The following is a 144179-nucleotide window of genomic DNA, read 5'->3' as shown; positions in this document are numbered from 1 at the left end:
TTTCCTGCATAACGGTGAGTTTCCCATTAGCCTTTGACCTGCCAAACACCACAGGAACGTTTCAGGTTCCTGAACGTAGATTTCTAGCACTGCCTTAGATGCTGTGGGCTCTCCAAAATATCTGCATGACCTGAAAGAGATGACAGACGAGCTGCAGAAGGCCCCCATCTTTCCAGAGAGGTGGCTGATTGCCCAGTGGGATAGTCAAGAACATCTAAAATGGCACGAGAAACAGATGGTTAGGCAACTTTATCCCACCCACGTATCCAACTCTTTTGCCTTGTACCTCTGTTAGGTACAGACGCTCAAGAAGTCTGGGGCCTTTTAAACGTCCTCAGTACACAGGTGGAAGGTCACCAAGAATCGGGTAGTATTTGAATGAGGACAAGTGCGGGCTGGGAAGTCACTAGAGTCATAGTGGCGGTTGCTGCACCTCTGTGTTCATGCTCCAAGACTTTAGCACAGGTTTTGCCTGCAACAGGAAAGTCTTCACCCCAGGTTTATAACATGTTGCCATTAACCCTGAACCGACCTCATTAGTTTGGTGGAAGGAGCATCCCCAGTTCCCAGCCATCCAAACCTCGTCTCAAGTGGTGGACACCAGAAGATTGTCCGCCTCCTGCTGTAACCAGGCAAACAAAGCACCCAGTGTCCGTCCGAACCCTCTTGTTACCTTGCTGGTTTTGGATTAATTTTAAGGACGGAAAGGAAGTTGCTTTCACTCCAGCAAAACTATGTTGAGATGACTGATCACAAAACTGGAAACAAGGTCACAAAACAGAGAAATAACAAAGAGCATTTATAGGTATGGCCTTTCAGAACAGAGCTCTTCTCTTAAGGTGCAATATCTAGGTGTATAATGGGAAACCCACGTCATCTTTGGATCAGTGTAGAGAAACTATTAAAGTATCTTCGTAAGAAACGTGGCTTTCTTCCTGGCTCAACCCTCAAGCTAAGGAAATATCTTCAATGAGAACTTAAATCAACAGAAAAGAAACCATTCTTAAGCGTACTAGGAACCATTGCACCTTTCTTCTCCTCCTCCCCGTGGTTCTGTTTAAAGCGAGAAACGTCTGGTGCCAGGAATAATGCGACCACAGCTTTATTTCTGTCACCCAGAGGAAAGTGGCTTCTTTCTTACAGTTGTAGTTCAGCTTCACCTGAAATCTGGTTCACTCCTCCTGCAACCTAAATGGAGCAAGAAGATTCTCAAACCTCCCTCACAAATTTGATTTAGGTAACACTTTTTCTGCTAGTTGCAATGCTTCATAACCGTGTACCTTAAAAATTAATGATTATATCAAACGTATACATATATAATTTAACATAAAATGATAACACCGTAGTTAGCAGGTTGCCTCCAGCATAACAAAGAAGCCAAGCGTGACACGAAAATATTCTGAATGCCTGAGGTGGGAATAAGTGCGTTTGTGTTACACACAGCTTATTTTGGGGGACTCTTAAAATACCCTTGCTGTACATATGTTAAATGCACATTTATCATTAATCTTTGAAAATGGTTGCCTCCTGTCCTGTGCTACAGCTCTACTCTGAGCTCTGGAAGCAGCCACTGGAGATGCATGATACGTTTTGTCTAAGGCCATGCACAGCTGGCACTTTTTGCCTTGCGTTGTGTCCCTTTGGACAGCAAATTCCTCCATTTTATGCCACAATGTGAAAGAGAAGCGTCAGCACCTAAAAATACCACAGAGCCATTGTTTTTGCGTCAGGGTGTGTGGATCCATCAGGATCACATCAGGAGCACAACAGTCCATTCTGTGTGGTGTTTCACAGCACTCTGGTAACTCAGGTGTTGGCATTCTTGCAGGAGGACTTCACTTCTGCTAGACAAGCGCCTGGAGGTGGTGCTGGTGGCCTGGGGAAGTGGTGGTACCCCTGCCATGGGACTTCTCTCCCTTTCTGGAGCCGGCTGGCGCTGACCCCATGCTAGATTGTCTACTTTGATGTGCTCCTGGGTAGAGAGAGGAGTGTTGACAACTGGAGGAAGACAATAACATTGTCCATTCCTTCTTCTCCTCTCTGTCAAAGCAGAAAGGTCATAGAGATGTGATTGCCCCAGGTCTTTGGAAAGACATTGGTGAAGGCCAGGGAAAAACACTAGTGCTACAAATACCGGTCAGCACTCAATAGCTTTGATATCATGATGTTACTCTGATGTCAGTACCTCACCTCCTCCATGTTATTCTCCATTTCAATGGCTAGTGTAGGAAGAAGGGCCACAGAGTGCTCTCTGGTATGCAGGGTTTGCAAAAGTGTTTTTTTCAGCTCACCTGGAAGGTCTCAGAGGAATTGGTTGAGGGCCTGGAGGTCAGTGCCTTCAGAGGGCTGGAGCAACCCTTTAATTTCAGTAATTGGTCTTCTCCTTACTCATAACCTGCCTGATTTTATGTTCTGGTCTTGAAACAATGTCGTTGTGCACAGGAGCTTTCAGGCAGTCTGATGAAATCAGCTCCCTATTGATAGACTTGTGATGAAGGAACTCCTTGATATTTGCCCTTTACCTCTTTCTGTGTCTCAAAGCAGACAGTTGATAGTGTCCAAAGTCACCACAATGCAGCTACATCACTAGATGGCTTGTACTGGTCTTTCAGTCCCATCGCTAAGAAACGCCTAGATACCCGTCAAAGGAGAGGGATGCCTATCTAAGTGTGGGAAGAGAGTTTCAGGAGGCTAGTAAAGTCAGAGTTAGTAAACCAAAGTGGAGAAAGTGTTACAGGGCAAGGACCTTTCCAGGAGACTGGCAAGTCTGGAATTATCTCACATTCCTAAAGAAGGAGGCTCAGCTGTGGCACCTCCACTGTCAACCCTGAACGTACACCATGGACATCTTCACGTAACGAAGATCTTACTCCTTATTAAGGACCTTACTCAACTAAGTAAGTCCCTCAGCTACTGAGAACTGGATCATCAGTGAAGGCCAGAATACTGACTCTAACCGAGGACTTAGTGGTTGCCAGTTCAGACCACAGGACTACCAGCACACAGCTTAACACCCCTTGTACTCTGCACTGACCTGAGCTTCCTTTGCAAATTCAAATACCAGGAATTCCAAAAGTGTCAAACACATGAACAATTGTCCCATTTCAGGAAGGAAAAGTTATACACTGTGTCTTTCCAGGTACAAATTAAACCAGAATTCTTGACCGCAGCCATTACCTTGTGAGTAGGTACAGCCTAGAATTTAGCAGGATATAAAGGCAGTCCTAGTTCTGCAGTTGAGAAAAGTTTTACCAGTTCTTCTCACTCATCTGAGCATTTGGTTTCATGTAATTAAACATCCCAACAGAAAGAAAAAAAATAGCCCTTTGTCAGATCGACAGTTAAGCCCTGGCTTAAAACGTTAACCTCAAATGTGTTCAGAGCTGAAAATCCAATCTGGCTGGCATTTTGTCTTTTAACACATGCCGTCGTAACCCCAAATTAAAGGCAGCACTTATAGTACACCAAGCTAAATCACACACACTTTGGAAACTTTGGCATATAAAGGAAGCATTGGGCACCATAAAGGTGGTGTCAGACTAAATTTTCAGCCTTCTTTTCTCGGTGTTTTGAATTTTACTCAGACCTTCAAGGTTATATACATTTCATGGTTTAATTTCTGTTATTCCCTAAGGCACTGGTGCATATTTACCCACTAACTATAATAACTCCTTTGAAACAAAATCATTTGTAATAGGCATATTATGATCCTTTCAGATTTATTGTGATCTAATCACTAGGCACGTATTTAGGAAATCTAAAATCCCTTCAAGACTTTTACCTTGAGACAGGCTAAGAATGCCCAATGCATAAACACACATTCATAACAGTTCACATTTTGGTAAGGTGATCCATTCTCCAAAGCCAGCAAATATATATAATAAGTTAATTGAACATTAGCCACCTTTCAAACCTTTATTGCACTGCTTGCTTAAAAAAAGAAAAATTTGTGGAAATGTTTTGGCAAATGGCATGTTCAAACTGCGGACTCAGAGAGAAATGGGAAAAGTCAGGTTTGGCTGGACTGTCACTCAGGCATGATTTTGAGTCTCCAGATTTAAGTCAGAATCCAAATGCGACTTCAATAAGGGGTGTTTTCTCCCTGTTGAGGGCCAAACTTCAGGAGTTTGTTACCTCAAAATCAGAAGACTGCCTTATCACCGTATCATGCATCAAAACCACTTCTTGGTAGTTTGATCGGTTTTCCTGTGAGTTGGGTGAACTCTCAGGCAGCTCCCACCCCTTGTTCAGTGGAGCTGTATCAGCATAACGAAGTCCTGGCACAAGTCACTGCACCGCACCATTTCTGCTCAGAAGAGACTTTCTATAGTTGGGCCATACCAGCCTGAGCGTACGCTGTTCCTGCTAAACAGGATAACGATAAAGAAGTAACTATAGTAGGGCATGTAGGTGACAAGAGTTGGAAAATTTGGTGAAGTGATAATACGGCAGTTTGAGATGATGAATGGCTCTCTTCATTTCTTTTGTGTTGTGGGATACAGACTTCATCCTTCAGTGGATGAACCTGAGCTGTGACTAGTGTGAGTCAGAGAAACTTTGTGACTGCAGCGAGAACGCTTATTACTGCTTACAAAAAAAAAAAAAAAAAAAAAAAAAATTTCTCCCAACATTCCCTCATGGAAGAAGTCTCTTCCACCAAAATCTCGTAATTAAACAATACTCGTACTGCATCACTACCTTTTCTTAAAACTCCACTTGCAAATATCTGCCGGGTTGTCATGTTATTTTTTGAACATAAATTTCTAATTGTAATGACTGCAAACAGAAACGCTGAATATTAAGATGCCAGTAGATAAGTAAAATAAGCCCAAATCTTTGCAGTTTTTAAACCATTTCTGTAATCTTTGCATGTCTTCGTCCTTATCACCTTAATCCAACTAATTCTTATAAAACTATTCTTCTCTAAACACACATGATTTATTATCCTTCCTTGCAAGGACAAAAGTTTGATACTCACCAGGAAAAAAAAGATATATATATCGGCAGGCTAGAATGTAGAAATTTCTGATGAAACCTGACAAGTTCTTTGCTGATATTTCCCTTATGTAGTGAACATTAAATCATAGGGGCGGGTAAAGGTGGTTCTTTAAAATTAACCAAAAAACATATTCTATCTAGTGGTTTGATTTTCGAGACATTTATCTATTTTGCCTATTTAATCCATACTCCATAGCACAGAAGAAAAACCTTGAAGCAAAGTTCCTTTTTGAAAACATCCCATCAGTCTCCCCATCCCATACTTCTTCATGCACTGAGCTGCCCCGGTTCGTTCATGCCTGACATGCCATGCTACGCTCATCAAGGAGAAGAAAGCAGCTTAGAGAGGGACTTGGTAGGTTTTGGTGCTACAGAAAGTTCTATGATGCTCTTTGGGTCTATACTAACACCTAAGTGTTGGGGGGTAGGAGGGCTGGGATGAAAATATGGGAAGAAGAAAAGAGAGCAAGCCACTGGATTAGGGGAAAAGTTTGGAGAAAGAAGGACTGCTCCACAACCCTCACTCATGGCTCCACTCTGGTTACCTGGATTTCAGATGTAGACATGGTTATGGGTGACTGAGCTTGTGGATGTCCATCCTGAGGTATTTCCTAGTACCCTAAATAAATAAACCGTATGTCAAGTACAGGGTATTTCTATAGTGGCATCAAATTTTCCACCTAAAGCAAAAAGGACCTTACTCTTCTTGACATCAGTGAGAGTTTTTCCTGTTTTTTTCAGTAGGCAATAAATCATTAAACTCTAATCAAAGTCCATTGAAACTTAGATGGACTTTGGGTAAACCCTTCAGAGGCAAAATTAAAGGGAGAGAGAGAGAGAGAGACAAAACAACAAGGTTTTGGTTGGGATTTGAACTTTCATTACAAATAGGTACTTCCAGGTTAAACACATAAGCAAATGTTCTCCCCCCCCCTCCTTCTTCTGTGCAGCCCTGTGGGATAAGGCATAGCCTAACCTTACTCCAATTTCTCTGTTTCAACTGCTGAGGGACAGTGAACAGATCAGGAAGCCTGTTATTCCAAATCTGAAATTCCAAGTGCATTACTTGTTCAAATTAAGCCATGTGATACTGTTTTAGTTCATTGATTTGACAACTGTGACATTTAAAACAATGTTTCTGATACAGAAACTGCTGGAAAAGCAAATGAAAAATGTCCCAAAAGCAAACCATTGTGGAAAGTAAGCACAGCTGGACCCTAATTGTTTAATAAATTGGAATGAATATTCCCAGAACAGATTTTCAGTATTTAGCCGTGTTTCAAATTGCAAGACTTCTGAACTTTCATGACACCTGGAAAACATACCATCCTCACTCTCTCCCCAAACTGAGTATTTCAAGAACTTTTCTTGTCTGAATGAAGGAAAAGCCTGTGAGTTCAAGCATGATTATCCCTATTTTAAAAGCATTAAAGTTTAACACCATAATACACAGAACTTTGAAATAATTTAGGCATCTAGTGGTACAAATATTTATTTACTGAGATTTTCAAAACTACCAAAGCAGCTAGAAATGCCCCCAAAGGTGCCTTTTAAAATGTTCTTGATTAACTACTTGCATCTCTGCTTTCTGCCTTTCCATCTCCTGTCTTCTCTTCTCCCATTGTCTCCATTTCCAGCCTGCTTTCCTTTATCGTCCTCCAAATGCCAGACTAAAAAACCCTTCACTTCTGCTTTCCCCACCTATATCTCAGCACGTTGACCGTACCTTTGCCTAGATTTCCAAGACAATTAAAATACGAGCAAATGGTCAGTGAGGGACATTGTTATACAGCGTGATCGTGTAAGCAGCAATGGTCTAGTGTACCTGTAAGAGACAAAGGCACCATAAAAATAGAGAAAAAAAACCCCAAAAAACAACTGTGGTGCTTTCATTTGTCCCAGGTGAAGAAAGAGATTGGCATGGAAGCTGTTTTCACACTCTCTCCCTGCCCAATTTGTTGGCCAGTCTGCTCTTCCTTCCCCAGTCATCCGTGAGGAGTTGAAAAGGGCAGAGCCCAAGCAGCACAAAATGGGAGGGAGACTTGTAAAGACGATGAAACAAAATGAATAGACATAGCTAAAATAATCCTAAAACAATGACAGTTCTCTTTATTGTAAAAACCGAGATGATAAAACGGATAGTAAAACTTTTAATCGCCTCTTTACCGCACTGTGCAAGACTGCTGCTGTCAGGGTCCTGCAGTCAAGCCGTGGCCAGGCTGAGCAGGTTTTTTAGAGTTTCATTCTTTATCTGCAGATTTCAGGAAAGAAAGGATTGTTCCTAGGAGAGGAAGTTAAAATTTAAATTGCCCAATTTTTTCCTTAGGCTGGCATAAATCAAAAGTATCAAATGAGCTAGGCTGGTTGGAAAAAGCTGAAAATCTGGTCTGTAATCTCTGAAAGAAAATGCATTTCTATTGTACATTACTAGAAAATTAAATTTTGTTGCCTCCATAAGACAACCATGGGAAAGGAAGAGAAAATAAAAAGCTCAAAGTATTGTACTAGGTCCCATGGTCTCTTTTTGGAGTGTCAGTCATCAGTCCTAAAATAAGGTCCCTCCAAGGCTGCAAAGGACTCCAGCTTTAAAGGAATCCCAAAATTGTGGCCAGAAGCCCAGGGTCCTAACAGCTGACCAGAAAATAAAAGGGCAGACTTCCACCACAAACCTGTCAAACTTGAAATATTTCCATGAAGCATTTCAGGTTAAACTAATTGTCCCTTTTTGAGTTTTGTCCTGGCTCTACTCAGCTGGCCTGTAGTTGTGCCAGAAGATTTCTGTAAGTGAAGAACAGGAAAGCCTGGATCAAAACCTTCCAATTTTAGATACAGATGATCCGCAAAGCCCTGTCAGAGTCTGGCCTGAGGGGGGTTCCAGCTCTTCATTTGCCATTTATAATTTTTTCCCCTACATTTATTTCAAAACCACAATCTTTCTCCTCTTTTAGTCTTGGATGCATTTCATGCACTGAATGCCGGCTGCCACTCCTGCTGACGGCCTGATGAAGCCTGCACCTATTTCTAAATTAAAGCTGGGAGTAGACGACAGCATGTCTGAGCCAGGCTGGGACAAGAGGGATGCTTGCATGAGAAGGATGCTTGAGGTAGGGGAAGGGACAAGTCAGAGATTTAGGCTCTGTGCTTGTTCTCAGGCTGATGATTTGGGGCAGACGACTCTGCCCTTTACCAATTAAAGAGGAACAAATCTACCCCTCTCCCTGCTGCTCCATGACACAGGAGTGGGGGAAGAAGGTATTTGTTTGGAGCATCCAACCACCCTATAGATCCTGGAGCCCACACCCCAGCCTTATAACAAGGCCATGCTGCTTCATCCCAGTAGCAGCCCTCCTGGGAGCGCAGGGATCTCCAGGCTGCTGCTGTACGCCTGACAGAGCTGGTAGGCAAACTAAGATGGATTTGAAACTTCTCCTCCTAACACGGGAGGAAAAAAAATTAAAACAAACAGGCAACAGGGTGGCTAATAGGGCTGGTACAATCACTGGCAATAGCAGCTGTAATAGAGTCAGCCTTGGAGCGAGCTGTGGGGTGGTGATGTTAACTTTATTCTTAGTAATGATCCGTGTTAACTAATATTTGTCTGCTGAATGCCTACAGGTCCTTGTCAAGGATCAGGCCCCCACTATGGCTGGCCCTGAGTACAACCTAATAAAAAGCCGCCGTCCTCCAGAGCTTGAAATTGAAGCACAAGTCAAAAGACAATAAGCGAATTCTGCAAAGAAACAGGTGGACCCCAGGGTAAGAATGAGACAAATGTGTGATGACATGGCCTGAAAGTGGCCAAACAGTTACATGCAAGAGGATGAGAAATGTAGCTATTTCTGTTAATTTGAAGAGTCCCTCGGACAGTCTATCCAAGTTAAAGTTGCCAGGTCTTTTGATGCTTTCTCAGAGTTGAAGTCCCCCCTCCTGGTAAGCAGCTGTCAGGGAGGCAGGGAAGAGGTAGCCGCTCTCTCGAGGTGACGTGAAGTGAATGTGGGAGCAGCAATGTTGATACCTAAGGCTAACGCTCTGCACATCGTCCATTTGAACTGCATCTTCCAGAAGCCAACCCAGGCTTCCCAAGCAGCTAATAAAAGGGATTTGTCTTCTGTACAAACTGGCTGCTGCCAAGTGGTCACTGCAGACTGAGCAACCGGTCCTTCCGCAGGCTCCTGCTCTTCAGAAAATAATGATGGCTTTGCTGTCTCTGCTGACCAGCTCTGTACCGAAACAGGAAAGGCTCCATACCTGTAATAGGAGCTCAGAGACCATGGTAATGAGTATGGTATAAAAAATGATAGATAGGTGGATGGACAGATATCTCTTTATCATTTCTCTGAGCCATCCAATTTCCCCAGGCACGGAGTACACCCTGGAGATTTGGGTTTAAGGCAGAGAAAGCTTTACACGATGGATTGAGTGTTGCGTAAATATGTAAATAAAGAATAGCTCTTTAATTTTTTATGAGGAGTGCATTTTAAAGCCCTGCTTTGGCTTCCTTACTCAGGCAAAATTGCCACCTAACAAAATGGCAGTCATACCTGAACAAACATAACTATGATCTGCACATAAAACATCTGCATTAAAAATTAACTAATGAAAAAATATTTGGATAATATGAAGAAAAGCAAAAAAACCTGTGCTGAACATCAGGTGAAAGATTCCTGGGGTATGAAGTGCATTAGGCTATGGAAGATTCCCTTCATAGGCCACATGCGGCATGCTAACATGCTCGAATCCCAAATAAACAGGCTTTGCACAGGGAAGCTAATGGGGTTTGGGGGCAAGTAGAGTGTCAAAGCCACCCTACTGCTATGCGTGACGTGTCTTGAGGCAGTCCGTGCACAGCAGCATGTAGTGGTGGCACCGTACCGAGCTTTTCAGCAGCAAGAATGGCACCTAAGCATCCTGGAGATGCTGGGCCCTTGGTAAGCCTGCTAGGCAGGACTGTCAAGAAAGCCTGAGATGGTGTTTAAGCACACAAGCTCCCAAACTGGAAGCTGCAGTGCCACCGTGCTGGCAGAGGGAAGCAGAGGGCTAATCCCCCCTCCACAGCATCGCCTGAGCTGGCCGTAGCGTGCTGGGTCCCAGGTGGGCATATCCACAGCCTGTGTCTCCAACATACAGCCTGCGCCTCGGCATCTCTGAGGTGACCTTAGGTGTTGTAGTTACGTATAGCCCGTACAACTGGTTTCCTCGGCTGTGGCAGCGTCTCCTCACAACGCCTCTGCCAGCATTGCAGTAAGGGCACCTGCACGTCTCCGTTCCCAACTACGCAGAGAAGCCAGCACTCCCCTGCCTGCCTGCCTTCCCCCATCTTGCTCTGCCTTTACATAAAGGGAAGGGGAAGGGGAAGGGGAAGGGGAAGGGGAAGGGGAAGGGGAAGGGGAAGGGGAAGGGGAAGGGGAAGGGGAAGGGGAAGGGGAAGGGGAAGGGGAAGGGGAAGGGGAAGGGGAAGGGGAAGGGGAAGGGGAGGGAACCTCCAAAGCAATGAAAGACACATTGCAGGTGATGTACATGGAGGGTGTAAGGCAAAGCAATGTACGCGACTGGGAACAATCCTGAGCCGGTCGGAGCACAGACAAGATGGTCCGCTCATAATCACTCTGTTCCCCCTCCAGGCTCTCCAGCAAGATGTGAAAAGTTTCATTAATTGATCACCGTCATCCAAAGGAAATCCATATATTATTTTTTTTAGAGCTGTGGTTCTGCTTGCATTTAAGAAAAAAGAAATCTCAGAACTGTTTTCCTGCAAGAATTCCAAGTGTAAATATCATTTACAAGGAGAGACTCTCTGCCATTAAAAACATCCTTATTTTGTTCATACCACCAAAGACACAGTGTTCTGCCTAACTAAAGGTCACAAAACAGCAGAAATTTGAATGCCGCAATCCAAGAGATTTCACATAAAGCCTGTTTACCATCCAGTAAACATACATACATACATACATACAGATATTTATATACACACACATACATATAATGAAGAAGGAAATGTTTCCTTTAATAACGTGACCTTGTTGTTTGGTAGCACTGTTTAAGAAAGGGGTTATTAATGAAGTCAGCAGAAGTGCAGCAGTGTTTGTTAAGGCAGGGAAAACACCCTTTCCTCCTTTTCCAGCCGAAATGAAACCCTCACATGCCATCCATGCTCTTGCAGTGTTTAGGTGTAAATAACACCCGGTGTGTACAAAGCTCCCCCTTTCATATTCATTACTGTCATAGCTTTGAAAGGAAAAAAGCAGAGGTCATTTATTAGAGGTTACTTTTCATGCAAAACACCCTGTGGTTGCTGTCATTCAGAACTACTTAGTCTACGCCCTCAGTCATCTATTAGCAGGGCTTCAGGTCATAACCTTTAGTGGCATTTGGAATCCCAGAACCTCTGATTAGTGCAGGATTTACATATCCTTCAGTAAAAAATGCTCGGCTATAGAAACGCATGAAGTGTTGTAAATTTGTTTGGCCTTTTGTCTGGAATACATATGAACTCTGCATTCAAAGTAGGGTGCATTAAACTATATTTGTTTGTCATGTTGTAGCTCCTCTATTAACGTGGCATCAGTTAACCCATTAAAGACGAACTGCCCTTTCAAAATGGACTCATAATTGAGCACAAAGAGGAGGTGGACGCTGGTGCAATTAATAGGTTCAGACTACATGAACCAACCGCTAGTGTTTCTTTAGGCCCATTATATTTTTCTCAGAGAAGTAGCCATGCCTGTACCAAGTTTGATTTAATGGTCTCTGCTGGGATCTGTATCATGAAATTTTACTGGAAGGTGCGAGACTACTACTGAGTCGTTGCCTCGGCAGATGGTAGCAAGGTGTAACCTATCATGCACTTTTTGAGTTTCAGTAGCACAGAAACATCATTCATTTGCAATACAGGATCAATACATGTTATTTTTTTGTTGCCAGGGTTTGGAAATAAAGCCAAATTACACTGTTCTTCTAACAGAAATGTCATTAACAAGCATTAGCATGACTAATTGGTTGATTTAGCGCAGCAGGGAGGATTTGTCAAACAATACTAAGCTGGTTTCCCAGATATTCAAGTACTTGGGGTGCTCTTCTACATTCTCACGTATTTCAAGGAAAACATTTTAAAGGGTATAACATTCACCGTGCATGACTAGAATTAGTCATGTGTGCGATTGAGAGGACCTCGACTGAACTGAAGTTCTCTTAAGTCATACATGGTGAGAGACCATCTATGTTTTATTCAGGTTAGTTGTGACTCCCTTACCTGGACATGAATTCTAATAGCGATAACAAAAGTGGTAGCCTGGTGCAGTGCGGGTCTTCTGTACCTCTGTACCAGAGCTTCACCAGCATGTCCTGACCTTTGAATCAAATGAGATTCCAGCCGGAACATCATTTAGCCTCTGGTCTTCCTGCTGAGGTAGTTAATTTGGATGTCAGTGAGTGCCAGTGAGTACCCAGCAACCACAATACTTGACACACATTTTGACTTTGGGTGGTTATATGTCCCCTCCAGCTAAAGCTTGAGACATTTTCGCCCTAAATTTTCAAAACTATACATTTAGGGTCTACCTCCTTACACTACGTGAATACATGAGCATGAATATAAGCTGGTGGACATCTTTGGCCCCCAGTTCCTTTCAATTTACAATCCAACTGAGAGGTGACATGCTGAACTAATTAAAAACAGTGAAAGGAGATGAGAAACCAAGAGACAGGCAAGCCAGGCACATAGCAAACTGGTGGTTAATCGTTCTAAGCATTTTTTGCACTTAGAAGTCAGTCTCACAATCGTTTGTTCAAAGATCAACCTTGGCCACCTCCCTGCCAAATCCGGCATTATTTCTGGATGTCTCAGTGATTCATAAACTTGCACGTGAGAGGAACTCCTTGAAGTCCTGCAAATATCAACGAGAGACACAGTCTGGAGGGATGCTCCCTGCATGGACAGAGCTTTGGCAGACTGATCAGTGGTAAACAAAGAGGACATCACCTCCACAGGTCTCTGACATGTCTTAACACCCAAACGATTGTCCAGTTCTGCTGGTACTCTTTGACTTGCCTGCAACAGGTTGAGCATGTCTGAATGGCCTGGCCTTCTGAGTGTGAAACTTGACTTTTGGTGTTCTGGCTGTACGTTGTTTCATCTGGAGGCTGCAGTTCCGGAGGAAAGAGGTCAAGCATTTAAATGTATCTGCTGGTTTAAATTAAACTCAGTCATAAAGGGCAGAGAGACTCCACATTTGGGTGATTTGCTGCATTGGCTTGGAACCAACCCACCAGTGAGCAGAAAGACACAATTTCACCTTTAAATTGGCAGTGATGGAGAAAGAATGCCAACACATGAACTGTATCTCAGGTGATAGTAAACTTGACTTTTTCAATTCAAGAGAGTATTGCAAGGCATTAGGGGCTGAAATAGAAAGCACAAATCTAGTCATACTCCAAGAAGAAAAAAGCCTGACCCTTTGTCTCTATCTTTCTTACCACAGAGGAGCAATACCTTTTCAATTGTAAGAGACATCAAAAAGCCTATCCGTGGCAGGCAGAAGGCTGAAGTACCAACTTAGGAAATGTCATTTACCTGCAACATCAGGTCTGGCATAGGCACCTTCATTGATCAGGCTTCATAAGCCCTCAGGGTTACCAACTCAGCTGGGTAGAATCGCACGTACCTTTTACATATCACAGCAGAACCAGAAGAAAGGCAGATGTCAATTTTTCATTCTGCGGGATCAGAAAAGGGTATGACACAGAGCAAACAGTTACATGAGCTCAGGACCGAAGCTGAGGACATTTCCTATGGGAATGTGAGGTGGAGAATGATCAACCAGAGGACATATCCAGACTGAAAATAGCATCAAGGGTCTAGCAATGTCTTCCGTTAATGTTTTGAAAGCCTGAAATGCTACAGATTCTCCAACATTGTCCTCAGAAGTTGTAGGAGGCAGGACACTGCCAGGTGAACATGGTGTCTGGTACACCTGATCCACACAGGGAGAGCCTTAAATGCACAAGGAAAGACCTCTGCCATTCTCATCCCGATGTGGCACTGCTTCAGTGCACTTTTGTACTAGAGTAAACAACACATAAAAAGTGCATTGGTAGGTGTTAAGGTTGGTCTGTGGGGACACAGGTGAGAGCTGGCTTTCTGACCTTCCATGGGATTTCAGAAAAAAATCATCAGTCATCCCCTGATGACAAAAGAAGCTTCATGCACGGGACAGTGCTCACCACCTGCAGAATAAGAGCCCTGGGGGACATATCAAGGGTAAGGAAGTATTAATAATGGGAAACAATGAAAAGTAATAGAGAATTGAAAGTGAGAAGCAGTAAAAGACATGGTGGAACGGGATCAAAGCAGTAAAACCACTTTGAAAGCAAACTTTCACATGGCTGGTTGAAAAGAACAGATTGCATATGGCCACCCCTTAAATTATATAGTGGTTTGTCAGGGCAAGTAAGAAAGCTACCCTACAGATACCTCTAAGCCTGATGACTTCTGGCTGCCGGTGGCATGCACATTTATTCAAATTTCAAATGGACAAAGGGAGCAGCACTCCAAAATGGAGATTTTTTTAGTAATATGAAGAAAGAGAACTGGACTGATACCACAAACTCTGTTCCACATGGGCCAGTGGTGGAAAAGATTATAAGATCCAACAATTTTGAAGAGAATTTGGTTTCTTCTACTAGCTAGGCAGTTAATCCTCATTCATCAAAGCTTTTACACCAACTTTAGATTGTTGGACACCAACGGGCCTCCAGCCCACCTTTAGTTAAGCTGGAACAAAAATGTTTTGCTAAAATGAGACCCAAGGTTTACACAGAAGTCAAGGAATGCTTTGTGACCAGCTTCAGCGAGGGAAGACTGAATCCCATATTGTACAGTCACAAACTGTATTAAAAAAATGAATTTAATTTAGGAATCATTTTGTTAAGGTAAATACTGTATTTGTTATCTCTTCCTCAAGTAAATCCTCTACCCTTTAACTACTTTTCTCAAAACCTAGTTATATAAAAGTACAACATTCAGGAGAATATTTGATATATTGTTCATGTTAAATTGAAGACGATACATAAATTCAAGCGCTGATCAGTCCCTGCTACTGAACGGGAGGAGCCACTGTTGAGGTCAGAACTGAGAAGAGTTGCCACCAGATCCCTACCATGTCCCATCAGTTACTCACATAGTTTTGATGTGCCAGACACCCACTGTGATTTAGTTAGGTGAGAGGTTTTTAGCTTCTGTTGGAACTTGAATGTGAATCACATATTCTCAAGTGAATAAGGTAATAAATTAAAAACAATTTTGGTCAACTTTTTAACATAAGTGAAAGTTTTGGGTTTGTATATACAGGCACATATATCTCTGTGTATGCATGTGGGTTCTAGTGGATTATTCTGATTGTCTGCCCTACAACTGCAGCACATTCACTGTGCTTAAGAAGGCTGCGACCTCCCCCTGTAGAGGAGACTGTGACTGCAAGGGCGGAAGACACAACGGTATGTTCTCCCCTGTGCTTTTCCCTCCTCTGCTTCAGTACTCCCCCGCATCCCGACACTTGCTCAGACAAGGAAGTCGGATCTTTTTTCCCACTTCACAGGTTAACTCAGTTTATTATACCACCATTCTTCAAAATTCGCCACCCCTGTCCATGTTTGCAGTGCCTGCGCACTACGGCGCCTTCAAATATAACTGTCTCCTGTCTTAGGGGCTTGTGCATTGACCTTATCAACTTCCCTTGGAACGATAATTATAAACAGCACTTTAAACACCAGATTTATTTAAAAATGAAGCTATCAAGTGAGCACGGCACAACCAGGGCTCAGGCAACACGTTTTTTATCCCTGGCTCTCCCACTGACTGGCTATTAAGACTTCAGGCAAGTTACTGAGTTTCTCTGTGCTTATGTTCAGCGCTCAGACACGTCTCTCTTTAAACTTCACAGTCTCAGAGACAAGGACTGTCTTTTACTCCAGATTTGTAAAATGAGTGGCACAGTAAGGCCTTGTTAGTAGCTGGGATCTGTAGCTATTATGGCAATACCGCAAATGCTGTTAACGTTTTATAATCAAATACTGTACTGCAAATGTATTTAGCGCCCGACGGTCAAATAACGTAATAGGTCCCTGCCACATAATCAAGGTTAGATTTCACTTAAAACAATAACGCTAAAGAAGGCATTTGAGTGGGGCAACTGGAGCAGGCTTGAGATACAGCCTCCGTGATATTTTCCCGGCTTACAAAAGCGTTTTCTGCCTTCCATCTGAGCTGCCACGGCTTGACTTGCTTGCCTTCCCAGCAAACCAGCGTGCGCGCGGGTTTATCAGTGCCGCTCTGACCAGCAGCTGACCGGCCTCAGGCTCATGGTAGCCACGGGACGTTTGGTCAGCGGGGGTGCTTCTGCCTGAAAAAGGTGTTGTGTAGAACCATCCTCACCCGGCAGATGGCCGAGAGGAAAGCTGTTCAACAGAGCAGGCTCTAGTATAGGTCAACAAATGGAGACACGAGGGGAGGAAATCACCGTCTCCTAAAGCTGCAGTCCTGTGTCCAGCCAGGACTCTGCTGTCCCCTCCTGTGCAGAGGAGGTTGCGGTAGCTAAGCAAACGTCTGCTGACCTCACTTCAAGACAGAAACCTGCGGCAGAGATAAAGCAGGCGACAAACACCAAAGGCACGGTTTCTCAGATAGATGCGTTTGTAATTTGTAGGCGTACACACACATGTTGTAGAGCAGAACTGGGACCTCAACAATTTGTGCGCATTGATTTTTGCACTAGACTCAAGCTGTTCAGTTCACCTCTGACATCTCTTAGCAGAATTTTTTTAAAACTATCATGTGACAACGAAGTGAAAAATCCCTGTTGAGCTGCCTCTGTCACAAGTGTCTCCACCTCTCTGAACTTTCCCAGTAAAGCATCCATGAGAAACGCAATAATGCCACTTTTAGTCATTGTCTCATTTTCCAGCTGTTGGTAATGGACACACTGTGCTTTAGCCTGTAATGATAAAACTGAAACCATGCTCTCTGTGTTTATAGGTCTCTGCTCTTTCCAAGCGGTGACATCTTTGCCAAAGTAGGTCTTTTTGGCTACAGCTGGGAAAAATACACCGATAAGACACTTAGCTGAAATGTATTTTATCTCAAAGAGGTGAGAAGGATTATTAAAAAAAAATAATCCCTAAATATAATGATGCCTTTTTATGATTTTTAAAGACTAAAGAAGCATTTGATTTATAAAGAAAAACCAAAACAAAACAAAACCAATTCTGGACTGTGTTTGGTCTTTCTGTATCACAGAGTGAAAATTCCTTAAACCTCTTTTAGCTGTGGGTGCTGATCAGTGAAATATCTTGAAAAGTAGTGGGGTTTGGGGGTTTTTTTGGGGGGGCAAGTGGGCGAACCCAGCAAATCCAGCCAGAAAAATGTATTTACATACTGTGTATGAGCAAACCAGTGCTGCTGGGACTGGGATTGCCTGGTGAAAACCACGGAAAAGGCTGGAGCCTGCAGTGCAGAAGGGTCCCTCTCTCTGTTCCTGCGAGTCTCACACATTGCCATAAATGACCACCTGAAGGCTTTTCCAGAAGGACAATCCTCAATTAACAGAGAACCGGGACAGTGGGTAGCGTTTCAAAACCAGGAGACGGCACGGTCCCAGCTCGATGGACTCCAGCAACACGTGGCTGATGGGAGAATCCCCCAGGTTACTGGATTGCACGTGTGACTGCCCTAAAATATACCAGTAATGAACTCTCTCTCTCTCTCTCTCTGCAAGCTGAGATTTGGGAGACCTCAAAAGTTCTACTGAAGGTGTTTTTGCTGTGCCCCCCATGGCCCCAGGCTGCCTGTCGAATGGCCCTTGGCTGGAAGCCCCCCACCAAACCAGAATCATTTCGAGGGTGTGTTACCCACCAGAGTTATGCCCCATAAACACGCTGCTATGCCTATGCCTCCTTGTTTCATTACCTACAAGAGCAAGTGCAAAGCATGCAAAGAAAAACTTCCAACTCCCATTCAAAAGCAAACAACGGTAACACCCAGGATTTACCCCTTTTGCTTTCCCGTTATACCCATCACGGTCTGGAGGACGGGGAGGTGGGGATGGGAGAAGGGAGAGCAGCAGATGTTTCCAAACCTCCCGGCCAAGCTGTCTGGAAGAGGTTTCACATCTGGGAGGGAAACCATTCACATATGAACTGCAGTAGTTACTTAATCCCTATACCCACAGAAAAATTGGAGAAAACCTTAAAGGTTGGGGCAGTTCTACTTGTTCCTATTGAAAGCCCCTGTTTTGGCAACCCAACACCGAGCCTAGGCTGAGATGGACCCTTTCCTTCTTACCTTGCCCCTCTCTCCACTCCCTCACACCCCCAATTTAAACTGGAAACCAGTCAAATGTTTTTCTTAGGCCTGCAAGTCTAATTCTTTGTAGGTTTGGGTTAGTGTTTTTTTCAACTGAAAATGCCTAGTTATGTGTAACATATGGATTTTATAAAGGTAGCTATGTATTAAAGGTAAAACAGAAAAAGAAAGAAGTTTATTATTTTACACAGTGGAGTGGACACCCTATATGGCTAATTCTTGAGCTAAATGAGTTTTCCAAGAAAATGTTTAGTCTTTCGTTGAACAATTATTTTAAATACTTTGCCACCAAGCAAGTAAGGCGGTGTAAGTTTTATGAACATATTTTTTTTTTTCCTTTCACGGAAACATTTGCTTGACTGATCCCTTATAGTTCCAGAAACAAATATGAGAGTGCATTTGCTTAAAATAACAAAACCACACACAATACTTAACTCATTAGGATGATTTAGCGGTGGTTCAGTATTTCTTTTGGCTGAGTGCTCTGGATGAAATCCCATGTATACAGCCTTGTATTTTACACCAATACTTTTACTTCAGGTTATACAGTAATCTCTGTCAGACGCCATGCCCCATGTACAGTATAAAAAGATATCTGCTTGCGGAGTGTCTCTGTCTAAAGGACATGTGCAAAATAGATTTTTAAAATTAAACTTGTTTAATGCATTACGCTTTATGGGTGCTAGAGCAGAGAATTAACTGAGATAGTAAACCCATACTCCCCACCGCTTAAAAGATAAACACAGTCGCTGAGCAAAGGATATATTCGCAGCTATGAGGAAAAAACTCGCCTCAGTTCTAGAAAAACTATCTTAGACTGTCCTCTTTCCTCTTCGTGTCTAACACGCGTAGAAATAAAATCTGTTAAACTGTAAATTTAATTAAAAGAAACCTCATAAAATATATTAGCGCAATCTCTATGAGTACTCCTCTGTACCAAACTTTTATTGGCTTCCCTTTTTATGTGCCAGAATAATCCTTTGTGAAATTTCTCCTTAAATATCTTTAATTTATATCTCTCTGGCTGGTGACACTCACTCTTAACATCCCTGCGGTACGGAGGCAGTTGACAGCAGCCTAAGTGTTGTGTATCCAGTGTTGTGGCACAAGGTTTTCCAGCTCAGACTCACCAAATGCCACGCTGTGACCCCATACTGCCTGCTACCTGCAACCATTTAGGTACCAAAATGTTACTTTGCCTGAGGAAGGGTGACAGAATCCCGCCCTAAAGAGGTGCGTGTATTTACAGGTCCCATTCTGCCATCCTTCTGCAGACACGTTTCCTACTGGCTTAATTAGAGCTGCAGGCGAGCTTCTAATTTTTCCGGTCATACTTTATTATCCTCTGATTACTAGCCATTAGTCTTCATCTTTCTCTAGGTTTTGGGTGGGGTTTTTTTTTGCTATTTTAAAAAATAAAAATTAAAAAGCGGCCAGGAATGAGATATATGTTGAAAATCAATTTATCCTTTCGTCAAAGTAATCGCTAGCTGGGGATGATAATTTCTTTCTTCGGAGCAGAGACAGAACTATTGTCTTGGCCTTCTAAATTGGTACGCCATACCCCATGCTGCCTGCGAGTATCAGTATGGAGCCATGCACAGTAGATGCTGAATATACTATATAACGGAGGTGTCCCTGTCTAACAAAAACTAACTCCTTTTCTTTTCTTTTTTTTTTTTTTTAATGGAAGAGAAATAATGAGACAACCGCACAGCATTTTAGTCCACATTTCTCTATTTCCTTCCCATAAAAGGTCTCAAAGAAATGCAAAGCACCATTGAAGAGTTCAAAGACATACCTCAGAATGTGACTGCACATTCAAGGCACACTGACATATTCAAGACTGGATAGCTCTATTGGAGGGGGGAAAAAAAAGAAAGAAAGAGAGACAGAGAGAGAGAGAAAAGAAAGAAAAAGGCTCAGCATACAAAATACAATACACAATATCTAGTTCTACTGTGTGAAACTCACTGCATTCATTTTGCTCACTGAGCAAACTAGGTCCCAGAGTAGAACACATACAATAAATCTAGCCATTTTTTCCATAGGAGCTGATTTCTAGAGAAGCTAAAAATTACTTGGTGTAAATGATGCAGAGGCTGATGCAGCTGAATTTATAAATCGGGTTGAAAAGTTTGACATGCTGAATTAGATTATACCGTATAATGCATCACTAAGTAATTGATATGTACATTACGTGCAAAGAAAGCCCCGCTAACTCGAGTGTAACTTTTTTTTTTTTTTTTCATTATTGTGCAACTTGGCCATCAGCTCATTGTCATTTGAACAAATTTTCAAAAGGAGATTTAGTCCTTTATAAACTGAATAAAAATACAATTTTGTTACATTCTTGTATTCTAAAAATAAAATTCAGGATAAAGATATTTTAAAAGTAGAAAAGTAGAAATGCATCAGAGCATTTAAAGCCCTTTTGGGGGGCTTTTTTTTCATTTTTAGGGAAGTTTTCCCTACGTTTGTTCAAGAAATGTAACAAGTCCAGATGAAAGATGTGCAATACCAGCACCAACTGGAGAGGTGATGGGCGGGGCAGGGGGGGGAATGGAAGGAAATGGGGAATATACAATTTTCTCAGTTAAAAGCAAACAATGTAACACAGCATTCACAGGGAGGCTCTGGGAGCACAATAGAAATTAAAAAAATATCTTACCAGAAAGAAATCTGAGTTTTATACTAGCTGTTCAGTGTATTTCCAGTCTTCTACTGATGATCTGCATTTATTTCAAAGAGATGAGAGCATTTCCCTCTGCAATTACGAGCATATCTGCCCTGATCCAATGCTGATTACAGCACAGGGTCTTAAATCTCTGTAATCTGTCTGAAATGTTATTAAATATTAGATTTCAGTGTGATTTGTTTTCTTATCATTTTACTTGTAACTTTACTGCCATTCACCGCCAAGAGACCTTGAACTGGAGGCTGCGGCTTTAATCTCAATTTGTTATACTAAAATGCAAAATTAAAGAAAAATGAAGAAAGTTGAATATTACCAAGGAATGTGATTGATAACATTGTGTCATTTTTGAGTTTTAATATTATAAACTGAATTTTATGATACTGTACCCTAATAGTGACATATTTAACATTTTAAGACTGGATATAATAATTTTATGGGACAAAATGGGTATTGTTAGAAGATTATACAGTAGTACTTTGTCAAATCCTTGTATATTAAATACCAAAACACTATGATAAAGTAATGGTAAGAAAGAGTCTCACTTCTTCTCAGAGAAGAAAGCCCATCCTTACGTCTCATCTCTGGTTGGAGACACCTCCTGGAAGGTCCCTGGTCGGTGAGAAGCGCAGCGTGCAGCACGTGCCACCGCACCTCTCTGCTTGGGGTCATGGACAGCCGGCATTTATAACGTACTGGCAGTTTTAATTTGCAAACGTGAAATAGGGACATTTTTATATCCCGACAACTTCTGCTTTGCTTCCAGGCAATTCCAGCTCGGTAGATGCCCGAAGGACGTATACCAAAGGGAACAGGCATAAGCATGCTTTCAAACAGCACAGGAGCAGCCAGGAATGGATCACTTTTTGTTTTCCCCACTATGACTGACCACCTCCCAAAAAAGAGATCCCCTCTTCCACATCACCAGCCAGGCTCAGACTTCCTTACATCCACGTCCCTCTAAAGTGTTTCTGGCGCACTGCTGATACTGATGCTTGTTGATTTGCATCACGTTTTCCCCCCAGTATTCTCTTTCCCTCTCTTCCATCTATCTCCCGGCCCATCCTTATACTGCGGAGAACTCAGGATACAAAGGAATAAAACACATGCGGAAATACAAATCTGTGTTCAGAGCGAGCTACCTCACTGGAGCGTGGTAGGACACCATCAACGATTATAGCGTTGGTACACATCTGTCGTGGTAAAGGATGGTGACCTCCTCGACTGAGAAGGGGGATTCATTCCCTGCTGTCAGGAGTCTGAAACTCAGACAATGTTCAAACCCAAAATAAAACCAAAGAAAAACAATATATTCATAGCAATATTAGTCATTATGGCTGCAGTGTGCACTATACCAATAGCAGTAACTCAGGAGATGAGATATAATTGTATGTGCAGGGTACAGATGTACGAAGAGGGAGGACAGCACAGGACTGGCAGCCATGGAAATCTGCAGATCGGGATATGAACTGAGCAATTCCATTGTGCTTTGTCTGCCTGTGTTGCTATTCACCATCACCCAAGCAATGTTCCTCCTTAACAGTCTATCCTTAAAGTGCATATAATAAAATGAGGCCACTGAGACTTGTACAGGGCTGGCTCTCTCCGCTGATTTTAATTCACTAAGTAGAAATGCTGCACAAGGTCAGTTTATGTGGAAAAATACATATGAGCACTCGTTGACCCTCCTTTCAGGAGGAAATGATGTGATTTTAAATTGGGTTTTCTGTATAGGTGAGTAGGGTCCCACAATGAGAAAGATGTCTATAGAAAAGAATGGCGACTGAGATTTTTATACGTACATATATAAAGGGTTTGAATAGCGATGTCACGTTTTTGTTATTTATATAGGTCTCTTTGGGGATCTATAAAGATTGTGGATTCACAAAAATTAAACATTTCAGAGCTGTCAAATGACAAGTGTCAAATAAACGAGGTCTGGGGGAGTTTTCAAGTCCATTCTAACTGGGGAGGAAAGAAAGAAAGAAAGACAAAAAAAAAGGCTTATACTTTGAATATCCCTAAATATGAAAAGACAATCCAGCTACATTTGATGCTGGCGAAGGGCTTAATGTTAGAGTTGACTGCTCTAGAAAGTTCTGTCCGACAAGCACTGGTGCCCCTGATGTAGCACCCCAAGCATGATACGTTATTGCTTAAATTTGTCATCTCTTACGGGTGAGATTTAGGGACAGAGGTCTTTCCCTAAATCCTCCCCACCAGATGCAGGTCAACAAAGGTCTTACGAGCTGGTGTATTTTCCTGGCTTCCTTTCACATTCACATCCCAGATGAGTATCCCAACACCTCTGCTGTCTTCCTCCCGCTCCCTCCCTGTTTTTTGTGCACGTACACACAAAGTGAAACACTCTTCGTTTTGGTCTGTTAGAGATATGGATATTTTTTTAATTGGATTTTTTAATTCTAGATTATCCCAGGATGGGAAAACTTTAAAGTAAAATTTAGGGAAACTAAGGGATGCCTATCTATAGCAAGAGAAATAAACTAGAGATTATTTCCTCTATTGTATTCAGTTTAAACCTACTAGAAACCTTTGCAGATACTAAGGACAAACTTCATCCCAAACAGATTCCAAACAGATTCTCCCTCCATCCATGGACAGTCTGGGAAAGAAAGGTCACAATTGCCTTCCAAGGGGAAGACGATCACAAAATAAATTCTGAGATGTTAGTTTCAAAGAAACATCAATTGCCGGGCCCGCAACATTTTCCCAGGGCACAGTACCGAATAGAAACATTTATTTAAACATGCCAGCTTTGTTCAAAGTGAAAGAGAATTCCCTTAAAAATACTTTCAAAACAGAAATGAACAGCAATTCCCCTCAAAAAAAAAAAACCCAAACAAAACCAAAATCAAAACCAGCTCACATCTGTAGAATGAGAAATACAACCTGTTTGATCACACTGAAAAAGTATGCGCACGTTTCGCAGCACAAAGCAAGGAAGTGAAGCTGGCTAATTTTCTCCAAGTTCTGCCTTTTTTCTTCTCGGAAAACAAAGACAAAAATAAAAATTAAAAAAAAAACAAATTAAAAAAACCCCAAACAAACCAACCCAAAAATAGGGTGTGAAAACGTGAAGGGAAAAGGCAACACTAGCTTGGGAGAAAACCCTCCCTAATTCCACTTTCGAAGATGTCAGCAAACATGAAAAGCTGCGGCGGCAGCGGGACGAAACGTTACCAGTATTGGGAGCCACACACTTTACAGCAGGCTGGGGTCCCCGGGGAGCCGTGACGCCTAACGAGGAGCAGCCGGCGCCACCACGGAGGTTTTACTGCCCAGGGTGCGGGGGGGGCGGGGGCGGGCAGAGCGGGCGCTGGAAGGGGCCAGGGGTGGCAGCGGGCTGGATTTTGCCCATCTCAGCGTAAGGGCGCTGGAGCGAAAGGAAGAGGACTCCGTGTACTTGCACACGGTGGGGTGCTGTTCTAAAAATGATTCTTCCCGACACATGATGGCTGTGACTTGGCTCGCTGCTCTATCAGAATTAAAAAAAAAAAAACAAAACCAAAAAACAAACCCCATCCATCCAAAACCGGTCTTCTAGAAAAATTCTGGTTACATTTCAACCTGGAGGCACAGAAGCCCAGACACCCAAGAGGTCCATCCCAGAGCTGTGGCACCCCCAGCAATAATCAACGGGAACATTTTTATATCATGGCACAATAGAGTCCTGGTGTTTGGACTTGTCAAAACAAACAAACCGTATTCAGTGAAATCCGTGGCACAAAAGAGCTAAACAAATTACGGGGTAGAGGCAAATGTGGCCACACCATCAGCATTCAAGACCTGAAGAAAAGAGTGGAAACTTTCAGGGTCTGAATGCAGGAGTGGAAAAGCTAATTGAGCACAAATGAAAGGATCCATTACGGCTGAAAGAATAAGTGAGAGTACAGGCAGGACAATACTCTCATTTATGATTCAAATATCCACGGATAGTGGAGTACAGCTCTAAATACAATTTACAGCCTTGATTACAAATGACTATGTGCATCAACTTGGAAGGAATGCGAAGACTGTGAGCGAGAGAAAGAGCCTGCCTTGTCGGAAAGGAAGGAGAAGGGGATAAGTGAAGGCAGAGCTGGGCTGGACACTCAGAAGCAATGGGAATGTGCAGAATTATGAAATAGCGCTTTTAAAAACCTGAAGATGAACTGATCAGTGAGCAAGAAGGCTCACATTTAAAATAACCGAATTGCCCAGTGATAAGATTATAAAGGGAGATTTATGCTAGATAATCAGGGCGAGATCAGGGGGGAGGGAGTATCATTCTGTCCCTGTGTCTTCCAAAAGCAAAATGTAAAAATATGAATGTGGTAAAAATAATAAGTACTGGAAATGAAGAGCAAGGACAGGCTCCTAATTTTATGGAAAGCAGCAGCAGCTTTTTTCCTCAGCTTACAGGAGACCCAAAAGTGGTCTGAAACCAGCCGAGTTATAAACTACTTTCTACCCAGAAGCTAACTGCGTCCTCACTGCTCTTTTTTTTTTATTTTTTATTTTTAAGCAGTGTTATGTTTTATGGCCCGAACGTTTCTTCCATTAAATTGACGATTAATTTTTCCAAGAGTCTGAAAATTCTAAAAATCTTAGGAAAACTGTAACACAATTCGGGCTGTGTAGCAAGAAAATTAGCACCAGCCTCTCATGGCTGGAGCCTGGCACCTAAGACAGTGCACCCACCCTGAGGTTGCCCGGGCTGTACGTTCTCGTGTTTTCTATTCCACATCTATTCCTAGCTCCGGAGGACATTGTGTACCACAGCAGCTAGCAATAGTCAGGAAAAAACCATCAACCCTCCACAGGTCACAATTTCCTAATTTTCCCAGAGCCTGCCTGAAACCAGAAACTCACCAAAAAGCAACTGGTGGGAGCTACACCTCAGCAACAAGGGGATGGCCACAACCAGAAGCAAACAGATGGGTGAAGCTGTGACCTTCACACCTGCGGGACATCAGTACCTGAGAACTCAGCCCTGCTACGCTCCTTACTGGTCTTGGCTACACAGTGAGGGTAAGGATGCTTTTACCTCTTTCCCTAGGTGGCCCCAAGACGTTGTTTCTTCCAAGTGGAAATCGCTGACTCAAAGTGATCTGTGCATCCATGACTGTCAGGCTTAATCACTGGCAGGGCACCATATGCTCGGGAGTGAAACTCAAATTTAAAAAGCCTCCATGGCTAGGGCAGCATGCAGCAGTCCCTTGACTGAATAAAATCAAGGAGCTGTACATACATCCCTGCAATATCCCAACCGGCTCCCACCAAACTCTCTTCAGAATGGGTTTCCAAAATTTGCAGGTAGCGAGAACGATCAGACATCGGGAATTACCTCTCCTCTTGTAACCCAGAGCTGCAGTCTTCATTATTATGTGCATGGGCATCTATAACTGTGTAACGAGGAGGTAGAAAATGAGAGGCTTCTAATTCAAGGCGATGGAGCCCACATCTATAAGCCCAAAAAGTAACTACACAAAGGACAAAAGCGAAGTCACCTCTGTTTTCCTCATCATAACCATTCATTGCAGAACGCAATAATGCTGGGGCAAGTGTGTGTATTTTTACTTCTTTTGTAAGGGTTCAGCTGGCACCTCTTTTAAGCAAGGCAGTTAGCGTGAGTAGCCAAACATAGTACCATTTCCCTACAATTATTCATTTTTTAAGGACATTGTTTTTGAAACGAAAAGAGAATGAAACTATACGGCATGTGCTCCCAGCCTCAGATTGGGTGTGGAAGAAAATAATGGCCACACACTGCTATACAATTAGGTCTGTCTTGGAAAGGAATTATACTGATGTTTTTCTAAGCAATGCCAGGTGGTTTATTCACCAAATAATGAGACACTAAATGGATCTAAAGATTCTTGGCAACTGGTAAATGCTTACCTTGGACTCCCTATTCCTCTCTTCAAGAAATGGTTTGCTTTTCCCAAGAGTTTTCTTAAGCAGCTCCTCAGCTGTGATTAAAAGCAAATAACAGTGGACTGAGGGTTGGTTAACTTACTTACACTTGTTTAATGATACAGCTCAGGGAACTGTGAGTGCACATCAGATGTCTCTCATTGATTAAGTAAACAGCATCAGCCATTGGAAGACCTTGTTTTTAAAGTCCATAATTCTCTTTAAAAAAACCCAAACCAAACCTGTTGTAGTTAACTTTTCCCTACTCGATCTCTGCCCAAAACCCTATTTAAAAAAAAAAAAAAAAATAATTTTAGCTACGCTGTAAGGAAGAGCCACAAAAACATGCAATCATTTTAAACTGTGCTGCAGGAGGAGGGCAGACAACCTCAGCAGCGGAGCAGTTCTGGGAGCAGGAGGTGGCCATGCGTGTGCCTGCGGGCAGCGGTGCAGTGAGGACTGGTGGTGGCCATAGACCAGCATGGAGCACCGAGGGAGCTGGGCTCCTACCTGCCTCCAAAGCTGAGCAAGAAAGGGAAAGGCCATAACTCAACAGGCTTACGGCAGCCTCCCTGCTCCATGTCGACTGTGAAGTGAATCTGCTCCATGTGGGTAAGAAGGACTTGAGTGGACCCAGCTCCAACGTCTGCCCAAGCCCAAGCACCACTCGTGGTGGGGCAGCCAAAGGCCTTGAAGCCGACGTCGCAGAAACTCTCAGCGTTATCCCGTGCCCCCGAGTTCAGAGAAGCACCAGCTGAATCATCCCATTGATCACCGGGAAACACGATGTTTCAACGGCAGCTCTGTCCCCCCACACATCCACCCACCCCGTCTTCAAGGACTGGAAAGCAAGCGCTGTAGCTCCAAACAAAACTGACATGGGGATGATGCACCTCCTGTCTATATGCAAAGCAACATATTGAATAAACCTGTGGCTGCTGAGGTCAGGCTTAAGTGTGGGCTTCTCTGTTTCTCCCACCGCTGTGGATGAGTACCCTGCACAGGCAGGGGTGGACGAGGCCTCGTGGGCTGGGGTGGACACCAATGTCAGGAGAAGCACCAGCGCCTGGCAGGTAACGGTGGCTGGACATCACTCAGGGGAAAGACTTTGCAGAAATGCACCACTTCATAACTACCAGCAGATAGAAAAATTGATTAGCCAGCAGATTTTGCTTCCCCTTCTCTTTGTCAATTCAGGGAGCAAAGCACATTATAAAAAAATTAAGAATTTTTTAAAAATTCTGTGAATAATTCTTTGCTTATTTTTTCTCCTGGAAATATTTGGTATTTACAATTAGTATGGCTTTGGCCATGTCTGTCCAAAGATTACTTCCATTTCAAGAGATGACTACTCACAGACAGCAATTCAAAATCTCATTTATGTGAATACAAATTGATATATCTATGTAAAATCCTACATCTCAAGTACATCTACTTAAGAGTCATTTTCTAGAATAGTCCACAAAACTCTAAACATACTGAACATTGCAAGGCTTCTCAAGAAGAACTAATTACAATGCCCAAATTAATATCTGAAGGAAAACTTGAAGCAATAGCTCTGCTCTCATTTAAATATGTGACTACTGTCTTTGTAATGTGCAAAGCATTATAACCATTTATATATGTTCCAAGTGATATATTACCGAGTTGAACCTAGTTTCCCCTTCTTTTGTTCTGGGTTCGTAACCTTGCTGTATTATCTTCCATAACTCTATAGCTCACTAATGCATAATTCAAGCCTCTCTTATTGACAAAAGGCGGCAGAAAGAAAGAATATTTCAATGCCACTTTCCCACGTAGATAGTATTGCTTTCACTTCAACTGGTATCATTTCCATACTAAAGCCAAATCTTTTAAAGTATATTAAGTATCATTTTCATTGCTTCCTCGCAATTGATTCACTGGGACAACTACACCTGTTTACCTCCATCTTCTGAGAATACTTTATTGCAAGTTTTTTGTTGGTTTTTTTTCTTTTTTTGAAAAAGATGTGCTTCTTGCCAAAAGAAGAAACTTCAGTTAAAGCATTACGAGCTAATGTATGACATCAGCTTCACACTAATCTCTTGATTTAACTAGAGCTTGGCTTTAGGACTGGTGTCACAGTTGCCCCAGATGTGTGTAGGGAGCAGGACCATTTTGCGATCATCCTGTAATCCCTGTTCTAACCCCTTCCCTCCATAACATAACTAAGCAAATAGGCATGTATCAAGTTTCTGTGCATCAATGACTGGAGGTCAAATTTGTCATCACAGTCAGCCATGCAACTATGCAAAAACCCCACTGATGTTTAGCATAGAATCATAGAATCTTCATGGTTGGAAAGGACCTTTGAGATCATCGAGTCCAACCAAACACACACAAAAAACCCCCTACAATCTCTGTCACTAGAGCATGCCCTGAAGTGCCACATCTAGACGTTTCTTAAACACCTCTAGGGATGGTGACGCAACCACCTCCCTGGGCAGGCTGTTCCAGTGCCTGACCACTCTTTCAGGAAAGTAATTCTTCCTAATATCTAATCTAGACCTCCCCTGCTGCAGCTTCAGACCATTTCCTCTGGTCCTGTCATTATTCACGGAATCACGGAATCTTCAGAGTTGGAAGGGACCTCTAGAGATCATCTAGTCCAACTCCCCTGCTAGAGCAGGATTACCTAAAGCACATCCCTCAGGGCTGCATCCAGGTGGGTCTTGAAAATCTCCAGAGTGGGGGACTCCACAACCTCCCTGGGCAGCCTGTTCCAGTGCTCTGTCACCCTCACCGTAAAGAAGTTTTTCCATGTATTTGAACGGAACTTCCTATGTTCTAGCTTGTGCCCATTGCCCCTTGTCCTGTCGCTGGGAACCACTGAAAAGAGCCTGGCTCCGTCCTCCTTAAATCCACCCTTTAGGTACTTGTAAACATTAATCAGGTCCCCCCTCAACCTTCTCTTCTCCAGGCTAAAGAGTCCCAGCTCTTTCAGCCTTTCCTCATAAGGGAGGTGCTCCAGTCCCATAATCATCTTGGTTGCCCTTCGCTGGACTCGCTCCAGTAGTTCCCTGTCCCTCTTGAACTGGGGAGCCCAAAACTGGACACAGTACTCCAGTTGCGGCCTCACCAGTGCAGAGTAGAGGGGGAGAATGAGCTCCCTCGACCTACTGGCCACAGTTGTTCCTATGCAGCCCAGGATGCCGTTGGCCTTCTTGGCGACAAGGGCACACTACTGGCTCATGGATAATTTGCTGTCTACTAGGACCCCCAGGTCCTTCTCCTCAGAGCTGCTTCCCAGCATGTCCGCCCCTAACCTGTACTGGTGTTTGGCATTCTTCCTTCCCAGGTGCAGGACCCTACACTTGTTTTTGTTGAACCTCATTTGGTTCTTCTCTGCCCAGCTCTCCAGCCTGTCCAGGTCATGCTGGATGGCAGCACGGCCCTCTGGAGTGTCGGCCACCCCTCCCAGCTTGGTATCATCAGCAAACTTGCTGAGGATACACTCTGTCCCCTCATCTAGGTCATTTCACCTGGGAGAAGAGGCCAACACCCACCTCTCTACAACCTCCTTTCAGGTAGTTGTAGAGGGCAATGAGGTCTCCCCTCAGCCTCCTCTTCTCCAAGCTAAACATGCCCAGCTCCCTCAGCCTCTCCTCATATGACCTGGTCTCCAGACCCCTCACCAGCCTGGTAGCTCTCCTCTGGACATGGTCCAACTGCTTCAAATACATGCAGGTGGGGAGGAGAAGATAGCTTGCCCTTTTTCCATGTTGGCGAAGGATGGAGAGAACTCCAAAGGCCTTCAGTCTCTTCTCAGAAACAGCTTGCATCCTTCCAACGGTACAAAAGTGACACCGACTCAGGGACAGACAGAATAGTTAACAATTAAGGGCTCTATAGAAACAGTGAAGTATCAAACTTTCCACATCATTACCTGAGCAGGTTAAGACTGTCAAGTTCTTGTGCCTCCACAGACCCTCGCAGCTCAACGCCCTCCTGTTAGAGCATCTTTTGGAAGCATAAAAAAGGACACAACATCTTTCTTTACAGATGGCTGTAGGGCAGTGAGGAGCTACTCTTCCTTTGTACCAGCCCAGTGGAGAGATTGTCACCACGTCCTTCACGCGCTCCCTGCTGTCTGTGGCTCAGCACGCCATACCATGCAAGGAGCTGTGCAGGCTGAAGCTCCTCCATAGCCGTCCTACAGGCCTGTGCATTTACCTGAGCTGTGAAATCCTGCTCTCTCGCATCTGACTTGCCCCGGTAGGCAGCCTGGGCTCAGTCTGAAGCCAGACTGCCTACACATCCCACCTGCCCTTGTGGCAAGCAATGTCCACCACCCAGCCAGCATTATTTGCTTCGTATCTTCGTTGCAGTAAGAGCAGAAGTTCAGGGCGGATTGACCGAAACCAAGAGTGCCAGGGCCCACCCCCATGGCAGGTAATGCCTTTAGAGCGCTGCCCGTGTCCCCTGGGCACTGCACCTCGCTTCTCAAAGCAGCAACTGGTTTGCCTCACAGGCAGCTTAAAGGCATTCAAGCAGGTAAGTGAGGTGGGCAGAGGGTGAATTTGCCTGGCAGCCCAGCTCAGGGTCACTTCTGCATGGCAACCCTCGTGCAGCTTGCGCATCAGGAAATGCCTCTTGCCATACGGTGCCCAGCACAGACAGACACCTACCTAAGAGGCCCTTTATATAATAAAGGAAACTGTAATCTTACAAAGAAAAATATTCTGCCACAGGCAGTATGACAAATGATCAGAGGAGGCCCTACAAGGCACCTGTGCTCCCCGGAGTCACATTTACCAAACCAGCCTCAGTAATAACGTGGCCAAGTCAACATCTAGCTAGGTTTACAGCTCTGGTGCTCCTTCCCATGCCACCTCAGCGCTCACTTGTTTCTTGCAAGTTCAAATTCCTGAAGCACCGTAATTCCGGCTACAGTCAAAATAATTTCTCTAAACTTAGGAGCTCGTTTTTCTTTTTCTAAAAACTCTCAAAGACTCATTTGCTGCAAAAAAACCTCAGAAAATACAACTTGAGAAGCGAAATTCAGGTGGGTTTAATGGTGCCTCCAGCTGTGCCTCATTTTAAAGTCACTGTTTATTTAACAGAACCAATGCAAAGGAGAACTAACTCAGTTATCAAACAATTTAATGTAATGCTCTGAAAAAGTCGCAGCTTAGGACAGCAACACTGCTGCTGCTTGGACTATTCCCCTTCTACTTGCCTCACCTTAAAAACCATGTCATTCCTCACATCGTGTGCTGTCGGAGGAGGCAAAATGAAAATAACTTCAGTAACTTTGCGGGGAATTCCTTAGATGTTTCCAACCCTGAAAGCGCTAAAACTTCCAGGGGCAGTGTAGGAAATGGAGCAGCCCGTAAACAGTGCGCTGTGAAGTAATCATCAGCCTCTCCAGCAGCAACTGAAAAGCCTATGTCATTTTTGACACTTGCTCACTACCTCTCCTTCCCCCTACCCTCAACACTGTAAATGGCAAATTGCTTTCTCAAACACCACTTACAACACCGAGCAAAGAACCAGATCTACAAAATCATCCACCAGATTACCTTCAGCAATAACGAACGGTGGATTCACTGGCATTTTGCTTGGATTTAACCCTAGCGCTGTGCTCAACCTAGCTCAGGAAGTTCCCACGGGCTTCTCGCAGGTCACTTCTGCCCATAAACGACCCCTGGCCAAATGCTAGGGAGCCCTTACTTGCCAAGGGTGAGCACAGAGTTGCAGCGAGCCTTTCCAGAAGTGACCACTTGGAGTCTCAGTTGCTCATCACACACAGGGTCCTCCAGCGTGGCCTGGAACATCTCCCCAGCTAAAAAAGCTCAGGGATGCTGGCTTCTGGACTGCTCCCACCGCATGGTTGGTGCAAAACAAAAACCTCAAAATACAGCTGTGCCAAAACAGAGACACCCTCCTCGATGGCAGGGCTCAGACCAGTCGTGATTTCCTTCATAGCTCTCTCCTGGTGGATGTGGCTCATGAGACATGAGCGAGCAGAGCTTCCCCCTGCTCCCAGGCTGTGAGCTGGGGAAGCGAGCAGCTTGGGGAGGGGAGCCCAAGGAAGAGCCATGCACATGTGTCACTGCCAGGGACATGTCCCCCCTCACCACCCCAAGGCCAGTGACAGTTGTCAGCCTTGCCTTCTCAAGGCAGGGATGGTCGGCAACCAGAGACCGAGCACTTGAGCAAATTTCTACACAATTCCACCTTCTAGTTGACAAATGTCCACAAATCCACTAGTGCAACGAGCCCCTAGAGCCTGCCAGTAGACCTAACTTTCCTACAGATATAAAATGTGCTTAATATTGCATCTGCACGAGGCTTCCTCCAGACTCTCTCTCTAACATTCCAGTCCAGGGATGCTCTCTACTCTGTCAATATTTGAAAAGAAAAACTAGGGAAAAAACAATCGTTCCCATATACACATCTGGCTTTTGTGTGTTACTGGGAGCACAGTCACACAACAACTGATTTGTCATTTGACAGGAGAGATGGGAGGAAACCCCAGCAGAAGGGACAGGACTATCTGCAAGCCCCTGACGTGGACTTATAGCTGACAGAAACTCTTCCCAGCTGCCTGTTCCCACCACTGCTCTGGAGATGTCACTTCCTCCATGGTGCGAGTAACCCCCTGCATCTGTGCTTTCTGAGGGAGGAGGAGAGGAACACAAAGACGAAAAGTTTGGTAAAGCAGTAGCCAGCAAACCGGTTACCATTTAAGTCCATGGTCCTCCGTGGGTGAGCTGACCACAGTGACCTCCCACCACTGGCGCCCATCTGGAAGAACAGACCCAGTGTCCCTGCAGCATCAGCATGACTTCAGTGAAAACAAGAAATTGTTCAGTTCGTGACCTGCCTTCGCCAAGGGAGATCCCTAGCAGAAGCGTGTTTATTGAAGCACCACTCCAGCACTCTGCATCAAGCTGTAGGTCTCAGAAACCACTAGTGGCTCGTTAATTGTCCCAGGCGAGGTACAATGCTGCCCTGTCCCAGAAAAGTAAGCTGAATTCTGGGAGTAAGGACTGGAGGGCTGGCGTCCCATTTATTTTATGTCACATCAGAACAATGAATATTTAGAAGATAAATATATCATTTTTCTCTAGAAAAATCTTCTAAGACTGCTGTGGTACTTGGGTTGATGACGATGAAATATGATGTGTGGAGATTTTCACTTACAGAAAGGGAACGTGAGTACCTCACACTTTCTAAACTCTTGACAAGTAACTCACCTTTGTAGGTAACACTGATGACGTAGGAACAAACAGATCAAGCCATCTGTACCAACCTTATACGAACCACAACTTAAATTTGAGATACAAAGGAATTCACAAAGGAGAGAGCCAAGTGTCTCAAGCCATTTTAATATTGGACATTTTTTCTTAACAGCTTTGAGCATCCCCAGCTCTTTTATTCAACACACTATGAGGCACCTTAAAATATTCTGTATTAGAGAATGCCATCTGAACGTACCCTCTAGCATCCTCAAAGGATTGCTTCAGTTCAGCATCTGCTTAAAACACTATGCCTTCTTGCCTGCCTTGTTGGTTGTTTTTTTTCCCGCTCCTGCTTGGGGCTAATCAGAGTCCGCTTGTTTCTCGAAAAGAGCAATATGCTTTTCAAAACCCCTTGGGTATTGGAGAGACCCTTCAGTCCAGCCTCAACTACTCGTAATTATAGTCCTAACTCTGGTTCACCCATCAGTCAACAGTAAAGATCCAAAAAGGCGTTCCCTTATTTTCTGTCAGAACATCATTCAGGCTTATGCCACAAAAGAACATTTTTGCAGAATAAGATGATTCACCGAGCTTAAATTATGTGCTTATTTTCTGAAGTTTCTAATCCGTCTCCCCAGAAGCTGCCGGCCTATCCCTCCTCCCTTTCATCTGAATGGAAGCCCTTTGCAAAGGGCACGGACTTCGTACCTCTTCTGGTTGGTTTCAGAGTTTCGGCTCCACCTCCATATCCTTCTGATCTCTCACACTGTTGTCTTTGCCCTTTTTGGCAACTTTTTAGCTCTTTGGTGATTCTCATCTAAACCTCTTGCTCTACTCCTGACTTCTCCTTGGTCCTGTCCTCAGTTTGGCCTTTCTGAGACACTGCCTTACGTCTACTTACTTGAATTTCAGAGGGTCAAAACAGCCCCTTACCGATCTTTCACGTGCTTTCTCCATCTCTTTTTCTTATGGCCCTATGGGCAACATCCAGCTCATTCAAGCCCATAGAGCTGGGTCATGTTGATGCTCTTGACCCCTTTACCCAAAGCCACAACAAAACCATCCCCTGTTCTGTGCCTGCTTCCTACTCCCAACACAACATCCTTTTCTCTCTCAATAGCAAGCGCCCCCCATTTTGACTAGTAAAAGGTGACCAGTTTGGAAATACCAAACATATATGGATTTATTTTTTTTTCCCACCTACAATTTGCCCTTTGTCCACCAGCCTCGAATGGAAGGAAACTTTTTCTGGGGTTTAGGGTTGGTTTTGTTAGGTTTTTTCTTTCTCCTAAAAGCAGCACTGATGAACCTGAAGAAAAAAATATAGGCATAAATACATTTTTAACAGCTACTGTCTACCTTGAGACAGCTACGAATGTCAACACACGGTTGTAGTCCCTCTCAAAGACACCAGGATCCACGCAGCCCCACAGAAAGCAGTTCATAGTGGAGTAGGTCTATGCTTTCACTGATCTTCAAGTGTTTTACACACCTAGCTGTTCCAGAAGCAATCATTTCATCATTTATAATGACAAGCTAAAGCGTAAGAAATTTTTATATATGAGAATATACTCCATTTTATTTGAGTTACTCTCTAAATATTGGGATCAAGCAGGCACTCCTTACCTACAAGCTCCCAGGGAATGCACACGAGCTTTGCCTCCAAATATTGGACTTCTCTGAAGCATGGGGCTGTCAAACACAGCAAGAGAGAAAGGAGAGAGCGCGAGGGAAGAGGACTCTCTGCAATTCAGTGCTTTGCACAGAAATGCTGGCTTAAAAATCCTGGCTTGCACGGGGAGCAGGAAATTTGACTTGACATAAAATGCAACCTCTCCTACTTTTAACCCAACGCATTTTTATGTAGCAAGAACCTAATGAAGACGTTACCTCTTGCTTTGTTCCAGGTCTTCTTGCGACAGGTTGGTTTTTCAAGGTGAAATCCCCAAATGTGTCCATGAATTCCAGGCACTCTTGCTGGAGCTGCTGAGATATGCCTTCAGCAGGCCAGCACGGGAATACCACAAGGAAGGAGAACAAAACCAAACGTGGGCCTGGTCAGAAACACAACCCTTTGAGCATGAAAACGCGGAAAACGGGGATGCACTCCCACTAGAATGACACAATTTTGTAAAATGGCTCAAAATGTCACGCACGGTCTGATGCGGCGAGCACGACAAACCTACGCATGCCCTCCACGACACGCAGCACCCCAAGGCACAACAAGGTGGCAACATGTTTACGGGGATTACCATGAAATGCACACGGTATCAACACCTGGACATCACTCCAGTGACGTATTTTTATCTGACGGCTAGATAATAGCAGAAAACTTTTTTGCACCAACAAGAGGATGCTATTTTCCAAAGGATAATTTTCTTAACTAGTTGGTTTCATACAGGCAGAGTCTTCCATAGGATGAGGGCAGCAATTTATGCTAAGGCTTTTCGACTTTAAGTGGTTTTGAAATATAAAACTAAAAACTGTTTTGGCTTTTCAATTTGCTTTCCATTTTGCAGTATGTACCCATTCACTTGTAGCATTTCTGACAGAAGGAATTCCGAGCATGCAAACAGCATGATGGCCACGTAGTAGCTGATGAGCTCCGTGGAGTAAGTGTTCTCCAAGTTCGCCTTTTCGGTCAGTGCACAACATTGAGGGTACAAAAATACTGTGGAGAGGAAGGTGGTCTTTCACTTCAGCTAGAATAAAAAAGGTCTTCTGCACTTTAGCTACAGTAAACCACACGAAAACCAGAGAGAGGGAGAGAGAAAGAGAGAGAGAAAGAGGGGGAGAGAGATGGCAGATACACTGAGAATCTGCAGCGTAGATAATCAAACCCTTTATTGTCTAAGTTACATTAGACTTGCAACACCATAAAAACCTGTAAGAAGAAGAAACAGTAGATTGGTAGAGGTAGTAGAAAGTCCCTGTAACAGTCGTAAAAGGGCTTTACAGGAGCGTGTCATGCCAAAAAAAGTTATCACGTTGCTTAAAAGAGCTGATCAAAGCCCATTGACTAAATAAATAAGGAACACAACTCATTTTAAATACTATGGCCTAACTAAAATAACAAATCAATACAATACAATGATAAAGAAGGAAAAAAAGAAATTGTGGGATTTGCCTCTGAAAACAGATGGTCTTTAAGGTTGGTTTTCCCCCACCCACTCTTATTTCTTGTTTAATTAAGTGAAAATCTCATTTCTGTGCTATACACAGCATATAATTATTTAAACTGATTTCCCCTACTGTTGTTCTTCATGGAGCTAAATTATGATTGTAAACTTTGCTGATTAGTACCCTGGTAATGGCAGTGACAGCACTAGCTTCTCTGTCAGAGATTCTGGAAGAAAAGCTCCAGAAAAAAAAGCTTTTGGCTCTAAATATTAACTCAGATTTTCTAGATCAGCTTGCAAACAAATGCAATTTAAAAAAAAAAAAAAAAAAAAAGGGAGAAATTACAAATGTAGACTACACTTTTGTGCCATTTTGGGTACAGAAGAGTTTTTAATAACTAAAACACAAACAAATAGGCTAAGCAACTAGCTTTTGTGCATTCCTGAACTGCATTACTTTCACTCATGGAAAATATGACTCAGAAAAGCAACAAAACAGAAGCGCAACAACAACAACAAAAAAAAAAGAACACAAAAAACCAACCCAAACAAAACAAACTGAGAAAGCTAGTGCAAACCCAAAATGATAATCATTAAGCAACACAGCAAAATATTTCATTTTTTGTTTTTTTTCTCTTTTTTTTTTTTTTTTGGTGTACAATGGAATGTGTCTATGCGACCTCCCTCAAAAATAACTTCACAGAACAGTTAATTACAGTCACTTATAAGTATTTGCACAGACATTCCTAACTACACCGAGACTTACAGAGAATTCTGGTATACATCTGGTGTAATAGCATAAGGAAAAACTAGTTTAAAAAAAATACATAAGAAAGTTAATTTGCATTGTTGCAAGTGTTGCGAAGTAACAAAAACTGTCAAGTAATTTAAAACAAGTAACAAGTAGTATCCAGAACCAATTGCTGACTAGATTTTTTTTTAAAAAAAAGCAACCCCCCGCCCGCCAAAACTGTTAGAACAGAAAGATCACGCTTTTTTTCTGATATTTTTTTTTTAAACAAATCTTTGTGTCAGAAGCCCATTTCTACAAAAACAGCACTATTCCGTTATTGTATTAAGTAAACTGTTGCTCTCACCTGTATTAAAGGTTAGCATAATTTCTGTACATGTAAAATTATTGCTTTGTTGAAAAATATATTTAGCATGCTAGGGTTTTCTTTTTAATCCATTTCCTGCCTTTACAAAATGTTACAATTTAAAAAAAACTAGTAAAGCTTTTGCAAAAATTTTCACAGAACATTTTCTTTCAAGGCAGCAGTAACTTTTGATAATGCATAAAATTATATGTGCAAAATCTGAAACTCTCAGAAATATTACCATCACACATAGTGTCACAGCAATAAGAAAAGAAAATATTTATATCTGTGGAATACATTTTTAATTGCTTACACCGCACGGTTTAACAACCTGTTATGTGCCACAACCCCACCTTGAAAACTTGCAGTTAAAGAGTTACTGTAGAAGAGGTATATAAAGCTTTTTTTTTTTTTTGCCTTTTTTTTTTTTCCTAACACCACCAGTGATCACCAAGTACAAGACATGACACATTTATATGAACATTAACCTGCCACCACAAAAGAAGTTCCTCGTCTTTCCGAAACGTCATCGGGCCCAGGAAAGGAGAAGTGAACCCGCCGAACCAAACGCAGGAGCAGAGAGTACTGTATGGGCCCAAGGGCTGCCTCAACTTGTTCAGTGACACCTTTTCTCTTCTAAACATACAGATCAGCGGCGTTAGAGAGCTGAGCGTTTTGTTTTATTTTATTAATTTTTTTTTCTTAACATGAAGACTTCCTTTGTGACCAGGTCGAAGAAAGTAGCCCTGTTACAAAAAAAGGTCCTGAGAGTAAAACACAGAAGCCTGGTGTTTTGTTTTTTTTTTTCTTAGTGTTCGACTAGCTTTTCTTTTCCAAAGCAGAGTAGAAGCTTTTCTCTGGAAGTGTTTCAATTTCCATATTCACATACTATTAATGGTGCGCAGTCAAGAGCAAGAGCACTAGAAATGCAAGTGGTCCCCAAACTGTAATGAAACAAACTATTGCAGAATGACGGTCTTTCTCTTTAGTCCCTTTAATCCTTCATCAAGCATTGCTTTCTCAGCACCGAATGCCACCTTTTCCCCGCACCCCCCCTTCTTCCTCTCTCTGTTTTGTTTTGTTTGTTTTTTTTTTTTTCTAATTTGCTTTTCAGCATGACAGGCAGTGGCAGTTTCATTAATTAATACTTCTCCAGCCCTCGAATCCACTGCTGTTTTTCAAATGTATCAAATAGTCATTGTGAGCATCAGGGAGGTTTTTGTTACAGTGCTTAACTTCTTCATGCTGTCCAAATCACATAAAGTTTAATTTTTCCAGTGTCTCAAACTTCTCTTGATTAATATAGATGCCTTGTGCTGCCACAGTGCTTGCCAACTCCACTGTTTATTATAAAGGAAATAAGGAACCATGGGACTGATTAGTACGTCAATTTATATATATCTTGTGTAGCATCTTCATTTATTTTAAAATGATTAACAGCGCAGAGGCACCCCCCTCCTCGCAGAGCGCTGGTTTCAGTCCTGCGCAGCGGCTGCGGGCGAGGCGATGGCTGGCAGGGAGGCTGCTCGGTAGCCGCCGGGGCACGGGGGGCCGCCGGCACTGCCCGTCGGGGTGGGGGCCGCTGGCCCGGGGGCTCCTCTGCCGGGGCTCTAGGTTCCCTTCCGGAGAGGCAGCGTGTGGGCGACCTCTGCACCTCCGTGGTCTCTCCCCTGCAAGAAGGACGAGACAGAGAAAAGCTCATTCTCGCCTCTGCTCCCACGCGCAACCCTCCAGCAAGCCCCTGCTGGCGTTCGTTACCCTTTATTAGCATCACCTACGTTCATTTTGGCCCCCCACATCGGAAGTTTTTTGGGTTTATTTTTCATCACCTCCAGCAAGACAAAGCGTGTCAGGCCCATACACAGTCCCTGACGGACTAGAAGAGCAAGTAATAGCGTCTGATGGGGCAGTTCAGAGAAGGCTGAGAACAAGGAGGGGAAGAAGAGGCCTCCAAAAAGCAGAATTTTGAGATAGCCCAGAGGGATTCATAACTAGACCAGTGTTTTAAAAAGGCTGAAGTTTGAGGTCACAAAAGCAGCTAAAAGAAGAAAAACTGAATTCTTGCGCAGGTCTGTCAAATACTAAGGCAGCTTTTTTTCCCCCCTTGTCATCTTCCTTTTATTTTTTTTAGCCAATTTTCATGAATAATTACCACATTGAAAAAAATAGCAGGGATATTCTAAAATCAAGTGAAATTAAAGATAACATCATGAATAAGCGGGAGCCTGCAGCTCCCAAGAAAAGCTTTAAAATGACATTTAGAACATCACTGTCGGAACAATGCAGTTTACAATCCTGATCCTAAAACAACATGGCAAGATTAATCTTACATAAATGCATTATCCTTAAGCTAAAGTCTTGATGAAGTGAAACAGACCATTTTAAATTAATGCAACATAAAATACGGCACCCATGTAAAATCCAAGCAAGTTTCAAGCTGTGCCTATGGCAGCCCTCGAAATAGCTAAAGAAAGCCCAGCTCTGGTTGACATAATGTATTAAGTGCATCTCTTTTGTTAATAGATTTAGAAAATTCCTAATTAAACCTGGCCTGAGATTCATGACATTTACCAGTCAAAGTTTGGTTTAAGTCGGAAAGATTTGCAACAAAATTAAAGAAAAAAAAAGCTGCTGTACAGACGGCAGTATATTTGAAATGTAGGAAACAGTAACTGAATGAGAGATGTGATAAAACTTCCTTAGTTGGATGCTGAATTTCCTGCAGTAAACCAAGAAAGATGCTTTACATTTTTGCGCGGCTGCATCATGCCTGAGAGACAGAGCCACAATTCCAGGAGGAGGCATTCATCATTAAAACGTCTCGTATCGAACCGGCTCTACGTACACGGGGGAACGCAGCAGGGTTTCGCCAAGCCGGGAAAAGGGAGGGAGGGATGGAGAGAGGGAGGGAGGGAGGGGAAGGGGATGGTAGGCGCCTCGGCCCAGTTTCCCTGGGTAAGAACTGAAAAAAGGGGTGTCATTTGGGGTGCTTTTTTGGGATGGGCAGCCTGGGGGGTGCTGGGCAGCAGAGGGGTGCCCCGCAGGTCCGGGTACCATCCACCCACGGACCATGAAAAAGGGTAATCCATCCTCCTCCCACCTGGCAGGGAGGCGCAGAGGGATCAGGGCCAGTGGGTGGGTGGACGCCACGGCAGTGCTCCCAGTTTCACCGGGCAACAGCACCTGAGCTTCACGCGTGCCAAAACGCACCCAGTGGCTCACCCCCTTGTACTCACACCGGCCCGAGGGGGTAGTCAGACTTTGAACCAGCTGACACACAGATGGACTGAATTCTTCCCGATGTGAAACGTTTACCAGTTTAAAAAGTAGGCTTTCTTTCCTTCCGGCATTTTGAAGGGGAAAACCAGATCTTTTCTTAAGTGAAACCTATAGCTTCCATGCCAAAAGCTGCTTTCATACCAACTTCTAGTGCTTTTCACCAGTTAATAGGAAAAAAATCAGTTTGTGTGCATGTTAAGATATTGGAGACAGATTATCGCGTGACATATTGAAATAAATTGCTATGATCTGTTTGGAGCACAGATACTGCTCCAGTTTGCTGGCAAGGGGGAAGTGTTGGGACAAGAACTAAAGCTGCTAATCCTGTCTATAACGCTCAGAAACTAACGGACATACAGTACATGCATATTACTCAGATGCCGGTACAGCAGCTTCCATGATTCCTTGATTGTTTGCATTATAATCTCCATATGTATGAACGAGACAAATTAGGTTGCCATTTATTTGTTCATTATCTATTATTTTGATTAATGGAATTCTTGTTCTCAGAATAACTATTTAAAAATAACATTTGCAATAATGAGGACTGAACTATTAATCATGGTCTTTAGCAGAAACTCTGCAAGGAACTGGGGCAAGACATTTCGTATGAACAAATGTCATAAATAGGACTTCTAACAGACAGCGCTAAAATTTCAAATGCAAATAAAGCCCAACCAAACCCAACTAAACTCAGAAACCAATGGTTTAAGTAACTTTTAAATATGTTCTTATTTTTTTGCTCCTCCCCTTCTCTCCAAAGTTGCTTTAGGACAAGCAGGGCTGTAGTGGTGCTGGACTATAAAAACATTAGAGGTAACACATGCCCCCAGCCCTTCTCCCAAACTCCCTTACGATATATGTGTGTGTGTGTTTATATATATATATTAAAAAAATAATATATATTTATTTATTAAAAAAAATATATATAGTGTTTTCTTGATGGTTCTTTCCAATCTGTCTATCAGCCAAATTCTGACTATTCGCATTTATGCTATCTCAAGTATTGAACACTGCAAGAAATAGTATTTTAAAATACTAACGGTGGAGAAAATTAAGGCTTACGACTCCTTAATGAAGGTGGTTTATCCCTGTCACACAGGACCCACTGCACACCTCTGTCTTCAGTGAATGAGGCCCAAGAGTGGTGGTGTCCACAACTCTTTCCCAGAAAAGGACCATCACTGCCTTCTGGCATGGGGAAAGCTTCAGCCAGACATAGCCATAATACCAACACTTTGCTTTTTTTTCTGGGCTGTAGATTTTAATTGATTTTCTGTGAGTAAAAGGGTATTTTTCCGGAGAGGGAAAAGGTTGGAGTTCTGGGGGTTTTGCTTGCTTCACTTGCACGAAAGGCAGAGAACTTGGTGTCTCTGGCTCCAGCACTGCAAATCTGCTTCACATATTCTCAATTAGACAGAACTATTCCTCGTTGCTAACCAGTAAATCATGCCTTCTGAACACCCAATAACTTGTCCCTTAACATTTTTAGAGCATACTGTAGCACCGACAGAGGATAAACTATATTCCTAAAGCGGGCCAAGTTTTTATATGTTTTTAAAAACGCAGCAGCAGCAGGAGTTAAACGCAAGGCATGTGTATTAGAAATTGCTACACCACGGCTGTCACCCTTTTGCAAAAGGAGGCTAGAGACTGAACTCCTGTGCCACTGAATGCACTTGGGAATTCTGGCTGCAACGCTGCAGCACCAGGCAGTGTCTCTGAAATGTCCGCATGCTTTAGGAGAGCTTTGCTTTGAGAGCTGCAGCGGCTTCAAGATATGCGCGGTTGCAGGGACCCTTCCGAAGGGGAGCCAGTTTTTGTCTTACCATGTATAAGCAACTGGAGCTTAGGCGAATTCATGCCTACTAAATCAGGTCTTTGGATGCTGCTTAGTGTATTCCAAATTAAGATACATATTCATTGTGGATAAGCAAGCTTAATTATGGATATATTGGGATATTTAGCATTTATAAAAATATTCAGAATATTCAGTACATTTAATATGGCAGCATTTCAAGAGAATCTACATGACTTTGCACAGATTGTATTGACTTGGGGTATGTAATGAGCGTTTTTTGTCCTTTAGACAAAGAAGAACAGGAAATATTCCAGAGTTCATGGGAAATTCATTTGATGTAAAAATGTCCTCCTCTGGTTTTTTCAAAGCAGTCAGGTAAAAGTAAGAAACCACAGTAAATAATGTTACGAAGGAAATGAACATCTTATTTCCTACATTTTGTTTATATTTCATTGGTGCTGATAACAAAGTATGAAATACAGCCCAGTGCTAATATTACCAAAACTGGGTGTGTATGGTCGTCTTTACACACCCCTATAGGTGGCCTGCTTTTCAGTGATGCTGAACACCTGCATCTCCTGCTGGTGATTCACCACCATAAAGCAGGTTTCCTATTTAGACACCTAAATATAGATTTAGCTGGCTCATTTTTAAAAAGCGTGGCTGTAGACCCTATTTTTAACATTCGGAATTAGAATTACTCCGTGAGAAAACTGCTGTATAATGTATCACTGTTGTAAGCTACTATGCTGGGGGATTTTAAAAGCCCTACCTAACATTCTTTCATAAAGGAAACCTTCAGAGATGATCGTCTGGTTGACTACTGAAGGGAGTGGGGGAACTGTGAAATACTAATGTTAATATTTTTACTCTTTAGCAGACTACTCAGGGGAAGATATTTTACCTGTGAGGAGGAAACATTATGTAAAGTGAATCCTTTCCACTTAACATTAAAAAAACCACCTTTCATTCTCAAGCTACCGTACGTGGCAACTATTGTTTCTTGCTTGGAGCATGTGCATGGCACTTCTGTAACTTGAACTGACTTTACACCATAAACTCTCATGAATAGATCTGTCCCCAATTACGAAACGAAATGAAGACACGGAGTGACAATGTTTAAAGTGGGAAATCATAATGTTACCAGAATGCTGCAGGCATCGTTCTCAGTGCAAGCTTGTTTCTGCGCTTCTAAAGGCCCCTACAGCTGCAGGTAGAAATGAGCATGTTCCCTCTCTAACGCCCAGGGACTGTGCAGGTGGAGGAGTCTTCTGGGGGAGTGCAAAGCCTGCTCACGATGAGAACAAGCAAAACGGCAGACAACTGAATAATCCTTACCGACACAGACGCTGACAAACTGAGACAAAGGCTGATACTGAGAAGCAAACAAGACAAAAGAAAGGGAACTATCTGCTGGAGAAGTGATCATACCGCAGCTTCTGTGGAAGAAATACTGACTGGCAAGAGATGAAGCGATTCATGAAGCTAACCCCTACCCAGTAGTATTCTGCTGCATTGAGAGATGTTGTAATTTAATCAAATACTTTGAAGACAGATTGACACGGACTGAGACTGCAAGAGCAAACTACATTTGCCGTGGAAGAAGTTAGTCAATAAATTCTGGCATAGCAGTAGTTTACAAAGACAAGATTATGAGTAAATTTATTGTGCAGTAATATAACCCAAATTACAAAACGAGTCCAGATGTGGACTGAGCTGCCACATCTCTTTTTTGACAGATACAACCATTCCATAGTTTTTTGGAAAGGTATTTCCAACTGTAACCTTACATTGGCTTTTAGAGGAAAAAAGCCCAGATGCCTTCAGAATTTGATCTCAGCCACACACGAGGTAAAACCATGAGCATGAAAGATGAAAGAGCATTCTAAAGATGCTTTGGTTTACCAAATCTACATTACTAAACCAAGGAGAACCGAAGACTAGTTGAGCTAGTTTGCAGAGCTGCAGTGTTTCACTCTGTCACATATTTCTACTGAGAGGTATGTCCTTGCACAATTTTATTAGATAAGCATCACAAGGAGAACACTTTCATCTAGTTTTCCAACTATAGCACAACTTTGCTGCTACTGTCCCATGAAAGCAAAGCAAACGTTGCCCGCAACAACTACTGAAGTGCTTTGTCATCTTGAAAACTTTATGAGGTGAGTTATTGGCTGCTCCTATGGCCTGACAGCAACTCAGATACTCCTGTGGCAGTGGCTGGGTTCCCCGCATAGCCTTTGGGCCAGAAAGATGCAAATGCAACAGAGAAGTTGCTAAGAGTCTCCATGAAGGCTGCAGCACGTGAATTATACAACGTGGTGGTGCCCAGAAAGGATGCTTACCGAGCAAGTAGAAACCAACTCATAAACTTCAGGAAGGCAGAACTAGCATGGAGATGCATTCTCTAAGCATGGTGAAACCACCTGCAATTGTTTAGCAGGAGACAGGAAAAGTGCTGTAGCCAAAATTAAACTAAAAACATGGATGAAAAGAAAAGTGAGTGATGCTGGAAGCAGCTTCACAATGAAAGAAAACCGTCCACGAGAAGGCATGCCCTGAAACCCAGCTGCCACGCTGGAATATGGAGTGGGAAGGTCCAGGTGATGATACTGGTCTCCAAAGACGTAAGATACATGAAACAAATTCAGTTTAATGGTTTTCTATATAACAGCTTTGTCATGTATAATTCAGAGCACTGAGAAGTGTTAGCTAAGATGGGAAACTCTGTATACTAGAAACAGGAAAGCACACTGCCACACAGAGTCCAGAGAAACGGGAGGATGAGAGCCTTTCAAAGGCCAAATACGGGATATCAGGGTACAAATACTCTTCAGAAAAATACAGCCTAAGCATTAATTGTAGTGTTGCAGCAGAAAATTTGTTAGTTGTAAGATCAAATTATTTCCAGGAATTCTTTATGTACTATCTCACTATTACATATCACTGTGCATTACAGAGTTAGCTATCCCACCCAGTCCCCAAATACATGTTTACTTTAACACTAGCTACCTGCTCTACAATTAACTGACTCTCTATATAATAGACTTCGATAAAACGCTTAAAAAATTTAAGAGGTAAAAATCAAGCAACACCGTTATTATTTATACATGTTATAAAACAGTCAGCGCTTTAGTGATGAGTATCACTGTGCCACTTTTTCCCAGCTACCACATTAAAAACCAAACATCCAATTAATTGTAAAACATACTTGTTTTGGGGCATCTGCGGAGGTGGTGTGAACTTCAGTACCTCGGAGTCCATTAGACTCAAATACCACTGTGGGAACAAGGGGGCTTGTTAACAGATGAACATTCAAGCTTCGTTAGTGTGTGTACATTATTTGAGACCATTACAGATTAACCACGTTCAAAAAAAGACACCAGCTACTAGCCTGTGGCCGGAAAATACCAATTTACCGTAACACTTACTGTAAGAGAGTGTGCTAATGGCAGCCTAGGGCCACTGCCCTTTTTAATTCAGACTTCGGCGCTGAAGAAAGCAATCACTGACAACATTAATTATCAGTGTATGTGTAAAGGGACCCTCTTCTTGCATTACTTACCATTTGGCCTCTGTCATTTTGCATCAGACTGGCTTATGTATGCATCATTCACACTTTTCAAGAGGAACCCGCTAGTCTTACTGTCTCATGCAATGCTCAGGAGGTCTCTCGACACCGGTGGCTTTAGCCTCCTACAGCTTCAACCGCAGACCACGAGAGGTTAAAAATGGCTGGTAGGGATTTCCCATTTTAGGGCTGACCGGTCTGCGGAAAAATCTCGTTTCCCGCAAAAATGTTCCTGTCAACAGCAATGATGAGGCAAAACAAAGCCTTATGTTGTGCTGAAAGGGGTACTTTGATTTCAATTTGTGCTGGTGGCAACAGAATTCATTAGCATATTCATTTCTGAGTACCCTACTCTCTAATTAAAATAAAACATTTGCAAACAGACTCATCTTAAATGCATTGCAATTTTATGGAGTTCGGGCGGGGATCAGGTAAGCAATATCCGGAGAACAAGAGCAATAGTCATAAAAATAAAAAACCTGTCTATTAGATTTAGGTACTGGAATTACTTAGGTTATCATGGTATGTGCAGTGTAATTCTTGGCATTTTGTTAGCCGGATCCAAAAGCAGGCAAGCGGGAAAGGGAACAAGCAAGAGCGAGTGTGAAAAGGTACCTGTGTGGGACCTTTGATGAGTCCTGAGGTGACTGGGTTGGGTAAAGCATTTTCCACATTCTCTGCAGACGCAGTCTCCTTGGCGTGTTTGTGTCCTGAGCATCCCTGTAGTCGGGAGGGAGGGAGGATGGGAGGGAGGAGGGGTTGAGGGGGAGAGGAGAGAGGAAAGTTGAGAAGAAAACATTATGCCAGAAGAAAACATCATTAGTATGTCTAATGTGTCATTATGTGAGGCTACCTTCAGGCCCTGGATGACAACTGTCAGCCTTCATCTAGGCACTGGCTGACAGGCCAGGCACACACAGGACTGCAAGAATGCATAAATTACATTGAATTAAAAAATGCTCCCCATGATGTGCCCGCACCAGGACTGGCATGTCAGGTGTGCGCTTTTCAGAGCAGCTGGATCCACTTCTCAGCCATCACCCAGCTTTGTCAAGCAGTACATCAGGCAAATCAAAGTGACTCCAGCGTGGCGGAGACAAGTCACATGGATAATAGGAAGTGAGTAGGACCAGAGCCCGACTGTCCCCCCCGGGCGGCAATACCTCAGAGACAAATGCAGAGCGAGCGGAGCCATCACAGACTGATCAAACCTTTCGCCCCTGCCTACCTGCCTGCCGGTGCTGCTTTGACCCCGGACCTCTGAGGCACAGACGAAAGACATCTGTGAATGAAAGTGTCATTCCGGACATTTTGAGCTGGTAGCAGCACAGCAGCCTTCCCCCAGCCCTGGGTAAACATGTTTTCTAGGCCATTAGCATTTGTGGGAAACCGCTCAAACCTCTCCTTTTTCTCCAAAGGTCAGTTTACAGCATCTGACTTAAAGGGCTGGTCTTTGTCTTTTTGCTGCTGATCAAAAAAGACACATTTGACTTTTATTGGGCTTTTTTATTATTAAAAAAAAATACATTTGAACATCATTTTTTCTATTTTGGTAAAACACCCTCAGAAGGAAAGAGCTGATGTTTCCATTTGCCACTGGAATACTTTGGCTTTTAAAGAAATTCTCGGGGTTGTCAGCGGAAGTGAAGTTTCAGCTTTTCCTTCATTCCCCCCCGCCCCGTTACAGCATTTAAAAAGAATAAAATTCTGAACAAAAGAAGTGGCAACAAAAAAAAACAACCCACAATTGAAAAAAAAAAATCAACTGCAGGATGCCAGAGCACTCACCCAAAATACAGATGCCGTATCTGAAAACGAATGGAAAAGACGACAGGCTGCCATTTACCCTGCCAGTATGGCACCAAGTGTCCTGCAATGTTTTTACCATAGCATATAGTGAAAAGAAATGTCTCGCTGGCAAAAAAAAAAAAAACAAACCACAAAAAAAACAAACAAAAACAAAACAAACCCCAACACCTCACAAAATTGTTTTCTCTTTTTATAATAGCACCTCCTGCAGATGGCAGCACAGCCTGTGTAATGTAGCTGAACACACACTCCCAACAACTAAGTTCCCGGCAGTCAAATACAAGATCATGATTTAGGGGCAAATCCAGATCACGTATACCCACACACGCACACCAAAGGGGAAAAAAAAAAAAAAGACATAAATTTCAACGAGAGCTTCACTGTACTATAAGGTGACAGATTTGCCTTGTAAGGCAGTCAAGATTAAAGCAGATTTTCTGGTCTGTTACTAGAGTTTTCCCCTTACTGGCCAGAACTACAGCTGCGAGCTCAAAAGCGAAGCTGTGTGAAGTGTGTTGAGGGACCAGACGTGGCCTTTGCCGGATTGCTGTGCTGGCCGCTGGACAGGCAGGGACAGGCAGTGCAGGGCTCTGGTACCAGCAGAGCAGCTCTCGGGAACCTCAGGAGACCTGGGTTCCTCAGGTGGTTTTCTGCCACCTCTGGGAAGACATTTAATCTCTCTGTACCCCAAGTGTCCCTCTGCTAAAGGTGAATATGCTCGTCTCAGCAGCCATTATGGGCCTGATCCGACAGCCTTCATGGAAGCGCTGCTCCCACTTGAGTCGTGCATGAGGGCAGGTCAATGATACTGTTGTAAGCCCGTGTAACCTGTACAAACGCCAAAGGTGAGCGTGTTAGGACTTTCATCTAACCCCACCCTGGCACTCACTTTATTAAAAAGCACTCACTTATTTAAAAAGCAGGTGGAAAAAATGGATTGTTTCCAGGTATATTTGCCATTGTTGCATTTCCTAAGGAGCACCATAAGGCTTTTGATAGTTCAGAGCTTTGAGGGATGGGCATCACCGCTGCAAGGCAATATCCCTATGAGTCATCACTCAGATTATCCTATATGTGAACAAAATAGGGTAGATGACTACAGGTGTTAGCAAATTAAGGTAAACGAACGTCACCATCTGAATGGGAGCTCCTGCGAAACCGATGCTCAAAGCTGGTCTCAAAGGAGCCCCACAGAAAGAGTGCATCTGCTGCCATAACCCATCCTTTCCTAAGATGGTGATTCATGTAAATATCATGAATAAAATAAATAACTACTATTAAATATAACAATAAGATTCTCCCTACAAGCGTCTGGGAAGCTGGGCAACGTGAAACAAACCTAGCCTAAGCACAGCAAGCTTTGGGCTTGCAGCTGTATCACAACAGTACGTACAACTCTCTTTTCCAAGGACACACTGGAATAAACACAAACGTAAAAGAAAGGATCCCAGAAATAAATCCAGCCATTTTAAAGGAAGTTGAACACCGCACTACCACACACTAAATATTCTAGTGTGATCTAAGATGAGGTCGTATACCAAACACCAAAGTCAAGTCTATCGTGAACAATCAATTGGGGGAGGGGGGGGGAAGTGACAAACAGTATACCTAAGTGGGATTTCTGGTTGTCCTTTATGTCATGATTGCCATACTCCCATTGCCATATTAAGACTAAACTGTATGATGCATACTGACTCAGAGGGCTCAGTCTAGGGCCATGTGTTATTTCAGACAAGGTTCATTTACCCTCCTCTATTTGCAGTTGGTAGGATCTCGTTCCTTTTGCCTGCAGCAGCTTTTTATTTTAGTGCTATGAAAAACAGCCATCATGCCAATTGGTCTGGAGAACCATCAACAACCTGGAAGTTGTATATAAAATGAAGACAAGCTACATAAAAAAAGAGGTTTCAAATTCTGAAAACTTGATTGCTATAAAACACTTGGAATGAAAGAAGAGATTTCAAAGCAGAGATGGGCACTAAATAACTTTCAGTTAAAGTGTCTCTGGAAATCACTGCCCAGCAAAAACATTTTGGCAATAAAATCCCTCTTTTAAAAAGCAGGTAAATAGTGACCTCCTTGGAAACCCTGTCCCTGCTTTACTTTGCCCCAGCGGTCCTCATGGGTTTTCTGGTGCCTGCATTCACTAAGCCAGCTTCTAGTTCCTCGCTTAGAAACACGGCTTAACACGGCTAGGACTTCACTGGATCAGTAAGACTTCTCTGAGCAGGCTGACACAATGTAGTATTAAATAAGATCAAGGAGGGAACCCATGTGAAGGTACCCCAAGCTGACGGTGGAACAATTAACCGGTATTTAGAGCAGGAAGCGGGCAGGGAAAAACTTCAAGCATTCCTAGGCACTGGGATGGCAAAAGCAAAGTGGGCTGGACTACAACAGGAACACTGACCCTGCAGTTTTAGAAACCGAGCATGTCCTCCTCTGCTTCCTTAACGAAAACCAGGAGCCTGATGTTAGTTGCAATCATCACACAGCCTCTAGCCACCTGCGAAACAATCTACTCAACAGTAACAAGTAACAGCCGGCCCCTACGCAGCATTACTTTTTAATGATTGAGCAAACCCGACAATGGAGTGGTTGAAAGGTGCACCTCTTGGACCATTTCGGATAGATTTTGCCCTCCTGTCTTCTTCTCCAAAAGGCCTTCCATCAAGACCTGAGAAAACACTACGGCTCCTTCCATGCCTCCCAGCTGCCAGAGTGGTCAACTTGCACGCACGTTCTGGGCACTAGACCATAGCTGTCCTTAAAATACCAGCGTCCAAATGTCCCGGGTTTCATCACACTTGCAAAACGGGGTTAGAAGCTCCATTTTGCACATGCTTTTGACAAAAGAGAACAATGTCAGGTGAGGACACCAGAACACTGGTCTGGAATGCATGCTCTTTCTATGTGGAGTTCAGCTCTTGCACAACTTCTACAAAGAGAAGCGGCATATAAAAAAAAAAGGGAAGTTTTACAAATGGTGAGAGCTGGGACTATGGCTCCCATTCTCCCCCCCCATACACACACACACCCATCTCAAGAGTAATAAATCAGTGTGATTTTCAGTTTCCACCAAGACAAACTAATTCTGGCAGATCATCAAACAGTATGGTTTCAAATGCAAATACATAGGTTTCTCTCTCTTCCCCTCCCCCTTTCTTTTTACATGGCAGTTGACTGGCAAGAGACAGAAGGAGAGCTCTGATACTTTTTTAGTCCCTGAACTTTTAAACTGGCTATTTGCACAACTGCCTTTCCTGCTTAGGTGAATTAGCAGCCACGTATTCGGCCCTACCTCTTTTTAATTATAAACATACAAACAGATCAAAAGAATCATTTGAAAAATAGGATAGCAGTCTTTGATATGGACAAGGAAGATCTTAAGACTTTTGTCAAGAAAGACAAAGGACACTGACAAGTGATTATCTCTATTGTTGGAAGACTTGTTTGCAGAAAAAATTGAACAAAACCTCCAAAATAACATCACAGATAAGCCCCAAAGGATGTTTATTTTGCCCGAAGCAAAAAGATGATGATGTCTGCCAGCACCAGCATATCAGGGGGATCTTCGTGTGACAGCACATCTGTGTAACTTGAGCCTGCTGGAAGGGAGGGGACAAAGGAACAGTAATACTCCAGGTGGAACCAGATACATTTAACCTGCGACAGAAATGTCACACAGTGCAAGAGGGGGAGATCTGTAACGTTAGAGATTGGCAAACCAACCTATTCAAGCCTATCCAGAAATGATAAAAAAAATGAACTTGTAATCCCAACCGTTAAAGGGAGAGAAGGAAGAAACTATGAAACAGCATGTCATGGCTCCAAATGCAGCAGGAACAAGCAAGCCATGTCCACAGCTAAGGAAGGGCTTGTGAAAATCTTACCTGTGTGGTCCAGGACAGGGCTGTTGGCACCACAGGTTTGGTACAATGAAGCAAGGTCCTTTGGAATGTATGTTTTAAAAATATTTAAAACGTCCAAACGTTTCTCATGCCCATCCGATCCCAGATCCTGTTTGCTGGAGTGTAAAGCCGGAGAAACTACCGTGGGGCTAGGCTGGGGCTGCAGCAGTGGACTTGTTCGTGCTACCGCTGTGCAGTTTGCCAATGTCCTCATCTCATTCCCAGCCTTCACGTGAGACTCCCTCTGAGGCACCGATGGCTCTTCGTGTTTAGTGTACTGCTCGCTTTTACACAGAGGATGATACTGTGGCGGTGGGTTGAATTTGGCCTTCATGGAGTCAGACACACAGTGCTTACCTGGAGGGGCAAAACTAGTACTTCCTTGGGGAACCATGTACTTTTCCACTTGCTTACTGTTGGTGGGCTGTGTGCTAGGCCTGGATATGACCGTCTGAGTAGGCGTTACACTTCTGCTATAGGCTCCCATTTGCATAAGTTTGGAATTTGCTTCATATTTACTTTTTTGTTGTGCTGTTATGCTGTATTGCTCCTGGGAATGGTTTAACTTGGGCTGCCTGTACCCCTCTAGACCTGATAAGCGTGGACCACAGTGGCCAAAGGCATGACCGTCCTTTGACTGATGCGTACTCCCAGATTTCCCAGTCGTCCCAACAGAAAGAGAGTTGCTTTTGGACCCTGGCAATGCACTTGGCACTTGAGTGCGCGTAAATCTGGCAACGGGCAAAGGCTGGCATTCCTTACCGCCAAGAACAGGAGGGGGGCCAGTACGCCCACTCCTCGCCAGAAAGACCAGGTTGTTTTTAATACTCTTGAATCCATTCTGTTGAACCCAAGGGGGGACCATCGAGTTACAGCTGATTTTGTGCAAAATTCTTTTGTGCATCCACAGGACTTCAGGGTAGTAGGTCTTGTGACTGCAGAAAGGACACGGGTAGACAATTAAAGCAGCCTGCAAGGACGTATTCAGATTTTTATTGCATGAATTATCCCTTGTTGATTTTTCACTCAAATCGAGTGGAGCTACCTCTTGAGCTTCAGCACCTTTTTCTGTCAGAGGATGCTCCCTGTTTAAGTCTAGCAAATTTTCTCTTGTGCGACTAGCCTGCACTTCAAGTGACGTTTTCAAGTCCATAACTATGTTTGAAGATGTCTGGCCCACACCCGGAGCAAAGCTAGCAATGCGACTGGAGCAAGGAAGCCCTTGGCTGTGGTGAAATGCTGGCATCTTGATGTCTGCAGAACATTTTACATCTTGGTATTTCGAAAAGGGCTGCTTGATGACACTCTCCAGGGCTGACACCAGGGCAGGAATCTCGGGTTTAGATTCCCTGGCCTCATTTTCTCTGGTGTTGCGGCTTCCCAGCTTTGGGTGTTCATCCAACTGAGATGTTACCATCGGGGTTTCCTCTTCAGAAAAGTTGCAACGGTATGGCTTTTCATCTGAATGGGACAAACAAAAAACCATCATTGTCATTTTATGCAGAAAGGAGCCCGAAAGATAGAGCAAAACTCAAGACTAGAGCAAAATAGCAGGAGAAAAAGCAAACTTTGGTATTAGTATTGTAATGACATGCTACAGACTAAATGTACTGTATAAGCAAGAAAATCTTGAAATAAGACAAAACAGTTCATTTTACTTTTAAAGATGATGGCAAAGTCTGGATAAACTCTCCAATGCCGCATGTTCATGACATTTTGAAGAAAGAACAATTCAATAATATACCCATGTTAAAATTCTGGGACTGTGAGAAAAATAAACAAATATGCAACCATTTAATGCTTTAACAAAAGCAAAGATAACGGAGCCAGATAAGACTGACCTACTTAAAGGTCTGTCAGTGCTTCCATTACAAGCCCCTATTTTCAAAGGGTTTATAACTCAGCAACAAAAATTGGCTCCACACAGAAATCAAGCATATAAGCAGGTACCGCATATAGAACAAACTGCTCGCTTAAGAGGGACTTTTGCAGTGGCCAAGTATAAAAGATGAGTTACGGAGGATGTAAATTTTGAATTTTCCACCCCTTAGTTTAAAGCTGATACTTCTTTTTTTCAACATACTTCCGTGTTTGAGTCAAACTGTAGGAAAATTTTATGACCGCTTGATCCACTGAGATAAGGAATTCAACATTTTTAGCCATTTAGATTACAGAATTCAAACCAGACTTTCGATTCTCCCACGTTTTCTTCTTCACATCTCGGCTCTCCAGAGTAAATTTATCTACATAACACATGCCCTGGAAAGGGACCATACTGGGCAGTAATTAAAGCCATTTAGGGGGAAAGAGAAGAGTAGCATTTGTTTTGCTGGGAGCACAGCTACCTCTGCCCGCTCTCCCGATGCCGATCTCTCCGAGCCATTGAAGCAGCCATTGAATCCCTCCAAATCAGTTCACAAATCAATTCCACAGAGATTTTCACCACAGCAGTAATGCCTACTGCACTGAATCCATTTAACATGTAACTGAATTGAATCATCTGACAAACTTTCAGTTTCAATTAACATGTAGTTAATGAGCCACTGCCAGGCAAGTGTAAGGAGACCATGCTCCATCTAAAATGTCACCAGCCCAAAGTGATCACTGCATCCGTAGGAGGGGTGAAAACGGCAAAGGAGTGAACTGCTCTAGAGCTGCATATCCTCTCGCATCAACTCACAAAAGCCAGTGCTTCAGAAAATCAAGCGCTGTTGGTTAGTGCAGCGCAATGCCACGGGCATTATTCTGCACGGCGCAATGGAAGAAGCATGTCTTCAGCTGGAGTTTCACTGCAAATAAAGTCTACTTAGCCTCACCTTCAATTCGAGCAAAAAATTCTTAACGTTTTGTTTAATTCAAGGTAATTAGGTTAAAAATAACCCACAGATTTGCAGCCTTGCAGGGCTGAGCGCTCACTCTGCCAATATTGTCTTCCTTTTAAATTCCCTAAGTGCGTAAATTCGGGGGGGGGGGGGGGGGGAACCACAATGCAGAAACTTGTTTTTCCTGTGTTGCAGGGGGCAAGGCTTTGGGAAAGCACATGCCCAGCACTACTAGCCAAATTTACAGTTTAAAACAAAGACACTGCATGCAGAGGTGAAATCTGACACTGCACATCTGTGCTATTTTCAAAGCACATCTGTCAAAGCCCAAAATATTTGTGCTCTTAAATAAGACTTTAAGGCTTCTCTTTACGATCAGAAGGAGTGGCTCCTTTGATCATCGTAGTAAACAATAAAGCAAAGCAAAACCAAACCATTCAATTGTAGCAGTACTCAGCAGAGACTGAACCGATCTACTGGCTACGCTGAGCAGAGCAGGCAGAGGAGGGAGGTGGGGGACCACCACTAGCCCAGCTCCAGCTGGGGCTTGGAGGCTCCAGCTGCTCCTTGGTCCACCTGGGCAGCCGCGATGAAGGGGCGAATCGGCAGATGCCCGGAGTCCCGGGTTGCTCTGAGTACCTCAGACACTCTGTGATGCTTTCTGACTTGGTGAAAATATATGTACTGTGCTGTTTCAGCAGAGAGGACAAAGCCGAACAGGTGGAATGGGTTAGGTCTGGGCTTGGTCTCGAGATCTGTGCTTGGGGAAGGGGGGAGGAGGAAGAAGCAGAGAGACAGACCACGGGGATAAAGCCTGGGACTGCACATCTAGAGGTGGCTACAGTCCTTTTAGCCCTATTGCTTTAATGCAGCCTCCAAAGAAAAAGGAATTTTCCAGGTGGAAAATGTAGCACGGAGTAGAAAAACGATGAAGGCATTTCTAAGGCGTATCTAGGGCTGCAGTTGCCACAATGCTAAAGGGATACGCTGTCAGTACAATATATAAAAATTTGTAAGGTTATTACAAAACAGAGCTTCTAACATCTCTTCGTAGTGTCTTGCTAGATTCAATTCCTCTGATGTCTCACACAAACAGTACTGAACATACCAGGAATAATTGTAAACGCTTAGATCAGGAGCCTCAATAGCAATATTTGTGTTAATTGCTCAAGCTAGGCTTCTAGAAAAACAAAACAAAACAAAACCACACCCCTACCCCCTTCCCCAAGATTTGGACAAACACGCTCTTCACCTGCAGGCCAACTCAAACTTCTTCACCAGCACAAAGCACAGCATAAGCTTTTCCCTAGCTCCATCCTGCTCTCCACCAGGGACCCGACACGCCACATACATCAACACCCAGGCTGAAATGTGCCATCCTTCCCGTCATGGGTGGTGGTCCAGGATGGGCGGCTGCAAGCAGGTAGCAGAAGCCAGGGGGAAAGAGAAGACACAGACAAGAGAAAGAAGAGATGGTATGCAACCCAATAATATAGGCAGAGCCTTTTTACAAAAATAGATTTAATTTATTTCTGCCTGCTCCCAGCCGCTTGCCCCAGCTGAAAAGGGGTACTAACAAACCTTTTAAATCACTGGTATAAAATATTGCTCTAACCAGCGCAGTGCAGGCGTTACTGTCACCAGAAACTTTCAAGATTTTATTATGGCCAGGTCAAAGCAAAAAGCCATGAATGGGATGCCTTTTGCATGATCTCCAGGGACTATAACTCACATTTCCCTATTGCAAGAGTTCTTGTCTAAACATGCTCTCACTTTTTATCCTACAGTCCCTCTCATGGACCCAAGTTTGTCTCAATTCCTTTGTTTCTTACCCAAAACGGCCGTTTACCTGTTGCATGTAAGAGTGATAAAGGTCCTTTTACCACATCCCTGAAACGTTACAGTTTTTCTGTGCCATGGATACCCAGCCAACAGCTGAAGCAGACCTATTTTACAAGATGGCCAGCTAGGAGGTGGCTGCTGATGCCATCTCGTGCCTTCAGTTTGACCATAGCTTCAAATACCGATGGCATCGCAGACCACAGGAGAGCAAAGCAGTGCAGCACTGAACACTTCAGTATACGGGAAGCCATGTCCCAGAAACACAGGAACATTCAGGGATTCAACCAATTCTTCAGAAACATAACTAATTGCCATCACTTAGTTACATATCTAACACAGGCAGATAAAAGTGACTCCCCTTCTCCCCACAGACACGTGCACCTCTTCTCCTTCTCCCCCTCACATGCATAAACTCCACTTGTTTTCTCCCCAGCTCTGTTTCTCCACAAAACCGAATTTCAGAACGGGCAGCACAGCTGTTTTAATTCATGAGGCTTCCTATAAAGTAAACCAGGCTACAAGCCCGAGGACAATGAAACCGTGATTTCTATTCAGAAGAGCAGAACAGGCTAGAAATTGGCCCCTTTTCTGGCTAGCATTACAGCACTAGGAGTTGAAGGAAAAGGAGCAGATGTGATGTGTTTGACTTTTAGTAAACATTTGATAGTGATTTGCACTTTGAGATGAGTGCTATGGCTCGATTTGAAAACTGACTGCAAATAAATCACGATAAAAGCAAAGGATAACATTGGAAGAAGGTGCAATATTGCAAAGACCTGTATTAGGTCCTGTTTCACTTGGTATTTTCTTTAATGATCCAGAAGAGACTCTAGACAGCATGCTAACTTAAATCTCCAGGAAATATCGCATTTGGAGAAGCTGCAAAAATAACGGGGACAAGGAAATAATGCACAGGGACTTAGAGGGAATAGAAATGCAGTCTGAAAATAATCAAATAAGATACATTTGGGGAAAAAAGCAGGCTAAGACAAGTGAAGGGAAACGATCCAAAAAAATCCATGCAGTGGGAGGGCGAAATCTGGGAAGCAGTGATGTTGAAAATAACAGATGTTACAATAGAGGTCAAGTAAAATATGAATGTACTCGGTAAGGTTCTTGAGCTTAGCTTTCACAAATATAAGTATGCATTACAAAAAAAAACAAACAACAAACTAAAACTACCACTCTGAAGAATATACTTACATGATGGCCATGCTGGTCGCATTTATATATATATATAAAAAAATAAATATAAATATATATATATATAAAAATAAATATAAATATATATATAAAAAACCCCAAAATATATATATATACACACCATTAGGTATATATACACACACCAAAAAAAACAGTAATGGGCACTATGTAAAGCCCACGCTAAGAACAATACAATGGGACACGGCAGGGGGAAGAAGGCAGAAAAGCAAGTTTGCAGCAGATAATTGAGGTCTTTTATCCTGTGAAAGAAGGTCCAACAAAAATACTCGATGCCCCCGGAATATCTGTGCAGATCTGCAAATACAGACAAGTCAGAAGGAGTTCTGCAACAGAAAAGTAACCAACCAGAAAACAAGATGAGTTAAGTGTCCCTCACATGGCTGAGGGAAGATGGGAGGGTGACAGGCCAGTGCCTGCAGCCTCCCCAGGAGTGCCAGGCTCTAAAAGAGGGAATTATGTCATTCTGAGCACTGGAGTCTATCACAACAATCAGATATAACTGCACGCAGGAAAACTCACCATGAACAGGAAAAAACCCAACCCCAATTACGTGTATTTGCAGCTTGCAGAATGAATGCCAAGGGAAGTGGTAGAACACCGCTTGGAGACTGTAAAACCTATATGGACAAAACATGGATTATCAACGCATGATAAAAATCCATCCTTTTCACAAGGAGGCAGAAAGCCTGACTTACTCTTTGGTCTACCAGCACAACAAACAAAAACCCCTCAATAAGCCAATATCCATGCACTACAACTGCATTGTAGACATATGGCAAAACCACCCTTCCTTTCATACTAATTCCCTATGTGGTTAGCTAAGGAAAAGACTCCTTGAGCATTCAACGGTGAGCCCACGGACCCTTCTTGGCAGATAGGGTTTATCATCTGAGTGCGGGTCGGGCTGTTCAAAGAGAGCCGGTATCTGTTTCGCAGAGGATGATTTGTCTTACACCAGCCATGCCCCCTGTTCTAGCTGCTTGCATCTCTATTTCTTGTAGTCCACAAGCTATCCACCACCCCCTCTGCTTTCTGCTCTGGCTGCGTCACTCAGCAGATGCCAAACGTGGTGGCAAAGCGGGCTTGAAGTGAGAGACACCTCCTACAAACCCTCTTAGCTTTTCTTACAGCACAAGGCCACGTGCTGCAATGACAGTGGGAAGAAAAAGTTACGGTGTTTTGATACGAGATCCAGCTTCTCACCTGCAAAGTTCATCTTGCTTTACATGTTATTAGATGTTTTCAGACGGAGCTACACCAGCTCGACAATAATTCAGAAAAAGAAATGACCAAGGATCAGATTGGAGGACTCGGTACTGCAGGATGGGGCAGGACAGCAGGTAAGAGGGTGATGCTGAAGGGTAGAAAGCACACGATCAACTAATACCCCTGCTTCCTCTCGGACTAATTTCAGAACTGACAACGTTTTTGGCTGAGGTTTGATGTTTTTAACAGGGCAGAAATCCAAAGCAGCTCCTGAGATTGAGATGCTGGCTGATACAGGTGGTTTATCAGTCCGCCAGCTCAACCCATCCTGCAGAGGTTTCACTTTGGCTATACAAGGGGGGATGGGGACTAACACCGTCCTGCGCCACAGCCTGGGAGTGCACAGAAAACAAGTCCCAGGCCCCCCAAAAAGTCCTGCCTTCATCTGGTCCCAAGAGAGATGTTTCTGCTTTATACCGCACTGCTTTTCTGTATTATTTTTCAACAATTTTTTTTTTTTTCCTATCGTTTTCATGGCTAGCTGCTGGGGAGTTACCTTTTCACTTCCACACCATCAGCTGTACATTTCTAACACCACCATACTTTCATCTTTAGCAAATAAAGGCAGATCATGGCTTTACCAATCAGAAATAGCAGCCCTTTGGTATAGCTTGCATTCATGGTCTCCTCCTCCTTTTCTAAACCTACGAGATCCTAAAGTGATTTCTTACTGACTTTTTAATCTCACGGCCAACAATTTCAGGGCAAGGCTGCATGATGGCAGCCGTCAACTTGCAACCAAATACTTTTTGGGAAAGGATGTTGACTACGGAAAAGCATCGTCTCACAAGGAGAGAGAGGAGAACTGCAGTTTTGTATCCCTGGGTTTGGGGAGTGGGGCCAGGGAGGGGAAATTATTATCTGACCAAAGCAACATTAGGGTTTTTATGAACCTTAAGAGTAACAAAATTTAGCTTTTTTCTTGTACTTTTCTTCTCGAACAGTAATACCACCATGCCATGGTGGCATGATGCCATGATGACTAAATGACTGATGTTTGGAGCCCTAAATTCAACTTCTATTATGACCACGCTATTTTTCAGCTGTTTTTCTTGCACATTTGTGCAAGAAAATTCCTGGAACTAGAACATACAGATTTATTCCAAAGTCCTGTTTGCTTCATTTCACTAACTTTACCCTCCACAATTTCTAGCTTTACCCGCAAGTTCCTTTTCACCCTTGCTGTGAAACGCTTAAAACACCGTACCTCCATGCCCCGAGCGTGCAAATAGCTGAAGGGCCCTGTTATATTATTCACCTGCTTCCCTCTGCAGAACTGGGGGACACTGCAGGGGATGAAAGCGGGACAGGGCCAGCCGAGCACACCGCTCCTAACACTCCCCAGTCTACATTTGACTAATCTCTCTGGCATTGTCCGGGAGGACACCTGCTGCTTGTGAAAACAAAACCCACTGAGCTCTTACAATCTGGGCAGCAAAAAACATGAATAGGCAACCATCAAACTAATTCAATAAAGTTTGTTCAGTTCTGGACTGCACATGTTGAGGGTTTTGAATTATTTTAGGTTATTGTCGTTGTTATCTTATATAATGCATAATTTTGAATTTTGGAAAGAATCTGAAAGGTCACTGAAGTGATCGGGGAAAAAAACACAAAAATTTTAGTTCATTAAATTTGAAACTTAACCTTTTAAGATGAGTGAAATCTGAGTCTGAGAACAGTTACGGTACAGCACACAAAAGACCCCTTTCTACAAGGTATTCCCTAGCTCAGTAAAATTACAAATTCCTTTGCACAGCAGAAATGTTTTAGAGTTATGTCACACTTCAAGGAACACTTTTTTTTTTTTAAAAAAAAAAAAAAAAAAAAAGCCTGAAACCATCCCCCATCCACACAGCCACAGATGCAAATGCCAGCAGGGTTGTTGGAATTTCAAGCACAATCTGTGAGTAGGCACCAACGAAGTAACTGAGGAAATAGGTGGCAAAGGGTATCAGGTCCAAAATCTGTTGGGCTGAAGTCTGAAATGCATGTTGTTAGGTACCAGAGGCATGATGAAAAACAAGCCCGAAGTTCACAGTAACCTTTATCTTTCCAGCTACTTGTATGTAACTTTTCCTTAAAGAGTATTTGGCTTTGTTGTTATCTAGGGTACCGATGCTACAAGCCTCCTAACGGCCAACTGGCTGCAAGAGCAGCTCCATGTGCAAATTACTCCACCTTGTTCTCGCATAGTATCTTTTCCATCACCCTCAGCTTCGCACAGGTGCGCATCAAGTGCAAAAAGCTTTGTGCTGAAGCCCAAACGCAAACTCTCTTCTAGCACCAAGTGCTTTGGGGACCTGCCTCCCAGGTATCAGCCCTTCCAGAGTCAACACAGACTTTATGTGAAGGTGAGGGAAGGAAAGCATCCACAGCAGAGCACGCAATGAAGTGAAAGTGCACGTGTGGGTAAAATGGCTGCTGCTGGCAGTGTGCCACGGACACGACATTTCCAGTGTTCATCACATCTCTCTGTACCTCCTTTTTTTTTTGACACGTCATTGTATACATGGTGCATAGGAATTCTGGGCAGCGGCAGAGCTAACGATGACGTCCCTATCCTTTCACCTCTGTATTTCTCACACAGGCCCATGAGGGTAATCTCCACCCAGCAGCAGGGGAAAAGCCCCACAAAATAACGTGTGCTTATCTGCAGGCAAAACTGTAGCTCCTGTTATCAGAGTATATCCAGGAGCCCTTTTCACCCTTTATCCACACTACCTTGACCCCATCGTAGTTAAGACTTCAGTGGGGCTTTTGCCGGTTGAGAAGAACGCTTGTTCTATAAATAAAGAGCTGAGGGGAGGTGACACCAGTCTGTCCATCCTCACGCAGCGAGGCTGCAACTAATACATCCAATCCCCATGCTGTTGCTGCATCCTGCTCGCATCCCCAGCACAGCCCCTTCTGGGACTGGGGACCGGACTTCCCAGTCATGCCCCACAGCCCTCCTTTGCCCTGTGAGCTTCAAGAGCATCCCGACGTCTTCCCATCTCATGAAGGGCTGCTCCAGCTACAGTCGGGCAAAGCACGGTGCCGAGAAACCGAAGTGAGTTGTGCACCTTACGCGTGGCTTTTGCAACTCTGTCCTCACCTCACAAAACTTCAAACCTGCTTTTCTTCCTCTAGGATATGCAACGCCAAAGTGCCCAGGTGGGCGCAGAGGAAAGGATCCATCAATCCCACTCGCAGACCAAGCCGGAGCAAAGGTACTACATCGGCTTAAAAATTACAGGCACCTTCACAGTCCCACATCACCGTCTGGATCCTGGAAGGTGGTGAGGGAATGGCAAGTACTTACCTATAAATTACAGGTAAAACAGAAGGAGAGATGAATACGTACACAGGACCAACACAAAAACACTTGCAGGGATTGCTTGCCAAGATGAAAACTGTACAATTTGGCATTGCTTTAAATGTTGCTGCTCGTAATATACTTAAAGAAAATTATGGGATATAAAACCCCTGGAATGCTCTGCAAAATTAGGAAGTGATTAGGCCAGATGATACCAATTTGACTCTAGCACAGCTTTGTCGTAATTCCAGAGTTAATAGAATTACTGTATGAACTGGTCCAAAACCTAAGCAGAATACTTTCAGTATGCTCTGTAGCTGCTAGGCATTTCTGTGCGTGTGGCCCTGCCTGCTAAGTTTGGTGCAGGTAGCAGGAGGGAAAAGAAAGGGCATACGACCATTAACACAGCAGGACACATAATTAAATTTGAGAGGGTCGGATTTGAGCAGGGGGTGTTGTGTTTTTTGGGTTTGGGGTTTTTTTTAGCTTTTTTAGTTTAAGGCATAGAAAGAGAAGGGCAATTGGTTTTGATACATCAAAACTACTTGCAGAGGAGATGGAAAATTATGATTCAATTTTTTATCTTTTTTTTTTTTTAAGCAAGTGGCAGCCTGCCTGTAGAGCCGCTCCAAACATAGACCTAAACAATTGTAAATCTTCCTGGAGATTTTCCCTTTCGTTCCTACAGTCTGCTCCGGAGCATCGTCTTTACCACCACCTGTTCCTCTTCCTTCAAGTACTTTATGGAGAAAGGCTTTCCAGGCCAGGACTGTGGACTGGCAGCCACCCCATACAGCTTAACATTCCTCAGCCAATATTTCATTTCTCCTATCGTTTGTTAAGCGTGGGTAGCGTATTGCCATACATCATAAAGCCCTTTACTAGAGCTGCTCAGTCTAAAAACAGAGGGTACAGCTGCGCTGTAGGCTACGGTTCTGCAGTAATACCTAAACTACAGCCAGCAAGCCCAGTGTGATAACAGAGGTAGCACAGCTACGGAAATAAGGAACTCTGTATGACCTAATTTACCTTGTTTCTCCTGCCGACGGCCACACTACTATGGCTGGTGGCTCCGTTCACAGACTTAAGGCAGTGAAGAATCTCTAGTCTGCATGTCAGTCAGTGGCACATCACAGCAAAGTGAACTTAGATTATAATTTTAAAAGCATTACGAGCATTTGAAGATTCTCTAGTTGTACTGTACTTGGGTAAAAAAAAAAAATCAGTTTCCTTGTGTTAACTTTTTTTTCAGGCTTTCAGAGGAAAGATGAGTTTGGAAAGAGAATGGAAGAAAGCAGGGCTGGAACAAGGAAAAGAAGCAAGTCAGATCAAATCCAAGACATAAACTGGACAGACTGAACTATCATCACTGGAAACTGGATGCCCTCGATGAGGGTGAGATTGCTGGATTATAACTATCACCATTACGTGGTGCCACAAGGATGCTGCAGGACAGATGAGGGGCTGAGCCCAGCAGGGTGTGGGATGTGCAGAGTTTCCTCGAGGTGCAGGAAGGCTCTAAGCTATTGACAGATCAAAAGTTGATTTGAACAGCTCTGCTCCGGATGGACCGAAGGGAACCAAAGCTACTAGGGAGCATGTGGCCGCAGCCACGAGGGCAGCTTTTGGCCACTTGGCCAAGGTCACTATCTTCTCAGCACCAACTGCAGCTCAACTGCACCAAATGCACTGTACACGTGCCACACAACCTGCAGCCCCGAGACAAAGGCCTCAAGAGAAGATGCTCGAGGTCCCACTGGCCAGACCCAGCTCCCCTCCACCCAGCCTCCAGCTCACCATGGCTGGCGTTTGCTCCTGTTGACTGCACAGGGCAGCAGCATTTGCAGGTTGGCTAATTGCTACGTAAGTAGCCTTTCCTTTCCCCTTCCCTTTCTTTCCAGTGTCCTCCCTTGCTCCTTTGTGTAGGAACAGAGGAAACAGTAACAATAACTATGGGAGGCACTTCCAGCAAAGTAAATGGCCTTTCAGATCTGGCTTGAAACAACTCTTGTGACAGCCTTACGTAGATCACTAAAGACACCAGCCATTTACTGGCAACTTCCATAATCCCCTTGAAGAGCTAATAGACAAAGCAGGCTGGAACCTACCGCCACAAGCACGGCAGCAGAAAGGGCAGCTGCCTGCGGGTGACCTGCGCTTTAAAAGGGATTTGGAGTTTTAGCATTTTTGCTGACACTTTTCCTTTTATACCGAGAGGTAAATTTGAGAGCTCACGAGAGCACCAAAGTTCTGAGCTCACTTAAATTCTCACTTTTTAAAGTCTTACTAATCTGGAAAATAAGTAAGGAAAACAGTAATTTCTAACAAGTCATTTAAAAGATGTAAGAAATCCCAGCATCTATTCAGCTCTGGTGTGTAGGCTTCCCATTTCAAAAAAGAAGCAGCCTTCTGTTTGGGAAGGAAGTCAGATGAGAATCACCCCACGGTGCATGATGTGGCTCAGGAAGGTCAGGAGACATGAGGATGTCTCAAAGATGTATTGAAAAAAGAAGAACCATCTCTAAATGTATTTTAATGAACCTTTCAAATAATAGAAACATTGTTATGCTAAAGGAGGATGGGTGGGGAATCAAATCCATTTGAAAAATAGCAATAGCAACACATCACTTTCAAAATAAGCTTCATAGAAAATGAAAGAGTAATTCTGCGCCTGTGAGTCATGATTATTTATATCACACACTCATTTTAATAAGTACAGAGCTGTGTTAAAATGCTAAAGCGTTATTAAATACTGAAACTAACTATTGCATACAGTGCATAGGAAGCTTCCCAACTTTTCCAATTAGCATCAAGGCTTTAAGCTTTAAACGCAGCAGAAGCAAAAGAAATGCTGAAAAACACTGCCACAGGCTGGCTTAATTTGGAATTTCTCCTTTTCAAAAGGATTTGAAAAAAACCCAACACACAGACACCCAGAAAGGCTAGAAACTACTACAGATTTTTTTCCTTTCCCCAGCCCTTGTTCTGTTACGTACGTTACAAGAAAGTAGGAAAGTGTGTTTAAGGGCACTTTTACAAACTTGTTTTGATAGAAAAGAGCTTCTACACATGTATCTGCAGCAGCCTGCAAACACCATTTTGGGCAAGAGGCTTGGTTAACCTCATTGCCATCTTTCGTCTCCATACTGAGAGCAAGGCCATAGAAAACAGCATGAAAAATCCCTGCGCCTGCCGCGGCATTAACAAAGGGTAGATTTTAAAATGCTGATGATCGGCTATGTACACGAGGTGTCCTTAAACAGAAAAATGCCTGCCACTTCAGTGTAAGCTCTTCTCAGATGTGCAAACCCAGTAGGATGGAGGAACACCCCGCTGGGAGCAAGGAACAAGCTCCATTGGTTCTTGGGCGAGGGCTGTAGTCTGGTGTATTTTTGCAAGAAGCAGTACTGACACCTCTCCTCCTGAGGAGCTCAAGTGTTAATTATTCCCCTGCGTTCAGGTCTTACGGGGACCTGATTTTTTTGGAAACTCAGGAAGGCCATCTGCTTTCCCAGCAGCGCACGACGGGTCTGGTCAGAGCAATTCCAGCAGGGTTAAACAACGCACTGGGGAGGGACAAGGGGAACTGAGGTAACTAAACCACCTCCCCACCCTACCGCCAGAGCTGTGCATCAGTTGCAGGGTCTGTTGTTATGCACATAAAACTCCTCTGAAAAAAAAATTATGAAGGATTAAGTTACCAATAAAGGCAGAGCTCCTCAGATCACCTACATCACTTATTTGCCATTTATCCACACCCTACTGTTACAAGAGGCAGGACACCCCCCCATCCTAAGCACAGTTGTCTCTTTAAGACTGCTTCCAGACAGAAATAAAACTTGCCTAAGGAAGAATAGGCTTAAGATATTAATCTGGTTAATTCAGATTCTTAAATAGCAAGAAGTCATACAGAAAAACAGCTGTTTGCCCAGATATTTCCAAAAAGAAAGAGGTAAACAATTGCATGGCGTGTGTGTGTCCCCAATAGCATCACACAAAGAAGTACTTATTACCACAACTACTCTGGCAAAGATACAGAGTAGGCCAATGTCAGGAAAATAAAGCATTTTGAAAATCCTCCTCAAAGTCAGAGTCATTTTAAATCTATTCACTAAGACGTATTTAATCCGTGACTTAGTCCACCTGCACACCTGACTACACACAAGGTCCAGGTGATAACTAGTCTTTACGGCACAGACATTGCATCAACCCCATTTCAGTCTTAGTCGTTTCATCAAAAGAAAGAGATAGCTTCCCATGTGACTCAAAGCAGTTATGAGAGAGGTTACGTAGCTAATGGAGTTACCTATCCCCATCAATTAAGTAATACACTCTCAGCACTACCACGCTGTACTTCACCTTGGCACCTACATCTGCATACAGCTAACGCTCTCAGTTCAAATCCCACCCTACGAATTCATCATCGCGTGCAGCGCATTTGACTTCTCCCTGACACAAACGCACCACGGTAGCTCCTGCGTCCCAAAGAGCACGCCTAAATCAGATTTTTTTTTTTTTTTTTACACTACGCTGCCTACAAGAAAACTCTTGGCATCTCCACTGTGATTAGAGGGGCTGCTGTTTTCCCTGCGTGCCGATGTCAGCCCTTGGCTCAGCAGCAAGCAGGCACCGGGCAGCTGCGGACTGCAGAGCTGGCGAGGAGGAGGAGGAGGCGGCGGCGGAAGGGGAGGGAGGACGACTCGGCGCCGGCCGCTCCGCCCACGGCCACCAGGTGGCGCCGCCGCCCAGCGGATGAGCCCGCCGCCGCCGCCGCCTGGGGCTGCTGCCGCCGGGGCCGGGGCGGGGGCCGGGGCCTGCAGCCGGTTTCCAAACCCTCCCCCCGCTCCCAACCGCCCCTCGCAAAAGCGCCTCGTTGTCTTCGCGTTTGGGCTAGTGCGGGTGCTTGCCTGGGCGTCCTGCCCCAAAACCCTCCCCACGGCGCAAAAACAACACCCCCAAACAAACCAAACCCTACACACAGTGCGAAAAATACCCGCCCCCCCCAAACAAACCAAAACCAATCCAAACTCCTCACCAAAAAAAACCAAACCCCACAGGTGACCGTGCTGCCACAGCTGCTGCTCAGGGCCACCAGCCCCAAGCACGGCTAACCCAGCGCAGGTGGGAACCTCAGGTCCGTGCGTATGTACCCCCCTCCGGTCACCATCAGCACCCCGCGCCTCAGCCAGGTCCTCAGCGCTGGGAAACGCTGCCGAGTTGCGGGGTGCGGGGGAATAGGAAATAGGAATTTTCCTATTATTCCATAGGGGAAAAAAAAAAAAAAAAAAATCAAAAACCAAAACCCAAACCAAAACAAAAAAAACACCGAACAAATAAACAAACCAACCCAAAAGAAGGGCTCATCCTGCAGAAGCATCCCCAGGTGACAGCAGTGCCACACGGGACACCGGTCCCGTTCCTGCCCTGAATATGAGCTGGTTCCACAGACCGTGCCGGTCGAGTCACCTGGTGTACCTGTGAGCGCCCACCACCGCACCTTGGAAGCGCCTCGCCGTGCCGAAAAGAGGAGAACTAGCCATGGGACCAGGAAGGGGCAGCCAGCGTCCCACAGGATCTTCCCATTACACATTTCACCAGCTGTGAATTTGGGACATCTGGTCCCCACGCCGGGGAAGCGCCTGAGCTGCGCTCCGCTGCCATCCATAACTAAAACCACACGCATCGTTAGACCTCTGTATAATGGGGACACAACTGATCTCGTGGGGGGCGGAGTGTGTGCTCCATCCTCTCCGACGACAAACGCTTCCCGCAGGACCGAGTCCTGCTGACATCGAGAACTCACCTAGGTCAAAGTGTTTGCAACCACCAAGAAAACAGAGAATAAAACACTCACAGCTGAAGCTGTGTCTGGGTCAGTGTAATTAGAGAAATGGCAGGAACAGAGACAAGTACAGTATTTTGATGCGCTTTTCTACATAATGTGCTATATTATACCTTTTTCTAAAACCAAAAGTCCCTTGAAATAAATAGACCCCAATAGGCTCATATAGGTTACTTTACAGGAAGCACCGTGTTTGCAGATGGTAGAAAAGCATCCATTTTAGGGGAAACAAAACCTCCAACACAGGGGTTTTGACTTTCGTTCACTGCTCCTGCTATGTGGAAGACCTCCATCAAAACAGGCCGGAGTCTGGGCAGTCAGCAGCAGGATGAGGTCATGCCAATCTCCGTCTTTTCCCAGAGTCATTCTTGGTGCATGGTAATCAGTTAGCCCACGTGCATCTCTCTGCAGGAACGGATCGCTTGAACTTTCCCAGCGCAGCCACTGGGGAAAACACAGAATTGTGGGAAAAGAAAATACAAAGACCTCACAAATGCAAAAACCTTTGCCTGCCGAGTGCTAATTGAGAGAACATTCTTGCAGATTAAAAAAGTGCGGCAGGAGTGGAAGAAGTTTCACTTACACACAAAACTAACCGGAAAGTACACCAACGAGCAGTAACGCACACAAGAGGGCAGGCATCTATGGAGATGGCATCCAACGTTTGCAACCAAGTCAGTTTTACACCACTCCGGACTGCGAGCTTGTGGTCAGAGAGGACAAGCTAAGATGCTGCAGCAACACATTACTAAATTTAAAATATTTGGAGAGGCCATGTGAATAAAAAACTTCAGATTTTTCCAAACGTAGTGAGGAAAATAAAAAAGTATGTATTTCTGTTCTGAATTCAACTTCAAGCCTCAGACCTGGAGTAGGATAAATGGAGACAACTCCTTATTCTCAGCAAAAAAAAAAATAATCAAGGATCTAGGGGGAAGAGCCTCTGAAACAAAGGCATTGTTAAAATTGTTTATTGTTAAAGCAATAAAGGATTTCGGGTACTCCTATTTTTTAGCATTAAAACATACTTCATAAGCTTTCCTTCATAGGGCACAGCTTTCATTTCATTATGTTCTGAAAAACGTGGAAATGCTGTCACTAGGCGCCCAAGTGCACTTGGTACTTTGATTGGCATCTATTTTCCATTTCAGCCTATCGAGGAATGAGAGCAAACCACCGACTCTTCCCAGACACTACACTTCTCCATTAGATTCTTTGGGAATTGAGAGCAACAGCAGCAAATTCAGAACAGGCGGTTTTATCAAAGTATAACAAAAAGTGTCTCTTTCAAGCTAAATTCTCAAAAAACTGCCTGGTTTAAAGATTTAGGTTTAATTCACGTAATAATTCTTCCATTACTACAGAATGAAAGTTCCTCCAAAAAGTCAGAGCATAAATGAGCACAGAGCTCACCAGGGACTTTCCAAGGCTCTGTCTTAATTTCGTATATTTGTTGATGAAACACTGGCTTTCCCAAGCTCACTGTCAACAGTTTCCCTCCCCTCCCCCCTTTTTTATTTTAAAGGGAGCCTTTAAAGTTTTCTTTTGTCTATAATTAAGAAATTGTACTCTGTGAGGTACCTCTTTTCATCTTGTTTGGGATCTGCAAGCAGGCTTCCCATGAGAAGGGAATCCTTTGCATTGTTTCTAGATTTCAGCGGTCTGTGTTTCAGGTCACAGGTGTGAAAGCCACCTTTCTACTGCAGCATGCAGAAATCGGCAGCAAGCGCCTTCCACCAACTAGGAAGCTGAGTCAACTTTTCAATCTCCACCGAGTTCCCACAAAAGGACTTTACGCTAACACTTTTCTCCTTGTTTGAATCTTCCTGTCTATCCTTCTGTATTATCTAGCCCATGGAACAGCTCATTACACCTACTTTTGTCCCAGTCAAAACCATAATGATGCCTTCTGGAGCTCTTTCCCCAACACCCTTCCAGTACCTTGAGAACACATCCTTCTTACTACTCACCAATAATCTTTCTCTGTCCTTTTGTCTTGCTTCACTCTCTGCTTCACGAGAGAAAAAAAAAAAAAAAAAAAGTATCTCAGAGGGTGGATGGTTTTGTAGTTAAAGTCATCCAAAGACATTCCAAGTTACAGTTTTAGGTTTTACCACATACTTTAGTCCCATAGACAACCATGAGAAAGTTGTTCAATCCCTCTGAGATTAAAGTTGTCTGCCCTCTGGAAGAGGAGCACTGTTACTCGGAAGTGAGAGCGTCTTTTAGCTCCAACTAACTGAGAAGTTCTGTCTTCTACTCGACCCAACTCTCCACATAAAAGTCTCTGGCTTAAGTTCACTTGTAGTTCCTTGACCACCTGCTCTGGCCAGGACAGGGAACTTAATCAACCGGTGCAACACCAGTTTTTGAAGATGTAACGCACTGAGAACAGCCATACTGATCCTAACTCCTCGTCATACCCAGTCTTCATCATTTACTATCTCTGCATATTTAGATCAGAGTTTGCAGCCCGGTTATTCCTTCTTTCCACTCAAGTTAACTAGTTGCAGTGAAGCTCTAGAGTCATTATGTAGGGCAAAAAAAGTCCCAGTCATTAAAAAAAAATAAAAATAAACAGGAGCGTTTTACATTCTCTCTGCCTTCTCCTTCCCCCAACATCTCTGAACACCACTCTTCAGTTTTTCTCAACTTTTATACTTTCAATGCATTATATTTCTGCTTACGGAAAGTCAAAAAACTTCCTTTAGGCAGTTACTCTTGCCCAAGAAATTCATGCTCCCTCAACCTAAACATAAAATTCAGACTCCAACTAAACTACCAGGAATTTCATATGGCTGAATATCACTGGCACTTGCATTGTACTAGATGGTTTATGATGCTTAATGTCAGACTTCAAAGAGAAGTTGAGTTTTACCCTGGAAATCTTCTCAACAGAAACAACTTAAAACATTTAAGACTGCAGAGTACTTTCAATATTGTGGCAAAATACAATCTTTGTTTTCAAACAAATCAGAAGTGCAAGTACCATAGCAGCTCTTCTAAAACACTCTTCATTCTGTATACCTAAAAAATGCATTATTACTTCAGTGTTGTATTCCTGTATTTACTTTAAAATGGAGCTGAATTTTTTATGCATACCCTATTTTGGTTCAAAACTGATCCACTACTACTGGTAGCAAACCTAAACTGTAATGTTAAAACACAAAACTAAATTTTTAATAGAAATTGTTTCTAAGTAACCTAATTATCCAGGTTACTATCTGAGTCATCTTGTTACTAGGCTGAAAAAAAAAAACCACAAAAAACAAAGCAATACTTTGTCTAACAACATTACTGAATCACAAGAAATTAATTATTTTCTGTGGAAAGAAGTGATTTAAACACCATAATATCATCCTGCTACGAAAAGTACTTTCAAAATATGCATATTTGGATCTTAGACTCATTTTAAGTAGCTTTCATTCATTTTTTCTAGCCTTCATTTTAAAATTAAGTATGAGAAATTTAAAGTATCGGCATAAGATCAGTTAAAGTTGCTCCCAAATTCTAGGCTGACGGGTTTTGTAATCCAAGTCGAAAGGTGCTAGAAGGGGTTGTGAAGAGTGCCTCTATCCTTATGCCAATCTTCTCAACCCCAAATCCTTGCTGATTCAGTTTTCTCCATCCTGCAGATTCTCTCTGCAAGTGATGGCTGCACCCTCAAAATGGAGATCCACCACTGAACAAGTCTCACCTCTCTTTGAGACACCCTCAGAGGAGGTTTTCCATTCCCCCAATGTCAGAAATGCACTATCAACAGCCCCTTTTACTGTGATTGTCTCATTGAGGGTGGGTGCCAACCTACCTCTTCTACCAAGCTCCTTCCTGCATCTAAGAGGATCTAAGAAATCCCTTATTTGGTGTGGCCTGTCCTCTAAGACATGAAGACGCGGGGTGATAATGGGTCAATACAGTCTAAAGACAGATCAGCCTGCCCTAACAGCTTAATAGCTTGTTACAGGGAGCTGTAGCACTTAATAAGACAAAGAACAACAACTCAGCTCCTGTAAGGTGCTCCTCCCAACTGCTGGGAGTGGCTCTACCCAGCTTGGCCAACAAATAAATGAAAAAAAAAAAACCAAACAAAACAAAACAGAAAGAAAGAGAGACACGTACAACTTGTGTTCATCATCATTTTACAACTCATCACTAGGTCAGTCTCAGAGCTGATGAAAATATCTGCATGCCCCAGATGCAGAGCCCATGTTTACCAGGTGATGTTGGCCAGAGATGGAAAGGATAAATCACCTCTGCCTACTCACTCCCTGAACTGGTACCAGGATGGGCTCTCCAGCAAATTGCTGGAAATGGATGCCATCTCCACATCTCCTGATCAGCAGTTTAAAGGGAAAGCAGGAAAGCTGTCAAACTGGCAGCTCTTCCCCTTTCCCTTGATGAACTCCAGCACCGGAGCATCAGCCTGGCAGACGGTTCCAGATCTTCACCCAGTCTTAGCCTACATGTCTATCAAGCACTGCCAAGGAAGAGCCCTAACACCACACTGCAGCCTCAGGATACACGGTTTGGAAAAATGCAGAGGCTCGATCTTCTTAATTAGTTAATTCCCCAGAAGTTCATTCCACGAACATCTGCTCTTCCAGGGAATGTCAAGTTTGGTTGGAAGAAGCAAAACCTGTACCAAATCCACAGGACTAACATTTTCAAATAAAACTTGCGTGACAGTTACAATAAGGGCCTTTTTCTTTAAGCGACCTTGTCACAGCCCATCAGTTTAAGACCCTAGAGAAGGGCCCACCTCTTCCATCTGAGGTTGCTAAATCGGCACTCTTGATGCATGCCATTTTCAGATTTGAAAAATCTGCAGGTTTATATTTTGCAGGGAAAAAGTGATAAAGGCCAGGCTATTGCAGGCATATTTTAAAAAACATTAGAAAAAAAAAAAGAGAGAAGAAAAGAAAAGAAAAATGCTAGTACTGCTAGATCACCACAGAGGTTGGGTTCCAACTTCTTTCTGTATTAAAAAATATTATGATATTTTGGACCTGATAGGAAATAACCGAAATTGCCACAGTGCTCCCCCTGTGAGCAAAACGAGTCAGGAATAGAAATGTATGAGCCACCACCCCAAGTGCTCCAATGGTACTTTGAGGCACATCAGACTGTGCTGAGCAGTGAAGCGTCCCTGAAGCACTATAACTTCAGTTAGAACTTGTAATTCAGAAATCTCCCAGTGACCCCATTATCAGCGTAGCATAGAGAAAACAGAGCTGGTCGCGGTATATGAAGGCAACGACTATTCAGGGAGCCTTAATCAGAAGGAATTTAACTGAACAAACAGCCGTGCCTCCCAGAGAAGGGCTGAGTACTTTTGAAAACTGAAAGTACCTGACCATATGCTTTAGAACAATAAGATAAAATTATTACACTAAACTCCTTTAATTAATGCATGCGATAGAAGCTGTGATTTTTAAACCCCAATCTCCCTGTCATTTCAGTTTTTAAGAAATAGTAAGAAGCACCCATCTGCTCAAGCTGCCACACGAGGCCCAAAGTTCTGTTCTCACACCAGTTTTGCGCCGGATGTCTCAATAAATTACTGCTTATTTACATCAGCCAAAACGGAGAAGAAAGCTGCTGATTTCCTAGGTTTGCCCTCCTGCAAAATGGCCAAAATACATTTTGCTGTTACACACACCATTTTTCCCCCCTAAAAGCAGGGGTTTGCTCCCCCCTCCCCCAAAAGAAAACTCATAGGGCAGTTTGAAAACCCTGACAGATGTTTAATTACAGAGGCACGAGCAGGCATTATTTTGAGAAGGTCAAACACAGAACGACTGTAGCCGACGACCAAATGGCTAAAGTATCCGCTGTACCACTAGCGAAGCAAAACTTTGCAAATTCACATTTTGCTAATTCAAACACCTAATAATTCACATGCAAGCAAAAAGCTGCTGGTAGTGCAACACGTCTGAATAACCATTTAATGGCAGGAATCTGTGGTGCGATCTCATATTACTAGGGGTGTATTACAAAATACAGCAAATGGCAGTCGGCGCTATGTTATGAAATACCAAACCAAACTTACTCTCAACATCTAAGAACAAAGTACCTTTTGTAATGCAGGTTTCTACCCCCCCCCCCCCTTATTAATTCATGAAGTTCATTCATTTAAATAGGTCCTTTAGTCACTGATATAAATGAACAGGGATCTACAGTACGTCTGTGGGCTGCGAGGCAGGGAGAGAATAGAGATGGCACTGCCTTCTCCGCTGTTATTTCCAGCTGTTTCTTAGAAATTTCTCACTGATTCCCTGGAAGTTCTCACACTATGTTCCGATTAAAAAAAAAAACAACAAAAAAACCCAAACCTTTCTTCTATTCAGAAAGTTAGAAAATCCAATTTTGACGTATTAAAAAAACAAAACAAACAAAACCTAGAGAGACAGACACCTGGACCTGTGACTAAAATTTCTTGGATGTCCCTCCGAATGGAGCGGGACCTGCCCCTTCTTCGCTGAGTCAAATTCAGTAGTAATTAGTCTTCATCCTTTATCCACCCTCACAGCTGAGAGCAAGGCAGACGCGCTTTGCCGTGCTGTTGAATTGTGTACTGAGCATGCACCAACACGAAATATTGTCTTAACAGATTTAAGCATGCCTCAAAGCACATTGTTCTGACAGCGCCTGGGTCTCCGTCATCACTCTCGTAACTATCAATGATTCTGGTTAATTTTACAATCACAAGAGGTACAAGCCTCCATCTGGTTAGTCTACATATTATTGCAGAATTGGAATCACACTGATCAACAAAATATGTTGCCCACTAACGCTCTGTTAAGGTGGACTGGGGAGTGGAGAACAGCCCTACTTTCAGCTACACTAAAGATCCACTGCCAATGCAAGGGAGTAGAGCACGAGGACTGGCATTCCCTGGGGACAGGAGCCTGGCACTCCAGGGCCGCCAGGGGAGACAGGGCAGCTGGATCGCGGTTCAGGTGTGCCAGCCGGACAGCTTGGTAACCGAACACATCGGGTTCCGTCTCCCAAACGCCTGCAGCATGTATGGTCAAAGTCTTCCACACTCCTTCCCTGGAATGAAGCTGAAGGGAAGACATTTCCTGGTTTAATGAAGCTTGTGACTGAAGCTACCTTGTGAGCACAGGTGTCAGGCTTTCCAAACACTTTTTATTCCCTGCTTGCGCAAACACCAAGTACAACAGCACCCTCACCCACAGCAGAGTAGTGGCGTAGCTGTTACTGCAAGCAAGCCACCACCGTCCCCGTCACCAGGAAGCCCTGCCTCACACGTCTGATGGAGAGCAGCTGTGGTGTCACTGCGAGGATCCTCACGCCACAAGTCCCAAGGCTACATCTGTGCCAGGAGCCAAAACCAGACACCCACAGGACTGTCAGCATGGATGCAGATAACCCAAAAAGGCTGCTATTTGTGTTGTTACAGACAAAATACCCTTCCTCTACGCAAAACCCAGTTAAAAGTGCCACTTGGCTGACATTGCTGCATCTGTGCTAGGGTTCCTTTCCACCAGCCTTATACCAATCAGGGGGTGACATCGCCGTAACACAGATAATTCTGCTGGCAGAGCCGGCAACCCAGAGTGCATCTAGGTCTCCTGCGAAAGGGATGTTTCTTGCTTATGTTCCAATTGTAGGTTACTTTTGGGTATTGTCATGGACTAGGACACCCCGCCATCCCCTTCTGTCTTCCAGTACCGGGGCCAGTGTTGATTTCTCCGAAGTCTGGTTGAATTTTATTCTTATCTTCTAAATATGTCCTTCATGTGAACTCCTAAGCAGCATGTTTACATGCAGAACTAAATCTCTGCAGATCTGTACCTACAGCACATTCTCAAACAAATTAGCAAAAACCCCAAATACTGTGCTTGTAAGCAACGTACTCTGTAAGCAGAACAAATGCAAAATTAAAGAGCCGTTTCTAATTTTGGACTTCAGAAAACGCTTCTCCATTAGGACACTGAGTAAACAATTTAGATGCTCTTTAACTTCAGCTTATTCTGTAAAGCTAAATTTGCAGCTAAGGCTCTACACAATACAGTATATGTAATATATGGACCATACAATGCAACTTCCTTATGCATACAGGTAGGAAGCTAAACACCTCAACCCTTGTACTGTTTCAATCTGTTTCTTTGTATTTACCTACCACACAAACAGAATCAGGCCATGAGCAAAGGGCAAGCATCCTTTCTTTTCTCTGCTTTTGCTAAAGAACTCCCCATAGCTCTACTCGCCTCTACTCAACATCAGCCACAGCACAGAATCTCCTAACCACGTTTTATTTCATTCACCTAATGTTATTCTAAATACGTACAAGAAGCCTGTTAACTATCCCGCTGAAGTCACTGATGATATAACTATTAACCTTAAAGGAAGGAGAACTGGTCCAAAGAATATAAATAGATAACAAGCAGTAAATTCGGAGCCTCTCCCAGCTCTGGGCAGCTGGGGTTTTTAAAAACCCAGTCGCTCCATGGCATAAGCAAGGAAAAAGAGGTTACAGAACTCAGCAACAGGAATTAATAAAAACAACCAAAGGTCATCTGTAGTCTATCAATCACTATATCGTTTACAGTTCATATTACAGCAGAAAGGTATGAATGTTGTCAGTGTTGAACACTGGCTACTCTGAGATCTATCATGAATAATTGATAGAGGTTATCCATTTGAGTCCCAGCCTATTACTCAAAACTCTAAACCTGCCGTTCACCAACAGCAAAGAGCACTCCAGATGAAGGATGGAGGGGCACTATAGGGAACTATTTTCAATGATGCATGCAGTGATGACAGAATGCAGATTATCTGAAAACAAAAGCTGAATTTTTCTGAGACCCAAGGCGCTATCTTTTGTGAAACCGCAAAACAGCATTTCACGTCTCCTATTTTGCACAATTTACTGCCCGAATGAAATACACCACCTAAATCTGAACTTGAGGTTTCGATCTTAAATCTCTTAAAAGCTTAGTTGTTTGAGCTGAAGACTGAGAAGTGCGTTTGCCTCACATTCCTTTACATACTCTGCATTGAGCATCTAGTATGCGTCTTCCTGATAAGGCGACTTTGACCTACAATCAAAGAAAAAAGAGCCTCACCGTTATGGACCAAGGTTTGGATGTTACTTCTAAAATAAATAAATAATAAACCAGGAAGAGCTATATTTACAAACTACACTGGACACCTGAGGAACTAAGACTTGCAACACGACCTACACTGCATCAATCCTGACACAGCCGTTACCCAAGTAGCCTACTCCACCGATGGCATTAATTCCAATGGTAGCAAATGCCAGCACACCTTTGAAACATGGAGCAAGGTTAATACACCAAATAAGAACCTGTTAACTACTAACAGTCCTACTAACTACTGCCCTGTAAGACCGGGAAATTTATCTACAGTTCACCATGACTGACCTGAAGAATCACCATCTCGGACTCTGTAAATCTGCACTGCAGGGTGCAAAACAGATCATAATTTCGTATTAGATTTAAGAAGGTCAAGCTCACTGAGACTCCTTTGTATGGTTTATAATGTCAGAATAATCCTTTACTACAATGACAGCCTGAGACATTGAATGGGATTGTCTAAGAACAGCAGCCCCACTGTTTACTCTCCACAGCAGCAGCTCATCAGCGGCATTCGAACAAGCCACAATACAGCATGTCCTTTGACGAGCAACACCTGAAACACCTTCCTTATCTTCACACATCCCAGGACACAACAGAGATGTAACATTTTTTTTTCATTAAATACGAGAGGTAGGCAGTCAAAAGAAAGATTTCTCTGCCTATTTAGGGACATCAGAGACTGTTTTTAATTCCCTTTGCTGAAACACAAGGCTCTGTCTAGACACCAGCCTTAAGGCACTCTCTTTGCATATAAGGCAGGCCGGGGTGTACTAGAAGTGTAAGGATTGTCAAAAAACCTGTTTGGGCTTTGGCAAATTAGTACTATATATTCTGTAGAGAGCACAATTGTTAGGCTTGTGTCTGACAGAAGCAAAAAATGCTACAGTCTTTTTGACAAACTCAAACTTTCCTTGCCAAAAGCCATCCTCTCTGTAGCTCAGCCTGTCAGGAGACTGGCCTGGAGAAGGCTTTGTTCAAATCTCCACTTTTACCTACCAGGAGATAAGTTTTGTTTATTTTGACTGAGTTTTGGAGCCTGCATACTTTGGTCTCGTAGAGTCCAAGATCAGTAATACAGGTTTTGTATTCGACTTCTTAAAACTTCCCACTCATCATTTCCACCAACCCCTGTGGTGCCACTTTTTGACCAGAAACTAATTAACATCCTGCCTGAAACAAAACGGCAGCACCCCTTGTCTCGCACTTCATGTAAATAGCAAAACCCAGTCCCACTCCCATCTTCACTTCAAAAGTATTTTTCTCACACCAAGCTCTCGTGCAACGGCTTGCATGTAGCGGTCAGGCTGTAGACACACATGTACAGTTGATGGTTGCTTTTGATGGGGTGGATTCTCAGCTATTCCACTCCTGAGAGTTACAGATACAGACTTCAAGCAAGTGGATGAACCCAGTTTGAAACATCATTTTGGCAAAAGGATAACTGAAGAGACTGAACAGCTTTTACTAAGAAATTTACAGCTGAATTGGCTGAGCCCCTGGTATGGTGGCAGAGTGGGGAGAAGGAAAGACAGAGAGGGAAAAACGTTATTTGTACACAAATAATTTATCACTAACTTAACTCTGTTGCTTCCACGTAATCCCTCAGCTAGTTACAAAGTCAAAAGGCCCATACAATATTTGTCGTGGATAGGCAAATACAAACAGCAACATTTAGTAAATCAATTATGAAGATTAGCTTTGCCTTACAACATCTGAGCAAAATACAAGATCTAAAGCTCAAATGAACTTCATAACGTAGGAAAAAAACTAATTACACTTTAAAGAAAGCCTAGTAAAATTACTGCACAATCAGAAGGCAGTCATTTATTAATATGTGATGATCGTATATTTCTGTTCTTTTTAGTTTGGCTTAAATCTGAAATATGAGCCTTATATGGAAAGAAGCTTTGATGACAGTCATTTATTTGGGAAAGCTTTTCCAGCCTTTTTGTTTTGCACAACTGATGTGAATGTTTAAAGCATTTAAAGAATTTCGTATCATTCTAGGTATTAATAAAGAGATGTTGTCTTTTCCATGCTTTATATTTTTATTAAGCTTTTAGTGAAAATGCAGCTGCTGACTTATAAGTGATTCAAAAATAATATATATAGAAGCAGGCAGCCATTTTCACAATCTGGCAAGTAACACATTTCCATAAATAACAAAGAATACAGGGTCATGGCATCAGCTGTTCAGAAATTTTAAGAAGTCACAACGCCTCTAATTTTGCAGTAACTATTTGCCGGATTGTTTTTATTTCTGGCTTGAAACTGAACTTAGAAATGCTTTCCCTGAACTTCAAACATTATGCTCCCAACAGACTGGCTGTCTCTCTGCTGTTTTCTCACTCGACTTCCACCTATCTGTGTCCACGCTGTCCCACAAGCTGGGTTTGCAAAGCTTTGTGAACATCTGAATCTGCTTCTCATGCACTTGTATGCACACATTGCACACACGCCTTCGGTTATTTGTTCACGTACATGGTCAGCTGCCCTGCTACCTGGCTCTGAAGGCACAGAACATTAATTGCATTGTACAGCAGCTTTAGATAATTAGACACAGCTTTATGTTTGAAAATAGTAACACACAGTGGGAAATCCTGCTGGATGATTTTGGTCAGAAACACTTTCGTAGTTCTCAGATATACCATTATCTAGTTCTCAACTCTCTGTTCTCATCCTTGACGAAAGTTTTCTTTTACTTTTCGCCTGGGGACTTTGCCAAGCATTCCACTTAAAAATGATTTTGTGACATTGGCACTCGTCGTCTTTTCTAATAGAAAAAAATCATGCAGATAATTCTGTGAAAATGCAAGCTGCTTCCTTAAAAGAACCAAGGAAAATGAAAAAAATATAACAGTATTTTTAACGAACAGAGCTGATGGCCATGAAGGGGTTGTTAATTTTTTCTTTTAACTGGCATGTGAAATAATGCATTTCACATATTTCTCCCCCCCCCCCCCAAAAAAAAAAGCTGAGTTTTTTTCCAGAGAGAGACAGCAAGCTCCACTTCTGGGAAAAACAAACAAACAAAAAAACCCAAACCCGACAGTAAAGTTTTCTCAGATCTGCTCAATTAATCTTCTTCCACAAACAAAACTTACAAGCCATGTCAGCTTAGAAACCGATTTTGACAATCTCATTACCTCACAATTCGGGTGACTAAAAAAAATTCCATGTTACATTTGTCCCTAAAAATTATGAGACTTTTCTTGTTATTTCTCATCAGAAAATATAAACAAGTCCAGCCTCAGACATCTTGAAAGAATGGTTTGTTTTGTTTTGTTGTATTGGAGGGGGTGTTCAAAAATAAAGGGGGAAAGGATTATACTGGCGATTGTGAAAGCATGAAAAGTTAATGGGCACAAAGGCATGCATAGAAATACATACTGCAAAATAAAAACAAACATGTTTATCCAATCTGACTGTATATCTGGCATCCCAAAACCAGAGTACATTAGTTTTAAGAGTGTAATCAAGTGATTTCTTCATTGGTTTCAGGAAACAGAAGACTATGAGAAGAGCTCCGATAACACACGTTAACCCCAGAAATTAGAGCAGAGAATATCCCTTTAATTTTTATTCATGTGTTAAGATTTTTTTTTTCTTCCTTTTTTCTAACTGCCGCTAACTGTATTTCTGGTCTTCTGCTTCAAGTGAACACCAAGTTACTAGGGGATTTCCTAAGTGGGATTACCCATGTTTCTTCAGTTCCTGCTAGCTGCTTACAGTTGCACCTGTGACAATTTAACTGAGCTGGCTGTCAACAACCAGCAACCAAACGTGAAGAAATAGCAGAGAGATTTAAGCTCTCTCAGAAGCAAAGCGCTTGGATGAAATGTAACCTCAGGGTAGGGTTTCTTCTTTTGGCTGAAATTGGTGAGGGCTTCTAATTCCTAAAAAAGAACAGAAAATCTAAGCTGCCCTAACAATTTCCGCGTTTTTGTCGGAAGTCTTGTTTTTCCATTCAGCTTTTGTTGAAGTACAGTCGCAGTGCAGAATATAATTAACCCCTGAGTAGGGGAAGAACGGGAAAATGGTTTCCTTCTCTTCTCAGGAAAAGCCTTTTAGGGTGGGGGGTGGGGGTCAAAACAGAACCGTACTGCAGTTTAAAGTAAAGAGAGGAGTAATTAAGCTTTCATACAACATCTGTATAACATTTGCACATGCACTCACTTCCAGGGAAGAGACAGACATGAAAACTAATGGAGAACATCCCGACTCTCCAAATGCAGGAAGAATGCTGTAGCCTTCCCAGCTGTGCTCTTGGGACTGTAAAACAAGAAATTGGCAAAGAAGCCTATTTTCTCCCGTATTGCTTTTACTGTTGTTTTTGGCCAGGTAGTGTTACAAAGTTCTTAAACTGCTCCATGTACTACGAGATACTTACGTACACCAAGACTACTGGAAAACAACAGCTACAGAATAAGCCTCATCATCTTCTGGATGTTATGCACAGTAATTGGTTCCAGGGTCAACACTGCGATGCCGCAACAAAGGGCTATAGCTTAAGGGTAAAAAATAAATAGCAGGAGTCCATGGAAGCTCTGTTACTATATAAATGCCCCCAAAACGAAAGAAAGGCAGAAATTAAAATATTCCATATAAGCAAAACTGATTAGGAATCCAACGTGCAATCTTAGCTCTCAACAAGCTGTTAATTTCATTAAAAGAAAGAAACATAGCAAGTACTTTCAAGTATCTGTAACGAGAAAACAACACATTAAGATTTTGAAGCCCGGTTGACAAACACAGTGCTTGCCAATGGTGTCAATTTACTTGTATGAAAATACAGGCAAAGAAAGGTGTCTGGAATTACGGTATTATTCATAAAATACCCATTACTAGGGTATAAGCATCTTTGTTCAAAACACCATGTATGATTGCTCCACTGAATCTAAACATCTGGGGCAAGTTATGTATCTGGCTTTAGTGCCTTTGAAATGACATGCTACGTTTAAGCCAAGAGGTCCAGCCACACCAGTTTTAACAGTCATGTTTTCAAAGTCCAGCACTTTATCATTTTGAATCTTCCCATTCAATGACACTTTTGATAAAAATATATTTATTCCCTTTCCCTGCACACCAGGAAAGTGAAACAGATGTAGAAGAACTGCAAATGTCTTCTTTCAAAGTGTTTTTCCAAACGTAACAATTATCTCCCAACACTCAAGCACTCAGATGAAAAGGTACAAAGGAATATAGTCAACTTTGTGATTTACCAGGTGAAACACTGAGACACACAACGTGTCAAAACGGAATCCCTCATGTGTACTCTTCGCTGTTATCACTTCTCCTTCCCTCTTCAGTTTCTGCTGTTCTCGGGACCTGAAAGAAACTTTTACCTGTTTTTCTTTCACCTGCTCTGCCGCCATGCACAGCTTCAAGCGCTGGGACTGCTGTTGCAGGGTTGTGGCAGAGGAACCATGTAACCTCCTGCCCCGATGCACTCCCACACCCGAACATGGACAGGATGAAGCTCAAACACGGCGCCTCCTTCCTCGGTGCTCCACTTTCTCTCCACGTGCACTCCGCGGTCACTCATTTCCTTCCTTTAAACAACACTGGCTTTCCGAGCGCCAACCGTGCCTGCACAGGCTGGCTCCCCGCAGCATGCCAACCTCCCTGGCACGTGCTGTGCCAGGCCTCGGCCGTCCTTGTGGCCCTTCTCCCGTTAGTAAGCTAACGCAGTGTCACCGCTTACGTAAACATAACACGCTTACCTTCAGCTTATTTCCTTATGCCATTGATTCAGCTTTTTTCCAAGGCTGCTCCTAAGGCTCCCACTTGCTACCATTCCTACATAAACCGCCTATGGTTTGCAGCTGACAAAAGCCTGAATCCAGACAGACCCCTTCAAAACAAACGCTTCTTACCACTTATCTTTGAGTCATAACCAGCTGGATCAGTCACAACAAGCTGGATCAAAGGGGAATGCCCCCAGCCAGGTCCCATCCACCACCCCCAGCTCTCGGCAGCGCCAGCCCCAGTGCCTGGCTCTCCCGCAGCACCGCTGACACACGTCAGGAAATGGCACTTTGTCTCACTCTAAATTCAGACCCTCACCAAAAGAAACTTAGACTGGTTATCTTACAACGTACACGCTGTGTGATACTTTCAATACCATGCATCAGACCAAGCGTATTCATGTCCGAGAGCAAATTCACAGCTAGGGCATTTATTGCAGAAGAGCACATTTCTGGCTCACGCTTTTGCATGCCCTCCATTCCCCACTATGACAGGGGTCTCTGGAGGGCTGTCAGCATCTGAGCTCTGCTTCGAAGCATCAATGAGCTTCCAGGAGAAGCTGTTTACATCATTTGGATGCATCTCTAATAGTAACACATCAGTCCTTTCTCATTTACACATATACTTATCTGTACTTGTTACATACACTCACACACTTTCTGAATTCTTGCCTTGCCTTTCTCAAACATTTTTCAGCTTGACGGAGTTTTTAATTACATTACGTCTTTGGCCCATTCCAGCCTTCACCTCCCTAGGTATTGTGTTTCTTTCCTTTTGGCTTCTGAAGGCCTCAAAGAAAGTTGCGAAACTGGAATTTGAGTAAATACTGTATGAAGAGTACTCTCCATGATGCCTTGGTTGAGCGAACTCAGTATTTCAATTCACTGAATACATCCTAGTAATTATTTTTTTTTAAATCTTGTTGTAATATAACTGACCAAGAAAGGTCAGTATAACAGAAAATTTCACCAGCACATAAAAATTTCATTATGCATTAATAACATCTCATTTTCATTATGAGCCTTAATAATAGGCACTTGCATGCTGATAACACCAGAGAGAAAAAACCCTAACAACTTCACTCGCAAAAAAAAAAGTGATTATGTTTGAATTATAACTAATACATCATGCCTGTGAGTATAAACTGATGGAAAAAAAACACCACTCCGTATTTCCACACAAGTAACAGCATTGAGGCTTCCTTGTCAAACATATTTAGCACTACAGTAGCAAGCAAGTGATCCCCACTTACACACACCCATTTTGTTGTCCCCGAACAATACACATAAAGATTAATTTTTTCCTGTTACAACTTTATTTGCCATTCTGTGTTTGACTATTTTTGTTAAGGCTTCTCCAGGCTTCAACAGTACTTAAGGTTAAGATGTTTCTGGGAAATTGCTGTGCGTGTGGATACAGGCATGTGTAAGGACAAGAAACTTCTGCAAAGCATTATAAGGGGGTTTAAGATTAACGTGTTCCATGTGCTGTGTAAGCTGTACTTCCTGAATTCTCTGTTAAGGGAAGAGAAGGATCTATTTGCTTCGTTATCTTGTAAAAAAAGGCTTTACTACCTACTGAATAAACGCTAAATCCCAGACAACTGAACACACCTTTGGTTCACTGGTGCTGCACACCCAGTAAAACATGCAAAAGGCAAAGCTCACATGCAGCATCTGCTCCACTACCTTGGGGTACAGCGGGGATGGGAAGAAAAGTCCTTTACATCCCTTTATCATCCCGACTTACTGCACCATCATGACACTGGCGTGCAACCTCTATTGTTAAAACACACTGAAAATGTTTCAGGGAAGGGAGGAGAAAGGAAAAAAAAAGTGAGGTTCACACTTCCAAAAGAACTCATATATTTCCCTTGTGGTTGTGCTTCTCTCCCCCCCACCCCACCCCAAATATTTAGTTTTTGCTGACAGCAGCTTGCCTCAAATACTATTTAAGCAGTAAGACATCACAAGACATATGCTATCCTGAGATAACGCACACCTCTGAAGTGCTGTTAGGTGTAGCTGATGCCTTCAACTGCCTGATGAATTTGTTATCTCAAAGAAACACAAGGTTTGGGAGTGTCTCACATTACAAACTAACCCCAAATTTACGCTTAAAAAATAAAGTAAATCAGTGATTTTGTATCCTTTCAGGAAAAAAAAAGAAAAAAAGAAAAGAAAAGAGAGATCTGACTCAAAGTAACTACCCTTAACTTACAGCTCCCAAAAAAGACTAGAATTGCAGCTGTTATATGACAAAAAAAAAAAAATCATTTTAATGGCTATTTATTTTTCTGTTACTTGAAGTAACATGGATAATGAAGTAATATCTGAGATTTGAGATTACCAATCTGGAAAACAAAGTTCTGAAAAGCAGGAGAGCAAATCTCCCTCCATGGGTCCTGTACGAGGAGGAGTATCTCATGCTCTAAATCCATGTTAAGTAAGCACTCATATCCAAGTTACAATAAGCAACAATTGAGAGAGTACTTTTGCCTTTCACACAGACACTTTCTCAATAGCGATTCTGCACTTTAAAAGGACAAAGTGTTGGATTTTTGCCCTTAGCATCACTAAAGCGTAACCGAATCCATTAACAGAGTATCCACAAAAGACAATTCTGAGACTTGCTCCTCCCCTATGTCTTATCCCATGTAAAGTCTGTATGCTACAGTACATTTCAGGATACGCAATTTACACTGGCATCGATTACAGAAAAGAAAGATTTCTCTATTCTTCTCTAACCTCAAGGCATTAGGTGCCAAGTGGTTCAACAAAGCAGTTAACAATGATTCCAACCTGACTGCTCATATGCTTAAAATCAAGCCAGCAGTTATGAGTTTTGCTGGATCAGGGCCAAAGCGCTCAGTAATTTGCCAGTTCAAACCCATGCTGTCTATAAACAAGGAAAACAAATTCACCATGAAAGTAAGTTGCCTACACATTTACAAATCCATTCCAGGCACTGAAAATAATGTCTAGATAGTGGTCACAAAATATGGCACAGTAGCAGTCACACACCAAGTGCAACAAGTATCCAAAAGTCTCATTCCATGACTAGGGCATTGAAAATTATAATGAAAACCTCAAAGTTTTCCTCCACAGTTTCCGTAAAATTCACTATATGCTTTTCATCTCCCCAAAAATCCAGGTTTGCTGCTGATAAACCTTGTAGGCATCAAGAGAAAACTGAGAATAAAAAGAAGTTATTGATGCTCTCACAGTAAAGTGTTCCCTTGACTGCAGCTAACTTGCTCTTGACTTTCACCGGTATGACTGGTACCACAGTCAGGCCCATTCAAGTTAAAGCAATCCAGTGCTTGAATGAGACTACCAGGTTAAAAAGTAATAAAGGGAAGTCAAGTGACCCAGTAAAACTTGTATTTGTAAAATGCACCTGCAGAAAACAAATTATCTACCACATTAGGCCAAACCGCCCATTACTTTTATACCTTGTGCAGCCCTGGGACTCGAACAGGTTTCAGTTCCCACAGAATTTAGCCCACCATATCCACTGAAAGCATCTACTGCCAAACTTAACCTGTTAACAGAGAAAACCCGACTCTCGGTTTAAGATGGATGAAGGCTAAACTGTGAACCATAAAGTTAAGAGCAGCTGCTGAAATATCTGGAAATCAGATTAAAAACACAATTGCACTTTTCAAACACAAAAACACATTGCAATTTTCATTGCCTGAATTTTGTTTTACTGGGGGGGGAGGGGGGAGTCCTTACTGATCAGAAACTGCTAGAAAATAAAAGCACTACACAATGCAATCTTATGACTATAAATGTCACAAAGCAGTATTTCACATGCTATAGCTTGATGCAATAGAAACATCCAGTGCTACGAAATACCAGATTTGCTAAACTGGCTTTTACAAGGCAGCAAGGACAGGGTAGGCGTCCAGAAGTGAGGATTTTGAGAAACTGAGTTACCGTGCAGCTGGATTCCCAAGTGCATGTTCCTATATGCATTTGTTTATAATACTTGCTGAAGAAAAGCTAAAAGCCTACGACGAAAACTGGAAGCCCTGTGCAACTGACATGAAGAGGTATTTTTGAGTGCACAAACTGAAAGCAAGATGGCTAATAGCTTTCCACACCCTTGGAAATATTTTTTTAAAATGCTACTGTTTGGTGAACATGGGACGGTAATTGGCAATTTTGGAAGGACTAAACGTAGACATAAGCAATCCTTAGAAGCAGTTCTTGTGACAACATTTCCAAAAGCTGCGGAAGAAGTAAGAAGAACTAATCTTGCTTTGGGTATCCTACATAAGCTTCAGGGCAAGGTTTATCCTACTATCACCTACCTTTAAGAAACCACATTCATTTCCTTGCTTTCTAGCAGATAAAATAAAGGCTGCCTAAACCTCTCTCTCCTTTAGCATCTTGGTACAAATTTTCTTCCAAGCCGAGCTATGCTTTGGTCGCTCATATCACAGATCTACAGCTACAATCAACTGCCTAAACAATACTTCTGTCTAATAGTGTCTCTTGTAATTGTATATGGCAATCTGAAAAAAAGAAGCACTAACAAATAAAGCTAAATACAGTAGAAGTATCTATGACATGCCATATCAAAATACCCTGCACGAATCTCTTGGGTACTGAAATGTTTAAGACCTTCACTGAAACGTTTGCAAGGAATAAAAGCTGTGCAACAGTTGGATTAATAACTTCAAAATGCTGCAGAAATTCTCTCTGAGCAACAACAAAGGCAATCTCTGTCATGAGAAATCATTCATCTACTGAAGTATCTCAAGCTCAGCCAGCAAGCCTTAGTTCTGACTTGAGCTGACTGTGTGTTATCTGTTCCCTATCACCCTGCCCCATTGGGAGAGGAACTTGAATTACTGTTTAACACTCTTGCTGGCCACCCACATTACATGAGGCTGAGTAAAACAGGACCTAGTAACGCAGAGCATGGTAATCAGGAACATAGTGGAAATTACTCAAGATGCCTACAGGGCAATCGTTAAAACATTGCTTAGTTGGTATGATGTCAGGGTAATGTATAGCATTAAAGGGTACAGATTGCATTATCCCAAAGCATTGCTGCCCTGTTCCAGTCAAACACTTTTTGCATGAGCTTCTTGAAGCACAGCTCCCTACATCGGCCTAAATTAAAGGGCCAAGCAACTTCACATGTGTGAGGTACACATCCCAAGGAGGTTTTAACCACACCTCTAGATATTCTATGGCTCTTCTATCTTCCTCCCCCGTCAATGAAATCACTCGAAAAAAATCCCCTTCAGTAATTCTGGCTGCCAGAATTTTTGTTATCCATTTCCTTGGCATGATCAGCATAATTTCTATTTTGTTCTGTTCTCTCAGTTGTTCTTCCCATTCACATTAACCCACAGTTAAAAATAAATGAAAGCAAAAAGCTATTGCTGATGGCAGCACCACAGGAATATACTCACACGCAGGAGATATCCTCTGCGGTTCTGAGGAGCGTACAAGAGTCCAAAGGGGAGGGAAGACGTAATAAAGTGCTGCTGTGAAGATATACATAGGCCTGCAGTGGTCAAAAATGATGCTCCAACCTGCAATGTTTTGCAGGGAAACTTCAGATTGTGACAAAGCAACACAACTGCATGTGGCTTTGCTAACACGCATCAGGACTGAACTATGTGCGTTACAGCAAGGTGGATATAAAACATAAATTTTTGAATGGTATTATTAGGTTCAAAATAGGTAATTGATCTAGTCCTGATCTACTGAATTTCCTTTAAGGAACAGTTATAACTTTGCGAAGTACCAAACAACGCCCGATGGATCTTACTTCTGCAAGCACAGGGTCCTTGCCTCTGCCCAACTTCCCCTATGATTTGAATCATCAACTTGCTGTATGTGAAAGTCCAGGCATTAATCCCACTGGCATTAACAACCAAAACAATTAATCGGGGTTGAAAAGTCAAGGGGGTTTTATATTCCAACAACCACGCCTCGGCAATGCCAGAATTAACCGGTGAAGTGTGTAATCACAGTGCAACATTTTTATCTTTGTGGTAAGGATCTAACAGAAGTCCGCAAGACACTGTTCTTCCTTGAAACTACCTCACTTCTTGGAAGCCTGGGGCAGTAGTTACCAATAGTCCAGCACTGAGGCATTCTCTGATTTGTTGTATGCTTATTCTGCAAAATATGCTAAATAACTTCAACATACTTAAGACTGTACATACAAAACAAGATCTTCATTTGGTGTAAAATGTCCCAACACCACTGTCATCAGTGGCATTATGCTGTGAGACTTACAGTAATTGAGAGTCTGGCGTGAGAAGTATCTGAAGTGTAAATATTTGATTAAGACATATAGTAAAAATGTTTAATTTTTAGTGGAGAGGAACACACAGAGAAACATTTTCTCACATAAGCAGAACAATGAAGTCCTGGTACTGGATACTGGCAGCTGTGTTTCACGTACACACTTCGACAACAGAAAACATTTACCAGGACTTTCTCTCCTCTTTGGAGTTACTATACTTTTTATGTTTCTATTTTCACTTCCTTAGCTATTTTTTTCTTACTGTTCCTCTCCTCCCACAAATTACAGCCTCGCCATTTTACTGGAAAATTAAAGCAACTCTGGACAATTTTTACTTTTGATTTATTTTAAATCGAAAGCCTATGAAATTAGGTACTTTTTGTTAAGGTTCCAGGTTTTGGATTTATCATGATTTATATCTGAGCAATGCAAAGTCCAAATTCATAAATATCTCCTACTCTTCTTCTTTCAGGAAACGTACTAATGAATGCCATTATATTTCTATTCAAGCATTCCAATTTACAGATAGGATTTTTTTAGAACATATATGGCCTGGAATAAATGGTACGTGTAACATCCCCCAGTTTGTATAACCTGTAAGCAATTCACAGGCAGCTGTCTCTTCTCCTTCAATTTACTAGTAAAGATACGAAATCAGTGTCTGGCCATGGATTTCTAAGAGTTTTCAAAATGCAACATAGAGCTCCAAAATCAGGCACTACTCCTCGTAATTTCTGGGTTGTTTGGGGTTTTTTTTGGTGTTTTTTTTTGTTTGGTTGGTTTTTTTGATCAAGCTAAAATCAAGGAAGGCACTGAAAGTTCAGACTTTTTAGCAGATTGATAAAAACAAGTCGGTGGGTCCCTTGGCAAGTGTGGACAAGGCGAGCTCCTGCTGCTGTCTCCCATTTGTGTGACTGCTCCAGACCTTCTGGTTTTCACATGGAAATCCTCTTGGAGTCACCCACCTCCCAGTGCGGGGCATCACGTGCCCCAAGGGCTCCAGTGCAAGACACCCAGCACCCTGGCACTGCCTCAGAGGGTTTGAATCCCAACACCGTCCCACACCTCTTTTCAGCCTCCCCTCCTCTTCGAAACCTCATCGCGTGGCCCAGCTCCCTCCACCGAGGTCTCCTCACCCAGGACTGACCCTCCATCTCCTCTCTGCCTCCCTCCGTCCATCCCCCTTTCTCTGCTCCCTGCACCCTACTCCCTTCTCTTGTTCTCTTGTCTCTCCCCTTCACGGAGCTCAGCTTTGTCTGAGCAACTCCCACCATTCCTGAAAGAAGCCAAACGAGGCCGAGCACCACTATTTTGTATTCATTGCTTTTTTATATTCTGTGCTGTCCAGCAACTTGTGTCCGCCTCACCTCGTCAGGCTACGAGCTCCCTGGGCCCAAAGCTGTGTTCATACAGGGCCTAGTGCAACAGTCCTCGCTCGCAAATCAGCCCTTCCCTGCATTAGCCAGCGTAATAAAAACAGCATGTGTTGAGAAAGAGTGAATCAGTCCCTCCTTAAAGCATTTCAAAAATCCAGAGGAGTGTGACAGAAGGAAAAAAAGGAAGAGAAAGGGAGAGAAGGGGCAGCAGAGAAAGGAAACAAAATGGAGGAGATGGCTTTCTATGGTGCAACACCCTCTCCTTTCTCTGCTGCCCTTCCCTGACAAGGTCAGGCTAGAATAAGCAGCGCTCCTCTCCTTTATTTCTACATAACAATTCTTTTTTTCTTTTTTTTTTCCTCCCCCCCCATCCCTCGATTATTTTTAACATTAACTTCCTGCCTAATCTGGCGCTTACATGCAAAAAAGCAGCACCACCTTTATGGCACTCCCTGACCAACTGGAGTGTCACGGGCCCGTGCTCTTACTACACCTGTGCCGAGCGCCAAGCGGTATTTAAATCGTTTTCACTTTTCTTCATCTCCCCACCTGCCAGCAGCAGTCACAGCCCCAAAAATTATATTCCCTTCTTCTTTTCAGGACTGAAATAGTCCGTAGTGCTTAATGTAACAAAGAGTAACACCCTCACTGCGAAACACGCCGTGACAATGAGGGGGCCCACGTTGAGCCTTAAAAATACTAACCACCAAATGCACACAGGATGGATTATTTCTTTGGAATACCTAAAACTACATTTCAGTTGAGAAGCTGAAAGATTTAAAAAAATTGAGTAGTCTCCCTTTCACTTTTATTAACATATGCGTAATTCCCCTCTACTCTCTCAGTCATAACTCTGGGGTGTGTTTTTTTCTTTTCAGTTAAAAATGAAAATCACCAAAAAAAAAAAAAGCCTCAGGTTGAGGAAGTTCTAAGCAGCAACTCGCAAGTGGTTCAAACAGCTTTGGACGCAGCTTGGTGGAAATTCAGGTACAGTTTGCTAGTGGCTTGAACGTCAAATAAAAACAGAGACTCATCTGGGGCAGGAAGACCTCGAAAATATTTAAAGGCTACTCCTAACAGAGCAAATGTGCTCTGAGCCACCTTTTCCCACATGGCTGTCACATGAAGCATACATACATCATGCATGTATATTTGTACGACAGGTAGCATGCGATACACCACCTATGTGACTCTAGAAAACTAATTCTTACCCTCCTTCCAACAGGATGGAAAGCATTTTGTAACCAGCTAGCTTACCCCCTGGCAGCTGATAAACTGGGTTTGCAAACACTAGCCCGGTGTCTGAGAAATCACGATGTTACTCTGTGTACACAGCAGAGACAAATTACCCACGTGTTAAGAGCAAGGAAGTGCTTACCCTGGAGGCTCTCAGTGCCATTTCACGTGCAAGGTGCAATTCTTACTCTTCTCCCAGTAAGCCCTATCGGTACATCCCCAGCCCAAGTCACCCTCAGCCCCAACATCTGTCAACCCTAAGTGGCTGCGGAGGGCACTGCCAGCTTCCCTGCTGCAAGACACTGTATGTCAACAGGACTACTCAGATTATTAAGAATTAAACACACAAAGAAGCACTTTCAGCTGAGTCGAGGCCGCAACATTCAATAGTTGGCAGTCTCAAGGCCCCTTTTCTGACCCAAGATATGAGAGTAATGTGTCAAAGGGGGTAAAAAAAGTAAAGATATGAAAGTTAAAAAAAAAAAAAAAACAGGAAAAAATACAGATATTATATAACCTTATGAGTAGCACAAGATTTTCCTGACCACAGCCTGAGTAAAAATAATACTGTAGAAGGCATGTCAGAAACAGGAACCGAGAGCCCTGCTCGCCTGGCCTCCACTGGGGAGGGATGCTGTTTGTGGGGCTGTAGCCCAGCTCTCAATGGAAAAGCTTCACTGGCAAGAATAACTACAAAAAGCCACAGTGGAGGACAGCTAACCACAGCACTTCTAGGACAAAACGTGCTTCAAGGCCACACACCAGAACACCTGATTTTAGCAGGAGCGTATGTGAGGGCGGAAAAAACAAGACACACCACCAAAACCCAACTTTCTGTTGAATCCAAAAAACCTTTGTCACTTATAAAAAATGTTCACTTCATTGACACAGTGATTTCATTTAAATAAACTCTATTAAGAAGCAAGGGTAACATTTCTCTTGGTCATAAGATTAAAATGTTTCTTATTAGCCAATTAACTGGTTGATCAGCTCTGCAGCTGTGACATTAGCAAATATAAAATGCAAAAACCACCCTCCCATTCCATCAACACAAACACATCCCTTTTCCAAGATGCACCTTTGTTTAGACCCATCAGTTTGCTGCTTCTTTACAGTTAAAGAAGATAAAGACCAATTTGGCACCCAAAGAAATGAGTTTCCAGGTGTTGGCTAGTGACATTGGTTAAGCCAGTCACCTTAATTCCCGGGAGAGAAACCACTGTGTGACTTTAACTCTCATCTTTCACTCCCGCAACAAGGGCTCAGAGCTTTAGTTGACGCAAGAGATGAGATGGCTCCTCTTGTTAAAAATAAAGTGCTTAATGCAGAGAGTGCATAAGAACAGTTTTCCTATTTGAAGATCATGTGCAAAAGTGTTTCGGTGTTTTCAGCCCGTCTCCAGAGAGATGATTTTCCATCACAGCAGCTTCCATAAGGGCACTGTACATTACACCAGTAAAACATGGCAGCCCCATATAACTCCAGACAAAGCTGCAGTTTTATCATCGCATCTTATGTGACCTGCACCAAGGTGTTTCAGGAGGCAGCTGTTGGATTTTCACACAAAGTATGTATGCTCCCATAAGGAACTTTGTTCAAGTGTACAAAATCCAACAGCAGATTTGAAAGCCAAATTTTGAGTCTTTTAAATGGGCAAGTAATCATAGCGAAAATAAATTTAAGTCAGCTTGTCACTAGGACTGTTTGGAGTTGTGGTTTATGGAAAGGGCAAGAAAGCATAAAAAAAAGTGGAGTTCTTGGTTTAATTTACATTTCTGTTCTAGCATGCACCCAATTTGTCCATCGGGGACTTGATCCAAGTTGCAGCAAAATCAAGTTTAGGACCGTTCTTGTAAATTTAAGGACAAACAGATGGGTTTAATTTCTTACAATTTCAATCCTTTGGAGCTCTCTTCCTTCTACGCTTTACGTTTTCAAAGTTATATTGCCAAGCAGTGTTGGCCCCAATTTTAGCTGTCCTAAAACCATGAGACTTTCACGAAAAAAGCTTAATGACAAAAAAAAAAAAAATAAAATACTATATCCACCACTGCTTCAAAACTTTATGGAAAACATGTAACTGTTCATACACAATTCTGGAAAATGTTGCTTTGCTGCTGCAGGGTCTGTAGCCAAGAGAAAGCGCAACATTATATAAAATTCTGAAAAAACCCAGCTAATTGAATAAACCCACTCTTCCACAATGGTGCAGATTACTTCATCCGCAATGGTCTTGAAAATGAGTTTAACTCTACAGATAACTATGTTCTTCACAACAAAAGGAATTAAAAGAGAGGAAAACGTTATTGTTCGCCAAATAGAAAACAAACAAAACAGCAGCGCGAGGCTAGTAAGGAAAGAATGTCTAATCTCACGTTTCTAAGAGGGTATTATAAACTAAGAATGGTGAGCAACAAAAATAAAATATATTAAAAAAAAAGAAGATACAAAAGTGCTTAATGGTGTTCTTTTAAATATTTACGTTGCTGCTATTTGGAGAATAATTTGTTCCATTTAGTAGTGTTGGGCTCAAAGGACCGCTTTAATCCAGAGAGATTAATTATAGCCTTTGGAGCTATAAACACAATTTGGGAAGCGAAGCAGAGAAGAGGAGAGAGACGCCTCTCACTCACAAGTTTAGGCGCTTCGGGGCTACACCACACAGGCCCTCGCTACACCTGCACGCTACAGGCAGAACAGTGCACGGAACACCCATAAATCAGGGAAAACCAGCCCCCGAGATGCCCAGGGAAGACACTCCCCTACCCTACAGCATCAATATAGGCAACTCAGATACTTCTTGGGTGTCCTTCACTGAAATACAGGTTCACCTGCACCTTATGAAGACGTCCTTTGATCTCGCTTTTATAACCTGTGTCAGAAACGGGGAGATGCCGCACCAAGACACTGCCTTTAAACCTCTTACGTGCTTTCAAACACCCCTCCCTGTGATCACCGCTGTGTCCCACACGAGGGGACAGTGGAACCAGCAACAGCGAGCAGAGGAAGGCTGGGAGCCATCTTACCTAGCGAGGGGTCGGCTGCTCCCTCCTCTGAGCTCTCCTCGGCCCCCTCCTCCCCCAGGCCGGAGGTGGCTGAGTCCTCCGGGGCGGACGCCGAGCCGGGGGTGCTGGGCCCACTGACAGACCCCGAGTCCCCTTCCTCACTGCTGGAGCCATAGCGGTCGGGCTGGGCGGCCGTCCCACCCTCGCCGCAGCTCCTCCGCTCCTTGCGGTGCACCCGGGAGTGCAGCACCATTTGGTGGTAGGTGCGGAAGATCTTCCCGCACTCGAAGCACTCGGTGGACTTGTTCTGGGCGGCCCGCCGGCTCTGCCGCGAGGCAGGGCGGTAGTCCAGGTCCCCCTGGGCGAGCGGGCAGCTCTCCCCCGGCAGGGCGCCACTGGTTTTCTCTGGGCGCCCGCTGGTGCAGCTCTTCTTCTTGGGGTTGCTGGAAGAGCTGGGCAAGTCCTGGTCTCGCTTGCGCTTCTCCTGGTTGACGAGGATATACTCTCTCTTATCCTTGTCGTAAGTCACGTCCGCATCCGCCAGGGTCTCGTCCCATCCCACATACTTCACATACTCGGAGGGCTCTACTACTTTTCCTTTGGTGGCCAGCTGCCAAGCTTGGTAGCTACTGACAGGATCCAGCTCGGCTACTCTTTTCCCAGGCTGTCCTCTTGTAACTCTATCCAGCCCTACAGATGGCCTTAGATTGAGACACTGCAAGAAAAACTGTTTCGTTACTGAGGAGCTCAGGCTCCCGTCAGTTAAGCCCTCGGCTTTATCCCCGGCGCTGCCCCGCTGCGCCCGGTAGTGAACAGCATTATGCGCTTTCAGGCTCTCCATATTTGTAAACAGATTTCCACACTTGGTGCAAACTTCATACAGAGACAGGCCCGTGACAATTGTCTCCTCCTGTATCACATCATTGATAGTGGCTATGAGCTCCAAATCATTTTTTGGTTTGTTTTTGCTCCCGGTCTTGGGGCCATGCGACTTCATGTGGTTTTTAAGAAACCAGGGCTCTTTGAACCTCCTGCCACAGATGTGGCAGCCATGATCAAATGACCCCCTGTGCTTTTTCATGTGAGCTTTCAGGAACCAGGTTTGACTAAAGGCCTGGCCACAGACTTCGCAGGGAAACTCACCCGCGCTCAACTCGCTCTTGCAGTTCTCAGTGTAGGCCTCCCCGTTTGGGACCTGAGCTGTTATATGGTCCTTCTCTACGTGGTTTAACAGCGTCTCCTCCCTCAGGGTCATGTAACTACACAATCTGCACTTGAATGGTTTGTGGACCTGGTGCAGGTGCTGCTCCAGGTCCTTCTTCCTTTCAAACTTGTTTTTGCAGAAGGTGCACTGGTAAGAGGTCAGCTTGCCATCCTCCTCAGCTGGCGCAGTCTCCATGACCTCCTTCTTGCTGCTTCTCAACAAGATCTTGCTGCTATCTACCTGAGCGGTACCGTTCAAGATCTTGTTGCAGGCAGAGGTGCTTTTAGTGGGGCTGGTGCATCCACCCAGGCCCTCTGAAACTCCCATCTCCCCCAGCTGCGCCTCTCCCATCTCCGCCTCGTGCCCCTGACTTAAAGTGCCTGTTCTGTGACTACGGATGTGGATCTTCAGGTTGCCCTTTTGGGAAGCTCTGTGATCACAGTAAGGGCATTTGTAGGGCTTCTCGCCCGTGTGCTTCCTCATGTGCTGCGACAAGGAGCTCTGAAAAGGGAAACTTTTACCGCAGATGCAGCAGCTGTGGCACATGGTCTTGTCCGCATCCATGTCACTCTTGCTTAGCCTGCCTGGGCTGGAGGATCTCCGTAACTCCATTTCTGCCTCTCTGCTACGATCCATCTGTATTACTGCAACATTGGGTGAGCGGGGCAGGAGGACAGAAGCATGTCCGGCAGCGAAGGAGGGCTGGACCGTGTTTTCAATCATACGGGTCTGCAGAGAGATGTTTTATTGCTTCATTCTCAGGGTAACATTTCTCCTTTCAGCTGCTCGAGAGAGTCCGAAGCACCAATTTATTTCCGTGTGCTCTGTAAGCGGATGGCATAGATCACCTGAAACAAGAACAAAAATCACACAGATGTACAGAAATTGTGTAAGCAGACTCTTAAACATATTTAAACCTATTCATATTTTTCGTTCAACAGCTTCCATCGCCCGCCCCGCATTCAGTAGCGTACCATACTACAATTTATTGCACCAAAAAGCAGCAGCTTCTCCTTTTGCGGATATTCTAGGCTTCAATGGCAAGCATTCAAAGCGTCGTTAATAAGCAAGTAAAATAATAACAAAAAAAAGAGCATTCATTTCCACACACAGACATCACAGTGTCTTTAAAAAAGTGCAAACTTTAAAAATATTTTTTATTTTAAAACCAAGCAGAAGTGGCTAAATATACACCTTAAATGAGGAAAACATTTCTTGAGGGAGTTACTACACTTTAAATCTGTGGCTTTACCATCATGTGTAATTTCATGTAAAACACTTACTTGCCAAAGATAAAAGGCTTTCCTAGAGACTTTAGCAAGTATCACATTCCTGCTGGCAACTGCATTACTTTGTGGCTCAGACAGCTCTGCTGTGCTTGATGTGGCATGCACAGAGCAGGCGCAGAGACTGAGAATGCTCAGTACTGTGATTAGACAGAAAACAAGAGTCCAGACCTTGACAAAGCATTCAGGAAAACTAAAAGTTATTTCCTGATTGACAATGAAGAGGAAAAAAAAAAAACCAAACCAAACCTCTAATTGTAGTATTTAGTCTCAATCCCACAAAGTAAACTGATAATGTGCATAGGTATCAAATGATCTTAAAAGTGAGTGATTTATGTCAACAGGACATACAGGAAACCACAGCACCACCCTCCTGAATGAAACAGAATCATAACCATAAACAAACAAACAAAACAAGAAACAACTTTGATTAACAAAACAGATTAATGAAAGTTTAAAAGCTTGTGTGTCTTGGCATGATTCAATGCAAGGGTCAGTACCCGCCTCAGCAACACAAGACACAATGCATCAGCAATTCGCTACCTTGTACGCTGCAAAAACCAATGGTTAAGATCTCCATAGACTGTTTGTTTTCCAATTACCACACTGTAAAACAAAAATCTTCCCCCGTTCCTACCCTCATTAAGTACTACAAACACCACATGACTATGACCAAAGAATACTGCATTCTCTAGTAAACAGAACCAATCTACTACTACATTAAGAAAACAACAGCTTCTTAGAACGTAGCTAAAAATATGCAGAGCAATAACAAGAGTATATATTCACAAATCCATCGCTTGACATCTGTGATTCAATAAATAAAGAGCTGCAGATGTGTAGTTGCAAATTTTAAGGTTTCTCATTGTCTTCACCTCTGAGTCTCTTTCATATATATATATATATAAATAAACAGTCTAACCACATCACCAGCATGAGCCTAACAAAAAGCAGGGTAAAACTGATGCAATGCTCACCTCGGTTACACAGTATAGAATAACTTTATTATGTTTAAATTAATCTAGCCCTCTTATATGCTACAAGACCGCTCATTTCTGGGGTTGAATTTCTGCATATCTAGTACCCGTTCAGCATGTTAAGAGCCATCAACATCAACTACGCAAACCACCTTTTCCTCAGAGACCTGACAGGAATATCTAAGGGATGTGTTACAAATGCAGTTTCATTTCTTGAATGAAGCATTTTTATGTTACGACTAATTTATTATGACTGGGAAAAAAAAAAAAAAATCACATCAGATCACAAATTCAGAAGTCCCTATGAGCAGGAAGGTTACAAACAAGAGTATCTAAATTGATCTCTGAAATTAGCCATTTAAAACCAAACTGAGGGGCAGCCTCAGAAGCAGCGATCTATAAACGATGGCAGTCACTGGAAGTTGTGGCTGTACCAGAAGGTACGAACACGCCAAACAGCAAATACAAATGCAGTTTACACTGCATATTGACGGATGAAACAATTCAGAGTAACATCTTATTTATTTGACCTGTAATTTAAATCTCCCAAGTGACAACCCATATTGTCTTATAATCAAGGACATAACCTAAAACTCATTAAATCATAAAAAGAAACATCAAGGTAACTTCTTGCATTTAGCACGACAGTATACTTGAACAAGCATCAGCTTTTTCCAAAAATGTTCTGCATCATTGTAGAAAGATAGATAGCAAGCTTTGGGGACAGATTTTTCAAGGTATTTTACACAATGTTTCCCACGTTATGCATTTTCTACAGTTTACACCAGTGAGAACACTGCTTATTGGTAGGCTGACATTTAGACTAATGGTGCTTTTTTTTTTTTTTTTTTTTTTTTAAAATGTGAATGTAGGTCCCATTTTAACTCAACTTTCTACAGTGTTTCCTGTCTGAAAGTTCAAAAGAGCTTTAAGAGCCAAACTTAGACAAGAATGCTGCATGCAGCAGTTCAGGCACATATAAATCCAAAGCTTCAGAGTCCCCTTGTTTACTCGGGCACAGCTTCCCTGTGTTTAGTCTTGACATATTTCCCTTTAATTATTTATAGCATTTTCATTAATGAAACTTAGTTACGAAAATGAGGATATGAAGAAAGCATTACTTATAAGAGGGATATTAGCCACTTGCAGGAGATCCCCCTTAGCCCTGTATTAAATTAGGCCTGAGGGGGACACAAGTCAGAGTTTAAAAATTACCAAATTAATTTATTAGTCTAAAATACTTAATGGAAGTGTTATCGTCTTCACCATAATATTCTGAGAAAGTTTTTTCATCTTTATTACTTTAGCTTGGCCAATGCACTGCATTTTATAACTTTAAAAGTTAAAATAAAGTATTCCTAGATATGAGTTATTTGAATTCATGCTCACTTAGGAATGACAAAATTTCAAGTTTGATCTTCCACAGAAAGAAATTCCAGGGGGAGGAAGGGTTTTCACCCAATCTGAGTTCGCTGTACACAGTGTGTGGAGGTCTCCCTTAGGCTTTAGTAAATTGACTGACACAAACATATAAGAACTACTTACAACTCCCTCCTCACATCATTTGAGTGCCACTTAAAAGTAATTCTTTTAGAGGGGCTCTTTGCAGAACAGCAAAGCCAGCGTTCACCAGAAAGAAGCAGCAAAAACAAAATAAAAATTACAACTTTGAAAAAAGCTTCAATTCGGAAGACTGAACATACAAACTGAGGAAAACAACACTTGAAAAGAATCCTACCAATAGAAGGTAACATTTTGGCTTAATAATTTCCACCTTAGTATCAATTATTAAACAATTATTTCAATATAAAAAATGGCACAAGGGATGGAAGACGTCAACCAGTAAATCAAACCACACTGATTACCCTTCCGCTGTCAGTAAAATTTTGCCATAGCTATTTTTGTTTATTTCTGACTGTGATGATAAAAATATTTGTATTTTGAAATAATTACAAACTTGAAAGTATTCTGAAATAATTCTCTTTCAGCACACACTGCACATGGCCACCTCCAGCTACCCTAGGGCTGTTAAAAAAATGTTTCAACTCTAACTAATTTCAGGTGGTAACCAGTAACCTTTCGTCGCTTTGGTCCAAGTTCAGCCTGCAGTTCCTTAGCACAGGCTTGTCACACAGAATTCACAGCAGAGTCACATCAGCCTGCAGATTTTGCCCAGACTGTCACAGCACGGAGATCCCCACTAGCACAGAGGCAAGCCGTAAGGAAATGCAAGTGAATGTGAAGTGTAAAGGAATACGCAATCTTTAAAAACATTTTGTGTGTTTTAACGGCATTGCAGCCTATGCTAGATGCCACACAATTATTTTTTTTTTTGAGGGGAGTTTGATATTCTGTTGTAAGGGGCATATGAACCAGCTTAGCTTCTTTTTGTGGAACTAGGGATCAGTGGTTCACGTAAGACGCCACTGGCCAGTGTCACAAAGGCATTTTCATCCCCTTTAAAATACACTGAGGCGCTTACCGTCACTGTTTACATGCAGGTTTGGTATGTGAAGCAAGGTGGAATAGAAACATGTATGAAGGCCCAAGAACAGGAGGGGTGGTGCACTGGGAAATGCCTTTGCTCAGCCAATCGTTTTAGTTATAAGCCTTGTTCCTGCACCCATTGCTCACAGAGAGTCTTTGCCTTGACCTGCACGGGAAAAAATACAAATAACCTTATTTTATTCACCCCCTGAGGGGAAAACAAGCTTTCCCCCAAGTTTAAACTAAGCATTTGTCAGAATCATAGAATATTTCAAGTTGGAAGGGACTCATAAGGATCACCAAGTCCAACTCGCTGCTCCTCACAGGACCACCGAAAACTAACCAACAGCACCGTCCAGATGCTCCTTGACCTCTGACAGGTTTGATGCTATGACCGCTTCCCTGGGGAGCCTGTTCTAGTGACTGACCACCCTCCCAGTGGAGAGCCAATCAACTCCGTTTCAAACATGTAGGCATCAAAACTTCTCTGCTTTTCAAAACAAACTCTGACGGAGTTCTTGGCTTGAGAGAAAATGCATTTGGCCAAAGTGACCTGCTCTCACCACAGAGCCCCAGCTCCTTTCTCAGCATCAGCCACTGTTTCCCCACTGAGGCCATGGTAGCCCATCCCTGCTGGAGCCACAGCAGGTAAAGCAGTGTGCAGCTGCATCATCCCCACAACTTCTGCAAGACCCTCACACAGTCTTGAGCTGAAGCATAGGCAAAAGTACAGGGGAACAGCACTTTAAATAAAACAGGAGCACTCTGAAATACCTGTTACTCCTTCATGCCACTGGCATGTTCTGAAAGAGCACCAGGTATGCTCTGAGGACTCCCCATAGGGCCAGAGAGACCCTCTTAAGACCTTTTTGCACCTCTTGGAAAACAATTAATGAAAAAAAAAAGAAAAAGAAAATAAACAACACAAGAAAAGTGGAAAATAGAATGCCAGGGATGCCACACTGAAAAAGTAATTGCAGATTAACTTCTTACATATAAATACCCAGTGCAGTGTAGGAAGCGAGAAAAACATAGAAGAAAATTATTCCTGTTCCAACATACAGAAAACTGTACATTCTTTTTTTAGTTTCTCTTCAGTTAAACCTTCAATTAAAAATCATATTGCATGGGCTATAGTAGCAAGAAGGGCAAACTCTTCAATAGGTAATAAACAAGAATATACAATTTGGGAAGCTACTAGATTTATTCAAATAGCACAGTGTGTATTTTAAAACAAACTGCTTTCAGTTTGGGCATGAGTATTTCAAGTCCCATCTGAAAGATCAATGCACTGGAGAAATATTGCTCTTCTAATCTCCAAGAGGCTTGAATATACACTGCAATCACTCCACCATGCTCCTCTTCCAAGAGCAACAATAACTTTAAAAAAAAAAAAAGAGCAAAAACAAAATTCCCATACCACACTGTGAGGTGTGATCTTGGGGAAAAAATGTATTACTGGAATTCCTTCTAGATGATGAAATGATGGACATAGCACATAAACATCTAGGTGAATTTGAGAAAGTTGTATCTTTCAAAGAAGAGCAACCTGGAGAGCTGATCTCTCCTCATTTGAGAAGGCTCAGGTTGCCCCAAAGCCAAGCAGACTTTGCTGTTCACAGTAAAGAGGCCAGGAGAGAGCGAAGTGCAGGAAAAGAGTTGACGAAAGGCAGAGAACATTCTACAACTGCCTTTGTACTCGCCAAACCGCAGAGAACTTTCTCCCCAAGCTGCAGAGACACCGTGCTCTGCACACACCAGCCTCACTCTACCTGCACACCTTCCACCTCATTTTGAAGGGACGTGGCTTCTTCTGGACACCTGCATCCCATGGGGGACATCAGGCCGACACTTCGATTAAAGGCTCAATCCTGCCATCCTCATTTAGGCAGCAGTCCTACCAAAATGCCTGTTATGGACCACGTCACTCGCCTATAGACCCTTTACTGCCTTGAGCTGACAACATCCTTTAAACTGCACCAGAGGGTAGATGAGCAAGCGTTATCTTTAAATAGCATGCCCGTACTTGAATTTCCAGGAAATCCTGGCATTCTGCAACTTATAGACCAAACTTGCCATTAGATAAAGGTCTGAATTGATTTTCTGAGAGTAATCCAAACTAACCCAGTAAAAAGCTATCCAAAAATCCTGAGCCAGTTGTAGAAGACTGTCAAATTTTCAAATGTATTCAGTTATTAAAAGCAGCGATTTTGACAACAGACCTCCTGAAGTTTGTTTAAGCCTGCCAAAACTGACAGGGGACTGGAAAGGAAAAATAAAAAGCTCCTGGAAAAACAAACAAGGAATTTCTATTAGTCTATTTCCACTTAGGCTTTATAAAATCCTTCAGCAGCATTTTGCAATATTTTTTTTGTTTAATTATTTTAAACCAGCCTTCCCCTGCAGCTGGGGAAAGCTCTTCCCATTTGAAAAGTTTGCTGTCTGAACCCTGAGATATTATTTGAGCTTCTCCAAATACACGGTGTGTTTTTGTATCTTCCTCCTTCCATGAGATAGTGACGTTTTGCAGCAGGCTTCAGAGCGGCAGCCAGGCCTGTGGAAGCAAGAGTCAGGCCTTTTCTCAAGAGATGCCACACCCTTAGCGGGGGTAAAAATACACCGAAATAAAGACAAAAACACTAATGCTGGAAAAGCTGGAGGTGATCTCTCTCAAAACAAAGTCAGCAAAACGGCCAGAACCCAGATTTTTTTGTGGCTCCTCAAGAAGCAGTTCAGGAACAGGGGGGCGGGAGTTTGCTTTTGTGCTGTTACAGGGTATGTTGAGAAACACAGAGCTGTCACCCACTCAGTACATATTTTGTGTTTTAGCATACTGTGCGTGTTTGTCTTCTGGGAGACAAAGAAATGTACTTTATTAGTTACACTGTAGTATTCTCAGCAATGAATTGAAATATATCATTAACATCCAGGACAAGCTTTATCTTGCTACCAAAACAAAGGGACTATTATTTGAACAAATTGAGGGGGAAAATCCCATAATGACAATGAAGAGTTCCTCTCCCTAAAAACTGCAATGCACAAGAGCAACAATTACAGGCTTATATTCTACAGACTGGGGTTGCGAATGGCTGCATGAAGCGATGCATTCACTGTTGGGAGAGTAAGTACCATTGATGACAAGGCCTTGGGGCTTCTGCTGTTCGCAGACCAATCAATAATCCATTATGAACAAACTACATTTCCCCTCTAATATGAAGAAATGAATAAAAGGGAACCAGTATCACTAGTACTTCCATGGAAAAAAACAACAACGCAGAAACCACAAAATGCCACCGTCACAAGACTTAAACTAGTGGGGATGTCTAACACTGACAGAACTCCCACAATAACCCTTTCTTTTACAGCAGTTGTTGGAGACTGCTATATTATAGTCCAAAATAAAAAAAAAAAAATTAAAAAAAAAGCTTATTTTAAAGGCAAGATTCTTTCAAGGCTACTTATTCTGGCTACAGGACAAAACAAGCAACAATAATCTTTCAAGGCAAGGAGGAGAAAATGAACTAACTTCATCCAAATATCTACCAGTTTCCTTCCAACTATTTTCTAACGCAATGTAAGTAAGAACTTCTAATTAGAAATAACCGTCCAAATGTGACTGGTCAACCATAACAAGACTTTATTGCAGCAGCTGTGTTGCCATCCAGACACGAGGCCCTGAAACTGTTGTTCTTCCATTGTCACTGTCACATGCTACAATACAATCAAGAGAGGATCCATTTAAATAGCAAAACCATTGCAAACCTCAGCATCCTCTGTCCAGTTCCTACCTAGGCCTCTCAACACAGCACCGTAAAGGCAGAAGAAGAGAAAAGGTCTCCTGAAAAACGACAGATAAAGTATTTAAATTAAAAAAAGCAAAAAAAAAAGAAAAAGAAAAAGATGTTACTGATTTTTTGATGGGTAACAGCAAATTAGATCCAAAGGAAACACTGAGACCAATATTATTAATGCATAAGGCAGTCTTATGTCCTTTTTCTGAAATATAAAGGCTAGTAGTTAAAGTTGACCTCGCAGGGTGGGGGGCTGGGGGAATGAATACACAATGTGATTATTGATCAGCCCTAGAAAAGCCAAGAACTGCACTAATGCAGATGCGATTCTTTTTTTCCTAAGGTCATTAATGATATATGTTGGAAAGCCAAAAGCTCTTATTTTGACATGCCGTAATAGCATCACTAGTTCTGAATATAAGCATCATCTTAGGTTCAAAAAAAAAAAAATCTTAAAAAAAAAACACAAATAAAAAAGCCCTCCATTTTGCTTCAATGTAACAATGTTGTTTTCTGATTTGGCCACACCCACCAAATGAGTTACTTCAGCCTTAGTTCTCTCAAGCACTAAAAATCAAAAAAAAAAGTTGAAGAAACATAAACAATTCTGATAGTATCAAACCAAAAAATAAGTTACAAACACAAGCAAAGTCACCTCCGTACTGTATATTACCTCCTTATTCAAATCGATGGCATTGATGCTGTCTATTCATGCATGGCTGTGGAGATGCACGTATACATGGGCAGCACAGGATTTTCCCAGCATCCAACAGTGCTTTCATATTTAATGATCTTGCTTTGCAGTGGAAATCCTAACAATTTACACAGAGTTGTAACATGGCCATTTTAAATCCTCAGTGTGGGGGCTGATTTCATGCGGTATGGGCAGGGTATTTTCCTGCCAATATGCCCTGTTATGTGCTCGGTTTGTATCTTAAAATGGGGGGGGGGAATGCATCTTTTTATGACAAAGAAATACTTACTTTTATAATTTTTGCATTATCTGCAGAATAACAGGGACTGGATCGTCAGCTGGCAGAGAATGCGGGAGTGCAGTACATCGCACACGTATACATCCACCCAGCCACCCCTTCTCGCTGCCTCTTTCATCTGCCCCATCAAGGCAGGCTGCACACAAACCACATCCTCAGCTGCCGTAAGTGCACACAGTGCCACGAGATCAGTTTGTATCAAACGAGAAGCTACACCGCTAGCTAAAACTGGAATGCCTTTGTGCTGTGTAAATCAAGACCTGAATGCAAGAAAAACATCAGCATAATTAAAAGTAAATATTTTGAAGCGTTGACTTCCTAGCCCAGCAAAAATTACACGAAGCAACCTTGTCCTAAGTGCCCAAATTCCTGCCTGTCACAATTAACAATTAAACCAAGGAGGAACAAACTTCAGTGCTTCAGTACATACATACAGCGCTGTAATGACTTGCCCACAGCAGACCTCAAATGCAAAAAGCTGTGTTTAATACCAAGCAAATTTACTAGCTACAGCTATGTGTTCAGCAGGTCAATGGAAGGTATGTTGCTAAGAAATAAGCTGTGTGGAGAATTAAGAAATTCAAGGTAATAACTTTATTTCTCTTATACCTAATACATCCTACTGCTCCAATTGCTACAATAAAATCATTACCTTATAAATAAAAGTGTTGCCAAGCGTTAACCTGTTAACAGATTTAGAATTACAGCACTGTTGTTTGATTGACTATTAAAGCCTTACCGTAATAAAAAAACATTTCTGAAGTAACACCAGCAAGTTTTTGCTTACTTTTCCCTACCACCACAGCATTATAAAGAAATCACGAAACACTGAAACAAGCTTTTGGGCTATCCTTCCTTATCTCTTTTCAAAATGACATTTTTAAGAGAGTAAAAAGATTACATTTCAAAAAAAAAGTGGAAAAAAAAAAAAAAGGAAAAAGAGACAGAGGGAGAGAGAAAGGGCAGAGGGGAAAGGGAGAGGAACTGTGCCCTGAAATACAAGGAGAGATAATCATACGCAATAAGCCTTAAAAGCATTCTGTTAAAGATTACCTTCTGAGGTAGCACTGTTTAGCACTGAGAAGCAACACAAAACTCACAAAACACACACCACCAAAACTTCATTTTCAGTTGTTGGGTTACTTACATATATATATCTATGTATGAATGTATATTTATATAAAAAGTATTTCACTCTAAGCTCTTGCAAAGCACAAAACATGGATGAGCTCTATTTTAGGAAGCTTTCTTAAACGTTTAAGAACTTAAGCGGGTAATTAAGACTTTCAATCACAGTTTTTCCATTCTCTGCAACATTTCTGAATGTCAAGCACGCAGGCTATGCCCAGGCCAGACCCCAGACGCTCTGCACTTCAGGGATCCCACATCAGCCCCGCTGAAGTTCACTTTGCTTCAGGACTCACCGTGCTGCTTAGACTGCGCACGGCTTTGGCTCGGTGACACCAGCCCCAAACCAGCAGAGGACAGTGCTGGGGGCCAATCTACAGATAGCCAGTGTCTCAGAAATACCTTCATTTCACCTTCTTTTGCTAAGCTACACAGTAGCCCTGAAGATCACTTCATCCACAAACTAATTTGTGATGACGAATAACAAGACAGGCAACTGCTAGTAGCTTAAAAGAGGAATCACAAGTTTCTAAGTTCACCAGCAGTTTTAGAGATGTCTGCTGTTGCTTCATTACTCCGTTAATTCATTTTGGGGTTTTCTGTAGTTCTCATCATTAAAAGCTACTTCCATTAAATATGTGATAAACCCAACTTCGCAATATACTGAACCTTGTGCTGACCCATCACTGTCAGCACAGGAAAGGCAACAGGTATAGCCAGTACAACAAAAGTGACGTTACCATAAAGCATGAGTTGACTTACACAGTAGGGTAACTATTTTTCTCCTCATTTATTTACTTTTTTGAACACAAAGGGAAGAAAGCAACAGTCCTGTGCACCAAATGAATGTGAAGCACAGGATGACTTTTTCTGGATTTCAAAGCTCCCAGCCAAGAGAAAAGAAACCAGACCCAAAATCAAATCTTTCAGCTGTCTGCTGGTCCAGCTTGTTTTGGTATGAAGTGCTAAGATAGTCTGAACTATCTCTGTGGAACATCACTGCAATGTATCATCCAAAGAGACAAACAGATTCCATCCGCTGCTTATAAATACAGACTTCAAGGCACATTTTACCAACCTTGTTAACTTTGCTCTCATTATCGCACAATGTAAGGCATGCTTCAGATTTTGGCAGGTCAGGACATTGTGGATATCACAAGATAAACCCTGACAACTCTGTTCAGAACTACACTTTCCTTACATAAACAGGTACGTGTATTTCCCCTCCCCTTGCCATGTGACTTTGAAGCTTTGGGCCAATCCCTTACCTACAGCATACATGTCATTTCCCCAGAAATGCAGAGACAGACAAGTATTTACCTAACCGCAGAAAATTTTTCTATGGAAAAGAAGGGCCTGGATGGACATCCATCCCCAAAACTGTTCCTGAGCTTATTGCTGGCCTTCTCTGGTCAGCTTTAGCTGCAGCAATGGGAACAGGAAGGTAGAGCTAAGAGCAGAAAAAGGCAAAGGAACAAAAAAAACACTCCCCCACTTTAAGAACTCCTGTATAACCTCAGCACACAAATGCTGAGCAACTACTTAAAACCAGAACAAAAAAACTCCTGAAACTATCACTCACAGGACAGCAAGCTAACAAGCCTGCAGGGAAGAAAGGTCTGCTGCACAGGCTGTTGCCGGTTTGCTTATTTTTCCATGCACTACAACTTGCAAGACAGATCTATCAACTGCTGAGACAAACACGAATTACACACACCAAGAACCTAAATCTGTATGCATCACCCGATACTGTAGTTAAGACTTCATTTCTCCTCTCAAAGAAATGAGTCTGTGTACCACATATACATACCAACACCCACCTCTCACATGCTCTCCGTGACAGAGAAGCCAAAACACTGTCATTACTATATACGTGTCACTTCATCTCCCGCCACAATGCACGTCCCTGTCCACCCCACTCGCTCCCCTCACCACTCCTGAGGCACTGACCTCCTTAACTCCGCTCTCCTACCCGGCTCCAACCCGCTTCCGTCATCCACCATGCCTGCAAGCCCCAGCTATCCCGGCACACCGCCTGCCTGTCAGATCCCTTCTGGATCACCTGCAGGCAGCTGCCAGGCATTCGGTCCCTCTCCCCGGCCATCGCCATCCCGCGGATGCAGTTGAAAGGCCACTTCTTTTCCCCACTCCTCCCTTTCCGTCTGCTCACTCTTCAGCGTCGGCTTTCTCAGTTCTTCCCAATACTTCTGCGTCTTCCAGAAGCACCTTCGCCTCCTCCTCTCTCCCAAACCTGTTTGGGCTCTTCATGACTAATTCTTCCATTTGGGCTCTCCCTCGCTTGCACGGCTTTGGTCCCTGCTCACTGGCTCCCTGTTTGCCAGGACATTTCAGCACGAGCTTAAGCGCTTCCTCCTTGCCCCTTCCGTCCTCTTCCCCAGAAGACGCCCATTCTTCAGGCTTTTCTATCTTCAAAGTCATCTGCCAAGCCATTAAGCTCACAATTTGCTTGCCTCTGGTCTATTCAAGTGACTCCACTGGTAACAGCATAGTGCTCTCCCAAAAATCAAAGGATGCCAACACCCAGGTCAAATGTCTTGCATGTTAGGTTCGAGTGCCATTCTTCTCCTTCAAGGACCTCCACAGTTCCACCCTACTCTCTTCTGTGTGGGCAGTGACTCACTCTCCCTAATGCATCTTTTGTATCATTTCCCACTTACGACCTTGTCTTTCGAAACTGCATTTAGAATTGGGTTTTCTCTTTTTCTTTTTTAATTCATTCTTAAAAGCATATTTTCCATAAATGACTCAAAATGATTTTCCAAAATGAAACACATCACTTGGTTTTGTTGGGGTTTTTGTTCCCCCCCGAATGCATAATATGTATAGCACATATTGCTATGTTCTAATTGGTATTTATATTCCTCAAGGCAGGGACTTAAGATCTTTTATACACTTTTATACAGTGCCAAATGTTCCGACTTCAAATAATTTCTAAATGTGAATTATCATTATAAAGTCAAGCTTCACCTTTTCAAAGAGTCAAAGTCCCTCCTTTCATCAGAGGCACAGCCAGAAGTTGAGAGACAAAGATTCTTTCCCGTGAGCCCCAAAAGTAAACTAATCCTCTCTTCTGCCTACCCAGAGTTCATCTCTTAGTCAACCAAAAGGACCATCAGATAGTAAGGAAACGAACAAAGCATAAATCACTTGTCACTAACCTCTGATCTCTTCGTTTTTCTGAAACGTAGGTTTCCAGCCAATTTTATCCATTTGCAGGATATTAACAACAACAAGAAGCATAACAACAAACAAGTTTCAAGTGCCACATACCACCAAAGGAAACACTTCTCTCCATTTCTTCAGTTCACAAGCAACTGGAAAAGAGTGGCCTATGCAGAACATCAAATTGAAGTATGAGATCCCTATCGGTGAGTCTCACTTAAGTGAGGGATTCTTCTTTCAGGGGTTACTCTTTTTTCTGCACCTGGGACTACAGGTCTGATATAAAAGCTTTGCAAACTCGCTTTCCTCCAGCGTGGGCACGCTGCTTTATATCACACATTTTACTGTTCTGCAAATACAAATATACTCCTCTAATCTTCCCGGCCATGCTGAAGCGAACAGATTTTCCACCAGAGAAGCACAACGTAACTGTGACTCTTAAACTCCCAGAGCAGAATTTGAGCCACACTGCTAAGTCCTGAAACCTGTTACACAACAAATAAGCATGGATTATGGCGTGGCTGGTTCATTATGGGATGTTTGGTGATGCTATTCCTAATACACAAACGTCGTTTGTCTTAGCCACACACGTAAAGACCATTCTCCTATTTTTCATTACGCATCTTTTTTAATCACTGTCACTTTTCTGTGCTCACCCATTTATTACTCACCTGCTCCCTATTTAATATACTTTTACACCATTAAGAGTGGTAAATAATCATTATGTAACATTGCATTGCACTTGCTCTGTGTATAAACGACTGCTCGCACTACAGTTACTTGATACTTCCTACTATCAAAACAAACCATTTATAACTATGTATTATCTTTAGTACTCCACGGCTACTCCACTTGCAGCGCCAAACACAGAGCGTACAAATAAAAAGCAGCAATCTACACTGAGGAGGGGTTCATTTCAGTAGAAATATCAAGCAAAACTAATCAAAAATACCTGACTAAAAGCACATTTTTAGGCAGGTGTAATCTAATTTTTGCAGGTTTACAATAGTCAGCTACGATGTTTGCTAGTACTTTAGATGATTTTGGATTATTTTTTTTTTAAACAGGTTTAGATAAGCACACCTGTATTTACTTCCTTAGGTAATGGTACGTTTATCAAAGTCACTGCTTATATCTGAAGAGAAGATTTCCTTGCAAGAAAAAAACCTGCTATATAGAAAAAAACAAACAAACAAAAAAAAGAGTCCCAGCCTCACAACTTGACTAAACCAGAAAAAATACATTCTTGAAGAAAAAGCATACATAGCATTACTACCACTGTGTATGGGGTCACAAGTATAGCACCTTATCATGTATTTCCTAAGCGTAAGGCAACTTTTTTCATAAAACCCACGTATCAGGCTTGCAATCAAGTAAGACAACTCCTTTCAGCATCACAACACTTAAAATACAGCTTTACTACTAAATGCTAAATATCATTCCTCATTCTATCACACTTCTCTACCGACAGGCTTTCAAGTACCTCCTGAACTTCCCATGTGTGATTAATTAACAAATAAAGTCAAGGTGTTACTTAAAAACACTATCCAAAACCAGGAATGGTTAAAACTTGCACAGAAAGCCCAATAAAAATGATGATTATAGCACTGTCAACTCAGAGCACTAAACCTCATGGGTCAAGCACTCAAATACCGTGAGATACCCAAAGACTCAGGAGCGGTTTTTGAACGTAACCTAGCTGTGGATTCTTTCATTTGCCTCTTGAGCTTTCCCAGCACACTCAGTCACATCTCAAGCTTCTTCCAACCACCATGAGGCTGAGGAACTTTCTGTTTTTAGAGGCTTCCATCTTCTGTTTTGCAAGCACCGTACTGGAGAAAAAGGGGCTTCAGGAAATGATCCCCATCTTTTCCACTGACAAAATCGTAAGAAGTGGGAAGACCATAACTGAAGTAAACAGATGTGGTATGCCATTCCTTTCCTCCACTGCTTCACCCATAAAACACTCCTCAGAAGGCTACAGCAGCTCACCTATAAACATCTAACACATGGGGACAGAATAATCCCTCTACGTACTCATTCGGTGGACGGTGAGATGCACAGGGCATGCGTAGCCTCTGCTTACTGCATGGGATTTACATGTAATATAAACATTAGGCAAAAGAAAACGAACTATTTTATTTGATTTGGAAAAAAAAATATTTGATTTAGATATATAACATTTGAGATCTCGGTTCATAAATATTTTCCTTAATGCTTTTTACCAGGCTTAACAAAATTAAGAACACTAAAAATAAAATACAGTGTTTAAAACCATCTTCATTTGATGAGCCTGTATAACCATGAAAAAATCAAGGTACCCGCTGACAGACACCCACTGCCATATTCTCCATGGCCCCAGATACTTCTCCTGCAGGACACAAGTCCTTTGTTAGATCTGCCAGGTGCCTCGTGGTGCAAATGCAGCACAAACACGGCAAAACCTTGAATGGTACTGAAAATACCTTGACCTTCTGCCAGAACGTTTCTAGGAAGCCATAACCCTGAATATAAGTAGAATAGATGGTGATTATACTACTGTCAGACAAGACAGCTCTGAGGGAGCAGACAAACCCCAGTGTGTCTCACTGGGTCTGTCATTTGCAAAACTGGTTTGTCTTGCGTACAGCTAAAGGCAGCTGCAGCATCTGCTAACACCAAAACCAGTAAGAGGAAAGGATTGGGTGGTTTCGACTCAAACTATCAGGTATCCTGTAAAAAAGAAGTCAGCAAGCCAACCCTGTGAGACACACCAATAATCCTGGAAAACAAAGGTCTGGGTTAGCATCTATTTCACTGTCTTATTCTCTAGCATATTACCACCTTCAAACTTGTGAAGGCAACATTCCTCTATATGCTGCAGACCACAAACCAAAGGTACAAAAGGTGGTCTCATGCTGCAACCTAGATGCCTCCTCGTGCTGCCTTCTAGATGACTGGACCAACCAGGGCTGGTCCAGCCTCTGAAGCAGTGTTTGGCCACCATGGGGCAACATGGGATCACTTGCACAAGGCAACTGCTCTTTGGGAACACCATTACAGCAGTTTTATCTCGCTCTCCCATTCCAGAAGCACCTCTCATCTCAGGGCTAGCAGAGAGATGGCCAGCTCACACAAGGTTCAGGCACGCTCAAGGCTTTTTTGGTTACAAACTGTGAGTCAAATTCTAACCCAAGTCAGATGGGTGCCCATCCTGATTTACCACACTGATTTGAGCGGAGTCACTGCACACTTACACCCACATGAGAAGGGAGACACCAGCCCTTCCGTTTTCATTTTTAAGTGCAAGGCTGACATTTATTTTCCTTATACATTTGGAATTATTTCCTATTGCACTAGACTTCTTTTTAAACCCCACCTAAGCCTACGAGGTGCAGATCAACCGGAAACCAAGGTACCCAAAATTGTAAGAAAGTCCTCAATTCGCTTAGCGCTTCACCACCACCACCAGACTGATTCAAACGAAGTTCAAACTTTGCAAACGGATGAACTCATGAAAGAAAAGCCCATCCAGGGCTAAGAAACTCAAAAGACACAGACATGACCTCTACCTTAAGAAGTCACTGAGCTGCAAACTGGGAGAGTACCCTGGGAGGAGATACCACCAAAGGCTTGTCCCACTTCTCGCGCTCCTTTCCCCAAGCACCTGCCGACCCAAGCACTATCAGAGGGAGGATACTGGAGCACACGAGCCGTCAGCCTGACCCAATTCAGAACCTCTTATGTCCCCCATGACTATTAATAACAACTCTCAAGCCATCTGTTGCTCCAGAAGAAAAGGCTGAAGGCCTCCCCGCATTCAGATCTTACAGCCCAGCCACCTCCAGTTGAAGGGTGGGGAGACGCTTTTGCGTGACCGCAGAATTCCAGACCAAGCCTTATCTTTCACGGCGAGTTGCAAAACCACCAGCGCCGCAGCCTCCCAAGTGCGCAGCCAGCATCTCCGGCAGAGCAGTGGGAACACGCCTCACCGAGGTAAAGCTGCCTCCCTTCCCTGCCTTTTTATGAACATATGCGAGAGGTCAACGGTCTCCAGAAAAGCTGACAATGCAACTTTCAAGCTGGGAAGGCAAATAGCGCTGGTTCCCTGGGACATAAAAAAAATAAAAATAAAAAAAGCTCTAAAAACATACACGTCTCCTCCCACGCTGCTACCTGCTCTGCTTCTGTGTCACAACGTCCCACAGCACAGGCTGTCGGGAACACGGACACCTTCCTTACTGCAAACCACCGTGGCTACCGACAAGGAGCTTCAGAGGCATCCTCCTCGTGGCTTCATCCAACGGACTCCAGCGAAAAACTCAAGCCAAGTGTCTTGCACCCAAAGGGGAAGAACAGAAATCAAGGAAAACACAGGCGTAATTAATCGCAGGGATCTTGTTTTCTTCAGCAATGACATTTTAAAAGATGTTGTAAACTTTAAAGGTCTTTTGTACCTGAACACCATGAGATTTCTTGAGTGAATGACGAAGAGAGGACATTATCAGTGTATTTACACACACACACACGCCTTCCCAGCTTTCACTGTACGACCAACAGTTTCTGTTTGAAACAGTGCAACTCATCTATAGAGATTTTGTGGCTAACAAGCATTTGATTTCACTTTCCAGCAACAATACAGCCGTCACATTACAAATACCATCAAATGAAATGTTAATTATTTTCCAAGAGTCACTTGGTAGCTGTTAACAAAGGCATACTGTTAGGGAAATCCTGCCAAAAGAAAGTAATGACCAGATGTGTATCAGTGCAGCAAGGTCTAATTTAACCAAATAACAACTTTAAATCATTAAAAAGAGTCAGACCCATCTATTATCAACATTCATCCCAAAAATCATTTTAAAGTATTTCTCCTAAGCCAGAATCTCTATCAGCCCTCAAAAAAGTAGTTTAGAAACCAGGAAAAATACGTAAGTATCTGAATAAGAGAAAGAGCAATAATTTTAAAGGCTTTCCCATTTAAATCTCAAATTGTTTTCAGTAACTTCTATTAACCTCACTTTACAGCTTTTTCAGAGTTCATAATGCTACCTGCAACCCAAACCAAAACAAACTGCAGAGATGTCAGAAAGTTAGAGATGTGCGCTTTAATCCTTCTAGTTAGGAGTGTTTGTCATCTGCATTAACATTGTAAATGAAAACACCCCATGCAAATTCGGGAAGCTGCTGGCAGTAGTTGGTACCCTTTGCCGTCTCGTCTGTGCGGCAGCAGCTAATTATGGCGGGGAGCTGAGCCCATCCGGGGCTGTTGTCGGGCTGCGAGATACCACCTTCTAACTACTTGTATCGCAAGAACAGCCAGTTCTAGTCCGGCTTAGTTTTAACTGCACAGTGGGGGGGCTTTGAGGAAAGACTCAACGTTTCATACTGATATTATTTGACCGGTATTTATCACAACGCTGAAGTGAACTGCGTTTCCGTATACATTAAATAACTGGAAAGTGCAACCGACTGAACAAACAGCTTGTAATCACCTTACACTTCCTTATATGGGATTTGCAACCCAAAAATATTTAAACTACTCTGATAGTCCTTTGACATAAGCATACTAGACTCCAAGGCATAAAACCACAACATATCTTCAGCACAGTGCAGAAATACCAAATTTAAAAGCCATTTCATTTGTAAATGCTTCTCTATTAGAAGAATGCTTATTGCTTCACTGGTTCATATTCCCATGTCTCCAGCCTATTGAGCAAATAAGTGAAACAACATCTATGCATTTTATAATTCAGTTATCTCCACGTTATTGTTCTTGTTCTCTACTGGCGAAAGCCCTAAAGGAAGAAATGCAGCTGCCGAGCACTGAAGGCGCTCCTCATTTAAAGTACCTTACAGAACAAAGGATGAAGCCAAAAGTTGGTCTCATCCATTCAGCACAATAAAGTCTTTCCAGGGAGAGTCTCCACAATGATCAAATACCAACCATCAAACGTGCACAAAATCAACACAGTTCTTCACCCATCAATTCTAGCACCCACAGGAAAATTTCCTGGGAGCACTACGATTCTTTTTATTTATAATTATTTGAATCTCTTCTCTAAAGAAAAGTAATCAACACTGGAAAACTACATGCAAGGTTTTAATTATTCTCTTAGTGCCTTGCCATGAAGTTTGTTCTAACATTTTTTCAGCTGGCCAAGAAAAGCAAACACGTGTCAAGGTCAGAGAGAAATAGTTGGGTTTTGCTTCATCTGAATTCCAGTTCTGGGCAACAAAAACTCCAGCAATTTAAACAGGAAACTGGCTTGATAGCCCTGAATTCATCTCTTCTATGAATGGAGAAGCAACATGCAGCAAGCCTGCCTGCTTCTGCTTGTTTCATCATTGAAAGGAAAAAAAAAAAAACCAAACCCAACACATTTTAAAAAAAGCATCCGATTTGATCTTGCTGGGTAAGATCTAGAAGCAGTGGCCTGTTTAATAAAGCTATTCTTCAATGAAGCACATGAGATATAAATTGCAGAGCGAAGTAGCGTTGTTACTTTCCTAATACTAGAGTGTTTGTTCCTAATATGAACTGGAGTCTCTCGTACAAAAAAAAATCCTGAAGATAATCAAGCGCAAGTGTCGCCAGGTCACCACTCATTCTCACACAAGCTACGGCAGTTTCAGCGACATCACAAGCACTCTGTGGCTTTACTCTGGCTGACCTAGAGCTTAACTGCTATGCTATTTTTTTTTTTAAAGTCAATTTTATTGGAATAAAAAGCTATTTTACGATGAACATTGTTTGTATTTGGTACCAAGATAACAGAGTACGCATGAGGACATTTCCTTCAAATCTGAGCCACTACAGCAGTGATTCACAGGGGGGAAAAGAACCACTTTTTCTAAAACCAACGCCATCACTTCATCATAAGAACAGCCTGAAGAGATAAGACCAATGCCCCAACTTCAGAAGGCACAATGTAATTCAGAAGTAGGCAACAGCATCCTTGGTTGAAAAGGATGAAACTCGACTTCATGCTTTGAGTAGCCCTTGTGCCATAAGCTGTATGTAATAACCTCTCCATTAGTTAGCTTGAGCTGTAACGTTTTACTCTGATATAGCTTGGTATAGCCAGTTCCACAGACAAAATGCCTTTAAGAGGTCAGGCCACTGTTGTACCCAGCCACATGAAGACATCTCTTTTCACTCAAGCACCGCTCCAACTCCACAAACTGTTACAGGCAATATTGGTTTTGAATACAAGTTTAATGTAGACTATTGGTAAAATAACCTGAGCCTAAAGCAACCTTTCCTCAAAGCCTACATTTAACTGCAAAGAGATGTTAAGCCAGTTTTACAACACAGTAAGTGTTATATACTTGCATGTGGGCAGATGTGCGGTATAGACAGACAAAGAGACAGGTGTAAACTGAAATTTTGAAAGTAGCTGAAGAGACTCAGGCATGTCATTTTGGAGGTTCCTTCGAAAACTTCAGCTGTGCTTTTTGCAAGTCTCCTCATTTGCCTTTTTGTACAAGGGTTAATCAGATAATTTAGTCTTAAGTACTCAAGAATGCAAACCCAGAAAGGAAAAAAAAAAAAAAAAAATCTCTTGCACAGAGGAGGAAAGGGGGGGGTGGGAAGAAAAAAGACAGAGAGGGAGGTTACAGAGTGAGTTTTTGAAGGAAGTACTTTTTGATCTACCCTTTAGCGCATGGGGGTTCAGTATGCTTTAACTGCTACTTTGAAAATGCCCTATTTTGTCTGCAGAGCAAGCCAAAAAGTGTCTGAAACCATTAAACTTACAGGTATTACCCAGAACAGCTATCTAAAAGGACACATAGTGAATTCTGTTTAAAATTTAATAACAAGAAGTATTTTGTATTGTCTGAGGAAATCTATGATGTTCTGAGTCTCAGAGCTTCTCCATGCTGTACAGCACTATTAAAGGATATATTCATAAGCTACCAGTTTTAAATACATTTTCCTAAAAGATACAGTCTTAGCATTTCCACGTGTTGTTGTGCACTGCCTGAACAGAAATACCCGAATCACATAATTTATAATGTCCTAAAGTGGCCTGCATTAGAGAAAGCCTCATCCGTCTCCTCGTTCCACATAAAACCATTAAACTGCCCCAGATTGTAAACTCAGCATTTCATAATTATAGCTCTAAATTAAGGCTTTTGTGTTGTTATTCTCCAGGAAAACTTGCACCTACATTTTACAATGAGGAGAAAACTATCAAAATACATCTTACTAAAGGTTTATGAATGAATCCATTGTATCATGGACGAAACACGCAAAAAGCCTAAATCCGTTCTATTTCCACATTACTTTTTTCTCCTTCTACAGGAACAAAAGTTGACCTAAAGTGATTTTCCTTTCTGAAACCAAATGCAGAGGCTAGGCTGGGCTGTAAATACAGGCTTTTCAGGCATCTTTAAAGGGAAAAAAAAAAAGAAGTTATTAAGAATGGAACAAAAAGAAACTTAAGTCATTAACTGAAACTTTACACAAGCCCCAATTCTGCAAACACTTACGCAACTGAGTAACTTCACACACATAAATCATCTGATTAAGTCCAGTGGGGCTACTCGTATTTTCAAAGCTACCCACACCTATTAAGTGTGAGTAGAATCACCTCACAGTAGACTTAACAAAATGTGAAATCAAGAGATTTCGGTGGGAAACTTCAAAATTTCTTCCAAAAAGGCAGTACGTTAAACACTTGATTGAATTCTACTCATCTGTTCTAAACAAAAAACCCACAATATTTAGAATTATTTCAAATTAAACCTAAAATTTCCCCAATGACATGCAAATATTTTTCAAAGAGTTAATTGGCTCTGGAGATATTAACTAGGTTACTAATCTAGGCAAACACTTTTCAAGTCTCAGGTATCTCTATAAACCATCATGTTTAAGTGCTTAACAAGGACAGCTTGCTTTTCAAAGTGCTTATTACTGCAATTCCCGTTGACTGCAATGGGATTTCTAAGTACTCAGCTCTTCTGAGTAAGGGAATACTTAATACCGGGACACAGGAGTGCAAATTTAGAAATCTACAATTAGGTCATCCAGATTTTACAGTTTTTGTCCGAGTAGCTCGTTTGTGCATTGTTCTAGAGATGATAAACTGTCACACACAGAAAAAAAAAAAAAAACAACCAAAAAAACAAACAACACAAAACCAAACAACAAAAAAACTAAACCAAAACGCTAGAAATTATGACACAGTAAAACAAAAAGCACACTCCCTTTTACAGAATTGTAGGAGAGGATGCCAACAGAAGACTGGAGCTTTGATCTTCTTTTTAACCATCACTCATACAGCGGCAGAAATATCCTTAACCCTCCAAAATATATTCAGCCAACACTACGAGATGCCAGTGCTTTCTCAACAAGCATTAAATAGAGGATGACTTCACCCGAAAAGTCCTTTAATCCTTCCTGCATTACTTTGCCGTCTAAGCGCATGGCAAAAACCTCCTTGTCGCACCTCTCCCCGTATCTGTGGACGGCATTCTCTACAACTTGGATGCAATAAGCTGCACTTCATTTTCCAAATGTCGAATCAATACTGTTACGTGGGAATCTGGGCTGGCTTCCCCCTCCACACACCCTTGTATGAATGCTTGTAACCATTATTGAATCATTTCTCACCTGCTATCTTGCATAACGTCGGCATTTGCTCTTTCAACTTTTGCCTTTGTGTCTGCTGCACCTCCACCTTCAGAACCTGCCTCCAGACACCTCATTTCGGAGGCATTTAGTCAGAGCAGGGCAGTAAATATCACTTCCTTGAGATGCTCACTTGGTGTGATGTTAAGCAAACAAAAAAAGCACACCAAACATTTAAAAAAAAAAAAGTCACTTCCTGATGCTTTCATTGATTTTTCTTCTCCTCAATTTTAGGGTGTTAGTGAGTCAGCTCCCAAATGAAACTGATGCTGGAAAGCTGTCAGGGAACTGTGTCTATCTTGCAAGTTATTAAGTGTTGCAGACGTTTACGTTTTATTTTAGAAAAATTATCTGTTGCCAATACTTCAAACCCTCTCAATCGCCGATCTCCTACCGTAACACACCCATAACCGTAAGACAGATCAATGCACGTTTGATAATCACCAAACATAAATTGATAAATTGCCCATTTATAGTATTGATCAGCTACTTTTTTTTTTTTTTTTTTTTTTACACGTGCAATAGTTCGAGGGAATAACAGGCACTTGGCAGTATCAACACCGCGCTGACAGAAAGAGAAACTGGCTGGCGCTCACGCAACATCATGTCAGTAGATACCACGTCCATCACGCGCTGACAGTTTGGCAGATCAGGCGCTCCCTGCCATCATGTCATAATGACTTCAATTTACTTCTCCGCAGCACCCACGGGCTGCGATTTCATCAGCCATCCAAGTCTCTTCTCTTCAAGAACAAGACTCTCTCTTGCTTTTACATCCTTGACAGCTCCATATATTTCCTTCAAGTTTCCTAGCAGGCATAACCAGAACAGTAAGAAACACGAAGCTGTTACAGCCTCCCTCATCATTTATACGAATAACTGAAGTTTTATTTAGCAACTAAAATTTCACGCTCAAAATTCAAACAGCGGCAAGTTTCGAGTGCTGAAGAACAAACAGAAACAGAAGCAGGAAAGCCGATAAAAGGCACTGGAAGAGTGATTTTTTTTTTTTTTTTTTTTACAAGCTCAAGGTAGGTAGGGCTGCCTACGCTTCTAACTGAAGACTAAGATGACACTCGTGTTCCACATCCAGAGATGTACTTCCATACAGCGAGAGGAGGCCATAACAGTTGTAATCAAGGATGGGCAGCAGCACAGAGATGAAGCCCGGCAGTCACTCCTCTCCACCTGTGGATGGAGGAGAGCACAGGCAGCTGCAGGCATTCGGGCCCCAATGGGAGCAAACAGGTCCATCGCTGCATGAGGTCACCAAGACATCGTCAGCAATCAGGAGATACTCAGGTGTTTCCTCACAGTTAGTCAGGTGCTGCAACTGGGGCAATTACCACGTCCATCATCAGTTGAAATGAAACTGCCATCTGAGTTTTGGCACAAAAATACAGAAGGGTCCTTCAACTTCACTGCAGCAGGATTTTTAACTAGGCGGGTACCTTCCTTTCCACCTCCCGACGCCCTAAGGTCTCCTCTGCTGGCCAAGATGAGTAGTTAAATATTTTACATGGCCTTGAATCTTGAATAGTACAATTTGAATCTTTTCCTTTAAAACTTAACAAGTGGAACAAAAAGAAGTGCATAAAACCTTTTACTTCTGAAAGAACAGAGAGACGCAGAATTGAGAAATCAAACACAGGCTTCCGTATGCAATTTCTGTTTGCCACAGGAAACATTTTCTTCTTGTAAAGCACGGCAGCTAAACCTACGCTTCTGGTAAAGCGGAGGTAGAAAAACCTACCCACCTGAAAGCGAAGACAAGGGTAAGGAGGCAATCTTTCCACCAGAGGACTTCAAAGCACTCCCCAACTCGAACAAAAACCTCTCAACGCTTCCAGTGGAGGTGAGCCACCACCTCCAGGCCATACCCCTGCCCTCCCCACAGCGCAAAGGCCGCCATGGGGCCAATGAGACCTCTCCCATGGGGGAGAGGTCTCTGCTCCCTCCTCTGCCCTCCACTGCAACAAACGAAGACACCACGCCACGAGGGACGGGATCTTTTTTATGGGATTTAGTTGCTCAAGAAGCGTTGGCCTTGAAAGGACAGGTAAGAGACCCACACAGCGTGAGGCACACCAGCAAGAGGCAGGACTTCCATGTTGTTGGGTCAGCATAAAGCAAACGATGCTTTCATTTCAGTTTGCACCACGGCAATGGTTACAGCCTATGCACAGAGGGGGAAAAAAAAACCAAACAGCTTGATCTTCAAGTTTTATTTAAGAAAACCAAACCAACTTCTCATTCACCTAATAGCTTTTAAAAGTGAAGTAACGAGAAACAATCCTAAATAAAAGTTTATATAAGCTACCTAGCATACACCACTACAAGTGATTGCTATATAAATACAGAATAATTACATCTTAATCCCCTGCTTTAAGAGACAGATCTTGCTAATCTGCAGAAGTATGCAAACTCTTTTTGTCATGCTGTAAGACCTCTCCAGATGATTACATCAGTCAGATCAGGGTACTGTACGACCCAGCTCAACCACGCAGAGGCGGGTGACAGGACAGGACGCCTCACTTGGCAGTAACCACAGGGAAGAGTCGCACAGCACAGGGCGACCCAATCTGACTGCACCCTGGTGATTGCATCGAACTTGGCCTCACCACATTTTAGCATACTTGCCAGTTGCTACATCCCAACCAAATCTCTCCCTCCTCACCCAGGCAAAGTTGCACAGGACATCTAGCGTGTTAACGACATCTCTCAGCAGACCTGGTTCTTCACAGGCATCAGTGTCACAACCACAAGAGAAACAGTGCACGTGGATTAAAAAACAAAACAAAAACAAAACCCACATGTCCCTTAATATTGACTCAGCCATTTCATAGCAACCCTTTCTTGAAAGAAGGGATACAGCAGGCTGAGGAACCGACCTGGCCCAGGACCTCTATTAACATCACCTCTCCACCGACAGTCACAGGGCAGTGCCCTCTCCGTGCCCAACTACATATACCATTGTGCTTAGAAAAAGAAAAAAAAAAACCAAACCACCCCCACCTCTACTTTTGGCTGGGCAAGAGGGTGTATTTTTTGCTCTGTGAAGATGACTTTGGAGTTTGAACTTTGCTTTCAAAGCCTGAATTTTTTTCTCCTTCCACACAACAGGGAGGATTCCACATCCATAGGTGTCTCCAGACACCAACAACAGGATTTAGTGAATACATCAGTCTTGCTTCTGAGCTTAATATTTGCACATTACTACTAGGACCACACAACTAAGTAGATCTGCTTGTCTATGAAAAAGTAGCAAGTTTGGGGTAAAATGGAGGTACCTGAGACTGCAGCAAGCACTTTCTTGAAAATGTTAAAACACCATTTTGGATTAGCCTAAACTTTTTATACTTGCTGATATGATTCCCTTCACCTGGAACTTTCTACAACAAAGATGTCATATTAAAACAAATCGCCTCTCCCCAGATAAACCCAATGTTGATACATCATTTCCTAACATTTATACTGTTTTCAGGAGGATGAGTTAGTTACTTTAAGAAGAACAAGTAGTTCTCACTGACTTCTTTGCCTTGGAGTCTTCCAACCGCACAGCAGAGAAGAGTCGTCTTTGCAGTGACACCTGCAGTGACTCCCTCTAAGCACATATGCAAGCAGGCAGTGTCAAAACATGCTTCCTAAAGTGATGCCTGAGAGAAGTTTTTGGCCAAAAGACATCCGTATAGGCGCTGCAGCACAAAAACTTGGGGAGAGGAGCAGTGACGTGCTTCCAGGCTCAGCTGCTCCTGCTGTCATGACATGGAGCAATGGGGCAAGCACATCTCCCCTGCGCTATGTCAGCACTGCATTTATGAAATTGTTTTGTTTACCCAAGTTGGCATTTTAGCTTCCCTCAACCTTCTTTCACCTTCTCCTCATTGCTTTTAGAAATATCCACAGGAACAAACACTCCCGGTGCTCCTTCAGCTCCCGACCTTGCACCTGTAGCAGATACACTCTGCCATCCCACAGGTAGCCAGCTGGAAACGTTGGCCAGGACACGAGCCCCTAACCTGCAGCAGCAGCAGGATAATCGCAATCATAGAATGGCTCAGGTTGGAAAGGACCTTAAAGACCATCTAGTCCAACCCCCCTACCATGGGCAGGGACACCTTCCACCAGACCAGGTTGCTCAAAGCCTCATCCACCCTGACCTTGAATACCTCCAGGGATGGGGCATCCACACCTGCCCTGGGCAACCTGGGCTATCGTCTGGGCTGCCCTGAGAGCCCTCTGACTGAGCATAAGTTATAGCTGACTTGGGAAGGGCACTGAGCACCTGAACATCTTAAAGACACAGCCAGTGGGGAGCTGTAAGGATCCAGGCACTTTATAGATCTGAAAACTACATCTGAGCTGAATCTAGCACTCGGGGGCACTGCGGATTTGTGACACTTCCAGGAAGACTCTGAATCCATAAACTAATGGATGGATTATACTGACAAATAAATACAGGGGTTTCATGCCGTAGACAAACTTCCTCCTGCCTTCTAACGTAAATTACCTGGTTTTACACCCTAGTTAGGAACGTTTCAAAGAGAAGCACTGTTTCTTCTCTTGAATAAGCAAAGCAAGTATTTGAGCTCTAAAATTAGGCAATAGTGAATCATTAATTGCCTCTGAAAACTAAACCCCCGGTTGTACACACTGACCCACATGAGCAAATCTTTGCAGCCAGTTCAGTAGGTTTCCAAGTGGCCACCAGCACCTGCCCACATGGATCAGCTTGCCAGACCAACGACAAGTGTTAAATTACAAGCTTTGTACTCGTGGCAAGTATGTTGATTGAATAAATAAATAAATAAAAATCCATTTTATTATTGGCAGTATGGCAACCCCACGCAAAATCTTCAAAACCTATTTAATTTTGAGCTCACTCTAATATTAGTTTAAAAATATTGAATCAATAACATCCTTTAATGTTTAACCAAACGGCTACATTTGTCCCTGGATAAACTCTGCCAACACTGGAAATGAACCAGAGATTAATTTGGTTCAATGAATTTGGCTTTTAACCTAGACAATAAAATTTACTTGTATAAAAGCTCAAATCCCAACTGGTAACGTAAGGATGCCTTAGGGTACACTCTGGTTCTTGCCAACACCACATATCCACCTTTATAGCTTTACAATAAATCTGTGACTTTTGTTTCCACACGTATAGGCATATACTCTACTTACACGGCAAAAAAATCAACTTGCAAGGGTTAATAATATTATGCTTGCTAATGTATAATCTCAAAACCGTAGAGGACTACAAACAACCTACTTCTGCAAAACTGGAAGTGGGGGAAGGCGGGGGGTGGGAAGAAGAAGAAATAGAAAAAGGAAATCTTTTGCTCTTTACCAAGGTAAGAGAAGCAGAAATACTGGACTACAGAATTCTGAAGTCACTATATTAAATTGCATTCTTACCTTTGGCATTAACGCTATCAGACACTTAATGCTATTCTAGCGAACAAGTACAGGGTTTAACAATACTTAGCTAGGCATCTTCTGTCATATTTGAGAAACTACAGAAAACAATCTGTTTCTGAAGTCATCACCATGACAATAATGCCTTCTTTTTCCCATTACCTAACAAGTCATGTATCATTTTCTCTTAACAACTGACCTGTACTTTAAACAAACACATTCACAGGGCGTGCAGGTGTACGTCCTGTATACACAGAGGACCAACTTGGCCCAATGTGCACCCCTGAAATCTCCATGGCAGCGGGCAGCGATGGCCAAGAGTAAGAGTCAAGGAGAATCCAGCCCGCGATGCCAAGGAGGAGGCAAGGGGGCAGAAGCGCATCACAGCGCTGCCATAAACACAGTGTTCTGCATCATCATACGTGGCCAGGGAGGCACTTGTACCTACAAGGTTGCAGGTATTCTGTTTGCCTGGTTTTAAACAGATGGCCAGCATCAGTAACAGAAGTGAAACCAACAATTTCACATTTTTTCAAGTCCTGGCCTGGTATTACCAACACCTTTTTTTTTTTTTTTTGTGTGCGTGTGTGTGCCCAGGCGCTGCCAAGCTTGGGATGACTGAGTCATAACACCACCCCATGGGGCCAGGCTGGGTAACCAGTGCTAACACTGGCAAACTCTTACTCATGAGAAAGTGCCTCTGAAGTCAGCGAGACTCCGCAGATGAGTAAGAAGTGCTCACTGATGTCAGTAAAGATTATTCAGTGAGGGCGCTGAAGGCTTTATGTTGTAGTAGTGCATGTGCATGTGTGTGTACATGCACAGGAACAGACACGACTACCTAAAAGCCATGAATTCATCACCGATCTACAAGGAAGGCAGCGTGGCGTAAAGAGAAAAGCAATCAGAAAGCGAGATAAATGACCCCCATGCCATCACCTAAAGGTAGGAATAACCTCAGTGTAGGCTGTACCTACCGAAGCCAGGACGAAACATGACTCAGGGAGCGCAGGGTTGAAGTAAAGTACGCAGAAGCACAAGATATACGCCATTAGCATCTCTCCTTCTGCTGGCTCAGGCCCCTGCCGTCCTGCTACGCTTTCTATGCCACAGTGCATAATTAGCACACCAAATGCTAACCTCTAGTCTCACGTATGCTGATGTAAGTTTAAATTAACACGACTGAAGTCAGTGGAGAAACACCAATGAAATGCAGAATAATTGAGCAAAGCTTAGTCTCTGGGGTCAAGTTGATACAAGGTCCTAAAGCGATGGAATTTGTATCATTTTTTGACCAGTGCCTAGAAGAAATTACAAACCATTTACACGTCCACGGGATATGGCACCACTTTACTCCCAGCTGTACTGCTCAGAAAATGCATAAAACATGAGCTTTGTATCCGTCTACATTTACTGTGCCACACCGCTCTTACGCATAAGCTGAATTACTGAAACCAGAAAGTTGCTACTACTGTTTGCAAAAGCAGAGGATCTTTGCAGTGAAGGAAAATTGCATAAACAATACTTTACCCCAGGGGTGGGCACTGTACTCATATGAATACACCCGTGCTATATGACATGCCAAACTTTTTCCTCCTTGGCTGCTCTCATCTCTTGCGTGACTTTCCACTGTCATCTTTTGACTACTACCCTTCTGTTAAAGACACAAGGAGGGCTAACATACCGATGAACCACCCTCATTTTTCCAGGTAGCCGGCAGGCTAATGTCTGGGATGACCCAGGAACATTGGCATTGACCACATTCCGAGGCACCCATGGTGCCATGTGGAACTGGAGTCCCACGGTGCTGTTTTCCGTCAAGCCTGGGGCAGGACCAGTCCCCACACGGAAACCACCCCAGTTTGGAGGAAAGCTGAAAGCACTTCCACAGCATCAACACACAGGCAGCCATCAGTACCGGGAAGACTGCTGCCAAATTTTTGCCTCGTACTGTGGATACATGTTCAAACGCCAAAGTTGGCTTCCTACCTCTACCCTAGTAAAATACACAGTAAATTCAATTCTAACAACTTATTATTGTGAAGAGGGCTGTGATAATTAACAGACATTTATTAGCATTTAATTTGACAGTAAATAGGCTTTGAAGAACTTTAATGACCCATTAATGGATCCATACAACCACATGTACACAGAGAAGATGCAATCAAGTCCTGGGACTGATTCTTACTATGTGTTTGTACACATCCTGGAACAACAGCAACAGATCATCATTGCTACTGGGTGCCACCGTATGACACAGCTATAATTATATTGTCCTGATAAATCATAATCTTCTGTAAGCCTAAACCGCTGACTTTGTGTCAGATAAAAACAGATGCCTGCCGTATTGCCACACACCTCCACCTGATCATCACATTGTGGTTTCATTTAGAGGATCACTGTTAGCAAAAGGAACTGATCAAAAGCTTGGAAAAAGGAACTGCTGCACGTCCTCATTTTATCTCCTTTATAACGCTTAAAATGTGAAGTTATCACTTCTTTCTAAGAGACCAGAAACATTATACCTAGCACATTCTTTGTAAAAGTAATCAGAGTTAAGGTCGTAGCCATAAAAGTGACGTCTAGAAAATGTGCTTTCAGGACAGATTCATGAGTATTCACAGAAAAGACGGGGGATGAACAACAGACTTCCCAAGTGCTTCTGTTGGGTTTTTTTGGTTTTGTTTTTTTTTTTTTTTTTTTTTTTTTTAATGCCTGATTTTGCTGACATGCATCTTTCACAAACCTAGCTAGTCCTAACAAATTCTATTCATTCACAGCAATTTCTTTGTCTCCTTTTTTAAGGAAGTTTCCTGCCAGTCCTAAAAGCTAATCAGCCTTAGCTGGCTGCCGCCCTCCCAGCCCTGGCACAGGGTGCCAACAGCCCGGTTTCTCGGCATAGCCCCATCCTTCTCACGGGCCCCTTGCAACACTCAGATTGTTCCCGCTCTCATCCTGAAGCCAAACCTGCTCCACTTCATATTCCTCCTCTAAAAAATCTCAGGCTCAACACGCCACATCCACCCACTCATCCCAAGTCTCTGCCACCTTCAGGTTTTCAATTTTGACACCAGCTCAAGTTCAGAAGCGCACAGCAGCCGGGAAATGGGGACTCCAGAGCAAAACGGATCTGGGGGACAAAAGGCAGGAAAAGGGGCTACTATAAACAGTGATTTGTGCAGTGGGAACCAAGTTTTAAGCCCCTTCAAGTAGCTACGCAAAAGAAAAATTCAGTTACTTCACGCACATGCGAACTCATGTGCTTGGCCAACCTCCTCTTCTCCTCCTGCTTAACACCTCCTCTCCATAACCCCCACCACCACCATTATATTTGCACTGTAATTTTTCCCAGGACCCCTGGTGACAGAGCAGGACCGCAGACACTGGGCACCTGGCAAACACCAGGTATCTCCATATCCTGCTCCTACACAGCTCTGCACACTCCCTGTCTCCTTCTTGTGCTGCTGCAGGATGGCAGAGGCCACCCGGCAGGCCGGCGCTGTGGGAAATAAAACAAGTAAGATCTGAGCTGGGCCACGTTGACCCATCCCAGACAGCGACATCCAGCCACTCTGTGCAGGGACATGATGACTGGGGGAGCTCCAGCCACCACCTCAGCCTCACCGCTCGTGAAGAAAAGCACAACCAAGGGGCAACGATTCTTTTACTGCCTTAACGCAGATAACCTCAGACTCCTGCCATGCTGATTTCCAATGAAACAAAGAACAAAGACACCCACCTACAGAAACCCTGTGTCCCTTAGGTACAGGGGGAAGCTGGTTCTCCACCTTCAACACTCTTCCTGGACATCCACAGCTCCTCCAAACACCCATTTTCTCCCCCCTTATTTCTGTATGGTCTTGTTACATCCTCTTTTCCTTCAAGGCTGCATTCAGCTCCTCATGCCCTGCGTTTTCCTCTCCTCCAGCCTCTGCCGCGGCTGCTGCTCGCACCAGCTCTTCACCGCCTCTGCGGAGACCGGTGCTGATGCCGGCCATGAAGCAGCTGAGAGATCTTTACAGGTCAGCCAGCTCACCTTGGCACAAGCTCCGCTATCCCAAAAGCAAGGTGTAACCTTGGGGGTGGAATTACACAAAGGGTAATCCACTGTATCTGGCCTTCAATAAACGCCGCAGATCTGCTGTAAGACTCCACAGGAAAACTCCCAAGTTGCACTACTCAAAATCCACTAGACCCAAAGAGCATGGAAGCAAAGTAGGGATAACTGCGTGAAGAGCATTTTTATTGCTCCTCCACAAAATTATTTTTCATATTTTTTTTTCCATATTCACATACCCCTATACCTACATAGATATTTTCTTTTTAAAGGAGTAATGAGAAAATTCAAACTGAAAACTTCATTTTGCATATTAGAATGAGACACCAGGACTTCAGCCCTTCAAACACTGTTCTCTTCTACAAAGTGTAAAATACACTAAACAAAGCAGAATAAACCAGGTTTGTAAGAACAACAAGAATCTGTTTCATGTCTAGCATCTTCTTAGCTGTCAGACTCGCACTTCTGATCATCTTGTCCTTTTTCTTAAAATGTTGAAGAGAGTTTAGTTTGAGAGAGAGTGCGTGTCCTCTTCCATGGGGACAACAGAGGACAGAGACTTTCTTGAGTGATGGGGCTTTTTTTCCCTGTGCAGGGGAAGCACCAACTGGGAGGGCAGTGTTCCCAACCCTACTGAGCCAGCAGGATGGCCGAAGGGTCCCTACACACTGCAGAGTAACCTGCACTGGTCTGCACAACAACCTGGAAGAGAGAAGACTCGAACCAACTTTAGACAGACTTCTTGATCCTGCCATTGCCCGGGCTGCTCGTCCTTCACCACGTCCATTACACAGTTCCTCCAACATCCCATCCTCTGGGAGCACAAAACTCAGGCACAGAAGAGCCACGTTAAGAGGATAACCATCTGTCTTCCTCCCCAGTGTGGTGATGCAAGCCCTGACCCCTGGACTCCAGTCCCAGCGCCTGCAGGAGGCTCAGACGAGCTTTTTGCAAGGAAAGAAGAGGACCTACACTTTAGAAAGGTAAGGAATTAGCCTGATTTCTTATATCTCAAGGACCCCATTTCCTTGCCATTCCTCAGCCTGCCAGACCAGCCAGTCCCCAGTGGATTCCTCTTCACCTGGTATCTTCCACTCCTCTTTCAAACCAGGTCAGCACTTCTCTTAATTTGTTCTCCCCCTTATTTTCCTGTCAGAGCCAAAGAAGCGAAAACAGTTATGATTCTCTCCACCAATTTTCTCCAGCGCACCACATCTAGCTAAAAAAAGTTGCAGACATCCTCTTCACCTTCTTTCACTTGGCAAGTATTGAAAAGCCAATAAATGTCACCAGGTTATCTCAAGCTGCGCAGCAGGACAAGGTAGCAAAGGGTGTGAAAGCCACAGCGTCACCCAAGCTAGATAGCAGAAGGTAAGAGCAATATCTAAGGGACTCCATCGTGCCTCTCATCTTCTTACGAAGACCCAGAGGGGACGTCCTGGTTTGCAGCCCTATGCCTAGCTCAGAGACAAAGGTGTGACCTGTAATATAGAGGTGGAAACTGAAAGACTTTGTTAAGCAGAGGTAGACATGAAGACCGTTTCTTTGCAGGTTAGAACAGGACAGGCAGAAGTCATCAGTCCATTGCACAGACTGCACATCATACATGTTATCATGACTAAAAAATGCCCCAGGTTCTGCACGGAAACAGGAGACGTAACACCAGCCAATTCTGCAACAGGCATTTAAAATTGCGTGCTCAGCGGCCTGCGTGAATTTCACAGACTACCTTACTGCTTTCGCTCTGTTTTTCAGACTTTTAACAAGAGCCAAGCCACCCCTTTACAATAGCCAGGCTCCTTAAGACATCCACTTCTGAGCACCAAAATCTGGGGGGAAAAGGCTGCCCACAGTCTAGAAGGCACTTTTGAGCTCCAGACACCCTCCTTTTAAACATACAAAACTCTGAAGTGAAATATTAGCATTCCCAGCCTTTTGCACTGCTTACTTTTGTGATACAAATACTTGGCAACCTATAATCCCTAATCAACCTAGAAAATAAATGACTGATAAACCAATCTGCTTGTAACCCCATTAACAGATTCTGGCTTCAGTATCAACAGGGTAATTTGCTGAGACTATTTTTAATCCCAACTGCTAAACCATTAATCCCACAATTTCCCACATAGTATTTCCATACACACACAACCCCCCTCTAAATTTACCCAAGGTTAGCAACAATTTTGCAACTCATTAAAGAGCGGATAAATAAATAACATTTGCAAATATATACCTCCTGGCACCGGAGAACTGAGAGACTCCGATTACTCGGTTGATCCCGTTAAAGCCATTACTTTCTAATTGGAAAGAGTCATTCAGAAGCAAAGCTGTGTGCCTGGCATGTCACTTGACACCTGGTATGTACCGTTCATGATAAGACGAACTCTCCAATATGCTTGCCACAATGAGAAGAAGTGGGTTATTTCATCATGCCACCGACAGTCACGGCTCCCTCTACCAAAATCTTCTCAAATTTAATGGGACCAGAGTTATCAACAGAAATTGTCATGTTTTCTCAAACCGGCATTAAAGCATTCTCCAAGTATCATTATTAATGTCAATATAAATTATGCATTGAAGATCACAGCATTCATTACAGAGGTAAAATTTATTGCGGGGGGTGGGGAGGAAAAAAAAAAAAAGAGACAAACAGAGCAAATCTAATTAAAGTATTTATAGATTTCCTACAGCTTTTCTCAGTAGCAATGAAAACTCTTCTCTAAAATGGTCTTAAAATAAGCATTCACGGAGACATTAAAAACAGTACCAAGGAAGCATTGCGTTAATCAGCTAAAGGTAGAGTTATACACAGGGTGCTGCAGAGGGGCTGACGTGATAATACACGCGACTGGTAGTTTATCCAAGGATGTATCAACGTGCTAGCACCACAATCTGGAAGACAGACCCTTGGTTTCACGTAGGCAGCTACACAGAGGAGGAAAAGCTGTATTTAGTGTTGGAAGGGTGGTGTTTAATGCTCCTTTCAACTTCTATAAATGACAACGTCAGCCATTCCTAATTGGTATACATTAGTATTCAAACACCACGTTGAAATTAGAAGCTTAGCAGCTTTTTCGGTACGCTTACAGGCACTTCACAGGAAAACAACCTCGTTGAAATATTTTTTGTATTCCAAGGTTAAAAGAAAATGACTTTTAAGAGACAGATGGTGAGCAACTGGTACCTCACCGAGGAGCGCCACCGACTTTTGGAAGTTCTCACGCGACGCACCGTATGGGGCAAACTCCTATTGACTGCGCGCCTCGGGATTTCCGAGTATAGCCCCATCTCCTGAAACCCTGAAGATACGCATAGCCAGGATGGCACGGGGGAAGGAAAGCCTAGAAATAAGACTCCCAGGGGCTCCAAATCCAAAGGGAATAACAAGAGACCTAATTTCCCTAACTGCATAGTTGGAGTCAATCCTTAAGCTGCCTGATTCATGGTTTTATCATACTTGCGGCTGCCAATACTGGTAAGCAGCTCACCAATACAGGTGCCTCACAGTCTACCGCAAGGGAAGCCAGAATGCATGCATTAAAATAGACAACTAAGCAACCTCTGTGCAAAGACTGGAGCGGGAGGTGGGGGGGGGGGGGAAGTGTAGAAAGTCTTTCCAAGCACATCCTCAACCATCAAAGGAGCAGCTCTAGTTTCAGCCAGCAGAGACCGAAACACCTCGCCCCGCGATCCTTTTACAGCACACTGTGTCACTGGCTATTGTTCATAACTCTTCCCGCAAATCATTTCAACATTCACAGCCCGATTATTTCTTAAGGAAATTATTTCAGAAGGGGGAAAAAAAATAAAATAAAATTGCTTACTCATGAACCTGGTATCATTATAACAATGAGGCAAAACAGTTAAAGACACAGTTACATTGCACAATGCTAAGTGCATCATTTATTGTACTAGATTTCAGAAAAAGAACATTCTGAAACACTAAAATAAATCAGAGCATAAATGTGACTTGTTGTCAGCTCATACAATATGGGTTAAATGCTACCATATGGCGAATGCACACACGTTACCCTTTTAAAAACAAAGAACATGGCTAATTTCTTCCCCAAATCTATTTTTAAACAAACAAACGTGATTCTTCTAAAACGAGGCTACAATTGTGACTAAAACACCTCAGTTTCCACCAGTCCCTCTCTCTCCCTCTTTACTGAGAGCTAATGCCACTTCACTGTTCACCACCTTTTTAAAAAAGACAAGGAAAAATCGCTATGAAGTCAGCTTTATCCCTGTAACAAGCCAACATGAGCATTTCCACGCACCGTAAAAAACAGTGACAAGCCAACTCACCGTTCTTCCTTTATTCTACCTGCCAGAACAGCAAAGCATGCGCGCGCGCCTCCATGCAATACGTTAAAACTCACTGACATACGATCCGATTTTCAGCAAACACTCCCAACAGGACCTGCCCGATAGACAGAGCTCTCGTTTTCACTGCACTCCCCCCCACACACACCCCGAGTCATGTACAGAAAACACACAGTTTCGGTACACTCCCAACCAAAAAGAAAAAAAAAAAAAAAAAAAAGACCAAAGCCAAGATGTATGAAATACACACAGGGTAGCTCAAGCGGATACTGCTGGTTTGAAAATTGTCTGTCTAGCCTCTCTGCCGAGTATTTGTTTTTATCATTATACTATAAATGAAACATGCCAGGCATCTAAAAATAGCTACAAATTGTAATTACACACCCTTTGTAGTTTTTGTTTTACTTTGAAAAGAAGATTAAAAGCTAGATCGCTTTAGAAACTGGCCTTAAAGATTTGGGGAGCCACAAAATTATTCTACTTTGCAATTTGGAGTACACGGCTGGAAAACATTTCCTTTGGGACATAAATACGGGAGCCCCGACACGGAGAGGCAAGCTCCCAAGGCCGCCCAGAGAGATGGCAAGGAAGACAAGGGAGAAGAGCAGACAAAGAAAAAAGTCGTTTCTTTGAGATTCTGAGAGTGCCCTGATTACGGATGTAATACCATAAGCTTTAATTAGGAGCTAAGTGCTGTGTGCTCGATTCGTCCCCACACAGAGTGGCTCTGCTGAAGTCAGGGTGGGTTTACGAGGACGGTGCAACAGCAGCACCCGGCCTTTGGCTTCTGTTACAGCCCGTAACCAAAGGTGGATTTCATTGAACAAGCGTTAAGCCATGCAACATCCTGCTGATATGAATTAAATTCTTTTCCACAAGCAACGGCTTTTAGCGTCAGGAAGGTCAGCAAAAAATGGATTTTAAGTAGTCATCGGAACGTTACGTGGGTGTGAAACCAGAGTAAAAACCCTCTGTTCCTCCCCAACAGATGACTTAAAGCCATTCAGATGAGCGTCTTCGTTAACACGTGACTTTGTCACCATGAACGCGGCCCCTGTCCCCGCAACAGGCAGTATTTGCCATGTCAGCTCACAACTCGGGAGCAGCAAACAAACAAACTGCCTTACAGGGGCCCAGTGCTGCTGCTGCTGTAAAATACCTGCAAGAACTTATTAGGCAACAAATAGTTTGGCAGCAGCGGAGGAGATGCAGGTATTGTCCATCTGGGCGCTAATGTAATCCCAGAAGAGAGAGGCTTAATGCCCCGAGTCCGTTTGCATAAGGGCTGTTGCCGTAACGCAGTTTCAGGAACACAAGGAGAAACTGCTAACACGAAGTGTGCAACAACGCTGACGGGCCTCTACAGATAACCCAAGATGTAAACAACATCAAAAAAAAAAAAAAAAAAAAAGAATAACCGACGTTGAGTAATCATCGCATCAAGAAAAAAAAAAAAATAATAAAACAGAGCTCATTGGCTTCAAATAGCAAAGCAGGTTCAGCAGATCAAGGGAGCGCACATTTGCTGACTAACAGTTAGGTAATGAAAGTAAACATTTGCAATGAAGTCATCATCCTAATGAAAGCCATGGCGATGTCAACTACCTGGACCATAATCCACTAGCATGCTTTAATGCGGGCTCGCTGACACTGTATTTACCGGAGTCGCTCCTGCTGGAAAAGGAGAGGAAGTCTCATTTGCTTTTAACACAGAAGTGACAACCAAGAAATACGGCTATTTGTTAGGTCTTTCCAACTCCCCAGTTCTGTTCCGATGACGCCCAGAGAGTTACTGTGCAGTTACAGCGGGTAACTGAAAAACAGAATTTTGCCTTCAGTGACTGAGTCACAACAGCTTTATCCTAGCACTGTATAAACATTTGCAGCATGTAAGATGTCTGCTTTCAAAAAGCAATGTTGCTCCAAGGTTCAAATATTTATATTGCAGATATCTAATCGAATAAATGTGATTTTTTTTTTTTTGCTGGGGTTTTGTTTTGCCTTTTTTTTTTTTTTTGCCATGCAGTGATTGATTATCTGGATTAATCTTATGGCTACGAGAAAAAAAAGCAAAGAAAGACAAACAAAACACTGAAGTAAGTTTCAGCTGATTAACTGCCAATATTGCTAAGCATTTCAGAATCACATACAGAAACTGTAATTCCACCCAGAGACACCCTCATGCAACTCCCAGTAGTCAATGGGAGTGGCAACGTGCTTATTCGGGGACAGAACTGGGCTCACAAGCAACGAGTCAATTTACAGGACAGTTGTACGTACTCCTACCCAATTGAGGAACACCACACAGCAATGACAAACAGTCCATTTCCCTTTTCTAATGCCCATTCAGGCTTAAAAGGTATGTATCTACAAATTCATACTTGTGTCTCAAAAACTTAAACAGGCGTATTTTACTTGTAAAATCTGCAAGCTCGGACAAGCTGCTTCCCGTAAAATGCAATCACTTTGTATTTCAACTGTCTGTTTTGATGACTTTAAGGAACAATATAGTCAAACCTAGCTTTCCAGTTTGAGTGCACATATGCAGACTTCGTCACCGGTCTCACAAAAGCTTACACATTGGCTCATTTTGCATACTGTATGTAATCCCAAAGAAGTCCTGGAAGAACTTGGCATGAATTTAAGTCTTCACAGAAGCAAGGTCTTTCAAAGTTGAAAGTTTTGGATCATACTAAATATATATTCCCCCCATTAGGTTGGATCTCACTGTAAAATTTGCCAGTTAACATCACAGCTAGCTATACAAGAATTCTGCTGAAGTCACCTGCATGTAAAGACCTCTTAAAAAAAAAAAGGCAAAAAACCCACCCAGAATAAATAGACATCCTGAAGTTTGCAAGAGTTGGCGACTACACCCTTCATCTGATGATACTCTTCTAGGCTGCACCCTCTAGTACAAGCACCCACTGCAAGGTGCGTTTAAAAGAATACTAATTTTTCAGCCAACTGAAGCCAATGTCCCTGCTTCCAAAACAGATCTGTAAAGTGTTAAGACATAAACATCCTCGTTTGCTTAAATGAGGGATGGCCACACTTACAGATAGAGATTCAGAACGATGGCACAATCGTTTTCACCCCTTCAATGAGTACTTCCATACTGACACTTGCAATTATTAGATCTTGGTGACAGCATGATACTATGACCAACTATAAAAACATATGATGAACCTAATTTTTAAAGCAAACACATTAGTCACTGTCACCGGAAAACTTTAATCTACAAAAGCTGTGGCTCCATGCCAGCCAGCCATACTGTTACCCAGGTCGCTTGCAAATAATAATAGGTAGCTTTCACCTTAGCGATGTAAACTGTTTTCTCTTCTATGATGCAGTCATAGAAAAGCAGAGAAGCAGTCGTTCACATGCACGGAGGGACAGCGTGCAACTCTCAATGCATATTGTTTTAGTCAGGTACACAATTTAGAAGGTCGTGCTAAGCTCAGACAGGAGCTGTGCCAACTAATACCACTCCCCTCTCTAAGCGTGTTCGGGACACCCCTCTGTCAGATCATTCCTTAAGACAACGTTATTCTCACCAATGTTTAATTTTTCTCTTTTTTTCCCCTCATGTAAGCATTATATTTGCATATTAAACTAACAGTTGGGGGGGGGGTTATAATGCCCTATTGTTCACACAGGCCACATAATACTTATCACTAAGATGTCACTTCAACATCACTCAGCTTTGTAAGAGGTAAAGGCTTGACAACAAGTCCCAGGCACAAATTATCAGCGACGCCTGGAAAATATTCTACACGAGGAGCCAGTGAAGGTGTGCACCGTGCCAGTAACAAAAATCGCTTTACTGTACAGAGCTCACTCAAGAGGGCAGCTGCTCTTGGGAAACTAAAGATGTCTCCTGGAACAAGTGCATCATAACACTAATTACACCACAGGCCCGCACATCTGGCGATGCAACATACCCCATCCCTGGCCCTGCATGCACACACACACACACGCTCCCCATCCTGCTTAGAACAACCCCTCTCGGCCCCACATGCACCTGCCCCACATACACCAACCTGACCCCCAGCATCTACATACACAGGCACCCCCTGGCCCCATCCACAACCCCCCCCGAGGTTGAGCGGGAGATAACGGGGAAGCAGCCCCTCGGGGTCAGCATCCTCCCACCTGGTCCCCCCTCCGCTGGGACAGGAGGGACCTTCATGCACCGTGGGAAAGACATGGTCAAAAAAATAAATAAATCAAGACGTGCATATCCCGCCAAAGAAAACTCTCAGCTATCAACTCACCTGCACGCAGGGAGGGGGGGCGCAGAGGAAGTCTCACAGAAGAGCTTGAAAAACAGACACACACACACACCCCCCCCAAAAGTAACCCAACTTTGGCCATTCAGGTTCTGCTTGAAATTATGTTTTTCTTCTTTTTTTTTTTTTTTTTTTGGGGGGGGGGGGCGGCGGGAGGGAAGGAAGCCAACCGAATACACGGTTGCCAAGTCGAGTTAATGAAAAACCCTTTGGCTGTTAACTCATTTAGTGCAGCGAGCATGAAATAAAGTCGGTGGCACGGGGCCAAAGCGCAGCGGCCCTTTGCCGGGCGGGCTTCTGACACCCACCGACCAGGAGCCGGCCCGGAGCAAACCCCCCCCGCCCCCAATTCTCGAGGGCTGCCATCTTCCCCAAGAAACCCGCGAATCCGCCTCAAAAAAAAAAAAAAAAAAAAAAAAAAAAAAACTAAAGAGGAGAAAAAACGGGTGTGTGTCCCCCCGGACGCCCCGCGGCCGAGGGGGGCGGGGCCTGGGCGAGGGCGGGCCCTGTGGTGGCGGGGGCGTGGCCTCGGGCGGGACCGCCCCCCGGCGGGGCGGGGACCGCCAGCGGGCGGGGGCTCCGCGGCGCGTCCCCCCGTCTGTCCCCGGCCCCCCTCCACCATCACCACCGCCTCCCCCCGCCCAACAAACTTCTCCGGTCTCGCAGGGAAAGAGTTGGGCTCCCCGGGCCGGGAGATGCTGCTGGGGGCGAGTTGGGGAGGGGGGCGATGGGGAGGGGAGGGGGGGGGGAAAGGAGGAGGAAGAGGAGGAGGAGGAGGAGGAGGAGAGTTGCGCCTCTCCCCAAAAAGGGACTTTGACCTCGCACCGCTCTCCGGCGGACACCGAATTCCATATATTTTTATTGTTACAGGGCCGGCTCCTAACGCACGGCCGGCCCGGCGTCTAATTTATGAACTCATCAGCCTAATTTCATTATTTAATCATGCGCCCAGCAATCGTGTTTCCTTAAGAAAGGACTGACCTATTTTTGGCTGGAGATAAACGATCATGTTAACAGATGTTAATCTTGTAATCTGTTTTTCCTGTAAGCACTTCGCATACCCGCGTTTCAGACATTAAAAATAAAATACAAAACAAAACAACAAACAAACAAAAAAAATCTTTCCCAAACGACTTGACGTCACGATTCAGTTCTTAATGAAAAAAAAAAAAAAGAAAAAATCTCGCAATGGTTTCAAAGACATTAAATCTTTTTCACTTTATAAATGCTGATTTGTTCTGCCTCAACTCCCACAGGCTTTTATTTGCATTTCAAATTCCACAGGTTACACCAGTCGCCTTTTCAGAAAATGTAAACCAACAATAAGGCAGCAAATGGGGGGGGGGGGGGGAGGGGAACCCTGCATCTGGATTAAATAAAGACCAGAATTAATGTTTAGAAAGTAGTCCGAGCAAAATTATATTTGCGTCTATGTCTATGGTATCTATAGGGGTAACGTAAAGGAGAAGCTGCGGGCGCACACACACAATGCACATTCCCCAGAAGATCCTTGTCTCTGCTGCTGGGAGCTTATTAACCCTCCTAATAAACGGTGCTGACTCCAAACCCACACTTTTCGGCTTAAAACACGGGGTTTGTCTCCGGCAGTTAATTGCAGAGGTTTTGCTGGTTCCATGGCGGGGGGGGGGAACAACGGGCGGCTGTCATGCCCCGCACGCCTCCCCACACGTACCGCCCGCGTTAACACCCCACCTTCATCGCTCGTACCAAAGTTTACCCATCCAAGAAAAAAAAAAAAAAACACCAAACTTTCCTCAACTTGCCCCGAGTGCTTAATTCGCATTAGGATCGCGACTAGGCGCTATGCTAATTATCACCCAAGATAGTAGCGGGGGGGAGGGAGGGAGGGACGAGGAGGAGGAAAGCTTTTATAGCACGAAATGTCTGGAACTGCATTATTTCTATTCTTCTTTTCGCCCTCTCCTTCCCCCCCCCCCCCCTTAATCTCCCCCCCTTGTTTTTTTTTACCATATACATTAAACTCCCTGCCTCTCTCCCCCACCTCACCCGCATCAAATGAGCTATTTTCCTCTTCTGGAAATAATCGCAACGGAGACATTGTCCTTTCTCGCTGTCTATATGTGAATAATTGTTTTCTCTGCCCGCCCACCCCCAACTTCCTTTGATAAACTGTGTACTTCTGTAACGGGGATCGCGCAGCCAGCCGCTCCGCACGGAGCCCACAGGGGATAAAAAACAAGGGGGGGGGGGCGGGGGACACACAGCCACACATCGGGCATTCCACGCACACGCTGAATCAATACTATCGGGGAAAAGGGGGGGGGGGAGGCGTAAAAAAAAAAAAAAAAATTAAAAGAAAAAACCCCAACCCACTTAATAATTTAAGTGGCTACTCGGGGCTCGGAGACCCATCACCCACCGTCATTAGACGAAGCGTTTTACTTTAAAGTGCGGTCAATTTGCTCTTTGTTTCTTAATGGATTAATATCGCAGTCCGCCCCACGCACACGCACACCCACACCGGAGCGCACAAAGCCGAAAGGCTCCCAGAGCCCCCCGATCTCCCCCCAAACACACAACACTTCCCGCCCCCCCCCCCCCCCCCCGGCACCACCACTGCAGTAAAACCGACCTTCTCCTTCTCCTCCTCCCGAAACAGCGCAAAGTTACCATTTTGGAGCCGCTCCGGTGACCGGGAGGGGGACAGTCCCCATTCCCGGAGGAGGGGAGGGAGGGAAGTTTTGGGTTTTGGTTTTTTTTTTTTTTCCCCAGGGGTGCAGCCCACCCACCCCCCCCCAGCCCCGCCGCCCCTCACCTCCTCCTCCGCCGGCGGCCAGGCGTGGGGAAGGGCGCGCCGCCCCGAAGGCGAAACCCCCTCGCCGCATGCGAGCGGCGACCAGCCGCACATGATCCGCCGACTCGCAGTGGGGCGGGCGGGGGCGGCCCCCGCCGGCCCCCGCCGCGCCCCGCGCCCGCGCACCGCCCCCGCCCGCCGCGCCCGCCCTGCCCCGCCCGCACCGCGCCGCGCCGCCGCCGCCGCCGCCACCGCGCGTCCCCCGCCGGCAGCGGTAGCCTGGGCGGTGCGGAGCCCGCCCGCCCGTCCGGTACGCTATTGTCTCCGCCCGAGCAAAAGTTGGGGCGTGGGGGTGTCGCCGCTACCGGCGGGGGGGGACACGCATAAACCGGGCGCCGTGTTGTGTGCGGGCGCGGAGTCGCGCCTCTGCCCGCCGCCGCCCCGGTTCCCACGTTACCTCGGCGGCGAAAGGTGCGGGCTGGAGTTGCCCCAGATGCATTTCTATTAGAAACTTTTCTTTTTCTTTTTTTTTTTTTTTTTTTTTTTTTTTTTAGTCGAGGGAGGGGGGCGAATTCCACTGGTAAAATATTTATGGATCTATTGAAATGCGCAAGAAGAAACAACAACATTAAAGTCCTCAATCAAGATCAAAGAGGCGTACTGTTCAACAGCCACGCTGGGGAAGTTGAAAGACCTCCGAACAAATCAATCTGCCATATGGCTTTTTTTTTTTTTTTTTAACAAAAAAAAAAAACACACCACAAACCAACAAAACCCCACCAACCACTCCTATGGCTGAAAAGTTCCAATTCTTGTTTTCCTGCGTGTTTGCGAAGCTCGGTTTAATCACGCCAAATATGTGTGCCATAGGCGAGGGGAGTATGTTTAGTCTATGGCTGGGAAGCCTAATTTAATCTGCTAAAGCTTGGTACTAGACATCAAGGGTGTGCAGGCTTTTTTTTTTTTTTTGCCCTTTTTTTTTTTTTTTGCCCCTCTTTCTTTCTTTGTCTCGTAACGTGCGATGACGTAGAATTGACACGGAGGACTTTTGACGGAGGGTCGGTGTTATCTCGACGCTCCGGAGCCCCCCTCGGCCGCCGCCGCCCCAGTCCGTTCCCCCCCGCCGCACCGCGTCCGGGCACCCCGGCTCAAAGCCCCCCCCGCCGGGGGGGCTGAAACCCCCCCCCCCCAACACCACCCCGGCCCGGTCCGGGTGCACCGGCCCTGTTCCTGCTTCCCTCCATCACTTGGGACGCAAAAAGCTCCGGTATCGCTGGCAAAGAGGAGAAAACAAAACGGGGAGGGGGTAGGAGGCTTTAAATCCTTCCCTTTCCAGTGCTTATTACCAAAAACCCTCGGAATAAAGGAAAGGGGCGGGAGTGGAAGCGGGGCGGGGGGGGGAGGAGGGGGTTGGCAGCGAACGAGAGGGAAAGTTGGTAATGAAGGATACACGAATCATAAAATGTAAGCTATGTGTGATTAATGATCTGCACTAATTTGAATAGCAGGCGTGTTAAAGGTCATTGACAATTGTTGCTGCTTTCAGCATGAATGCCTGAGTGGGATGTATTTGGGACAATCAAATTTAATTCTAATTCACGGAAGAAAAAAAAATTATCAGACGCGCGTAGCAGCTGGTCAAAATATAAGGAGGACGCGCTTTAAAAAAATGCATTTTGCCTGTCCTTCAAAGGCAGCTTCATTACATTAAGGTAGTGTTTTTAAATGCCTCGATAGTAAATAATGTATCTGGAATGTCTGGATTTTGTTCCTTATGCATCAGCATCTTTCCTGCACGCTTTTTCAAACGCAGGCCAAATTGCGTTCCCAGTTACTCCAGACTCTCAGCGTTCTGTGGGGATTCCGAGTCCACCGATGCCGGATTTACCTGCGAGTGGACCCGAGCAGACGTCACCTCTCTAAGCTTGAGGAATTCACTCCCGGCACACACCTACAACACGAGCCACACCTACAACATGAGAGTGTAGATTCTCTAATCACAGTTTATATAGGAGGTTAGCATTTCTTGACACAAAGAGTAAGAAACCCATTATAAATCAGCATTCCCGGGCGGTATTTAGAACTACAGTATTAAGCTAATAATTTCCATATGGTGAAAATTGACAAGTCAGAGCAGTGAAAGGTGCATGAGACTTCCCAACTCCTCTACGTAAAAAATGTGATTTTTACGACCTACTCCTTTTCTCTCAGAGTCTGTGTAGATTCTCTTCCTTAGACAGTAAAACATGAGAATACACAACACAGTGCTTGCCCTATTACTCGATAGGGTAATGCTTAAAATGCTTAATATTTTCCATATTTGCTTCCATAGGGCCCAGTCTGGCACTCCTTGTTCCCATAAAAAAAACAGGATGCTCAGGCTTACGGGGGTGAAAGGACTGGAGAACCCATCTCAAGCTTAGTAAGCGAGGGGTATTCCACTTTAATGGAAAGGCAATTAAAAATTCAGAAGATGCAGAGACTTTAAAAACAATCAAGCGGTATATTAATTTCACGGAAAGTCACTAGCAGAGTTCCTCTGCCCATGTAATTTTAAATAGGAGATTTTCTCACATTTCTTCTGCCGAGTCCAGCACTTCTGGGTTTTAAAAGCAAAACTTGAACAGTGTATGAATTTGTAGACTTAAAGGATAGGCAAAATGTATTTGCATAATATCATTGGTGTCGTTAGAAATTTCAGGTAGAGAAGATATTCTTAATTTTTACCACGGGTGATTAATCTGTTTGCAGACACTGTTTACCCGTTTTATCTTTGCCAGAAATCTTCCAGGAGATGTCCTCCCATTTCAAATTCCTTAAATTAC

General features: G+C 43.3%; 1 protein-coding gene across 6 annotated transcripts; it reads right to left on the bottom strand.

Annotated features, from left to right (window-relative positions):
- Nucleotides 1-37013: 37013 nt before the first annotated feature.
- Nucleotides 37014-141492, bottom strand: ZNF516 (zinc finger protein 516). 6 transcript variants are annotated; one of them, XM_074576519.1, is made up of 6 exons: nt 141376-141492; nt 95840-97870; nt 52741-54219; nt 47654-47758; nt 46679-46746; nt 37014-40057 (listed from the first exon to the last, which is right to left on the bottom strand). In XM_074576519.1, the coding sequence occupies exons 2-6, from the start codon at nt 97743-97745 to the stop codon at nt 39998-40000; spliced, it is 3618 nt and encodes a 1205-aa protein (XP_074432620.1). In that variant the 5' UTR covers nt 97746-97870; nt 141376-141492; the 3' UTR covers nt 37014-39997. The 6 variants fall into 6 exon arrangements, 5 of the variants coding, with proteins under 5 accessions (XP_074432620.1, XP_074432621.1, XP_074432617.1 ...); XM_074576520.1 differs by lacking the exon at nt 141376-141492 and adding an exon at nt 101768-101933; XR_012585689.1 differs by having other exon boundaries at nt 39976-40057; nt 46679-47270.
- Nucleotides 141493-144179: the final 2687 nt, after the last annotated feature.

Source organism: Larus michahellis, chromosome 2 (assembly GCF_964199755.1).
Source record: "Larus michahellis chromosome 2, bLarMic1.1, whole genome shotgun sequence".
Classification (NCBI taxonomy): Eukaryota; Metazoa; Chordata; class Aves; order Charadriiformes; family Laridae; genus Larus; species Larus michahellis.
Note: the sequence above shows the minus strand (reverse complement) of the source record. Positions and strands in the feature narration are given on the sequence as shown.

What these genes read in the sequence shown, in the direction of transcription:
- ZNF516 (XM_074576516.1), bottom strand. Translation starts at nt 97,745, where the DNA reads ATGATTGAAAACACGGTCCAGCCCTCCTTCGCTGCCGGACATGCTTCT. An exon ending in AGCAGCCGACCCCTCGCTAG is followed by an intron (nt 54,220 to 95,839) that starts GTAAGATGGCTC and finishes TGTCCCATTCAG; the next exon opens with ATGAAAAGCCATACCGTTGC. An exon ending in TCATCAAAGGTCCCACACAG is followed by an intron (nt 40,058 to 47,653) that starts GTACCTTTTCAC and finishes TCCTTCTTGCAG; the next exon opens with GGGAGAGACCACGGAGGTGC.